At 44.7% G+C, this 143,843-nt stretch overlaps 3 protein-coding genes and 1 long non-coding RNA gene across 16 annotated transcripts in view; 1 reads left to right on the top strand and 3 right to left on the bottom strand.

Annotated features, from left to right (window-relative positions):
- Positions 1 to 17,064, bottom strand: part of RNASEL (ribonuclease L) — a 17,328-nt gene extending 264 nt beyond the window's left edge. The window contains exons 1-7 of one of the 5 annotated variants that reach the window (XM_009192044.4): positions 16,870 to 17,043; positions 13,131 to 14,773; positions 11,552 to 11,637; positions 9,536 to 9,741; positions 8,729 to 8,861; positions 3,720 to 3,853; positions 1 to 580 (exon numbers count right to left, since the gene is read on the bottom strand). The exon at positions 1 to 580 is cut by the window's left edge and continues 264 nt beyond it. In XM_009192044.4, coding sequence (XP_009190308.1) covers positions 556 to 580; positions 3,720 to 3,853; positions 8,729 to 8,861; positions 9,536 to 9,741; positions 11,552 to 11,637; positions 13,131 to 14,610 — 2,064 coding nt within the window. In that variant the 5' untranslated portion in view covers positions 14,611 to 14,773; positions 16,870 to 17,043 and the 3' untranslated portion in view covers positions 1 to 555. Of the gene's footprint in view, positions 581 to 1,097; positions 3,047 to 3,719; positions 3,854 to 8,728; positions 8,862 to 9,535; positions 9,742 to 11,551; positions 11,638 to 13,130; positions 14,774 to 16,869 lie in introns of those variants that run through there. The other 4 variants (XM_003893424.3, XM_021929795.2, XM_009192023.4 and 1 more) reach the window with 4 other exon arrangements.
- A 9,364-nt stretch (positions 17,065 to 26,428) lies between these two features.
- Positions 26,429 to 32,747, bottom strand: RGS16 (regulator of G protein signaling 16). The gene is made up of 5 exons (XM_003893425.4): positions 32,051 to 32,747; positions 31,056 to 31,166; positions 30,233 to 30,297; positions 29,779 to 29,945; positions 26,429 to 28,314 (listed from the first exon to the last, which is right to left on the bottom strand). Exons 1-5 carry the CDS (start codon positions 32,092 to 32,094, stop codon positions 28,093 to 28,095), a joined length of 609 nt encoding a protein of 202 aa, XP_003893474.1. The 5' UTR covers positions 32,095 to 32,747; the 3' UTR covers positions 26,429 to 28,092.
- Positions 32,748 to 69,985: 37,238 nt separating this feature from the next.
- On the bottom strand, positions 69,986 to 129,529 carry RGS8 (regulator of G protein signaling 8). 9 transcript variants are annotated; one of them, XM_021929752.2, is made up of 10 exons: positions 129,411 to 129,468; positions 112,669 to 112,870; positions 105,952 to 106,074; positions 101,121 to 101,234; positions 99,958 to 100,031; positions 97,917 to 98,045; positions 95,172 to 95,273; positions 94,259 to 94,323; positions 76,291 to 76,457; positions 69,986 to 75,063 (listed from the first exon to the last, which is right to left on the bottom strand). In XM_021929752.2, exons 6-10 carry the CDS (start codon positions 97,940 to 97,942, stop codon positions 74,881 to 74,883), a joined length of 543 nt encoding a protein of 180 aa, XP_021785444.1. In that variant the 5' UTR covers positions 97,943 to 98,045; positions 99,958 to 100,031; positions 101,121 to 101,234; positions 105,952 to 106,074; positions 112,669 to 112,870; positions 129,411 to 129,468; the 3' UTR covers positions 69,986 to 74,880. The 9 variants fall into 9 exon arrangements, with proteins under 9 accessions (XP_021785444.1, XP_021785440.1, XP_009190273.2 ...); XM_021929748.2 differs by lacking the exon at positions 97,917 to 98,045 and having other exon boundaries at positions 129,411 to 129,529; XM_009192009.4 differs by lacking the exons at positions 97,917 to 98,045; positions 105,952 to 106,074 and having other exon boundaries at positions 129,411 to 129,529.
- An 8,667-nt stretch (positions 129,530 to 138,196) lies between these two features.
- LOC116271186 lies at positions 138,197 to 143,001 on the top strand. The gene is made up of 2 exons (XR_004179615.1): positions 138,197 to 141,333; positions 142,770 to 143,001. It is a non-coding gene; the product is annotated as an uncharacterized LOC116271186 (long non-coding RNA).
- The last annotated feature ends 842 nt before the right edge of the window (positions 143,002 to 143,843 follow it).

The following is a 143,843-nucleotide window of genomic DNA, read 5'->3' as shown; positions in this document are numbered from 1 at the left end:
TCACTTTTGTCCATCGGGGTCCTGGTGAAGACTCTCATTGTGGCTTGCAGATGGACAGTTTCTCTCTGTGTGCTCATAAGGCAGTGAGAAAGGAGAGCTCTTTCTCTCTTCTTATGAGGTCGTTAATCCCAACATGAGGGCCCTATCCTCATGACCTCATCTAACACTGATTACCTCCCAAAGACCCCATCTTCAAATACGAACACACTGCGGGGGCGGTTAGGGCTTCAATGTATGAACTTGGGAGGGACACAATTCAGTCTATAGCAGTAATTAAGAACAGCGACAAGTAAAACTGGGTGTGTAGTATATGCCAGGCACTGTACTAGGCACTTAGGCGAGCCTGAGAGAAAATCTCCACAGAAAGGAAAAAGGAAAGCTGAATTTCCCAGGGTCTCCTCCAGAGGAAGGTTGTGCTGTTCTTTACCCAAATCATCTTGAAAGCCCACTGTGTCCTAAAGTTGATGGAGTACAGAATGGAAGAGCTGACCCAGGGCTCAGCTCCAAGACTTACCTCTCTCCCAGGCTGCAGCTCCAGTAAAGACCCACCAAAAATCAAATGTTAAACATTCTTCTCAACCTGTGAATTCAAGGAGTATCTTATAACTTAAACACACTACATACTTATACCAGGCACCATGTGAGGAACTGGGATATGACCTCTGCCCTCTCAGGCCTATTGGAGAGACACGTAAATGCCACCAACTGCTGAGTAAAACATATGGGGATAGAGCTTTTACCCCCGAGCAAGAGCGCAGAATCAGCCTGCCTAACACAGGACCTGATATGAACTACATGCTCAATGAAACGTTTGTGGTGATGACAACTGAATGAGAACTGTTTGCAGAGTGTCAACAGAAACTCTCAGAGAACTCAAGCAGAGGGAAAAATGATCATTTCCTCCTTTCTCTCGCTACGTGCTAGGCCCACATTGTTCCAGAATTACTAGAGAGTCAAAAATAGCTCCTTTTTCCATTTTCAGACAGCAGGATGTCCTTTCTTAAAACTTACCCAGGAATTACTTAGCGAATATTTCCTATTGTAGATATCACCCACTCCCTAAAGTGGAAATGTCACTTAAAGAAAATCAGACTAAATAAGATGATTTAAAGTTTTATTGAGTAAGCTTCACAAATGGGCATGTTGATTGACATATCCAGGTGCTCATCACAAATCAGACAACCAAAGCTTCATTTTAAAAGTTAAAGCAATCTTGCTGCTCATAAAATATTTTTTAAGCCTTAAATCTGTTCCTAACCAACATTTAATTTCATTTGGTGATATCTATTTATCCATTGCTAGATACCTCCTTTTCAGAAAGAACCTAAGGTACTGTTTTATTCCCATTACAAAGTTCCATCTAAACCACCACAGTAATTCATGGAAAGAACATCAGACTTAGCACCAGAAAATTTGTTCAAATCAAGACAATAACACTTCCTAGCTATATGTCCTAGAGGAAATCAAAATGTTTCTAACCTTAGTTTCCTCATTAGCAAAATAAGGATAACAATGTTGACCTTAAAGGATTGTTTTGAAAATTAAATAAAATAAAATATGCAGATGTAATGTATACATTATAAAGCACCAGAAAATGTAAGGCAGTATTATTATTCATGTACGAAGATGGTTCATTCATTATTCAATGCATATTTATTGAACATTCCCACTTGGCAGACTTTTTGCTTGGCAATGAAGATACAAAGTCAAGAAAAGATAGCCATCACCTGTAAGGAGCCTACATTCCAGTGGAGGAACCAAAACTAAAAGGTGGAGGAAAGCTCTGGGTGCTTGGGAGCCAGAAAGAGCTCCTAGACTGGGTATGGGAAGTAAGGGAGGCCTGGGAGCCTCCTGAGGGGTTGACACCAGAAGGAACTCCATCGCTACACATTCAGCAAGAGTAAACAAATCTGAGTCCCTCCTCTGCAGGGTGGTCCACACACTCCACAGTCCTGGGCCCTAAGATAGTTCAAAAGCATCCCAACCCCTTAAGGTAGGCTTTCTCAACCTCAGCACCATTGATATTTGGTCTGGATAATTCTTTGTTGCAGGGGCTGTCCTGTGCAAGGTAGGTTTGGCAGCATCCCTGGTCTTGACTCACTAAATGCCATAGCATGCGCCCCACAAAGCTGTGACACCAAAAACTTCTTCAGACACTGCTAAATGCTCTCTGCAGTGCAAAATTGGCCCTAGTTGAGAACTACTGCCTAAGGTCATGGAAAACCAATGCAGTTGGTTCTGGAAGGAGTGGAATTCATGCACCCAGTGCCCAGACTTATACTAGATGCTCAATAAATACTGAATGAATGAATGAGTGAATGAGCTTCCTGGAGCCCCTATATATGTTTTGGGACTCATCTGGAAGAGCCCTGGAAGGATAGTTAAGTTTTAAGGTGCCCAAATGAGAGGTACCAATAACACCACGTCCATTTATAAAGTGCTAGGAATAAATTGAATAAGCTTGGGCCAGTAGCTCACACTCTCTGAGTCTCAGGTTCCTCAGTTCTTAAATGGGGATGATAATCCCTGTGTTGCAAGATCATCGGGAAAATTAAATGAGAGAATTGTAACATATGCAGCATTAGGGGTCAAGGCACTCATTCTTTTGGTGCAATTGACAAAAGGAATCTTAGCAGAGTATCGTCCCAGTTAGTGGGTAAGGCTCATGGACTAGTGTAGTCTGGGCATATACTGCTTTTGTTATAGACATATGGAATACACAATGCCAGGGACTGACATATCAGCTATACAACTCATCCCTCATAAGCAACCTGGTGAGTTAAAAGGCCCAGAACGTTGTGACTTGCCAAGGACTTTACAGCTAATAAGTAGTTCCCTGAACTCCAACAAATCAGTCCATCAGCACCCAGGGCTGGCCAACCTACTGGTCCCACCAGCTCCATCACACTGAGGCTTGTTTGAACTGTGGGTTTGGGGGAAATGCTTTCTATATTCTGTGTTTTGTAGTTTTGTATAGACATAGATCACCAGATCTGGAAATGTCTTCTGAAAATACCGGGAAGGGTCTCCAATTTTTAATTTTATCCTGAAATAAAACACAAATGGTTCAGCATGCTTGCCCCAAATTATTCTTCCCCACTTCACAGCATATGGCCCTGAAGATCTCTTTGCTCGCTTGATTTCTATTGCAGAATGAATAAGGACTTTGGATCTGACAGAGCAAGACTCCACCCCTGACTCTTCAACTAATTGTGCAACCTTTGGCCACAATCTTTCTGCACTTTAGATTGTTCATTCATAAAATGGAAATAGTGCAATGCCACAATCCTCTACCTATAATTCCAAACTCTAGAAGAGCCCTGAACTGTAAGACTTTTTGTGAGTTTGTAGCTAATATTTTTGTCAGCAAAAGTTGATCGAACTAATGTGGGCTATTTTTAGACGTATGTAACTCTACATTCACTTTATCTAGCCGTCCAGTCTCCTGTGTTACTTCACAGAAGGGAGTCACTAGCTCCTGTTCAATTTGTTTTACCATTTATCCAACAAAAAAATAACAAAGAAGATGAAAGCCTGCTGGACATGTCCCTCATTAATTGTAAGGCCACAGTGATAGCCCTTTTACACAGAGGGAAGGAATTACTTTTCTTTCATCAAAATAAATTTTCTTTTTTTCATCATAGATATAAACTTAGAATTGGATTTTTTAAATTGTTCTCATTTCACATATAATTTGTAGGAATGAAAGCAATACTTACTTTTTAAGCTTTTCTTCATCAATGTGTTCTCCCAAATTCCGGATGAACTTTAGCAGATCACCCACAGTGTTCTGGTAGAAATTGCCATTTTTTTTATAAAACTCGTTCATTTTTTTCATAACATCTGCATTAATCTAAAAAAACAAAAAATAACACAAAAATGTGGTAGCAACACAAAATAAATCATGATGGAATATTCATACCAAAAGGCAAAATATAAATTTGAATATATTCATATATTCTATAATTACCAACTAATTAATAAAGCAAAATAATTTTAAAAGGGAAGTAAATGCTGTATACCAAAATGCTAACTATAATTATGTCTGGGCCGGGCGCGGTGGCTCACATCTGTAGTCCCAGCACTCTGAGAGGTCTTAATGGGCAGATCACCCGAGGTCAGGAGTTTGAGACCAGCCTGGCCAACATAGTGAAACCTTGTTTCTACCAAAAACACAAAAATTAGCCGGGCGTGGTGGCACCGCCTGTAATCCCAGCTACTTGGGAGACGAAGGTAGGAGAGTCTCTTAAACCTGGGAGGTGGAGTTTGCAGTGAGCTGAGATCGCGCCACTGCACTCCAGCCTTGGCAACAGAGCGAGACTCTATCTCAAAATAATACTTTTTTTTTTTTTTTTCTTGTGAGATGGAGTCTCACTCTGTCGCCAGGGCTGGAGTGCAGTGGCGCGATCTCAGCTCACTGCAACCTCCGCCTCTCAGGTTCAAGCAATTCTCCTGCCTCAGCCTCCTGAGTAGCTGGGATTACAGGCACCTGCCACTATGCCCAGCTAATTTTTTTTTTTTGTATTTTTAGTAGAGACAGGGTTTCACCATGTTGGCCAGGCTGGTCTCAAACTCCTGACCTCATGATTCGCCCACCTTAGCCTCCCAAAATGCTGGTCATTACAGGCATGAGACACTGCGCTCAGCAAAAAAATTAAAAATTTTTAAAAATTAAAACTATATATATAATTGTGTCTGCACGTGAGATTATAAGTATGTTCAAATGTGTGTCTGTATTTTCCAAGTAAATTGTTTTCATAAGAAATTAAATATATTAAAATATGGTTAAAAAATCTTTGACTACTATACTAGGAAATTTGCTATTATACTATACAATATTTTTATCCTGTGGCCACCCTTTCAAATTCGTACTTGATTACATTTCTTTTTTTTTTTTTTTTTTTTGTGACGGGGTTTCACCGTGTTAGCCAGGATGGTCTCGATCTCCTGACCTCGTGATCCGCCCGTCTCGGCCTCCCAAAGTGCTGGGATTACAGGCTTGAGCCACCGCGCCCGGCCTTGATTACATTTCTTTCTTTAAAAGGGCTGTTCAGACTGAAACCAGGCCTGCAACCATGGCCAAAGTGAACGGTTTTTTTTGGTTTGTTTGTTTTTGTTTTTCTAGGTATATTTCCAAAAGGAATAATTAATATTGTTAAAGTGATCACCCTGCCCAAAGCAATCTACACATTCAACGCAATCGCTATCAAAATACCAACATCATTTTTCACAGAATTAGAAAAAACAATCCTAAAATTCACATGAAACCAAAAAAGAGCCCCAACAGCCACAGGCATCTTAAGGAAAAAGAACAAAGTTGGAGGCATCACATTATGATACACTTCCAATTATTCCGCAAGGCTAAGATAACAAAAACAGCACAGTACTGGTATAAAAATAGACACATAGATCAATGGAACAGAACAGAGAACCCACAAATAAAGCCACGTATCCACAACCAACTGATCTTTGACAAAGTCAGCAAAAACACACACTGGGAAAAGGATACACTATTCAGTAAGTGGTGCTGGGACAATTAGATTGCCGTATGTAGAACATTAAAACTAGACCTCTCTCTCACACTGTATACAAAAATCAACTCAAGATGGATTAAAGACTTAAATGTAGGATCTGAAACTATAAAAATACTAAAAGAAAACCTGGGAAAAACTCTTCTGGACATTGGTGTAGGCAAAGAATTCATGACTAAGACCTCAAAAGCACAAACAACGAAAATAAAGAGAGATGGGGTTTAATTAAACTAAAAACTTCTGCACAGCAAAAGAAATAAACAGGGCGAACAAACAACCTGCAGCATGGGAAAAAAATATTTGCAAACTATGCATCCAACAGAGGACTGATATCCAGAATTTACAAGGAATTCAAACAACTTAACAATAAAAGATAATAACCTCATTAAAAGGTGGGCAAATGACATGAATAGACGTTTCTCAAAAGAAGACATACAAATGGCCAAAAAGCATATGAAAAAATGCTCTGGTGTGCAGTGGCACCATCTCAGCTCACTGCAACCTCTGCTTCATAGGCTGAAGCAATTCTCATGCCTCAGCCTCCCAAGTAGCTGGGATTACAGACGTGTGCCACAATGCTTGGCTAAGTTTTGCATTTTTAGTAGAGACAGGGTTTCAGCATTTTGGCCAGGCTGGTCTCAAACTCCTGACCTCAAGTGATCCACCCACCTCGGCCTCCCAAAGTGCTGGGATTACAGGCGTGAGCCATTGTACTCAGCCCAAGAAACCTTGTATCAAAAAGATACCTGCACTCATATGTTTATTACAGCACTATTCATAATAGCAAAGATATGGATCCACCTCAGTGTCCATCAACAGATGATTAGATAAAGAAAATGTTTACATACATATATATATTTCAGTCATAAAAAAGAAGAATGAAATCATGTCTTTCATAGCCACATGGATGGAACTAGAGGCCATTATCTTAAGTGAAATGACTCACAAACAGAAAGTCAAGTATCACATGTTCTCACTTATAAGTGGGAGCTCAATAATGTGTACACATGGATGTACAGAGTGGAATAACAGAATTAGAGACTTGGAAAAGTGGGAGGGTTGGAGGAGGGAGAGGGATGAGAAATTACTTAATGGGTACAATGTACATTATTCAGGTAATGGTTAAACTAAAAGCCCAATTGTACCACTACACAATATATCCATGTAACAAAACTGTACTAGTACCCTCTAAAATTTATATTTTAAACAAGGTTACTTGTTTCTTCTTGCCTGCAGGTATCCCAGGGCAACTCCTTTCATATCATAGTAATGTCATCCTCTTTCTCTGTGCTTGTCACCCTCATAGATACAGAGCCATAGATGGCTCTCATATTTAGAAAGAGTTTGGGCTACAAGATCAAAATGCAACAGTCAAGAATCCAGTGGGTCACTTAGGAAGAGTAACTGATGAAAGAGCAATGCTAGTGAGGATGCTGCTGAGACTGGCCAGGTGCACTCTGTGCAGAACACCCATGAGAAATGTCAAGCATGTATGTGTGGCAGGATGGGGCAAGTCAAGAACCAATACAGTCATACAAGCTGGAAAACTTGGGCTCCAGACCTATGCTAACAAAATTAATTGTGTGACCATGAAAAGGGGCAAGTCAGCAGGAAAACAAAGTGTAAAATGGGGATTAAAAAGTCAAACTTGAAGTTAAAACTTGAAGTCTATCAAAATTCAATATAAGCTCATGGAATTTCGGGAAAAGAACCAATACATTGGGAATAAAAGAACAAGTTCCTCTTTCCAGCTCTGCCAATCTCTGACTGTCCAGGCATGAGTAATTTGAGTGTGGTCTCTGAGCCTCAGTTTCCTCAGTGAATAAATGAGTTGGTAGACTTGACACCATCATAGCTTTGTGTAGTAGTGTGGCTTAAGCACATGGCCTCTGCAGCCATCCTTCCCAGCTTCAAATCCTGGTGCACCCCTTACTGGTTCTGTGTAGTTGGAAAAATTATTTGTCTGTGCCTCAACTTGCTCATCTGCAAAATATAGATGATTGTCTCAGCAGTTGTGATAAGGATTAAATGTGGTAACTCATGTAAAGTCCCAAGAACTATGGCTGCTACATAATCAAGTACTGTGTAATCATTAGCTATCATTATCACAGCTGCTTTCAAATTCCTTTGTTTCTACAAGTTAAAGTTTTAGCCAAAGTTTGATAAACATTCGTTTAGTAGAGTTATGGCACATCTACTCCATGCCAGGGATACAATAACTCACAAGACAATGGGTAGTCTCTGCCTTCATGGACCTTATAGGCTAGCAAGGAAAATGGACCATAAGCCAGTAATTATGAGTGTGATGTGCAGTCTAGAGACCAGTGAGCGAAGGAAAGCAAAACAAGAATCAGGAGAAGCAGTATCCCAGGTCAGGCCTAGGATAGGAAGCTGTTGGTTTCCAAGACCTGAAGATTATGGGTTCTCCCATAGTGCTTTGCACATGTCCCTGGGATGCCCAGCACACATCCCACAGCATCATTTCCATGGGCTTCTCAGCCCCACAGGGACACACTGTATTCTGCTTTGTATGCTCAGGGCCTTGCATGGGTCTAGCACATAATTGGTATTGTATAGATGTTTGTTAATTAATAATGAAAGTTCTGACAGTACTGACTAGATTGAGATGGTGAATAATTTTGTAGAGTTCCACTATACTTAATGCAAGTTATATGGAACTTTTCTTAAAGAGAGCAATTTGAAAGATCATCTTTTCTTCATAGTCTATTTCCTCAGGCAGAATGTAGGTCTGTGTGTGGATCCTGAGAGCTGGGCTGTTCACAGGCAGTGGAGGCAACCAGGCTGTACCCGGACTGAAACGCCTCATGGTGAAGCACTTCCCTTGGATTAAGTTCTATTTAGTCAGCTGCTCTTGCCATAATGGTAATAGGATTATCAGCCAAGTGTGAGGGAAAGGCTCGTGGGCTGGGATAAGGCTATCCAGGGGGAGCCTGAATAACAGTCTATCAGAGGGACATGGGTCTGAATGCGAGAGAGAGAGGGCCAGCTTCTCTCTCTGGAAGTAGACACCCCAGTGGGGAACCTAAGGGAATAGGAATGGGGAGGACAGGAGAGGAAATCACCTCTTTCAGGCTCTGGTTGGCCACTGGTATAAAATAAGATAGAAAAAATAACATAAAACATTACACAAATTCTTATTGCTGGAATAACCCCTGCACTGTAGGAATTATTCATACCTTAGTCGTCCACTTGTCAAAACTTACAGAATGTTCAGAAGGCCCAGGTTGCAGTAGTTTGAGGATCTCACTTTTATGTTTTCGTGTTTTGATGTCGGATTCATTTCCCACATTCCGAAGCGTCCTATAGCGGCTGAAGATGACTAAATGATCTAAATGATCATGATCACCCCATCCCTCCCTTTCCTTTTCTAGAAAAAGAAAACTGTTAGATTTTGGCGTTTTTGTGTTTTCTTTTTTTTTTTTTTTTTTTTTGAGATGGAGTCTTACTCTGTCCCCCAGGCTGGAATGTAGTGGCACAATCTTGGCTCACAGCAACCTCCACCTCCTGGGTTCAAGCGATTCTCCTGCCTCAGCCTCCCAAGTAGCTGGCATTACAGGCGCCTGCCACCACGCTCGGCTAATTTTTGTATTTTTAGTAGAGATGGGGTTTCACCATGCTGACCAGGCTGGTCTGGAACTCCTGACCTTGTGATCTGCCCACCTCGGCCTCCCAAAGTGCTGGGATTACAGGCATGAGCCACCGCGCCTGGCCAGATTTTGATTTTTAATAAAAGTAATACAACCATGTCTTCAAAAATTCTGCATGATGGGAGAGGCAAGCATCTATTTTTTTCCCTCCTTATTCTTCAGAAATGAAAAGCAGATTCCAGAGAGGTTAAGTCATCTCTCCAAGGACACACAGCCAGTAAATCCCAAGCTGAGAAAAAAGCCTGGGTCTCCTGATGTGCAGCCCAGACTTCTGTCTGCACCACCTCACCCTCTCCATCCTGGAAGCCTGTAGCATCTGCTCAAAGTTTTACTTACCTCTCCCAAGTCCAAAAGAAGGGATGACCTAACAAGTCACCCAGACAGTCCCTCACATGTTCCCCAGGGTGGAAGAGACGATGAATGAGGTCCTTAGTTTCCTCATCTGGAGAAAGTCGAACTACCTCTTCATTACTTTGAGCCTTCAGCTCCTCAAATGAGATGCTTCCCTTCTTTACCACATAGAGGACCAGCCGTCCAAGGTCCTGCACAAAAGCCGTAAATCAAGCCAAAGGTGCTTACTAATTATTAGGGTAACCCTGGAAGGAGTGGTGCAGGCTATTAGCAAACAAGATGATAGGAGGAATCTCAAGAAATTTGTAGGCTTGTTAGGGAGGGAAGACACAGATTTGTGCATAGAGACCTCTTCAAGGCAGTATATGGCCCACACCACTTAGTTTTATGAAGAGCAAAAGATACATATGAGTCACAGTTGTTAGGGCAGACTGCTCGGAGAAAGAGAGATTTGAGCTGGGCCTCAAATGTATGGATAGAATATAGATAAATTGAGGAAAGGGAGAATGCTTTAAACAAAGGGAGAACTGGGAGCCTGGCTGGGAACTGGGACTTTGGGTCTGAGGCTATATCACGCAGCAAATAAAAAAGTCAGTCCAGGCCAGGAGAGGTGCAGTGATGACCCCGGGCATTAGGCCATGGCCAGGAGGAAAGGCCAAGAAGAAGGTCGCCGAAGGAACTCTTTGCACTAGCCACCAGTCAAGGAAGGAGCCGAAATCTGGTGCCACCAAACTAGGAGGCCAGACATATGGATGGAGAATCTTGTCCATTGGGTTGAAAGTGCAGCACCCTGCAAAACTCTCCAGGAAAGACCTACCCTGACAGGGTCAGAATCAGCCTGGGGGCTTTGGCCTATAGTAGCCAATCTCCATGCCCTCTCAGGAGCAACAGCTATTTCAGAGTCGTCATCTTTTTGGCCAAGCTTAGGTTCTTTCAAGCTGGGAATTGACCTCACTCCTCCCAGGAGTTTTCAGAGAACCTTAGTATCCGGCCTTCTTCAGAGCGTAGCCCATGAGTTTGAATTTGTGGTGAAAGAAACCTTTGTTCTTAGGTAGAAAAATAACTCCTCAATGAATATTGAAGATATTTGAAATTCTCTCCTGGAGAGAAGATGTGGCATGCTCAGTTTATTTACTTATTAAGCTAATGGAGGAAGAGAGAATCAAAGAGATACAGTAAGGGGACACAGCGACAGCCAACTCTGCACCGACCCAAGCTGTTGCACGTTCCCCTTGTCATCCTGAAAGCTCTGCTGAAGGAGAAGCCCAAGGAAATGCCGTGGCCTGCAGGGGAGTCGGGACAGTGAGCAAGATGGGGAAAGCCTTGAACATTCTTTTTTTCCTGGTTAAAATAGAAAGCCCTCCAATTGCCCATAAGAAATAAGGTAGTGAACGGTGATGGTTAATATTGTCAACTTGACTGAGTTGAAGGATGCAAAGTATTATCCCTGGGTGTGTCTGTGAGGGTGTTGCCAAAAGAGAGTAACATTTGAGTCAGTGGACTGGGAGAGGCAGACCCACCTTCAGTCTGGGTGGGCACCATCTAATCAGCTGCCAGCATGGCTAAAATAAAGCAGGCAGAAAATGAAAGAGCAGATGACTTGCTAAGACTTCTGGCCTTCCTCTTTCTCCTGTGCTGGATGCTTCCTGCCCTCAAACATCAGTATCCAAGTTCTTCAGCTTATGGACTTTTGGACTTACACCAGTGGTTTGCCAGGGGCTCTCAGGCCTTTGGCCACAGACTGAAGGCTGCACTGTCAGCTTCCCTACTTTTGAGGTTTTGGTACTCAGACTGATCCACCACTGGCTTCCTTGTTCTTCAACTTGCAGATGGCCTATTGTGGGACTTTATGTTGTGACCATGTGAGTCAATTCTCCTTAATAAACTCTCTTTCATATATACATATGTCCTACTAGTTCTGTCCCTCTAGAGAACCCTGACTACTACATGAAAGAATAAGGAGGCAGAAAGAAGAAAGGTAAACTGGATTGTAGAATTTACCTCTAGATCTCTCTTGACTTCCTGTGGATCTCCAGTCCACTTGATGCTCTTATCAAAATCTGCCAGGTGAACAGCATTCTTAGAATCTAAGGAAAAGTGTGCAGAGGCACATTGAAAATACTCATTCTCCATAAAGTGAGAGTCGATTGATTTACATAAATATGTAACATGCTGTAAAAATCATCATCTCCGTGGAAGGCAATAATAAACCTTATATCTGTATTGCCATTCACCCCTCAAAACACTGCCATGTGCACTGTTTCATTTGATCTATTAGGTACCTGCCAAGAGCAGCACTTACATTTTATTTTTTCCAGGTCAGGGGGTAGGAATGGATGAGGACAAAATTTTTTTATTATACTTTATGTTCTAGGGTACAGGTGCACAACATGCAGGTTTGTTACATATGTATACATGTGCCATGTTGGTGTGCTGCACCCATTAACTCATCATTCACATTAGGTATATCTCCTAATGCTGTCCCTCCCCCTTCCCCCACCCCACGACAGGCCCCAGTGTGTGATATTCCCCTTCCTGTGTCCAAGTGTTCTCACTGTTCAATTCCCACCTATGAATGAGAACATGCGGTATTTGGTTTTCTGTTCCTGTGATAGTTTGCTGAGAATGATGGTTTCCAGCTGCATCCATGTCCCTACAAAGGACATGAATGGGATGAGGATAAATTTAACCAGCTCCTCGTTCATGCAGTTCCAGGGGCCAAAAACACAGATTTGTAAAGGAGCTATTCCCTTACACTGAGCTTAAATCTCAGTGCATGTCTATGGATCCGGTATGTACTCTGCTTAGACCTTTAGGCAAGGACAGCCTTTCCTGAGCACCTATGACGTACCAAATGACTTACTACTTCATCATCGCACTTAGACCTCATAACAAACTGATGAAGGAGGCATTATCAGTCTCAAGTGAAGAAACTGAGGCTCACAGTATCAAGGGACTTGTCTGAGGTTATAAAGCTACAAACTGGTGAGACTAGGCTTCAAGTCACCCTAATCATCGCTGAAGCCCTGGCTTGCTACCCTGTACCATATTGCTTCCTGGGACTTTCCGGTCAGCTCTGCTTTTCTTTTAACATTTAAAAGAAAATTCTACTTTTCTTTCCTTTGTTTGACTTGGACCAGTGGATTCTGACTTGTTCTGCCTTGGAGTCTGTGTCTTCACTACATCACATCTTGTCCTGACATCCTCAACTTTGACCTCAATTTTGCCAGTAAATTTCATGGTTACTGCCAACTTGTCTGAAGGAACTCACCTCTAGGATTCTCAAATTTCTAGAGCTACTTTGATCCATGACAGGCCATCATCTGTTTATTTTGCCAATGGCAATATAAGGCTAGCCTGGTATTCTGTTGGCATCAAACAACCTCCATGTAGACTAACAGAACCCAGTTATAACTGGTAGCAGGAGACACTGCACTGTAATTATGAATTTATTGTAATGATCCTCAAATTGAATCATCCACATTTACTCTAGGCCTTTCCTCCCTGCAATGAAAAACTTTTCCTTTCATAAACAAAGATCCCATAATTTCTAAGAGAGAATTGGGAATTGGGGACTCACCTATTAAGATGTTTTGTGGTTGCAGATCCTGGTGGGTGTATGCACAGGACAAGTGTAATTCTTGAACAGCCTTAAATAGAGATGACAGGACATTTCGGGCAAACTCATCTTCCTCATTTTCCACATCTTCCCCTCTGTGCACCTCCAAACATGCTTCCAGAGTCTGCTCACAGAGAGTGACACACACAAACAAATGGCCCCTGTGGCTCTCACTCCCATAGAATGTCACCAAGTGACTGTTCTCTCGGCTGCTTTGCAGACAAGAGACTTCCTGCCGTGCACGTGGGCTGCCCTCACAGAACGTCTTCACGGCTACTTCTTGCTTCTCATAGAACCCCAGGTAGATGCCTCCTTCTGAAGTATCAGCAATTTTGTATTTTTCGTCAATAAAGAACTTGAGTTTGCCAATCATAGGGCGGTATATTCTGTGGAGATCCTTCAGGGCTGCCCCCCAGTGCGAGCTCTGAGGCTTCCAGTCTTCGGCAGGAGGGTGAAAATGTTCTTTGGCTCCATGAGAGAGAAGACACTTCACAAGGGAATGGTCATAATTCCGCCTGGCTATCATAACAAGATCCCCACAATCTGTACTGGCTCCACGGTCGCACAGCAACTCGGCGATGTCCTTCAGTTTGAGTTCAACAGCAAGCAGCAGTGCTGTTTTGCCGTCACTGTCTGTGTCATTAATCTCTATGTGCTTTTGCTCCAGAAGCCTCTCCACCAAACCCAAGTGCTTGTTCTCCACTGCCAGGATCAAGGGCGTCTTCCCTCTTTCTCCCCTCACATTGACATCAGCCCCATGGTCCAGCAGCAGATGCGTAATAGCCTCCACATTCCTATTGTGAGGGCTCAGGAGAGCATGGATCAAGGCATTTCTGCCCATATTGTCACAGGCGTTGACATCTGCCCCCATCTCGTCAAGGAGAATCTTCAAGACCTCTATGTGTCCTTCTTTGGCAGCGTCCATGAGAGCTGTGGCTCCTCCTTTCCTCAGCCGCTCTTGATCCTCCTTTGTCTTTCGCCTCAAATTCACATTTGCTCCTCTCTCATAAAGGAATTTTACGGCTTTGACATGACCATACACAGCGGCTTCCATGAAGGCTGTGAAGCCATAAAAATCACACTCATTGACATCTGCTCCTTTAGAAAGGAAAAGTTCCAGCAGCTTCACGTTCCCCGCAATCGCTGCGACGATAAAAGGCGTGGCCCCATTCTTCTTCCTCAGAACAGGGTCGGCATCATAACGAAGCAGAAGTTCCACAATGTCCTCGTTGCTCATTTGTACTGCGTTATGCAGAGGTGTCCAACCCCCTTCCTCTTCCTGAAAATTAACATTGGCCCCACCTTCCAGCAATTGCTGGACCAGGTCAACATCTTCGGTCTGAACAGCTTTAATCAGCAGGTGATTGTCTTCCACTGTAGCCCTTCTACCGCTGGAGGACGTGGGTCCCTCCTGGGGGTTGTTATGATCCCTGGTCTCCATGACGGTAAATGCCACCTGCTACCACTTTTGCCTTTTCCTTGAGAAAATGCAAACTTACCTCCTTGCACTTAATCAAAGAAGCTTTGAGTGTAAATTGGGATTATCTGGCAACAGAGCAGCAGTGTGAGGAAGGAACAATGTTCTCAGTCTTCTGACATTCCACCTGGCGACAAAGAGAGGTGCTTTGTCATTTTACAATAGGGAGAAAACACTTGGATTAGAGAAATTAATTATATTAGCATTTTTCTAAATATATATATTTATTTCTTATAAAACTTTTAAATTACAGAATATTATAAATATATGTAAATTCAAAATAAGAAAATTATTTCTCTAGTCCCAATGCCCAGAAATAGCCAATGATAATATTTTAGCATATTTCTATATATTTATTAAGACATTTGGAATTATACCCTGTTAGTAACTTTGTATCCTACTTCCTTTCATTTAATGCCATACCATAAGTCATTTCCTGTGTTACTGCAAAGTCTTGTAAAACATTTTTCATGGCTGTGTAATATGAAATCATACAGTTGTTTCATTTCTCTATTACTGAGTAGTTTTCGAAAATAAGTTTTAAAGGGTTTTTTAAAATTTAAAATTTAAAAATTCTAAATGATGTTGCAGCGAATTCAGCTTATTTTAGTTTATTTTCTTATGATAGATCTTATGATAGATTTCATATGATAGACTTCAAAGAATTGAATGACTATTCAAAAGATATGATTGCATTTAGGATTTTTAACCTGTATTAACGAATTGCTTTCAACGTCATATAAATATATTCTTACCAGAGATAGGTGGCTTCTTAAAAAAAAAAAAAAAAAAAGAAGACCCTGAAAATATGCACATCAATCATTTATCAATAAAAAAAGAAGAACCCTCATTCAATAGGAAAAATATATTTCTTGGCTTTTTTTTCCTTCGCATTTCTCATGTCACCATGAAGGTTGATCACTGTGTTTGCTGACTCTGTGCATGTCCTCTTTGTACAACCGTGTGCCCCTGTTTAAAGTACAGACAATATCTGACTTATGATAGTTCAACTTATGATTTTTTTGACTTTGCAATGGTGGAAAAACCATAAACATTCAGTAGAAACCACACTTCAAGTACACATACAACCATTCTGTTTTTTACTTTCAGCATAGCATTCGATAAATACATGAGACATTTAACACTTTATTATAAAATAAGCTTTGAGCTAGATGATTTTGCCCAACTGTAGCCTAATGTAAGTGTTCTGAGCACATTTAAGGTAAACTAGGATAAGCTATGACGTTCAGTAGATTAGGTGTATTAAATGCACTTTTGACTTAAAATATTTTCAATTTAGGATGAGTTTATCTGTATGTAACCCCATCATAAGTCAAGGAGTATCTGCAGTAGTGAAAAGAGCTTGTACTCTGACCTTAGGGAGATCTAAGTTTGAGCTTGTGGCTGTGTAATTTTTTACTATTACTTCCTGTAACCTTGGATTGTTGAATCTCAATTTTCTGCTTCCTGAAATGGAGACAAAAACAAATAGTCTTGTGTGTAAAGTACAGTCATGTGTGTAAAGTACAAAATATTAGCCTCTCAATGAATGTTAGAGCTAATTATATCTCTTTATGAAGAAAAAAATGCTTAACGAATTCTATTCTTTCTACACCTCTGCATATAGCTACTACACGAATAGGCAACTGGCAGCTATCAATTTCATCCAACTGTCAGTCAGATCTGAGAATTACAGATCCAGTTCAATCATCAGCCCGAAACTGTTGCCTGAATATTCAAATAACTGTATCTGCTATAGATTTCACGAAGCAACCCTTTTTCAGCAATCTCACCACTCTGACGGTTTCAAAGCCTCAAAGGTTAATCGATTAGCCTCTTAGAGGTTTAATTAATTGTGCAACACAAACACGATCACCAGGCAATGAAATCTTTGAACCAAAGTGTTTGTGTAGACAGTCCCCATTACAATCAGATGTGAGGTGGGCTGGTATAAACAAAGGAGCCGAGAAGGAGAGGAAATATCAGGAAGCCCTGAGTGGCACATCAGAGTTGAGAAGAGACTAGCCCGCGGAAGCATTGCAACAGACAATCCTGCTTTCAGTTTCACTTTCTCTGTGCGACCAGATGCCTGAGAAACCAAGGACATGGATAAATAATGTGTGGACTGTGACAGAACCCTGGAAGGGCACTGGAGGAAGATCCCTCCGGGCAGCCAAGGGCTGGGAGCTCCCCTCCCACTTCCCAAGTTCTCCAGCACCTGACCTCTCCAGTCTCCGAAGCCCAAGAATTCTTCAAGATCGACCTCTCGAGCTTTTCTAAATTTCCTCCTTCTGCCCGCCTTACCGGCTCAACTCAGACGTCTGTTATTCCTTTGGCAGCCACTAAGCCTGGAAGACTGTTTGCAGCCGGAGCAGTTTCCTCCTTCTGCGTCACTGAGCAAGCAGGGCGGAGCCAAGAAAGGAGTGAGAAATGTGGTAGTGGAGGGAAAGCAGGCACAGGCTCACTCTGGCAGCAGGAGCCAAGCTTCTGCTTGTATACCTTCTGGAGGAAAGCAATGGCCACTTTCTGTCTGCTGATGAGGGATGTGATGCCCCGGGTCATGTCACTCACCTCTCAGTCTTGCAGTCTTTCAGGTGGCAGCAGCCAACTCCCTCCATCACTCTTTCATCCTTTCTTTGTCATTGCAAATTCTGGCCTTCTTGGAACAAAGGAATGGAAAGTAAACAATATTGAGCACCTATTGTGTGCCAGACACAATGCTTTACATGCAGCATGATCCCAGTTAACCCCTGACAATCTTGTTAATTATGAAACTCAGGCTCACAGAAGCCAAGTAAGGCGAAAGCCCGAGCCCTGTCACCTGCCTCAGCTCACTCAACTCACAACTCTGAGGTAGTGCGGCCTCCTCAGAAGGGCACTGGACTGGCAGTCTGGAGACCCGATCCTACAGCCAGCTCTGTGGATGCTTAGCTGGGTGACCTCAGGCATGTGATTTAACCATGTCAGGCCTCAGTTCTCTCCTGTAACTTGGTTTTGAAGGTTCCTTTCTGCTCTACAAGTTCTGTTCTTGACTATCTTCCTAGCACAGAGCTGTGTGCTATGTACCTACTGCTGCAGTGGAAAGTATTTCCATCCCCAAAGAATACCCAGCCTTGCAGGGGAGACAAAGCCCTGAGACTTGTGAGCAGCGAGTAGTGGGTGGTCACTTGACAACCAGCTGGGTCGCCATCCAGACCTGGGGCCTCTACCACCCCTTATACACCAGGGACTCCCAGGCCTCGCTCTCTAACCCCAGCCTCTCTGCTGAGCTTTAGACCTACAAATCTCGAATATGTGTGAAATGGAAACACTCATCTTTTCCTAAATCTGCCCCTCCTCCCATTTATCCCATCTCCACAAATGGCACCCCCACCTGGAGGCCACCTCTCATCCTCATCCCAACACCAAGTCTCTTGCTTTCATCTGCAAAGGGATGACCAGTCGAGTCCTTGTCAACATTTACAGCAAGAAACTGATGACTTGCTTCCTAGCTCCTCATCCATTATTCCACCCTGCATCATTGACTCACCATCATTTTCAGGACAAAGTTCAAAATCCTTAACCCATTATTCATTTAATTAATACTTATTGGACAGGCGCGGTGGCTCACGCCTGTAATCCCAGCACTTTGGGAGGCTGAGGCAGGCAGATCACCTGAGTTCGGGAGTTCAAGACTGCGTCTCTACTAAAAATACAAAAAGTAGCCAGGCGTGGTGTCATGCACCTGTAATCCCAGCTACTTGGGAGACTGAGGCAGGACAATTGCTTGAACCCGGGAGGTGGAGGTTGAAGTGAGCCGAGATAGCACTACTACACTCCGGCCTGGACAACAGAGCAAGACTCCATCTCAAAAAAAGAAAAGAAATTTACTGAGCACTGACTATGTTATCAGTGACTATTCTGTATGTCTGGCATAGAGTGATTCACCGCACCAGTTCCTCATGGAGTTCTTCTTGGAGTTTGCATTTTAATAGGGAGAAATAGATAATAAACAGTCGAAAAACCCAACATACATGATTTCAGGTTGTAATACAGTCCCTGCCTGTCCCTATTCCTCATGAGTATCATCAGTGCTACCCTCCAGTTCCCCATCACATTATGTCACATGCTTCTACCTCTACATCTTGGCCTACGCTGCTTTGCTACCAGAGCTGATGATGGTAGTAAGAGTGATGAAGATGTGGATGGTTCTGTTAATAGTGACAAACATTTACATAGCTCTTTAATATGGTCCAGAGACTGTTCTGAATACTTCATATATGTATTAAATTGTTTAATCTTATCCTTATGATGTCGGTACTATTTTTGTCCCCATTTTGCAGATGAGAAAACTGAAGCATAAAGTGGTTAAGCAACTTGCTCTAAGGATTTGATCTATATCACTGAACATCACAGAGAAACAGCTTGTCCCCATTCTTTTTTTTTTTTTTTTTTTTTTGAGACGGAGTCTTACTCTGTCACCCAGTCTGGAGTGCAGTGGCACAATCTTGGCTCACTGCAGCTTCCTGCCTCCCGGGTTCAAGCAATTCTCTGCCTCCCAGCCTCCTGAGAAGGCTGGGATTACCGGGCTCACCACCACGCCCAGCTAATTTTTGTATTTTCAGTAGAGATGGGGTTTCACCATGTTGGTCAGGCTGGTCTCGAACTCCCGACCTCATGATCTGCCTGCCTCAGCCTCCCAAAGTGCTGGGATTACAGGTGTGAGTTTTTTGAGACAAAATTTTGCTCTGTCACCCAGGCTGGAGTGCAATGGTGTGATCCTGGCTCACCACAACCTCTGCCTCCCAGGTTCAAGTGATTCTCGTGCCCCAGCCTCCCAAGTAGCTGAGATTACAGGCATGAGCAACCATGCCTGGCTAATTTTTGTATTTTTAGTAGAAACAGAGTTTCACCATATTGGCCACACTGGTCTCGAACTCCTGACCTCAAGTGATCCACCAGCCTCGGCCTCCCAAGGTTCTCGGATTACAGGTGTGACCCACCGTGCCCAGCCCCTGCCCCCATTCTTACTGAAGCCAGATAATGAACAAAATAAGTAAATGATGTAGCGTATCGTAGGTAACAAATCTACAGAAAATAACAAGGTAGAATAAGGAGGATTAAAAGTGCCAGGATGGGGATTGTGACTTTAAACAAAGCAGTCGGGAAAGATCTTGTTCAGAAGGTAACATTTGAGCAAAGACTTGAGAAGGATGCAGCAACAGCCTATGAGGATGTCTGCATCAAGAACACAGCAGTCAGAGGCAACAGCTAGCACACGGGTCCTGAGGAGGGAGCATGCCTGGTGGGAACAAGCAGCAGCAAGGAGGCCAGTGAGGCTGGAGCAGAGTGAGGGAAGGGAGATGACAAGCAGAGGTTCAGGTCATGGGCGACCTTAGGGCCCATTGTAAGGCTTTTGGCTTCTACGCTAAACAACATGGAAGCCATTGGAGTATTGGAGTAGAAGAGTAACATGATCTCCATTGCTTTTTTTTTTTAGAGGATCATTATCAGTCCTGTGCTGAGAAGAACCTGGGGATTGAAAGCAAAGGGAGAAGTCAGAAAATGGGTTAGAAGGAAATTGCAGTAATCCAACTGAGAGTCAATGGTGGCCCAGACCAGGGTGGTAGCATAGAGGTAACAGTGGATGTTAGTTTGTCCTGAACAGATGATTTGGTAAAAACTCCTGGAGAATGCTGACCCTTCTGGTCATAATGACATATGTTAAAGTCTAGTGAGCAGAACCATACCTGCAGTGAAACCAAGGCAAATGTATTACCAACTACAGCGAGGGAGAACTCATCCCAGGAACTGCAGAGTATCTTATTTTTTTTTTTGAGATGGAGTCTTGCACTGTCACCCAGGCTGGAGTGCAGTGGCATGATCTTGGCTCACTGCAGCTGCCGCCTCCTGGGTTCAAGTGATTCTCCTGCCTCAGCCTCCCGAGTAGCTGGGATTACAGGTGTCTGCCACCACGCCCAGCTAATTTTTTTGTATTTTTAGTAGAGACAGGGTTTCATCATGTTGGCCAAGCTGGTCTCAAACTCCTGACCTCGTGATTCACCCACCTCAGCCTCCCAAAGTGCTGAGATTACAGGCCTGAACCACTGCGCCCAGCTTCTTCTACTTTTTTTTTTTTTTTTTTAAGTGACATGATCTTGCTGTGCAGATCATTCATATAGCTGGTACATTCATATAGCTCACTGCAACCTCAACTTCCTGGGCTCAAGTGAACCTCCTGCCTCAGCCTCGCGAGTAAGGCATGCACCACCATGCCCGGCTAATTTTTTAATTTTTTTCTAGAGATGGGCTCTCACTGTGTTGCCCAGGCTGATTTTGAACTCCTGGCTTCAAGCAATCCTCCAGCTTTGTGCTCCCAAAGCACTGAGATTATAGATGTGAGCCATTGCACCCAGCCCCAGGATATCTTCTAAAAGGGAATTAGGATACTTCTTATAGGGTTTGAGCTTTTTGTCAGGTGATTTGGGGAAGGGTTTAAGGAAATAGAGATTTGTTCTCAACTGGGTGGTGTCAGGAAGCAGAAACACTTCGGTGCCTTCATTATGATCATCTAGGAATCAGAAGGAACAAAGTGTAGCTAGCACTGTCACTGCTGAAGAAACAACAGTGGCTCATGTTACCCAGGAGAGGGGGTGTTGGTTACTTTTATGGTGCTACGGCATCTTTTCTTCGCTTGGTGTTCAGTCCTCATCAAGAAGTGGCCTTATTTTTGTCTTGTTCCGCTGTAGTCATGGGACAACATCATCTACTTATTGTTGGCATTCTGCAAAATTGTTTTGTTCCATGGGAGCCAGGAGTATCGAGGAGGGGGGTGCCCCAAGAGACAGATGGAGTCTGACAACTGTCCTGGCAGGAGAGATCAGTCTGTCCACAAAGAGACCCCAGTCGCTGCTGGGTTCAGAGGCCCAGACTCTGAAGACAGAATCACCAAGAACAGAAGAGACCCCTCCCAGCAGCGGATGTGAATTCCAGTCTGGGAACCTGGAGAGAGAAACCAAGGCCAAGGTGAAATGTAAGGATAGCTTCCCCCTTCCTTCCAGCTCCCTTCTTCCCACACTCAAGATGTTAGAATTAAGCAATGTTCTTAACCTTTTCTTCCTTTGACAAGAAAGATCCCTGAGACTGCAGAGATTTTCTCTAAGCTTAGGAAAAAATTGCATTTTACTTACCAAAAGCCCTTCTTGGATCATAGTGGGAAGACAATAGGGTCGAATTGATCACTGCGCTCCAACCTGGGTGACAGAATGAGATCCTGTCTCAAAAAGAAGAAAGAAAGAGAGAAAAGAAAAGAAAGAAAAAAAGAAAAGAAAAGAAAGAAGGAAGGAAGAGAGAGAGAGAGAGAGAAAGAAAGAGAGAAAGAGAGAGAGAAAGAAAGAAAGAGAGAGAGAAAGAAAGAAAGAAAGAAAGAAAGAAAGAAAGAAAGAAAGAAAGAAAGAAAGAAAGAAAGAAAGAAAGAAAGAGAAAGAGAGAAAGAAAGAAAGATTACACTGATGTTCTCACATCAGTAATATGAGAATGGTTTGGAATGGTTTGATGTTATGTAGCAATGGCTAACTGATACAGCTACTTGCTAGCTCTTTGAATTTGGGCAATTTACTTAAACTTTCTAGGCTTTGATTTCTGTGTCTATAAAATAAGGATGATAATAATAGTAGCTAACTTACAGGAGTATCATGAGGATTACAGAAATTAACATATGTGAAGGTCTTAGAACAGTGCCTGCCACATACAAGCAGCTACCATTTTTTGAACACTTACTTCTAAGTGCTATGATAAATATTTTTCCTAAATGTTCTCATTGTCATCACAAAAGTCCTATGAAGACAATATTATTGTTATTCATATTTTACAGGAAAAAGTGAGGCTCTGAGAAATTGAGTAATGTGCTGCAGTTTACTCAGCTGATAATAGCAGATGTGGAACTTCATTCAATTGCCTAACTTCCAAGCCTGCTGACTCCATGATTAGGTTATCCCACGCTGCCTGTGAGGCTGCCCCTTGGAACTGTGAGATTAACTGAGCTAAGGCAATTCTCCTCCCCAGCACGGAACGGTCCCTTAAGTGGCATTCCATTACAAATATAAGATTAATCCACACATTGTTGCTTTTCTCAAATATTAAATTAAATCATTCTCCAGGTTACAGATCAAAACTTGAAAACCACCAACATTGTAAATCAAGAAACATCTTTTCTAAATGATGGGGACTCCAACTCCATTATCCAGCACCTAACCGCTGTATATCTCTTACCCTTAGGAACACACCTCTGTTACGTAAATTTCAAATCTTTCTTTTCTTCCTTAAAGCAATTTGAATATAACTGGACCAATTTAAAGGATTCATGACAGCAAATTATTTTGCAGTCAGCAAGGCAATAGGCCCTGACACTTTTTTTTTTTTAATTGGAGTTTTGCTCTTGTTGTGCCAGGCGCAATGGCGTGATCTCGGCTCACTGCAACCTCTGCCTCCTGGGTTCAAGCAACTCTCCTGCCTCAGCCTCCCAAGTAGCTGGGATTACAGGTGCGTGCCACCATGCCCAGCTAATTTTTTGTATTTTTAGTAGAAACGGGGTTTCACCATGTTAGCCAGGCTGGTCTCGAACTCCTGACCTCAGGTGATCTGCCCGCCTCAGACTCCCAAAGTGCTGGGATTACAGGCCTGAGCCTCCACGCCCAGCCCCCGACACCTTTTTTCTCTCTTCTCTACAGCTTCCATTTTTAAAAGTAATTTCATCCCTATAAACTAAAGAATCTTGGTTTAATTCCTGTACCTGCTGGGCTGTCTTAGTAGTGATATTAATAATTCTATTAAAATTTCACATGTTTATTAAAATGCATTAATAAATAAAACTACAGTAAAACAACTTAAAGCCATTGGATGTATAATTCCAAAGGAAGAAGCCGAACTTTAAAAGCTTGCATTGCCTGGAATGGCCACAGTGAGGCAGTAGAAGGTGAGAGACAAGTGGCCTTGCACAGTCAGAGGGCACATATTTGAAAACAGCGTTGGCTGACCTGGTTTGCAGGAATCCCATGGTCCCTGTAATACCCTGGCTTGCTTAATGCCTCCAGCCTTCCATTTCTTTATCTGAAATTCTGGAATCCTGTAAACGTCAGATGAAATATGGTATTGAAGCAGCTAAAAAAAAAAAAGTAGATTTAGAATCCTGAGTTCAAATTCTGATCCTGCCATTTTATTCAAAAAGTCAAAAGACTTTTTGACTTGACTAATGCCTACTGTATACAAATTACTGTACTAAGTACTGGGAATCAGATAATAATAATAGCCAGTGGTCATGAGGCATCAACATTGTGCCGCACACTTTTATTTCATTCAGTGTTCCCAGTGAAGCTTACTCTTATTATCCTCATTTTACAGCTGAGGGGACTGAAGCTGAGGCTTAAGCAACTGAGGGGACTGAAGCTGAGGCTTAAGCAACTTTCCAAGGTGAATGTCCAGGATTCCAACTCAACATTCCGACTCCACAGCTGGGACTGAAGAACCGCTTTGCTGTACTCTCTTCTGCCCCATCTCACCAAGGTGAATAATATGACCCTGACCTTGAAGAGCTCAGTTTAATAGGAGAGCAAGGGCCATGAAGAAGGAGGTTATGGAGGAATGCCATACGTGCTACAATCAAAGTAAGAACAGTGTGTCTTAGTATCATGCAAGTTGGGAGCAATTAATTAATTCAGTACATCTCTGGGCATCTGGGAAGGCTTCACTGAGGAGGTGATGTTTTTGCTGGATTTTGAAAGTTGGCATTCTCCTCCTCATGCCTCAACCCCCAATGTTTTCTAAAAAAGAGGAGAAAGAGGTGTTGTAAGCAGACAGAACAGCATGTGTAGCCACACACACACAAAGAAAAAAAAAGAGAGAAGGAAAAAGCCTGAGCGTGAAGGCTGTCCAGGCAGAAGATACGTCTGGAGAGGGACTTGGGTCAGGTCAGAGACCCCCTTGTGTGTCAGGATTAAAGCTGGACTTTATCTTAGAGTCAAAAGTGAACCACTGAAGGGTTTTAACGTAGCCACAAAGTGCTCAGATCTGTGCTTTACAGCTGAAGACTGGCACAGTGTGGAAAATGAACCAACGCAGGGAGAGGCTGGGGTAAGGAGACGCGGTGGGAAATTGCGGTATCCCAGATTGGAGAGGATGAGAGAGTCCTCTAAGGAAGCCTCGGTGAGCCTGTGGAGAAGCTGGACCCAATGGGTCTGAGGGATTTCGATGTACTCAATACATGCATGTTAAAGGCATAAAGATGGAAGGAAAGTAGTAAGGAAGGGTGAGTGTTAGTACCTCCCTGTCTTCCTAGGTCCTCTGCTCTTTCTTCCCTTGTCAGTCATATTCCTCCACCCATCTTTCACAGACTGGACTCCCCCATGGCATAACTGAGTTCAGATCCCCACTCTGCCACTCACTGGCCGGCTGCCCCAAGCATGTCCCTCCCTCTCAGAGCTTGTTTCCTTCTCTGGATGATAAAATGTTCAGACCCACTCCACAGAGCTATTGTAAGAACTAACGGAGGTCAGGGCCTGCCACAGTGTTGGTCCCCGTCTTCCTTCCCAGGCCCTTAATTTCAGGATCCTCCCTGGTGTCACCCACAGAATCACTCTATAGATCTCTGCTTAAGACGTGATTCTATAGGGCTTTCTACCCCATGTTCCTGAAGTCTGATCACTTTACTCAGACTATCAGTAGGGAAGAAATAAAGGTCCATGTAAGGTCCAGATCTGTGTATAAACAGATCATTCAACAGAGGAGAAACCATTTTTTTAAGTAGTGGTAATCAGAAAAAAAGGAGAGGGATTCAGTAGGATGAAAAAGGAGAACAGGCAGACAATTGGTAGAGAAAGAACAGACTTTGATCATTGCACACCTACCCCCAGGGTCTCACTGTGTCCCCCAGGCTGGAATGCAGTAGAGTGGTCTCAGTTCATGGCAGCTTTGACCTTCCCCACACAAGCCATCCTCCCACCTCAGTCTACCAAGTAGCTGGGACTACAGGCATGTGCCACCACACCCTGCTAATGTTTGACTTTTTGTAGAGACTGGGTTTTGCCATGTTGCCCAGGCTGGTGTTGAGCTCCTGGGCTTAAGTGAGCCACCCTCCTCAGCCTCCCTCTCTCAGTGCTCTCAGGCATGAGCCACCGCGCCTGTCTCCCTATCCCCAAATTCTTTCAAGCACAGCTCAACCCTTATTCCCTCGGCCCACGGAATGGAGCAGCCTCATGTACAGAGTGGCTTCATATACCTCATCTCAGATACTTCTATGAAATTATAAAAAGAATAATAATTTCTTGAATATAAATTACAAAAGATTTGTAATTGAATGTAATTACAAATTACTTTTAAAAGTAAAAATCCTACAAAAGTCACCACCTAACTGATGATGTCCTGCTACTTGACCAAGCGGTACTGACCCCTGCACTGTTACAGGTAGAACTGGGAATGGCTCATGCTGAGTCCCAGCCAGGTGGGCAAAAGACATGAGCTCTGAAATGACAGTGGGTTGAGCCCAGTCCAATCCACACAACAGCCCAGCACAAGTGGGGCCGTCATGAGCTTCAAAAGTCACTGACCACAGTGGCCCTCGCTAGAGCCCATCCCCTTCTCTTGACTCTATTAGGTACCAGGTGAACATCGAGCTCTCCCTGTACTTCTGCCTGTGCCGTGGAAGCTCACTCGCCTGTCCTGTGGAATTCCCAAAAGCCAGCTCCTCCCCAGAGCTCTCCACAACACTTCCCCTTTTCCCCTGACCCGCACAGCATTTGGAGACAGGATGTCATATTTGACTTTTGTTTTTATTTTATAAGAATGTAACATGCTGAAACAGGAAAATGGGGATTGCAAACATCATTCGTATCTAGGAAACCAGCTCCATTTGCCACAATAAATAAATATTTAAACAGTGAGGAGTTCCTGACAGGCTCCAAGAGGTTCCCAGCACATTCAGAGGTAGAGTCTGGTGGAGAGAGGGAGACAGTCAGGCTGAAACCCCTGCTGAGATTCTCCAGTAGAGGCAAACTGAGATTACAATAGTAAATAACAAGAGCACCAACAATAACAAAAACAATGTTATGACAATCACACAAAACCAATGATACAATACACTTAAATAATCTCCCGGAGGCGCTCATGGTACACAGAGAACAATGTTGATGATCCTGGGCCACAAGGGGGCTGCCCTGGGTAATTCACCTCCAGCCTGGGCTCTGCTGCAGGAGTTCCCATTAGGAAATGTTTGTTCGGTGACGCCCTGAGGTGACAAGCAGGTTCTGATTATCCCCAGTCCTGCCCTTCCAAGCAGCCTCTCCCCCCAGCTTCTGTACTCTAAGGGCGCCATGGTCCTGGGCCACCTCTGCCCACTCCAGTGGTTCATCTCATGTCCGCAGGAAAGAAACACGAGGCTCCCCTTCTATCTCGGGGCATCTCTTTCTGCCTGTTCTCATACCACAAAAAAACACTGGCTGGATTTCAGCAGGACTCTCAGGGACTGCCAAGAGATTTGTTTCCTAGGATCCTTTTCTGCCTTGTTCCACACTGCGGGACATGAGAGCTGGAAAAGCCACTCCCCGAGGCCTCCACACTTTCTTCTCCTGGGCCCTGCCTCCAAGAGACAGCACAGAACTCAGAGAGTGCACATCCAGGAAAAGGCCCCTGGGGGGGCCTGCTCACAGGTGGACCCTGTTGCAACACAGGGTCAGGGGCCACCTGCAGGGGGTCACCCAGAACACTGAGGGTGGTTCAAATGAGCCTCCTTTCAGGGCTCTCCACTGACTTGGAAAGGGCTCACAGGCCAGTGTTTGAGGTATAAATAGCTCGCATGGGGCAAGAGTCACATCAGCTTGCTGGCCTTGACATGACTACAAGGCTGGACAGACACACAGGAGTGTTACGAGGTACAAGCTAAGGGACTCTGGGCCAGCCCAGAGGCCAGTGAGGAGGGCCAAAGGGGAAGACTCCACACGCAGGGTCCCTTCTGTGCCCAGAACGTCTGGGAATTAGGAAAACAGGATGCGACCAGAGTCAACTGAGCAACAGGCAAAACAGCTGATCTGGGTGTCTTTCCTCCTCTCATTTTCACAGTTCCCTTTATCCACGTTTCCTAAACCACGCTAGAACACTTCCTTCTCCAGTGAGAACGAGAGCCAGTGCTAACCCCGTGCCACCTTTTTTCCCCCACAGAGAGCCCCACCAACCCTCATCATTAGCCCTTATTCACAGGTCCTGGAAGTGGGTGGCCCCTCTCCAGCATGAGTCCCACAGTATCTGAAGGAGAGATTGCTGCTTCCCAAACAGGCTGCTGGAGCGCTTTTTTTTTTTTTTTTTTTTTTTTTGTCCTCTTGCACTTGCTTTGCAGAACCTGCCTGCCACACAGGGGCAGCCACCTTGGGGATGGGTGACTCAACCTCTCTTCCCAGCTGGCTTCCTCACTGCCGTGGAGACTCAGGTGTGTGAGGGCTCGGCCAGGCTGCAGCTGGATGGAGTGGCAGAGGCGGCTGAGGCTTGGGCAGCCAGGTCCCGGTAAGTGGGTGACTTCAGGAAGCGTGGGTAGGAGTCCTTCTCCATCAGGGTACGTGTCTTCCCTTGAGCTGTGTCAAAGCATGTGGCTGTGACGGTTTGCAGGTTCATCCTAGTCAGCTCGCGGGTCTCATGGTCAATGTTGACCTGCGGGAAGGAGGACACACATAGGGTGAGTTGGAGAAAAGGGTGGGCATGGCTGAGGGAGGGCCAACGGCAGGCTGGGCATTGGAAAGAGCACCAGATGCTGCATCAGGAAGTGGAGGCTCCTGAATTGATCACTAACTAGCTTTTCAGCTCTGGCCTTGTACCCACATCTGATCCACTGTCTGTCCTCCAATCTCTCAGAACTAACATGAGGATCTATCAATAATGTATACAAACGCAATCTGCTTTCACCCTTTCTTCTACAGCAACCCTGCTTCCAGTTACTGTCAGCTCTCCTGGGATTTGCACCAAGGCCTCCTACCTGGTCTCTCTGCTACCTTACCCTGCACCACCATGGTCTGTTCTCTACCCGGCAGCTACAGTGAGCCTTTAAAAGCCCAACTCAGTTTGGTAGCACCTCTGTTGTCTCCTCATGTCTTTCAGAGGAAGAGCCAAAGGGGTTGCTGGGCCCCCGAGCCCACACCTGGCCATCTGCCTTGTGTCTGACCTCATCTCCTGCTCTTGCCCTGCTCTAAGCATGTCCACTTGCTCATCTGTGACTGTGACAGGCAGGCTCTGGCCATGGCATTTGCTGCTTCCTGTGTTGGAATGTTCTTCCCTCCCTGAATTCTTTCATATCTCTGTTCACATGTCACCATATCAAAGAGCCGCTCCTCACTTCCCTTTACAGAATGGAAAACCTTACCTCCTGCCAGGCCCTGCCTCTGGTACTCCCTCTCTCTCATTTCCTGCTGTAGTTTTATGAGTGCATAGCTCATCACCTGGCATATATTTGTCTAGTTGGTTATTGGCATCTTTCCCCATTCAAATTATAAGTTTCATTAGGGAAGGGACTTTGTTTGGTTCACTGTGACATACACAGTGACTGTAACAGTGTCTTGAATATAATTGGGGCTCAATACACCTTTACAGAATTATGGGGAATCAATCAGCGGTCAGAAAACAAAAATAAGGTACAAAAGTAAGGCATTACTCTTATCTCTCCACCAGGTGGCGCTGTATTCTTTAGCAAATGCAGCTGCCACGCATAGTGGCCAGGAGGGAAGGTAGACAAAAAAATCATAGACTACAGACCTGCAGGCCTCAGGCAGGTCAGCCTGGGGACTGAGCCAGGTTATATAAGGTCCCTGTGCTGACCTTGTCTCCCCAGTTGGTAAGTGTTTTGAGCCTCTAAAAAGGGATGGATTTATAAAGATGGGTATGGATAGAAGCCGAGAAACCTGCCAATCCATCCTGCCCCATCATGAGTCATAGGGTTAAGCACCCAGGAGTGGCACTGAGCCCGGCTTTTCTAGTTTCTGGTCACAGAAGCCCACTCACCCCTGTGCCAAGTAAGGCCCTTCTACTTCTACACCTAGCCTTTCCTCCCCACTAGCCCTCACTCTCAGAGGGGAAGGAGCAGGCAGGGTCGTGAGGATTCACTGGGCATATGGGGGCTCTAACCTCTTTAGGGGCCTCGCTGCAGATGAACTCCTCAAAGATCCGGTGTGCCCTGGAGGCCCGCTTGGTAGCTGATTGGATCTTCTTGAACTCCTCACAGGCCAGCCAGAACTCCAGGTTCTCCTCACTGAACTCCGTCTTCAGGAAAGCGTGGAAAGCAGCCACTCCATCTGGGGTTACGGGAAAGAGGCGGAAACAGGTCAGCCAGAGGGACAGCAGGGAATACAAGAAGAAAGGAAAGCAATTGCACTTAATGGCTCTATTTTTAGAACATAATTTTCTTGAACAAGGACCTGCCTTTGTGTGTTGAATAGAGGCTGGCACACTAGGGGATCATTACTATTATTATTACTACTACTATTATTCTGCCCAGGCTCTCAGCAGTCCTGGAGCTGGTTCCAAAGCACATGAGTATACACGTGCCACCCAGAGACAGACACAAAAGGCTCCTACTCACTTTTACTGCTCAGCAGCAGGTCGAACGACTCTCTCCACCCCAGCACATCTTCTGAGAAGTTTCTACTAAAAGACAAAAAGAAAAAAAAGAGTAAGAAAAAAAAAATCAACAAACCAAAGCATAGTACAAATTCTAGCCAGAACTCTGATGGAAAATTGCATAAAATTCACAGAAAGGCTTGCTTGGTGATTGTTGAAGCTGACACCTCAAACTCCTAGTTGGACTTAGGGTAAGCAGTAATGTTTTCTAGAGGACAATTCGGCAACCAGAAATCAAAGCCAGGGACTCCGTTAGTCTTCAGTCAATATCTCTAAGCCTGTCTCTTCTCTGTCCAAAAATTATTTCAATTCCCCTGACTCTCAAAGATTTGTTTTGTACACCTTCCCAAGGACATAAGGGCCTCATAAATAGAGATTACATCTACACATAACTCCAGAGTTTGGTACAGTTGATAGCCAATATGAAAGGGTTTCTAGGCAAGGTGCATGCTAGAGTCATTAATAAAAACCTCAAGTGGCCTTGGACTCTGTCCTAGCCCTGGATGCATGTGCAATGAAACCCCAGGTGGGAGAGTCTGGTTAACTAGGCATTCATGCCCTGTGTGCCCTCATCCGTGCATGGACTTGGAGCCCTGGAGCCACCTACCCACTCACCCATGAGCCAAGTAGTCATAACAGACCAGCAACAAGTCTCACTAAAATCTCTAGGGAGGCGTTGCCAAGATCCACTTAGTGTGTCCTGGCTTCTCCTTGTATTTCCCTCCTCATGACTCCCTTCCCACTCCCTTCCCTCTCGGAGCCCTGAGCTGGTCAGCAACACTTACTTCTCTTTGCCGTGTTTACTGCCCCACTCGAACTTGCCACTACTCCCAGTATCGCAGCCCAGCTCTGATTTGTGAAGAAAGATCCCCAGACGTGTCTTGAACTCTTTGGCTCTGAAAAACAAATCAGGAACATGAAAGGATTCTCATTTGCTCAGCCAGTGTGGAGAGGTTTATGTGTCCCAGAAGAGCTCTGGGTGGTGCCACCCAAAGTTTAGCCTCAAGAGTTCCTGGAGACTCTTGGCTGTTCCCAAGACCCAAATTGTGCTTATCAGCATCATCAACCCCAAAGCAACAAAAGCAATGTTTGAGCTATGCCATGGTAGACCTTACACTTTCTGGGTAATACACACGCTGCATATATGGGCTTTTCCCTAAAGTCACACTGATCTCTCTTCGTGCCTGTTGATTCAAAAAAGAACTCAGCATTCTTTTCAGGAGTATTTCTGAACTGTGGGAAACTGATTCCTGCCTTCATCTTTACATTTTCCTTCCCAGCCAGTAACGACTGGAAGCTGTTGAGTTGCTCTCTGGAATATGGACACACCCTCAACAGTGGGATCCCCCTGCCCCACCACACCCCACAAAAAAAAAAAAAAAAAAAAAAAAAAATCTCCCTGCCTTCCAGGGGCACAGGAGGCAATGCCCCTAGCTCTGGTCTGAGGAATGAAAAACAAGTGCTTAAGCAATAGGCAGGCTCAGTTCTGCCTGGAAATGTCAACGTGGCCTTCCTGCAGCCAGGTCTTCAGCAGGTCACCTGAGCACGACTGCAGTTTGTCAGAGGATGGGGATGGCAGCAAGCAGCGGGCCCTTGCTTCCCTTCCCCTTGTCTTCTCCCTGCTCCTGGAATCTAAGCACGTGGCATCAAGTTCGCCTCTACTTCTCTACTTAAGCCTCCAGCGCCCCATCCCCGCGCCCACCCAGGTCCCCAGGCCTGCCGCTCCACTCCCTAAGAGTTGGTGGGACTTCCCCCAAGCAGTTGGACAAGCTCCCCTTACCTCTCCAGGCAGGTGGTGGGGAAGGCGGCCAGGGTACGGCACATGGCTGCGGGCGCGGGGCAGCACGTAGTGGGCAGGATGGTGGCAGGCTCCAGGAGGCTCCGCGAGCGCTAGGAAGCAAAGCGCGGTAGCAGGTGCTAATCAACTGGGGTTGGCTTTAGCAGCCTGCAAGCACCCACACTTCGCGGCCGCTGCTTTAATCCCCTCGGAGGAACGGGGCTGGGCACTGCTGACCAATCGGAGGGCGGAGCTGGGCGGTGAGAAGGCGGAGGCGGGGCCCACAGCCAGACTGGGCCGGGCGCAACTTTCGCCGCAGCTGGAGCACGCGGAGCTGCACCCTCCCCCCGGAGGACGCCGCGTGTGGAAGGAGAAGCGGCAAGAGAATTGGCACGAGGATGAGACGTGCACACCCAGTTTCCTAGGGAAAAATACCTGCCGACCTCTAGTAACAACAGGAAACTCACGCAGCGGTGTCGTGTTGGGAGAGTTTCCACGGGGCTGGTGGGTCTGAGAGGCACACAGGGCTTTGATCGCAGGCAAGTCTGAGCCTGCTGGGTCCTGAAGGACAGGCGCACAGGGTGCAAACCTGGCAAAACAGTTTCTAATTATACTGATAAGTACCCTTTACGAGGCTCCTACCCCGATGGACATGGGGCTAAGTAAGATCTTCTTCTTCATCATCATCTCCATTTTATAGTTGAAGAAACCGAGAATCAGAAAGCTAAGTAAACTTGCTCAAGATCACAGTTGGAGATGACAGACAAATGGGATAGGGATGAGTATTTTATTGAACACCTACTATGTGCCAGTCACATAACTAAGACTCACATTAAATAACTTGCTCAAAGATGTGCAGCTAGTAGGTGTTGGCTCCAAAATTCAAATGTGAATTTACCATTCTTTTTCCATTGCACCCTCCCTGCTCCCCCCCTCCCCCGCTCCCCCCTCTCTCCTGCCCCACACACACCCGCAAAGGTTAGTAATCCAGTCACAGCTATACCTGTGGACGATCCTGGGTTTAGGTAGTTGCTATCTTAGTGTCTATCTCTGAGATAAAGGTAATAAATACCCTGCCTCTCTCCTCACCTTCCCACAAAGGCATTGGGATTGCTATTAAGAGGCTGCATGTGAGGTTAAGAGTACAGGGTCTAGAGTTAGATTTTCAGGTTTCAAGTCATGGCTCTGCCAGGTGACCTGCTGAAGACCCAGCTGCAGGAAGGCCCCGTTGACTGTTAACTGGCTCTGCCAGTTACTGATGGGAGACTAGGCAAACTGCTTAACCTTTCTATGCCCCCATTTCCTTGTCTCTACGAAGAGAACAACTTATTTCATAAGGTGGTTGTGAGAACTAAAGAAATTAATTCTTAGTTTGAGTTCCTAGGAACCAGACTCAGGTAGACACTTGCATGCAGGAGGTTTACTGGGGAGAGTTATCAGAATTAAGAGGGAGTAAAGGAAGCAGGTCTGGGCAGAGGGAGGAGTTGAAGGCCATGCCATTTCAACAGAGACCCCAGCTGGTTCCAGGGAATGCCCTGAAGCTCAGCTGGCCCTTTGGAACTGTCCACTGAAGCAAGAGGACAAGGCCCTGGTAACCCCATAAAGACCATTCATTGCATACAGCTGCCCAAGAAGACCGCCTAATCTTAAGGCAGTGCCCTTTGTCGATCTATTCCTGGAGAGAGACTAACACCTGGGAAATGATGGCCACAGTCCCCAAGACGTGATCTGGGTGGCACAGCACAGCATCCGCGACAACATATAAGGTGCTTATATGACAGCGCTCAACATGTAGTCAGCACTCAATAAAATGTTATAATAGCTTTCAGTTTTACTTAATAGGGATACTGGGATTGCTAGCAATAAGGAAAAATAGTGAGTTTTTGGTGCCTCTTGGAATACAGTATAGGTTTGTATTTCATAAGAAGCATCTAAGAGTTGCTATTCCCCAGCAAGGCCTGCTCTATGTTCCTGGAAGTCAATGGTCAGAAAAGAGAAACAAGGGAAGAAGAGGTTCCCCACCTAAGAGGGCTTGGTGAGAAGGTTGAGAAAAGGCAGTAAGGGAAGGAAAGGGAAAAAAACACAAAGAGGGAAGGGGAGACTGTGAGGTCGTGGTTGAGCTCTCTGGAGTAACAGAGGCCAAAATCAGAACACACTGCAGGGTCATTTGTCAATGCAGAGTTGCTGTTGAACCAGGGCCTGTAGAAGCTGACCCAGTTAGTCAAAACTTAAGCACTCTGCAGAGGTTTTTTGTTTCTGTTTTTTTCAGAGAGGTGATCTTGCTATGTTGTTCAGGCTGGTCTTGAACCCCTGGTTCCTGGGCTCAAGGGATCCTCCTGCCTCAGCCTCCCAAATAGCTGGGACTACAGGTACATACCACCTAACAGAGTTGTTACCCTTCCCAAACCTCTTGGTTGATTGGTGGAGAACAGAGGCAGGCACAGCAGCAGCTCCTTCCCGTGTGGCAAACACACCTGGTAGCAATAACTGAAGCATACCCTGAGAATGGCACTGTATGGCAACATATATGAATGTGTGCTCCAAGCTCGGGAATCCAGAGTAGCCAACCTGGAGATTCATTCCTTGTCTACGAGGAACACCTGAGCCCCCAACCTGGCCCATGGAACACAAGCCATACAGGGAATGGAGGTCCTGAGTTTGGGTTGAATGAAGCTTGCCAGGTGGAAGCTGTTAAGGAAGGGTGCTAAATGGAAATGCTATACAAACTGCATGCCTTTTGCAAACAGTTGCGGTTCTCCTGCTCAGCCTGCTGCTTCTGGGCTATGAAGTTCTCCTGTCCAATCTGCTGATACTGGACTCTCTCCTCTGCATGTCAGCCCCCAGTAAAACCTAATGTCTTGTTTGCTGGCTCTGGGTCTCTTCTTTGGCCTCTTGAACCTGGTGCCATCCCCACGAGAGTCAATAGAGGTTTGGCACAACACTTCTGTTGCAGCACTATCTCAGATGCCAACATCCCACCTTCACCCCGTCTTGCCAACCTAGGCTCTCGTTCTTCCTATCTCACATGTGCAGGGCTGGAATGGTTTGGGGCAGGAATTGGTAATGAGCAAGGATCGGGAGCAGAGCTACGGGGTACAGACAATGGAAGGATGACTTTTTGAACATCTGTGTTTCTCTGGTGCCTTCATCCATCCCAGCCCCATCAGCAGGGCATTCTGCTGGAGGAGTTGGTCAGCCAGGTGAAGGTTGTTTGACCTGGTGCAGCTGAGGCCCCAAGGCATGCTTTTACCACACAGCTGGGATGTGGGTGTTGTCTGTGAGACATCTTTTCTCCATTTGACAAATACGAATTGATGGGTGGATCAAACCCAGTTTCACCCTCAGTAGCGCTGTATTTGAATCAGCCTGTACATGGTCATGTGACAACAATAAAATAATTACTTGGAAATCTCAAACCTTTCCATCCTTTCTGCATCCCTGCAAGTAGCCAGAAGTTTTTAATTTCCATTTCGCCTATACACAACAAAACTAAGAATACCTGAGGCACTCTTAGTTAAGTGTACTGGAACTGGAAATAGCTGGAAATTGGACCGTCTCCCAATTCCTGAGCTAGTACTTTCTCCTGCTCTGATAAAGAAAGCAAAATAAATGGTGCCAGGAGCGGTGGCTCACGCCTGTAATCCCAGCACTCTGGGAGGCTGAGGCAGGCAGATCACCTGAGTTCAGGAGTTCGAGACCAGCCTGGCCAACATGGCGAAACCCAGTCTCTATTAAAAATACAAAAACATACCCAGGCATGGTGCGGGTGCCTGTAATCCCAGCTACTTGGGAGGCTGAGGCAAGAGAATCACTTGAACCCGGGAGGTAGAGGTTGCAGTGAGCCGAGATCGCTCCATTGCAAAAGAAACAAAGGAACTGATGCACAGTGCACAGACCAGCAAATCTGAGAGCACAGAGCTCCCTACTCTAGATGAACGACCCTCTCCGAGTTCAACCTGCCTCTTTGTTGCCATGGTTACCTCTTCAGTTTCCAGGCAGAAACTTTTTGAAGTTCACAATTTATCCCAAATTCTCTTCCCAGCAGGTCGGTTCATATCTGCTGTTTCGGTAATGCAGGATGACTCGACAGTTGCTGTAAATCCAGCAAGTTGAGCTCGCTTATGAATTGCACTGGCTTTGACAAAACCTGACCTCATTTTTGCCCAGCACTCCCAGAGCAGCTGTGATCTCTTTAATGGATGGCAGCATGGGGGCATGGCTCTGCATCCTGGGTCATCCGGGGTCAGCAGTCTGGGCAAAGCTGTGGTCAAGATTAAATGTCCCACAGCGTCCCAGCCATATTGCCTTTCATTTCCTTCAGCTCCCAGCCCCCAGCACTACCCTTTCCATGGAGGCAGAAGTCTAGGTGGGGATCTTTGTCTACTGAAAATGGTAAGGGGAAATGAGAACACTTCCTCCATTTTTCTGATCCAGCTCAGATGATCCCCACAGTGGTCTAGGTCCTCCAAATTCCATCATCAATCTACATATTTCTTGTGTAGAAAGCAATCACATACATATTTCGGCATGGTGGGGAGCAGGGAAAATGAAAGGAAATTATTGTTTGTCACAGAAACAGATGTCAAGGGAAGAGGCTGATCAGAGAGGATTGACAGTATTGAAAAAGAAGTGATGGAGCCATGGTAGCCAGTGAGAAGCAGGAGAGGTAGAAGGAGGCATCAAAGTGAAAGAAACAGGAAAAGCTATTATCATTTGCAGGTACAGCAAAGGTGCAGAAAGACTAAGGAATTTATTAAATGCCGCAGAAGCACTTAGGGTTGTGGGACACAATTGGATGCCACTTTTAGATTTAAGAGCATATCCTGAGGCAGCTGAATGAGGAGGCAGTGATCACCTCCAGCAGAAGTGAAATAGGCAATCACTGGGGACATTTCCCTGCTGGTTCATGACAAAAACTTTGGGCACCCTTTCCTTCTTGATAGGAGAAGTTGACCAAGTTCAGCCTGGTTGTAGGAAATGACTTTTACTATGATTAATGATTACTGTTTAGGGTATTGGGTGCAGCTTGCTTTGCTGCTATATTAGTCCTCTCTGGTTTCTTCTTTTCCCTCCCTTCCCACTTCCCCCAAACCTAGACTTGGAGGATGATGTCTAGACTCCTCTGTAAAGCATCTAAGGCTCTAACCACTTGGTCTCACATCCTTTATACACCCTAAATTCCAGCCAAACTCAGCAATTGGCACATTACCCTGGGCATCATGCTGCCTTATACCCACAAACCCTTGAGCATAAAATTCTCTTGGCCTGAAGGTCCTTCCCCTTCCTGTACTACTCATTTTAAAAAAATATTTTTTCAATAAACTGATTTTACTTATATATTGAGATATAATTTACACATAATAAAATGCACAAATCTTAAGAGTACAATTGAATGAGTTTTGACAAATGTATACACCCATGTAACCAATATGTAATCAAGCTATGGCTTCCACCACTCCTCATGCCTGCTCCAGCAAATTTCTCCCCCAAACAGAGGTGACCACTAGTCTAAGTCCCAGAACCATACATTGGTGTTGACTCTTCTTGACTTTTCTACCTATTTTTGAGACCTAGCTCAACTGCCTTCTATTCTCTCATACCATCCCTAATTCCCCCTGCATCCCCCCATCTGCAAGCAGAGTTGACCAGGCCTCCTTTGAGCCATCCCTGTTGCCCTGTGCTCATAGAATCGATGGACACAGGGCTGTCTGTTTCCTCTGTGTGCTCCAGGAGGGCAGGGATTATTGCCTTGGTCATCTTTTTTATCTTCAGCCCCTATCACCATGCTCAGTTCTGCATATGTTCCATAAATGTTGGCTGGGTAGATGGCTTCTGTTTCAACACAAATAATAAAAGCTAACATTTATCGAACACTTACTATGTGCCAGGCTCTGTTCTGTGTGCTTTGACTTGAAGTATCTCTTTCAATGCTCACAATTACACTCATAAGATGAGTAATATATTTTCCCCATTTTACATTTGAGTAAACTCTGTTTACATTGAGTAAACAGAGATTGGTTAAATAACTTGCCTATGGCCACAAAGCTAGTAAGTGGTCAAGCTGGGTTTTGATTTCAGATAGTCCAACTCCAGGACCTGGGTTCCTAAGCAAACACTACATCGGCATGCCGTGTGGTGTTTTCTAGAACTCAGAATTGGCTTGCTATGAGAAGAATGAAGCACATCCTTGGGGAATCATGGCACAATGTTCCAGGTCATCCTTCTGTCTTCTGCAGTTTTGTTTCCTTGTATCCTCTTTCTTGCTCACTCCATTCCTCTCTCCCCATTCACATTTTTCCACTTCCTGTCTTTGCCCGTAGCTGTGATGTCATCACAGGCTCTGGATTTTTCTGCTGCTTCACTTCCCAGTCCCTTGTGTATGCAGTTCCCGAGTATGGCTGCGGAGAGTCCCTTTCTCTGCTCAAGTCCCTCAGTTAGCATGTGGGTTTTTATATCTCTTTTTCAAGAAAACTCAGAATTCAGCTCTGTGTTCCCCTGCCACACTTTCCAGCCCATGCTGTCCCATCTTCCTTTGCTCATGGAAAAGCCTGGTTCCCACCTGGGCGGGAGCCCAGGGGCAGCTCCCAAAGTCTTTGGGATGTGTCAGAACCCAAGACCTTTGTTCCTCCCCATCCTCCTGGGAACCTGAGAGTTGGGGGATGGTGCCTGGCCCTCTGAGGTTTATGCTTTCTTGGTTCTCACATGCTAGCTTGGCCCTTTCCAGGCTCATATCTTAGTGTTTTGTGGTTTGACACCCGTGAGCTTATCTGCCTGACTGTAAGATCCACTTCACCCCACCCCATAACCCGACAGTCTACTTCCCTCCAGGCTCCTGACCTCTCCCTGCCTGCCAGCACCAAGCTTCCTCCACCTCTCCCTGTGCTCGCCAGCCCATGCTGTCTCCAGTCTCCCCTGCAAACCCCTGCCCATCCCTGCCATTACCTTGCTGCATTCCCTAAAGTACCAAATAAGTCGGCAGTAATAAATGGACCCATCTCACCTTAACACTTCCATTTCCGAAGTAAGAGAGATACCTCAGAAGCCTGAGTTTCTAAATGTCTTTCTCTTTCCCACCATACCTCCTCCTAGCCTTCTTCACCTTTGTCACAAAAGTCATTTTTCTGAGAGCATCTCATTTCCATTCACTAAGACTTAGAAACAAGGCTTATTAGAATCTGCATTTCACTCATTCAATAATTTTCCAAGGCCCTGAGAAGCCAGTCAAAATGAAAGATTGGCGGGGGAGGTGGAAATGTGAGGCCTGGGATTTGCAAATGACTGAAAGGCAATGTCTATATTTCCTGTCCCCTAGTCCTTTGCAAACTGAGGATGGAGCACTTTTTTATTTTAGAACTGGAAAGTCAGACAGGTACTATACCCCAGATGGTGCCTCTATCTCTAGAGGGAAATAAGCACCAGAAGAAATCTAACAGGTGCCACCCCTAATCTGGGAGTAGAGGAGGGATTCTGACCATCACTCCCCACACCATATTCTCTAACCAAGGCAACAGCCAGTGCTGATGTGTAACATCATGGGCAAGAGGAAAGCATTCTGCTCTTTGGCCTAACTGTTGTGTCAAGGGAAGAACAGGGATATAGAATAGGTAGGGAGGGAACATTGTTTTACTCTCAAATATTGTGTGTGTGTGCGTGTGTGTGTGTTTAGGGGCAGGGAACTGAAAGACCTTCACAGAGGAGAACCTCTATGAGTGACCACCCACCCTCATTTCTTGGAAAACTCAACAATCAGACTACCTCTGTTTCCAAAGGCATTCAGTGTTCTCTCCTCCATTCCAAAGCTGCCTTTGAGATGTGGGTCCTTACTTGGACAGGTCTAAAATGGCCTCAGGGAGGTCTGGAGCCCCAAATCTTGGTGCCTAGTGCAGTGTCTGACACAATAGAGGCACTCATTAAATAAAGAGTGAATGAATCCCACTCCAAACATGGTGAATATCCTCGGAGATTAACTATCAACTCTGCCTCCCCCAGATCCTCCAGATTGCAGGCATTCTCAGCTAAACTTCAGCCAGTGAACTTTCTGGAAATGGGTCCCAGGAGGGCTGAATTATGCAGTGAAACTTACTACTCTGCAGCCCTCTTATGCTCCCCTCCCCCTGTGGCTTGCAGTCTTCCAGTGCAGAGCAAACTGGAGCAAAATCAGGGAAGGGTCAAGCAGACATCAGTGGCTCCAGAGCCCAGCGTGAGTTGGAAGCAAGACACCAAACACACATGGCACCTGTGCTGACTCTTCCTACCCCTCTGGCGGCCTTTAGTGTGAAAAGCCCCCAGCTTACCTTGCCTCCTTCCTCTTCCTCTCCTAGGTATTCCAGGGCAGCATGTACTAGGAAGAACCCAGCTGTATCAGACAGTAGGACGATTTCAGCCAGCTTGGGAGGTTGATGTCTGGTCTTCCTCTAGGCCCTGTCTTAGAAAAAAGGAAACTACCATTTTAGGGCCCTCCATGATCCAACACTGGGCTTCGGGCCTTACAGACACCACCTGTACAGATGGGGAAACAGACATTGGTGGGTAAGGAATCTCCCCACACTGGTGGGTAAGGAATCTCCCCATGGGAGTGCCAGGCTGGCAACCCAGTTCTATTCACAAGGTCCATCCCCAGGGCTATTCAATGCCTCGTCCCCATGTTCCCTAGCCTCTGAGCATTTCTCCCTCTGGACCTTGGCTGCTACTTCAGGCCTTTTCTCCTCCTTGTTCTAGTCAGAGATTTCTAAGTGCTTAGCCAGGCCACAGATGAGACATAAGGACCCCAGGAACAGCAAGCCCCAACATGTGAATACCACACACACGTGCAGAGGTGTCAGGTCAGAGGCATGGGAGGGGCTTTGTCATCTCCTGGGAGTTAAGGACCTACTTTCTGTGGGGTCCCTCCTCCTCCTTTAAGTCACCTTCCACAAGTCCCCATGTCAACAGGGAGAGTAGGGGGTGGGGTGGGGCAGTCTGGTGCAGGGGCACAGAAGAAAAGCCATCTTATAGGAAAGCAGGGGAGGCTCCACAAAAGCACCAACACTTGCTGTAATGCGGCAACAAGTTGGAAGGGATCGTGCCTCTCACAATGTGCTCACAACACCTGAGCAGAGGGAGAAACGTGGTGTGATGTGTGAGCAGCTGGGAGGCTGGGCTGGCAGAGTGGGGGCGGGGGAGGAGAGTCGGAGAAAGCCATGGGAACAGGTGGTCCTTTCACAAGCTCCCAGGCCCTCAGCCCCTGACACAGCAGCTGTCCTAGAAACAGGCCCAGGTGGACAGAGCGAAAAACACAGCAGGGGGTGCATGATGTTTTTGCAGAGAAAGAAATGAGCTCTCCCTAATAGGCCCCACACATTTGAGCAGGGCGGCACACGCGGTGAGCTGTGTGACTGAGACTGGGTGAGCCACGCCTCCTCTGCCAGCCATCTAGCTGTAGTGCTGCTCCAAGTGTGACCACAAGGGAACTTTCTGGATCCAAGTCCCCAGGCGTCCCAAACACTCTGGCTGCAGTAAACACAATGACAGTCACTAACAATTGGTGTGCACACTTCTCTGTGCTCTACATTTACGGCTCTTATAGTCCTCATCTCATTTCATCCTCACAGTAACCTCTGAAGAAGGTCCTCTGACCATTGTTTTACAGATGGGGAAACTGAACATAGAGAGGTTAATGAGGAAGGGACAGAAGGATGGCGCCATGATTTGGTACTGGGTCATCTGACTGCAGTGTCCATGCAGTTAGCTACGCATTCTGCAGACTTCCTCCATCCCCAGCTCCCATGTAGCAGGACAAGCCGCAGACAAAACCCCTCAGACACCGAGATAGTGAAGGGAGTGGCTTTAATCAGCTGGGAGCATTGGCAGGCTAGCCTTAGCAACCAGCCTGGGCCAGGTGCTTAACTTCTGTCCCTTTTAAGGGCTCACAACTCTAAGGGGGTCCACGTGAGAGGGTCGTGATCGATTGAGCAAGCCAGGGGGATGGACCTTGTGAATAGAACTGGGTTGCCAGCCTGGCACTCCCATTTACTAGGTGTGTCAACGTGGGGAGATTACTTACCCACCAATGTCTGTTTCCCCATCTGTACAGGTGGTGTCTGTAAGGCCCGGAGACCAGTGTTGGATCATGGAGGGCCCTAAAAATGGTAGTTTCCTTTTTCTTTTTTTTTTTGAGACGGAGTCTTGCTCTGTCAGCCCCAGGCTGGAGTGCAGTGGCTGGACCTCAGCTCTCACTGCAAGCTCCGCCTCCCGGTTCCCGCCCTATTCTCCTGCCTCAGCCTGAGTAGCTGGGACTACAGGCTACCGCCACCGCCCAAGGTTTTTGTATTTTTTAGTAGAGACGGGTTTCACTGTGTTAGCTGTGATGGTCTCTGATCTTGTGACCTCGTGATCCGCCTGCCTCGCCTCCCAAAGTGCTGGGATTACAGGCTTGAGCTTCAATCAAGACAGGGCCTAAAGGAAGACCAGACATCAACCTCCCAAGCTGGCTGAAATTGTCCTACTATTCACAGCTGGGTTCTCCCTAGTACATGCTGCTCTGGAATACTGTGTAGCGGCTCCTCCTGCTACATGGGAGCTGGGGATGGAGGAAGTCTGCAGAATGCGTAGCTAACTGCATGGACACTGCAGTCAGATGACCCAGTACCAAATCATGGCGCCATCCTTCTGTCCCTTCCTCAATAATCTCTCTATGTTCAGTTTCCCCATCTGTAAAACAATGGTCAGAGAACCTTCTTCAGAGGTTACTGTGAGGATGAAATGAGATGAGAACTATAAGAGCCATAAATGTAGAGCACAGAGGAAGTGTGCACACCGATTGTTAGTGACTGTCATTGTGTTTACTGCAGGGGGTACGTGACAGGGGCTGCGAGCACCACTGGTCAGAGGTGAAACAGAACAGAATGGGAGGTTTCACAATGTCCTTCCATACAATGTCTGGAATCTATAGATAACATAACCAGTTAGGTCAGGGGTGGATCTTTAACTACCAGGCTTAGATCAGGCAGGCCCAGGCCTGGTTTCGGATCTGGTTCCTTGGTTTCGGGTCTGGTTCCTAGGCGCCGGGCTACCTGCCTTTTGTTTTGTTTTCCTTTCCTTTTTTGAGTATAAAACAATATGAGAGGGTCTGTCTGTCTTCTCTCATTTCTCCCGTTTGAGTTTCTGATAAGTCTTTCCAAAGGAGACAATCAGAATATGCATCTATCTTTGTTATCTCTGTGAGCAGAGGGATGACTGAATAGAATGGGAGGCCCTGAGTGGTTCCCAGCTTGAAGGGGCCCAAGATATTTTCCTTTCACACTTTCCCTCTGGGTTTGGGGCAGGACCCTCTCTGGAACAACGTAGATCAGATCTTTTCTTTATGGTCAGTTTTTACACAGAAAGATGAAGAGAAAATTAGAGTCATAATTTTAGGTTTCATGGCTGACTTTGGGAAAAGGGGTTCTGGTTTCTATGGCTGCCTTGGAGAAGGGGGATTCTAGTTCCTAGTTCCTATGGCTTGCCTTGTGGGAAAATGAGACTGAGACAGGAGGGCAAGAAAAGATCAGAGAAAAACTTTTGCTTCTGAAGCAGTATCTATATCTATCCATCTATCTACCTATCTATACTGGTTGAATCGAAGTGGTAGTCACTGTAACAATCTTTCATGCCTGAAAATCTGTACAACAAAAAGTTGGGGGAAAAGCTTTAAAGCCTGCCCCGTGACAATGTGGATTACCTCTTTCTCTGTTTCCCTAATACTGTGCATTTATCAACAACTTTATCACATTTCATTGTAATTATGTGCTAAGAAACTTTCTCCCATAAACTGTGTAAAAAAAGTACAGTAGCTGCCAGTAGCTGCACACAGTAGGCACTCAATAACTGTTTGCATGCCTGAATGTCCTCTCTTATGAGGGTGTACTTGAGAATTAATAAGCCACCGGAGTGGGAAGACACCAGTTACCATACACTACCCCTTTGATGCTTCATTCTCCATAACACAGAAGCTTGTGAGAACAGGAAAGGCGCCGTGGCTGGGAGGAAAGACAATAAATGGTTATGGACTGAATCACAGCTCAGTTTAAAACCCAGGAGATCCAGCCTCTGTGACTGGTCATCTGATTAACTGGCTGTGTGACCATGTCCAATCACTAACCTCTCTGTGCCTCTGTTTTCTCATTTGCAAACAGGGAGTAATAATGTCTCTTGACCAATAAGTGGAGAAAAGTGTTTCGAGGCCTGGCGCGGTGGCTCACGCCTGTAACCCTAGCACTTTGGGAAGACGAAGTGGGCGGACTGCCTGAGTTCCGGAGTTCAAGACCAGCCTGGGCAACATGGTGAAACCCCGTCTCTACTAAAATCCAAAAAAATGGCTGGGCGTGGTGGCGTGCGCCTGTAATCCCAGCTACTCTGGAGGCTGAGGCAGGAGAATCGCTTGAATCGGGGAGGCGGAGGTCGCAGTGAGTCGAGATCGCGCCACTGCACTCCAGCCTCGCGCCACTACCTCCGGAGCGAGACTCCGTCTCCAAAAAAAAAAAAAGGAAAGTATTTAAAAAGTGCTTAAGTGCTCTGAAAAGTCTGAGATGTTATGCAAATAGTGCGGCATTATCCTTATTTTTATTATTAAAATGAGGGAGACTTTGCCCTGACCGGCGAAGAATGACTCACTCAGTTTTGAGGGAGGGGGCGGAGGAGTGGGAGGAGAGGGGCCACGCTTGTTTTCTCCGAGGGAATGGGAATTTCCACCCAGCTGGAAGTAATAAGCGCCCGAGGCTTGGGCCTCACTGTCTCCACCCCCGCTTTCCCTTTCCTCTGACCAAGTGACAACTGCTCGGAAACAGACAGAACAGGGAATCTTAAAATAGAGCAGCAAATATTCGCGGCTCGCCGCCCCAGGCTGGGTGGCGCCATCAGCAGCTTGCGCAGGACACACAAGTCGGTTTACGCGCCGCAGCCCTCGGCCCCGGAAGAGCTGCGGCCGCGGAGCAGTGAACGCCTGCCTACCAGGGAAAAGCAGTCACCAGAAACGCGGCGTTTTGGTCGGCTGCCCATCGCCAGCCCTGTCCGCGCGAGATGCTCTGCTCCGAAGCTCCCGTGAGCTCCGCGGCCTGCGACTCCGGAAGGCGCAGCTCTTCCAGGAAGCAGCGGCGGCCCCACGGGCCCTCTCAGGCTGCAGAGAAAGGGCAGGAGGCCGCGGGGCTCTCCAGGACTCAGTGGTTTCGGAGAAGCTCGACTTCCCAGGCTCGGAGGGCCAGTTTGGGATTGTTACAGAACAAAACGTGGGCTGCATAAAGTGCTCCGAAGTGAAGCATCACCTTGAAGACTGGGCCCTTGGCTTTGTGACCCAGCAGACCCGAAATTCCAACCTGGCAAACTTTCAGCCTGACCCTAGGGAAAGGATCGCTCCCGGACTGTGGGGGTGGAGGTGATGGGACAAAGATCTTAAAATCCTGAAAAACAACCGTTATTGTCAACTGAATTTCTGCTAAGTGCATTCATTCATAAACGCTACGTGCCTGGCGCTCTTCACGTGTATTAACTGGTTTAATTCCCACAACTCTAAGTAGGGGCTGTTAATCTCACAAAGGCAGAACCACCATTCAAAGCCAGGCAGTCTGGCTCCAGCCTCTGTGGGCTTAACCGCTACCCGCCGCCAAGCAGCTCCTAGGAGCCTGGCAGGGAAAGGCATGGTGAGAACAGCAGACGAGGTCCCTCAAGTAGCTTGCATTCTGGAAGTGAAGAAAGATCGTGAACAAGTTTCAAATTGATAAAATAATTGTCAGTGGAGATTCATGCTATAAAGGAAGTGAGTAAAAGAAAGAACTACTTTCAGTAAGATGGTTTGGGATGAAGTTTCTGTTCATAAGGGCAGAAATGGACTCTCTGACTTAAAGAGAAAAAACTATGTTAAGAGTTTGGGGTAACCCACGGAATTATCAGGATGTCTCAGAATACAGACAAGAACAAAGGGAGGTTCGGCAGCCAAAAGTCCCTCCGCTAAACCACTTTGATGAGGACAAAACAGGTGCTACTGCTGAAAGCTAGACACCACATCCTACTCCACAACCAACGCTGGAACTCCCCAGACACCCCGCTGGCTCTGCCGCCCCTAAGCCGGATGCGGCAGCCACCGCTGACCCTACAGCGTATTCTCCACCACCCCATTTCTTTGCATTGCATCACCACCTCCTGAGTGTGCCTAATCGGCACCCCGCTGCTTCTGATGCAAAATTCCATGCTGTACTGGGCAAACGCGCAGCCTCTGGCACCATTCCCAGTGCTGCTGAGCATGCAGACCTGAGCACAGTGGAGGGGGAGGGCTTGGTGGGGAGGAGGGGTCTTACAATTCATCCACTCTATTGAAGTCCCCTCAAACACACACGACCCAGTTTGGCCGGTGCAGCCTTTTCTCTCCCCTCCCGACAGCATTTCAGCCTCTCTTCCAATAAAAAATAGTAGCTACTAATTTTGAGTGCCTGTTTATATGCAAATGTACCACAGAAGTAAGCCTTCATTTCTGAGGCTACCCCTTGCAAGGTAGTTAATTACTCTCCCCATTTTCAAATGCAGAATCTAAAGGCTTAGAGAGGTTAGGAATCTTGTTCAGGTTCTCTGGAGTAAGAAGAGGTGGAGCCCAAATTTGAACTCAGGTTTGTAATGCTCTGAGGACCACACACTCCCTCCTAAGGAGAAAGGCAAAAAAAAAAATATCAGCATAGAAGGAATCCCTGCTCCAAAATCCCAGTTATGACACGTAGGGAGAGGGGACACTCCATCGAATTCATGACCACAGGCTCTACAGCCCCTAACCCTGCCCACCACCTACAAACTCTCCTGACACCCTGACCACTGCAGCCCTCCCAGCCTCCCAGGTAGATGAGCTCTGTGAGGCAACTTGGTTTCTCCTGTGTCAAGGTAGACTCCTCCACCCCGCTGACCTGTAGCCCTCATAGCTTCCATAAAGGTCCTCTGAGGTTCTATGGGTTTACACTGCTACAGGTAGGGCTCACTTTACGCAAACGCATATGTGAGTTGAATGTTTGTGAACTGATTCTATACTGATAGGATTACATCATCATTTCAAAAACCATTGTTAATCTCCACCTGCTCTTCAGCTCTCATTGACAACCAGGCACTTTAGCTTAAAGTTTTATTGCCCCCACTTCCTTACTTTTCTTGGCAAGCAGCAATCTATAAATCAATATTTAAATATGCCAAGGAAGCTCATCATTAATGGATTCCCAGGGGAATCATCTTATAAAGTGAAAAAATTACTGCTTGATAAAAAAGATCATCCCCTAAGACATTTGTATTGTGAATTTGATTTTTTTTCTTGGCTTTTACTAATCAGGTTGCATGCATATACTTAGTGGTGTAGTAATATATCAGTCCTTTAAAATGGGTAATCTGGTCAAAAAGAATGAGGAAAAAGAGGACAGACAGAGGCAGTAAAAAACAAATATGGATTTCTGGGCCTTTCTATTACTGGTTAAATGTGGGCTACTCCAGCCAACCTTTCAGGACTAGGTTTCTGTCACTGCAATATAGAGCAGAGTCTTTAGTATACATCATGAGGCTGCCATGAGATTTTAATGAGGCACTGTTTAAGCCCCTGTGAGATAAGCACAAACTATTATTGAACTGCAATCTGTGTGCACCTATGAAGAGAGAAACATATCACCTCTGGGTGTGGTGGAGAGGCTGCTGCCCCCTCTTGCTATGTGCCCTCCCCTGGGTCAGGTTTCTATTTTTTTCCTAAAGTGCCAGTGCCTGAGTCATTTCTAACAAGTGGTGGGGGGTGGCATTACATCATTCACACTTTTCCCCAAGACCTGAGAAAACACGACAGGCAAACTGACAATAAGGTTGAGAATTGTCTCTGGCTGCTGCTGGAAATCTACACAGAAGTGTTTCCCCTGGCAGCAGACAGCTGCTGTGTTAGGTGTGAATCAAACATGCAAACCTCTGGAGATTTTTCTTTCCCTTCTCTGAGACACAGCTTAGCAGAATTGCTGAAAATATGGTGACACACTGTCTCAGCGCTGGGGCTTTCAGGGAGATGGAGGAGGGGAGCGAGGGCTGCTGCTCACCAGCGCTCAGGAGAGAGTCCAGTCCCTTTCAGCATCTTCCTGTGTGCCTCACTGCTCTGAATTCATCTCTCTTTTTCACCCCGCCTTTCTGGAACTGTCAGACTCCTGCCCTGGATTCCTGTTTGGGACTGTGAATACATCTCCAGAGGCAGTGGGGCCCTGCCTAGAGACCCCTGGGCAGGGTTTGGGAAGAAAGTGAGCTTGATTCCCCCATCTTTCCCATGATTGCTAGAATTAAGAACCCAGTTCATGTGTGCATGCCTATGTATATCACATGTGTGATTCCTAAATGAAAAGATTGAAATTCTCTCCAGAAATGTCAACAGCTTCAGCTGCATTTATTTAGCTTTTCCCACTGTAGAGTTGGTGATTCCTGGATGATATATGGCTACAGTGATACAGGGAGAAGCATTCTTCAGCCTCCTCCAATGAGAGATACAACCTAGACCCAGAATGTAGAGGCTGAGGCCAGTCAGGGGCCTAAGAAGCCTATTCGGAACTCCTGCATTTGGAGCCTAGGAATGTATTTAATGTCACTATTACTTAATACACTTGGCATTTGTTTAAATGCAAATGGTGCATACCAGTTATGAATCTCAGTCCACAAACTGTTTTTTCTATTTCCTATAGCTTAACTTGATTTCTCAGAGTTTTCCTTGTGCAGACTGTTAGGCAACAAAACAAACAAACAAGAAATCAGACCTTCCCAAGGTACCTCTCCATGAGTGGTACCAAGATTATGAGGCTTTATACAATGCCAAGGCACCAAATAGTGGGTGTGAGTGATCCTCTGGTGTTTGGTCTTCTGTCCACTCAGGTTTCTGCTGAGATAGCCAATCCCTCTCTACATGTTGCTCGGGTCTGATGGCTCTCTGCTACTCCGTTATTTCTCTTGGTCTGTATGAACCTCTTGCAGTGCTGTCTATGGACCCCTTGCCCTCTCAGCCACTCCTCTCCAGCTTCTTGCTGAGTCCCCAGGGATGCCCTGGAAAACAGACCCAGGTTGCTTCTGCTTTAATAATCCAGAAGCTATTTATTCTTTCATGTCCCAGCCCCGACAGAATCTCTTTCCAATGGAGAGATCAAACCACTCCAGAGAAGAGACCAGATGCTGACATTTGGTCTTCCCCATGGAAAACAACAGTGAGTTGCTGTAAAAGTCCTGCTTACACACGCAGAGGTCACACTCTTATTGCCTTGGTTTTAAATATGAGTGAACAATCAAGGATCACCAGACCTTAGAGCAAAGCCCTGAACTTCAAAGAAAGAGACTAAAATAAACAATAAAAAGGAACCCAAGAGAAACAGAAACAAATCAGGAAACAGAATAGAAGGGAAACAAATTAAAACAAAACAAAACTCATCATTCATATCTTCAGGGAAATAAGAGAAAATATTGCATCTATAAAACAAGAACATAATTTTGTTTTCTAAGAAACAGAAAAATTATAACCTCTTGGAAATTAAAAATATGATACCAAAAAAATCAACAGAAGTGTTCAAAAACGATGTTGAGGAAATCTTTCAGAAAGTCAGAAAAAAGGGACATTAGGAAATAATAAATTAGAAAATTAAAGGATAAAGCCAAGACATTTCATTTCTAACTAAGAGGAATGCCAGAAAAAAACAGTGGGGAGGAAATAATCAAAGAAATGCTCTAAGCAAGCCATACCCAAAGTGTCAGTCTCCACACTGACCAGGCTACCAAGCATTCAGCTTATATTGAATATAAAAACAGACATCATTATAAATTCAGAACCCTAGGATACAGAGGAGGTCCTAAGAACTTAGAGACCGGGGGATCGAGGGGGATTGGGGAACAGACCACAAACAATATACAGAAATTGAAATGACATCAGTCTTCTCAATGGTAACATTGAACACTTACAAGGTTCTAAGTGAAAATAATAATAATAATTATTATTAAAAATATAATAATATAAAATAATATATAAAATATATATTTTTAATAATAATAATTTTTTTTGAGACAGAGTCTCACTCTGTCACCCAGGCTGGAGTGCAGTGGCGTGATCTCAGCTCACTTCAACCCTTGCCTCTCATGTTCAAGTGATTTTCCTGCCTCAGCCTCCTGAGTAGCTGGGATCACAGGTGAATGCCACCACACCTGGTGAAAATTATTTTCAACCTGGAATTCTATGTCACCCAACTCAAGAGTGAGCAGAGAATGAAGATTTTCAGTCAGAAAAGTCTCAAAAAAATTATCTCCCGTGTATCCTTAGAAAGCTACACTAGAAAATATGTAAGTCCATAAAACAAGAAAGAGGATGGAGTGAAGGACAGAACTTGAGAGATAAGAGGAAGGTGGAAGGAGTTCTCAGGAAGTAGACAAAGGAAGGGTAGGACAACAACGAGTCTAGAGAGCAGCCAACCTTGAATAAGACATCAAAGAGCTCCAGGAAAGATGTCTCAGAGGCAAAAAAAAAAATCTGATAGACTTGACAATGTGGAAATGTTATTGAGCCATGTTTCACAGAGCAGTGGGAGCACATGGGAGGGCTTAGTCAGGTGCTGATAGAAAACTAACAAATAAAAATTAGAGGCAATTACTAACTCCAGGAAAAAAGAAAAAATATGCAAGAATGTACAGATAATTATGATATATTACTCGGCTTAATAGTAAACAATATTTATATAATCACAATTACAAAAGCTTTGTTAACCAGAAATTGGGGGACTAGGAAGCTAACAGAAAAGAGGAAAATGTACATGATTTTAATATCTTCATTACCATAATAGGAAGTCTATAACTAATGTCTGAAATTAATGACTCAAGAGACAGCCACATACGCTGTGAGTTAGAAATATAGGGGAAGTACCAGTTGAATACCTTAACGTTGAAAGTGGTTTTCACTGGGGAAAGGGAGGTGGGGCAGAGGGGAGGTGAATAAGAGATAATTTTACTATTTTTTTCTACATATACAACTTAAAACCACTTTCCCAGCAATACTTTTATTTAAAATAAAACTATATTAAATAAAGTTTAAAAACAAACACTACTGGTTATGTATGTAAAACAGACACGTAAACAAATCAGTGAAGGAAAAAGTTTCAGGTGCTACCTGTGCACAGGTAAGGTATGGGTATGAAAGAGAGAGTAGCCAATTCTATCTTGGAAGGGCCAAGTACTTCCTGATTCCTATTTTCCCTTCTTATTCAGAAACACCACTGCCTATGTGCATCTACAGATTTGGCTCTCTTGAGAAAACCTGAGGATCAAAGTAGAAATTCACCAAACAGCTGATGGAGGGGCAGCGAAGTCTACTGGCCAGGAGCCAAGAGCAGAGTGCCAGACCACCTGGGTTTGAATCCTGGCTCTGCCACCGACTACCAGTGTGATTTTGGACAAGTTACATACCCTCCTCGCCCTCCTCACATGTCCCTACCTCATAGGGTTATTTCAAGGATTAGATGAGTTAATGTGTCAAGGGCCCGGAGCATTTCTTGGTACATGTAAGCATCATGTTCTCTCAGCAGACATGAGATGAACCTGCTGAGTGCAGGCACTGGATAAGCACTGAAGGGCACAAACAACCTTAAGCATGGCCCTGTCCTCCAGGAGATTAAGGAGGGGTGGGGAGTGGTGCAGAAGATACAACTGTAAATAGCATATTATCAGCAATATCATCTAGGTGGCTAGATGTAGAATGAGGGGGGCCAGCTTCCTAGAGAAGTGGCTGTTAAAATTTGCTCCATGAGAGGGTTTGGGAGACACCTTTTGGATTTTGGCCCCAGTACCCCTCTCTAGAAAATTTCTCTTCCCCTCTTGCATCCACATGGTTGCAGCAGAAATGCTGTGCTCTGATAATGCGATCTTGCCTCCTTGACCAGAGTGAGCACGTTCAGATTAACCTGGGCCAATCCATCTCTTACCTGGGAATTTTGGACCCCAGGCTGAGGGATAGATTCATTTCCCTCTCGGTGTTTTTGTGTTAAGACTGATGATGTAAATGTGGGAACTACTGACCATTTTTTGGCATGTGAACTGGTAAACGGAGAACTGTCTGCAAGAAAAGAGAAAGGTAGCGCACGGAGAGAAACTGAAAAGAGGAGGAAAGACAGGGCTTCTGTGTTCCTTAGGGTTCTGCTCACTGTTTCTGCTCATAGATTCCATGGGGTGTTCCAATATTCTCACCAAAACTCCCTTTTATTCATGCTGGTTTGAGTTGAATTTCTGTTGCAAACCAAAATTTCTCTAATAATAGAAGGGGCCTCTCCTACTTCTCCCTCCTGTATAGGCAGCAGAAAAATAGATCTGACTATATTCCCTGGTCTGGCAAGACATTTGATAAGTCTAAGCCTGGAAAAAACCCCAAAGAGTCCCTAGGGTTGCATCAAAATATAACCTGGCTCTGGGCCCAGGACAGAGCAGCTCTGGCTTCCTAGGGAAGGGTTAGGACTATGGGAAGGAATGAAAGGAAGGACTGGAAAGGTTGAGGTCCTGGGTTGGAGTGGGAGGTGAGAGCATTTACAGCTGAGGCTCATTCAAGCTTGAAGTGCAGAGGCTGTGGTGGGAAGCCAGGAGAGTGGTACAGAGAGAGGACCAATAGCCATAGCAAGAGGAGGGTCTTCCTTTGCCACTGAGGCAAAGGTGAACTCGGGGGGAGGTAGCCAAGCAAGGTGTAGGGAGAGGCCAAGTAAGTGGCGGTCTTTGTCATCCATGGATTGTGTCCTTTCCTGCACATTGTATGCTGGGCAGCAACATTTTAGGGAAGGGAACGAAATACTTGATATTCAGGGACCTGGCTATAGAGGTGAGTCATGGAATTATGGGATGTTCCCATTGTGCTCCCTTGGGCACATGTGGCTGAGGAGTCCTTGGTCAGCAGGTGAAAGCATCATTCAAAGCTACAATTGAGGCAAATACCAGTGATTACAGCTGATTGAGAAACCTAAGAAGACTTCATGGAGGAAATGGACCTTGAAGGATGGATAGGATTTAGACATTTAAAGGCCAAGCTTTACAGAATCCTGTAGCTAGATATTATTCCTGTTTGTAGCTCTACCTCTCACAGTTCTAACACAGCAGATGCTCAAAAATGTTTGCTTAATTGAACTGGATTCCAGGTATAGGAAACAGTATAAGTAAAGTTAAGGGATGAGAAAGGGAGTGGGGTGCATGTATCGAGGCCTCAAGGAGAAATCCTGTTTGTTGATTACAGCAGGCACAAAAGGAATCAGTCAACGGAATATGTGCTGAAAAAGAAAGCTGAGGCCAGAGCTGAAACCTGGAGATGGCTGATGAGTCCTCCAACTCCCGGAGGACAGGGAGAGGCCAGAACATTTATCCTGGCCTGCCTAGTGATGGGCTCAGGGCTATTGCAGGGTAGGTGCACAAAAACCATTTAAATGAATGAAAGAATATAAAAAGTTACCCATTAGCAAAAAGTTCACCACTGTGTTCCTTCAAATCCAATATCCCTTAGTCCATTTAATTTAGGACTCAGTGCACATGAATTAGTTTGCACAAAATTTTTAGAATGAAAACCATGGATGTAATAAATGCTTTGGCACATGAATCTGGGTCTGAATCTCACTTAACCATTCAAGGGAACACTTCTTTTTGATTCCTGTGTTTTCATGAGAAGGGGTTGCCCTAAAGTTATAATTGTGGCCTCTCTCCCCAACTTTCCCCCTAAATTTAGTAAGCCCTCCCCATACAAGTAGCAACTCATTGCTTGGTGAGTTGAGAAAGAGGAACCAGACATACCCACTTCTCTTCAGGAGTGGCCTGTCCCCAGGAGACCCAAGTTCCTACTCTACGGTAAGTTTAGTGGAGCCTGCGAGGAAGTCTGCAATTTGAGAATTAAGTTCAATCAGGAGAATCTATTAGCAGACCCATTTGGCAGCATGTGGCTCTTAACCAAGCCCTCAAAACCAGCTTTTTCTGTAATAAAGCTGATGTTTTCATCATCAGATGTCTGACTCCTGTGTCAAAGGTTTCTGAACTCAGGAAGTGAGTGAAAAGCAGAGGTGTTAGTTATTGGCTCCCTCAAACCCCAGCTATTACTGGCTTGAGAATGTCCTTACCAGGAAAATGGATATGATGATAATATCCGTCATGTGGAGCTTAGTGAAGATCGAAAAAGATAATATGTTTGATGTTCGGTAAATGTCTGTTCTCTTTACTTCCCGTTTGAAACCCTCTCTTTTAAGCATTTCCCCATGAAGGCAGGGGGATATTGTACCCCTCTGCATATATTCCCTCTATACGTCTAGCATGTATTTGGATGTTCTGTAAGTGTTAAAAAGGTGGAAATGATTATGGCAGGAAGGCCCAGCAAGTGAGTCATTTATGCCCATATTTTAAAAAATAGCTTTAGTGAGGGATAATCAACATACAGTAAACATGGTTGAAATGGACAACTTGACAAGTTTTGACATAGGCAAACACCTGGTGAAATCATCACAATCAAAAGAGTGGGCACATCCACTACCCCGAAAGTCTCTCATGCCTCTGTGTAATCCCTGCTCCCCTCCTCCTCACCCTCCTAGCCCCAGGCAACAACTGATCTGCTTTCTGTCACTATGGATTAGTTTGCATTTTTTAGAATTGTATATAAATGACATCATACAGTATATTCTCTCTTTTTTTCTGTCTGTCTGCTCATATTTTTGAAGAGCAATAAGCACTCACCATTGAATGCTGAAATACTGATCTTGGAGCCCAGAGTCCAGGACTGTTGTTCTGGTTAGACAGCAACATGTTGTTTGACCTCGGACAAGTCATATAACCTTTCTGTGTCTCAATTCCCCTTATCTGCACTATGGTAGGGAATAATTATGTCTGCTCTACCCCCCAGATTTATTTAAGGTGAAAATACTGCATAAGGTATAATACTAAAAAATGGATAATGCACAAGCCATAAAATATTTATGTGTAAGTAGCTAGATGATATTTGGCAATATTAATATGTGTGTGTGTGTGTGTGTTTTCTACCTAAAATTTCCTATTTCCTTTCCTTCAAGCAAATAGCTGATTCTGTACCTTATTTTGTCAGGCAAGGATTGTACACAGTAGAAAAACAAAAGTAGCCTGCAAATTTTCCTGGCTTTGGCTTTCCCAGACCTAAAGCCTTTAGAAGGGTTCAGGTTTACAGAAAAGGAAAAGGAGAAGGAATCTGTGGGTTCATAGAGATGGTATCTTAGGGAAGTGGAGGGAAGGGTAAAGTGAACACTTCTCAGTAGGCTCTGAAACAGTCCTGCTTCCATCAGCATCCCTCTTGCCCACCTTCCTGCTGATTCCTCCAGTACCTGAGCCTTTCAGGGACTCTTGAGGCAAAGAACTTGCCCCTTTTCAGTTAACCCCCACCCCTCCCTTCCCTGCTCACCCTTTGGGCTCAGGTTTGGCTTCCATCCTCTCTGGTGAGTCATTTGTCATTCCTCCCTCTGCTGTCTGTCTTCATGTGGGTTACAGATGTTATCTAGTTTCTCTGAGCTAAAGTTGATTTTGCCGTTTCTTATTCTAATTGTTTGCCTGTTGTTTTTAAGAAAGAAGGGTACAGAAAGGACTCAACTCTGCCTTCTTTCAATAAGAAACTAGTGATTTATTTGCCTAATATGTTTTAAAATTTGACTTTATTTTTAGAGCAGTTTTAGGTTCACAGCAAAATTGAGCAGAAGGGACAGAGATTCCCATAGATTTCTGGCCCCTAAACATGCACAGCCTTCCTCATTATCAGTATCCCCCACCAGAGGGGTACATTTGTTTTAACGGAGGAAGCTGCATTGGCACATCCTTATCACCCAGAGTCCATAGTTTATGTTAGAGTTCACTCTTGGTGCCCTGCGTTCTACAAGTTTGGACAATGTATAATGACATGCATCCACATCACAGTATCACACAGAGTAATCTCTCTCCCCTAAAAATCCTCTGTACTCTGCCTATTCCGCCCTCCAAAGCCTCTGGCAATCACTGATCTTTTTACTATCTATAGTTTTATTTTGCAGAATGTCATTGCCTAACTTTCATATGAGATATAATTTACAGAAAGCAAAATGCTGGGATCTTAGCAGTTTCAGTTCAAGAAGTTCTGACAAATGCATTCATTCATATAACCCACCTCAATATTGATACATAGAACGTTCCCATCACCCCAGATAGCTCCCTTGTACCCTCTTCCAATTTCCCACTGCCACCCTGTCCCCAACCAGGCATCTACTTTCCTGATTTTTTTAAAACATAGATTAGTTTGCCTGCTCTAGACTTTGTACAGAATGTATCAAATTTGATACAGATACTGATAATGAGGAAGGCTATGCATGTATAGGGGCCAGAAATCTATGGGAATCTCTGTCCCTTCTGCTCAATTTTGCTGTGAACCTTTCTGCATCTGGCTTCTTGCACACTACATGTTTTTGAGATTCACCTGAGTTGGTGCATTTATCAGTAGTGCGTCTTTTTCCATTGCTGAGTAGAATTCCACAGTATGACTACACCACAATTTCTTATTCATTGTCTTGCTTGTTTGGGTTGTTTCAAGTTTTTGCCTATTGTGAATAAAGCTGTGATGAACATTTGCAGATATGTCTTATTGTGGACATACGTTTTTAGACCTGTGAGTGGAGTAGCTGGGCCATACGGAAGGCATATATTTAGCTTTGTAAGAAACTATCAAGCTGCCTTCTAAAGTGCTTTGTACTATTTTACATTTATACCAGCACTGTATAAGAATGGCAGGCATGCTACAGCCTTACCAATCCCTTTCTGTTATCTGGATTTTCATTTTACACATTCTAGTGGATACATAGTGGAACTTCACTGTGGGTTTTGGCATTATTTTTCCTAATGGTCCCTAGTCCCTGGAAGACCCTCTTACAGCTCTGAGCAGGGGCTCTTAGCACTCTTTTTGGTTGTCATTTATATTTCACATGTGCATCTGTTTATGGGCAGGAGAAAACCATTATGGTAATACACTAATAGTAATGTGCGTTTCATGTTTACAGAGGGCAGTAACTGCAGCTCACTGGGAGATTGCTCCCTAGCAAAGAGAAATATTAATACGTCATTTGTGAACTTAGAAAAGAGGCCTCCAGGGCCGCAAGTGAAGAATTACATAACCATTGACATCTATGGAAATCTAGCTGTCTCCTCATGGCTTTAGTGCTGTAGATAAAAATAATTTGGAGGCAGAGAAGGGATATGAAAAACATTGTATAACTAAAATAGGAAAATGTACTTGGAGATCCATGGAACAGAGAAGGGCACAGGCTGTTTCCAATTCTGGCACCACTGTTTACAAAGCAAACTGTTGGCAAATTATCTGATTTGCATTCTTCTAACAAGTGATGGTGTTCACCAGGTTTTGATTTGGTTTATTGGCATCCATGTATGTTATTTTGTAAAGTGTCTGTTCAAGTCTTTTGATTAATTTGAAAATTGTATTTTGTTTGTTTTATATTGAGTTGTAGGAATTCTTTACATATTCTTGACACAAGTCTATTGTCAGATATATGTATTACAAATATCTTCTCCCAGTCTGGCTTCCCTATTTATTTCAACAGTATTACATGATAAGTGGAAATTTGCATTTTTGATTTAGTATAATTTATCAGTTTTTGTTTGTTTGTTTTTGTTTTTGATGGAGTTTCACTCTGTCACCCAGGCTGGAGTGCAGTGGCACAATCTTGGCTCACTGCAACCTCCACCTCCCGGGTTCAAGCAATTCTCCTGCCTCAGCTTCCCAAGTAGCTGGGATTACAGGAGCCCACCACCACACCTGGCTAATTTTTGTATTTTTAGTAGAGATGGGGTTTCACCATGTTGGCCAGGCTAGTCTTGAACTCCTGACCTCAGGTGATCCACCTGCCTCAGCCTCCCAAAGTGCTGTGATTACAGGCGTGAGCCACTGCACCCGGCCAATTTATCAGGTTTTTTTTCCTTTTATGCTTAGAGCTCTTTACATCCCAAGAAATTTTTGCCTCTCCTCCAGCCATTACAATATTCTCCTGTTTTCCTCTAGAAGCCTTATGGACATTGTTGCTGCTTGAACTGGCATGGCCTCTGAGAAACCCATGAAGGGCCTATGGGGGCAATGGTGAGGTCCAGCCAACAGCACTCTGGCCTCCCTCCTCCTCCCCTACCTTCTCTGCCTCTCCCTTCTTCTACCTCCACTTTAATCAAAGCAGCTCCCTTTTCATTTTAGGTATTGGAGTTTTAACTAAAGTTTTCTTTAACAAAAAGATTTCCACCTTTTTAAAAGTCTCTCCACTGAACTGTAAATTCCTTGAAGGTGGGAATCATGCATATATTATTCTCCTTTGTATCTTTAGCTATATACAGTGCCTGAGCACATTGTGAACACTTAATAGAAGCTTTTAATTGAAATAAATCAACCCAAATGTGGACTGGAAAGACGGGCTCTATTCAGTTTAGCCAAACCTTACATAAGATATATTCCTGAGTGTCCAATCTGGGTCGGGCTCCAGTGAATGGAGAAAGGCTCCTATTGGGAGTGAGATCAGAGGCCTTCTCCTGCAGCCGGCTCCATAGGAAGCAGTAATGAAAGCATCGCCTTGCTCTTACGTAACCTTTTACTATTTATAAAACACTTTCATATACCTTATCTCAAAAAAGAGCTCCCAAATATCATCCCTACTCACAAAGACACAAAGATAAGCAAACATCCCGGAGTTTCAAATATATGGGAGGGTAGGGGAGAGGAGAAGGCAGGCCACATTTTCAACTAGGACAAAATTCAGCTCCTCTTGCATGGTGAGCAGGGCACCCAAAGGGCCTTTTGATTAAACTCTCCCTTCTCTCCCAAATTCTGACTGATGCTCAAAATCTCACCAAGTATTCTTCCCAGCTTGCTGTAACTGAGGTTTTTGTCTCAGCTAAATGCAAATGTGGCTGTTGTGATGGGCACATGTTAGTCATCCTCCATTTACCATGTAGTGTGGCAGGATTGGCTCTGTGGAAAGGTCAGTAATGAATGGCAGGGCTATTTCTAACTGAGCTGGGGACCTCCAGAGCCACCTTCCCCTCCGAAGTCTCATAGCTGTGCCCTGGTCAAAATCCGCAGACACCACCCCCGCCTCTGAGTTAGACAGGCAGGGGTGACCTAAGATACAGGATGCCCTCACTTCCTGTCAGTGGCAGCGGGCAACGCCCACCGCCATCAGTCACCTCCACCCCCACTCCTGGTTTCTGCACCCACATTTTCACTGTTTATCTCTGGGTAACCCCATCTGACCTAAGAAACTGTGGCAAGTCTGTTTCTTACCTAGAAAAATGAATATTTGGAGACATTCAATGGTTAGATATTGTGAAGATATTTTTTTTTATGTGTATAAAAACCTTAGCACCATGGCCAGCACATAGTGGGTGTTCAGTATATCTCTGTTTTGAAAATAAATGGCAGCGTTCACTCCAGGCTTTCTGTCTGTATCACAGACCGAATCATGCTACTGGGCTGGGCTAAGTCACATTTTTGGTAAAAAGAGGTAACTTTCTCCAGCCAAGCCTAACAATCTTTAAAAGGCCTGTGGTTTATAAAATCACCAGTGCCCCTAATCAGTCCTCTCTCCCAGCTTCTCTCACCATCAGGGCTCTCCAGAACTGCTGTTCAGTGATCTCTTTTCCTTCCTGGGACTGCTCTGTTTGTCCCATTCCCTTGGTTCCATGTGGCACACGGTTGAGAAAAGAGGCACCTGTGTGTGTGACTTGTCACATCTTTTCCCGGCGTTCTGCTCCAATAGCTATGGGTCTCAGGAGGCATGGATGGGAATCAGAAAACTGCTTCCAACCCCATGAAAAATGTCACCTATCTGTCCTACCAACTTGTCAGCATTGAAACTCAAAGCAACACTTTCCTGCCAAATCTAGATAAAGCCATTTCCACTCCAGTTGGAGTGAGTGTACCAGCCAATCTCCCAGAGGAAAACTAGGGCTCTGGAGGGGATATGGGGTCCAGATTCAGCAAATGTTTTTGGAATGTCCACTCTGTGCCCAGCATTGTGTTGGTTGTGAGTGTGTGGGCTTAGTTTACATTCCAAGCATTCCAAATTGCATTACACAGATGAGAAAAGCAGGGCTCAGTGAGGCTAATCAACTTGCCCACTTACATACAGCCAGTGAATGAGAATCTCAAGATTTTACAAGATTTTGCAGCTCCAAGTTCAAGTCCAAGGTACTTTCCATTAAGCCCACAGATGTCATTTCAGGTGCCACCTCAGGCCACCTTTTCCAGTATCCTCCTAGAATATTACAGATCACAGAGTCTCTCTCCCCTCCGAACGCCAAGAGCATGGCCATGTGTCCTTTCCATCTGTGAGTCAGCCTCACAAAGGACTGGAGGCCACCTAGGCTCAAGAGTTGTATCTTCTTCTTTTATCCACTGATGGAATACAGGGCACACAGGAAAACAAGAGTGTATTGGGGGCACTGAATAGTCTCAAAGCCTTCTCATATATCCTGTTCCCACAACTCTTAACATAGGACAGAGAAGATTGATTTGCTCTGGGGTGGAGCAGGAGGGTAGAGGAAGGGAGGGAAGAAATGGAAGGAAATTAGTGGGCGATTTAGGATTCAGCCCTAAAGGATCAAAGCACTAAGAATCCTGAGTTATAAGAAGCATGATAAGGTCCCTGCTTGGCTAGGAGAGTAGAGAGATTAACTTTATTTTTGAACACCTACTGGATGACAGCCAGTGCATTAGTAGGTCATGATGTACATTATCTCATTTAATGCGATCTCACAATCCCTGCAATCATATTCGTTAATAGACTTTAGTGCACAAAATTGAATTAATCTTTATAATCCTTGGTTCATTTCATGCTATACTTATGGGTGCATGCTTGGGTCTTAAATATTTATTTGTTCTCTCTTTCAATCATTTATTTTAGTGATTTGGTGAAGAGCCTTGAACCTATACCCAACCCAGGAATTACACTGGTGGTAACTTACATCTATTCATCTGCTTCTTTCCCTCCCTTCCCTTACCCAAGCCAACCCCATCCCCAATCATTTCCTTGCTCTCTTTTAGATTTATTCCATGTATATGGAAACCTTAAAATATATTGCTTATTTTGATTATATTTAAATTGTAATAAAATAACTTGCCTTTTTCCAATATTATTTTGCTAAGGTTCATCTATATGGTTACTATAGTGTCCCTAGAGTTCATTCATTTTCACAGCTTAATGATATTCCACTGTGCACATGTACCACACTTTATCCTTCTCATTCTTCTCATGAGAGCTCTTTGTATGGTCTCCAGTCTTTTGCTATTGCTAACAGTGCTGCTAAGAGCATTCTTGTACATGTTTTCTAGTGTTCACATAAAAAAGGTTTCTGAGATTTACATATTTAGGAGTGGAGTTGCTGGGTCCATTTTACAGATGAGGAAACTGAGGCTAAGAGAAGTTAATGAGACTGTTCAAAATAATACGGCTAGTAAATAACCAGAATCAGGATTTGAATCCAGGGTTGCTCTGAAGAACAGAAGTTGAGGAAAACATTGGAGATGGGGGATATAGGGGGAAATCAGAGCGATGATTTACAAACTATACAAGCTTGAGACAAGATTTTCTATTTACTGAAGGTTCTGGGCACTTGCATACCTGTTTTCATGTGCCTCTGCCTATGCTGGGAAGCCCCAGAGGTTAGGAAACCTCTGGCCTTGGTTCTGAACAAGAACCCTTTAATCTCCAGGACTGAGGGCTTTGTTACAGAAGTGGCAAATCTTTCCGGGCTTCAGGATGAGCCTGTTCCCAAGACACTTACTCCCTCTCATCAAATAAGGTATTCCCAGGCTCTGCCCCAGCAGGGCCCACCCTCCCCCACAGTACACTAACACAAAGCCTGAGGCTCCCTTGTTGGAGACCTCTGGCCCTCTAGCCTGGGCTGTCCCCAACCCCAACCCATACATCCACTAACCAGGGTGAGGCCACCCACAGAGCCATTTAATTATCCCTGAGTGCAAGGCCATGCCGCAGGCGCATGAAACAGGAAGGAAAAACAAGACCTGCAGCTGCACTATGATGTCAGCGATGGGGCAGATGGGCATTCAAATAAAAATTAAAATTACCAGGCAAATATGCCCTTGGCACACCAGCTGTCCGCTGCCCTCAGGCTTACAGAGTTCACCAATCTGTGTCTATTTACGTCATGGCAGGGCCTATAAAACCCCTCTTTGGAGTCCCTTCAGGCTCAGGGACAGGAGTCTCACTCTTTCCCAAGGCCACAGATCTTCCCTCAGCCTGGCCTTTTTCTTCTGGTGGAATTTACTGAAGATTTTAAGGGAGATAAGGAGAGAGTGTGGATCATCGCTGGAAAAATGACCTAATATTGAAGCCCTACATATAGAGGGTCAGGATATCATCTTCGCACAGAAGGACAGCCCCGTGTTACCTTGATGCATCGCAGAGCATGTAGGTGTTAATCACGCATTCTGTAAGTGTCCCGGCCAGGAGGTATCAGATTTGAGTCTTGTCCTCTGAGAGTTTATAGTCTGGGTAAAAAGGGAGAGAATAAACATTAGAGAGGCAGTGTGGCAACTGTTGGCTCTGATCGGGCCTGCAGGGTAGGCTGCATGTGTCCTTGTGGAGGAGAAAGGAGAGTAGGTTGAAACCCCAGAATTCCTCCAAAGTGGCCTGGCCTCACTAACCTCTGCCCAGCTTCCCGCTAGCTGGCCCAGCTCTGCAACAGTTGCTGCCTCTGGTGCAAGGAAGTGGGAGCATGTCTAGGTGTTACTGAGACAAAAAGGTCAACAAGCAAGGACAGCTAAGGGGTCCCTATGCATGGAACCTCAGCATGCTGAGGGTTCCCTGTGTATGGGACCTTAGGTGGGGCGGGCACCCGGGCCACCTTGGGAAACTAATGGCCCAGGCTAGCAAAAACACACCATGCTCTCTCAACACTGTACCTCCAGCCCCGTATTCTAGGGATCAGGCTCCTATACTCCTGCTCAGAAAAGGGCTTAGCCTGGGCTGGTGAGCAGGTGGCCAGCAGCTGCTCCCTCGACAGAGCAAGTTTGTCTCCATGACTGCACAGCAGGCCCAGAGGCTGCCCCTCTGCATGAGGATGTGTCCTCCAGGCTGAAACAAGTCTCTCCACAGAGTCACCTGCAAAGGGCCATTGGCCAGCAGGATGAGCGAGGGTGCCATAGCTCCCCTCCTCTTCTGCAAGTCACTTTATCACAGCAGCTGCAGCCCCTGAGTCCAGAATGCAAGCCTATTTTCCCTCTGGTCTTGGATCAATCCTCACTGGGCCTGACTCATTTCAACCAGGCCATGGCCAAAATGAGGGCCAAGACTACTTATGAGCACTTGCTCTATGTTCATTCCACAGAAGCCAACTCTCCTTCTCCCCATGTTGCAGGGAGACGGGAGAGGAAGCTTGCCCTGACCCAGCATGCCACTGTCTCCTAGGCTGCTGTGATTTGGATGTGATTATGATACACACGGTCCCACAACCCCTTCCCAGCTCCTCACCCTCTCCTCACCATTTCCTGGGAGATGCTGCCGATCTAGGCTCTGAGGAGTTGCAGGTTTCAATCAACCTTGTTTATTGGTAAAAACTGACCTAATAAAGCACCTACTGGAAAATCCTGACCATTTCATTTTTAGAACATATGATTAAAACCATTTCCCTTAATATCCAGCAAATCGGCTGGGCACGTTGGCTCACTCCTGTAATCCCAGCACTTTGGAAGGCCGAGGCGGGTGGATCACAAGGTCAGGAGTTTGAGATGTGGTGGCGCATGCCTGTAATCCCAGCTACTCAGGAGGCTGAGGCAGGAGAATTGCTTGAACCCAAGAGGTGGAGGTTGCAGTGAGCCGAGATCGTGCCACTGCACTCTAGCCTGGGTGACAGAGCAAGACTTTGTCTCAAAAATAAATAAACAAATAAATACAAACCCCCCCCCCCCACAACAAACCTACACACAGCTATTCTGTTATCAAGGTGGGTTCCATTTTAACCTATTCCAGAGCCGCTTACAAACTCTGCACCTTGAATGAGAACATCCACATCAGTTATGTTTCCCGTGTTTCCCAAAAGTCAAGGCAAAAGTACAATTCCGGTCCTCCCAGGATAAATGAGATAACAGCATGTCGAAAGTACATGATCAGTTGATTTGGCTCAGGGATTTTACGTTTTTTTTTTTTTTTAACTCTGCCAACTCAAATATCCAGTTAATCTGCTTGCATTTTGGGGGTTGCAGGGAAAAGCCTGTGTGAGCAGTCCATCATCCCTGTTATATTTAGCTCATAGGGCACCTAAGGAGGGCTGCTAATACCCTAGTTGGGGCAGAGCACAATTCTGAATGAAAGGCATTTTGTTTTGTTTCTATCTGACAGAGGGCCTCCTTTTCTGCAAGTACACTTATATTCAACCCAACTCCATTGACTGTCTGCTGCTAACTGCTCCACAACATGCTCTGTCCCCTAGACAAGATTTAGAGACCAGCTGGGGGTGGTGGCTCACACCTGTAATCCCAGCACTTTGGAAGGGAGAGGCAGGCGGATCACGAGGTCAAGAGATTGAGACCATCCTGGCCAACATGGTGAAACCCTGTCTCTACTAAAAATACAAAAATTAGCTGGGCGTGGTGGTGCGAATCTGTAGTCCCAGCTCCTCAGGGCGGCAGAGGCAGGAGAATCGCTTGAACCTGGGAGGCAGAGGTTGCAGTGAGCCGAGATTGTGCTGCTGTACTCCAGCCTGGCGACAGAGCGAGACTCCGTCTCATAAAAAAATAAATAAATAAAATAAAGATTTACAGACCCAGTGCCAAGATGTCTACAAGCCAGGATATCTCCAATACTCACAGCTTCTAATTTTTGAGCACCTACTCAATACCAGGTCCTGCTGCAGATGCTTTGCACATCATCTCTTATCCTTGCAGCAACCTGCCTGGAAATGTGGGTTTTGTGATCCCCCTTTTTCTAGTAAGAAAACTGAGACGATGAGCGGCCAAGTACCATCCCCAGCATCTCACACACACCGAGTAAGCAACAGCATCAGGATTCGAACTCAGGCCTGTCTGCATCCAAATCTCACCTCTATTCCTACATCACATGAATCTGGGGAGAGCCCCCTGCCACTCATGGTGCCTGTGAGCTGGTATTAGTGTGAGAGGAGATGGGGGCTACTTCTCTCTCCTTGAGAAGGGCATGCCTGCAGCCTGCACCCCACTGGTGTGCTCTCCTTTTTGCAGATTCAGGGGATGGAGCAACACTTGTCTTCGGAGTTGTGGGCATGGCCAGGACTCTGCCTCCCCAGGAAGAATGACATGCTCCGAGGATGTGGGACAAACTCGCATGGCTGCGCCTGTACCTGCTGCCTGGAAACAGACATCTTGGGCGGATAATTGGCTAGTCCAATTTCCAGCGGGCTTTGCAGCATGTTTGGAAGAAATGGAAGGAAGTTAGCCACCAGCATTTCCCACCAGGCCTCCAGCTTCTCCAGGAGCTCACATTTCTGAGCGAGCAAAAGACAGAGAGAACTGACCCTCCCATTTCTCCTTCTACCTTCATCTCTAGCCGACCAGCATTGGTGCGGACTCATCCATGACATCCTATGAGCAGTTTAGCTCCAGCACCCCTGACAACACCCCGCCACCCCCATTTCCTTGCCCCCTGGCACCTAGGCACCTGCCCCACTCCCACCCCTTCCCCATATTTACATCTAGTCCGCAGCACAGTAGAGGTTCAGAGCACCAGCACTGGACTTCTACATCGAGGGTTTTAAATCCCAATTCTGCCATGTACACACTGTACAGACTTGGGTAGATCACTGAAGTACTTCTCTGTACTTCGGTTTCCTCACCTGTATGTGGGGATTAATAATAGTGTCTATCTGTAATGGGCTTAACTGAGTCCCCCAAATTCCTATGATGAAGCCTAACCCTAGCACCTCAAAATATGACTGTATTTGGGCAGAGGGCTTGTACAAGGTGATTAAGTTAAATGAGGCCATTAGGATGGGACTTTAATATGACGTGTTCTTACAAGAAGCGGAAGGGACACCAACGGTTAGGGTACAGAGGAAAGATTGCGAGGACACAGCAAGAAGGCAGCCATCTACAAGCCAAAAGGAGAGACCTCGGAAGAAACCAACCCTGTCAGCACCTTAATCTTGCACTTCTAGCTTCCAGAACTGTCAGACAATAAAACTCTTGTTTAAGCCACTCTGTGTGTGATATTTTGTTTTGGTAGCCCGAGCAAACCCTTACATTGCCTCATATAATTGTTGCAGGAGCTGGGGTTGGTGGCTCATCCCTGTAATTCCAGCTACTCAGGTGGCTGAGGTGGAAGGAGTGCTTGAGCCCAGTTCAAGACCAGCCTGGGCAACATAGGGAGAAACTGTCTCTACAAAACAATTTTTTAAATTAGCTGGGTGTAGTGACGCACACCTGCAATCCCAGCTACTTAGGAGGCAGAGGTGGAAGGATTGTTGAGCCCAGGAGTTTGAGGCTGCAGTGAGCTATGATAGCACCACTGTATTCCAGCCTAGGTGATAGATGAGACCCGTCTCTGAAATAATAATAATAGTAATAATAAACCGTTGCAGGGACCCAACTAGATGAACCATCTAAATTGCTGGTAAAGTACCTGGCCCCTAAGTGTTTCCTATTAGTATAGCAGCTTCTCATTACACAGCCATTTACTTTCTATACCACTCATTTGGTAAGTGCCAAAGCTTATAAAGCATTAAGTCTTTCTAAGAATCAAGTAACTTCTACGAGGGTCCAGGTTTTAGATTTCTTGCCTCCACCCCAAGTCTACCCAAGTGACTATAAGAGGTGGGGCTGGGCGCGGTGGTTCACGCCTGCAATCCCAGCTCTTTGGGAGGCCGAGGTGGGCGGATCACAAGGTCAGGAGATTGAGACTCTTCTGGCTAACACGGTGAAACCCTGTCTCTACTAAAAATACAAAAAATTAGCCAGGCGTGGTGGCGGGCACCTGTAGTCCCAGCCACTCGGGAGGCTGAGGCAGGAGAATGGCGTGAACCTGGAAGGCAGAGTTTGCAGTGAGCTGAGATGGCGCCACTGCACTCCAGCCTGGGGGACAGAGTGAGACTCCATCTCAAAAAAAAAATGGTGCTCAAAAAATATTTGTAGATGTAATGTTCTTCCAATAAATATTTAGGAACTAGGGCAGTAAACAAAAGAGACCCAGGGAGTCTGGGTCTGGAATTACAGTCTCTCTATCTTCAGGGATTTTAGAATTTAGTAGGGAAGGGATGTGATGTTGATTCTGTAATATCATTTGCTTTGAGTGTTTTTCTTTTGCGTTTATCTGAGAAGCAAATGAGCTATGAATGAGGTGCTGGCTTGACTCCCTAGTGATTCCAATATGAGAGAACGATGCCACTTAGCACACACTGTGTGCCTACTAGGTGCCTTGTTCTTCCTTACTTAATGTTCATAATGACCCCAACCAGTTGACTCTGTTATTATTTTAGTTTTACAGATGGGAAAACTGAGGCACAGGGAAGTAAATTCCCTAGGATCACACAACATGTAAGAGTTAAAGCTGAGATTCAACCCAATTTGGCATCACAGCCCAAATTATCAGGAACAGTGTGCTCACATAACCCTAGTCAAAGGCTCTCAGGCTTATAGCTTTTCTGTTTCCATGGCTGGGCATCCAGCCAGTGACCTGGGGTGTGGACTGGGATGTCCCTCTGTTCTGTGGAATGAGGCAAGAACAGGGGAGGCATGTCCCCACCCTTTCCCTCCAGCTTTATTCTCCTTTCTGGATAGGGGACCAGGATAGACTCTAAAATGGACTGAATATTTGTGCCCAGACCCCAAAACTTATATACTGAAACCATGAACCTGATGGGATGGTATTTAAAAGTGGAGCCTCTGGGAGGTGATTAGGCCATGAGGGTGGAACCCTTGTGAATGGGATTAGTGACTTTTATAAGAAACCAGAGAGCTAGGTAGCATTCTTTCCACCATGTGGGGATACAACAAGAAATCGACAGTCCACAACCCGGAAGAGAGCCCTTCCCAGAGCACAACCGTGCTGGCACTCTGATCTCAGACTTCTGGGCTCCAGAACTGTGAGGAACAATGTCTGCTGTTTATAAACCACCAGTCTATGGCACTTTGTTACAGCAGTCCAAACAGACTAAGACAGCCCAGACTAAGAAGCACATCCTCCAGAGGGAGTTATCTCAGTGACCTCTTCTGTCTCTCTCTCTCCATGGCTTTGTTTGTAGATCCTAGGATCAGAAGGGACTTGGCTTGTGTTTCTCTACATGTGCTGCATGTTAGCGAGATGCCAGGCATAGTGCTAAGTGTTTTACATGTGTAAGAGCCTCTGTCAAGGTCTAGGAGAGTGATCTCAGATACCAAAGTAGGTTCCAGACCAAGCCTACACTGCAGGGAGGGAGTGGAGAGCCAGTGAGTGGCACTGAGAACCTGTCCCTCAGCAAAAGATCAGGGGCTGGAGAGAACTTGTGAAGGTTTTTGGAAAAAGCTGTTTGTGTGCTGTGAGTCCCAGCCCCCTGGAAGGACGGGCAGGGTGCCTACCTCTCACCTCATTCCAAGGGAGTGTGGGTTCTGTGGGTCCTTGGAGCCTGACATGTGCCCCCCTGATGCTTGAGGACCCAGGAGACTGGTGTCTATTCCAGCCTGGAAAATAAAAAATGTGAGCAGTGGGCTGGCTGGTGGCTCAGGCTGCAGAGCAAGAAGAGCAGCTGCTTTCTTCTAATTCTAGGGAAAAATAAGATCCAAGTGGTGCCAATGGGCCCGCTATGGGCCTCTGGAGAGGAGACTACCATGAGTTCAACCTAGGACCTGTCCAAGTGGGCAAGTGGACAGCAGCAGAGAGAAGCTGGGGCACTGTCAGGAAGGACCAGTCCACCCGCCAGAGGGAATCATTCACCTTCACCAGGAGACTTGCAGGGAGCAGATTCCCAAGACACAGGGTCTCCAATGAACCAGAAAGGACTCCCCTTTCCCCTCCATAGAGTCCTCCAAGGCTGGAGAGCCCACAGCCTATCTCAGATGGCATCTACATCAGGCCTGATCCCCCGCCCACACCCCTCATCCCTGGCCTCTTATCTTTCCCCTTCCACTCTCTCCTGCAGGGGTCAGGAGCCCCAGGTGGGAAGAGGGGTAGAAGGAGTAGAAGAGCAAAGCCAGAAAGACAGAAACCAGCCACACCCCGTCCCCAGTGGTGGACTCCTGTCTGCAGCAGCCCAACCTGCCACTACTCCTTGCCCAATTGGAATTGAAGGTGATCATTTGCTTTACAAAAGGACTTTTCTTTTAACCCAAAGGATTCACCTTTGAAGAAGCATCAGCTTTCCTTTAAAGACAGACCTTTTCCAGAGCATTTTCAATTATTTGGATGGTTAAGGTTTTGCATATCTCTGTCTTATCACCCCACTTGAAGAATGAGCTTTTGTGAGCAGATACAGTGCCTTATTCTCCTTCCTCCCCTCCACAGGACCTGATCACCAGAGGCACTTAAAGATCTGATGACTAATACACACTTTTCGGGGACACGTTGATTGTATAAAGTGAGGTACAGCCCTAAGTAAGATCAACCCACTGTATTTCCAGATTGCTCCAGCTGAACAAATACACAAACCATCCTCACCCTTTTTTTCCTCTCTGCATTTTCAAGCAGTAGGTGGTAGTAATAAAAACACCACCTCGAATTGGGACAGCACTTTACAGTTTCAAAGCAACTTTCATAACCCAAAGTCACTCTCCACCCCACGCTCATCCCCAAGCCAGGCCCATCCATTTCCACCCACACCCCTGCTTCTCCTGATGGCCAGCCCTGTGCCAGCTGCTGCCAGATGGGGCCACGTGCCCTCCCTCCAGCAAGTCCATGTGTGATGTGGAGAGTTTCCTCATAAAGAGTCAGCTGGGCAGAAATGTGGGCAGAGACCAGAGGGCAGCTTGTTCAGGTTCTGTTTATTATGTTCTCACAGCCTTGTTTATAGTAAAGGTGAAAGACATGATTCCACTTTACATGGTAATGAAACAACTCAATGAAGACTCCATCAGCCAAGCGGTTTATATGGCAGATGAGCTGCTACAAATCTGTTGTGTGCTCGCCGCGTGACTCAGCTAATGCTACCGGGGTTGGAGCGCACACCCAGCCCAGCCACCTTTTCCATACCTGGCAGAGGGAAGGGAGCGGAAGGACCAAAAGGGAGTAAGAACCAGGAAAGGAACAGTTTATTAAAAGGACCCAGAGCCCAACCTAGGAAGGCCAGTGGCCCCATCCTGAGATCTCCCGTCTTGGTCCACAGCATCTTGTGGAGTCCTGAGAGGCCACGGGAACAGGAAGGCATCTCTGCTCTTGGCTTCTTCCTCCACCATCTCATGCCGAGTGGCACGTTGGAACAGGCTCTCAGTGCCAGGGAGGCTTTGCCACCTCTCTTGCTTCTAACCCAGAGGGATGCAGATTTAAAGAGGCCTGACACTTGGCAGGGTGGCCTGGGATGGAAAACCGTGATGCCTCTGCCTTCCGTGGAACTGGGCACAGACAGGGTCAGGAGAACTCTGGACACTCTTGTTGCTGGGAGACCATCCTGCCTCTGCATTTTCTACTCATCCCTTCTCCTCTGGTCCATGGAGAAGCAGACACCATGTTAGCGGCTGGTCTCTCCCACCCGCTCCTTCCTCTTCAGTCTTCCCCATTCTACCCTCCCCAGCTTTCAGCACAGTTAAGTTCACAGCTTGCCCTCACAGCAGAGCCAGCTGAGCTGCCCAGCTCAAGCGCCCAGGGCCTGCACCCAGAGGCTGGGCCCACAGCCTGCGCAAAACGCTCTTTCACAGCTTTGGTTTATTCAGAGCAGCAGTTCTGGGGAGAGCACCGGAGATTAAAATCAACTAGGACCTTCCCAGCTGCCCACCCAACCTGGGACCAAAGAGGGAATGGTGAGGGCTTGGAAAGGCCTCACAGATCTTGATATCCCCAGGATGTGACACTCTCCATTGATAAATTTGGAAGTTGTGTTACTACTATTATTATTACCACGACGCTCTTCACTCACCACGTGAGTGGGGGTTCCAACTACCTTGTCGTGTGGCCTTGGGTACAGAGACACACCCTAATGCAAAAATGGCCAAACACAAGGGCGCAGGAAAACAGACAGGGGAAACAGCCTAGGAGACAAGCTTGGAGGAGACAGGACTCGGAAAGCACGGCAGAGCATCTTTCGATCAAGGATCCCTTCAGCTACCACCTTTGGCATGGCCGCTGCCCAGCAATGCACGCAGCTTGGGCCAAATCACCTTTATCTCAAAAGAGCAAGTCAGACCCTGAGGGCATCGAGGCAGCATCCCGAGTCAGGTTCCAGGACCGGCCAGGTTCCTCAGTATCTACGTGCTTGCATCTGGAAATGCGCCAACCCCCTTGGTCCACACAGCTGTGTTCCCCCCTTTCCCCTCCCCCACACTGCGTTCCTCCTCACTCCTTAGACCAATGCTTTCTAAGTTCAGCTGCACATTGGAGTCACCTGTGGAGCTTTAAAGTGACTGCTGCCTGGGTCTCTACCAAAAGCTTCTGATTTGGCTGTTCTGGGGTGGGACCTGGACATCTGGGTTTTAAAAACTCCCTAGGTAATTCTAAGGAGCAGCCAAGGTCATGAGCCACTGTCTAAGACCATCCTTTTTCCAAGTCCACAGGCCACTAGCCACCTAGGAACTTATTAAATATATTGATTTCTGGGCCCCATCTCAGGTCTATCAGATCAGCATCTCTGGGTGTGCACCTGGGAATTAGCACTTGTCACAGGCTTTCCAGGTGATTCCTGTGTGTGTGCTCAAGTTTAATGAGAAGGACTGCCTCAGAGGATTCTTCCTCACCCCAGAGGTGCCCAAGGCCATGAATGGTTGATACTGACAGTATTCTATTTAGTTTGCCAAGGGCAATGATGAATCTCACACCAGCCCCCAAACAAGTTAGCCCTCCAGTGGGGCAAGGTCACTCAGGGATGGAGAGCAATTCTGGAAGTCACAGTTCTGCCTGGACTCCTGCCCTGGCTTGCCTGGAGCCTGCATAGGCCCAGGACCCAGCAAGCCTTGAGTCCAGAGAGCAAGTCCACAGCACAGGCCCGGCTTGAGGAGCAAAGGAAGACCGGAAATAAATGGAAGTGATACCCAAGGACATGAGCTTGTGGAAGAGGCAATGGGAGAGAGGGCAGAACTGGGAAACATGGAAGCTCAGGGATGAGGTATGCTTGGATATTGCTCTAGATGTTGTAAACATTTCTCTTTGTTTTATCACAGACCAAAATCTGGGTTGGCACAACCAGAGTGCCTAAAACTAGGCATCAGAGTTGAGAGCTCTGCGCCTCTTGTGGGAAGCAGGGCATACAGGGTATGAGGAAAGCTCCACCCCATGGGAAGATCATGTCTGCCATGTACTAGTCTAATGCTCACAATTGTCACACACACACACAAACACACAGAGACGCTCCACAGGAGTACCATAAATTTAGCTATCACGTTCCTCTACACACGGACACACGCCCACATACCCTTGCTTAGCTGCAAAATTCAGGATCCCCAAGCTGGGTCTTTCACACCTCCCCATTGTGGGAGGAAGTCACCAGGGCGCCGTGATACCATCACCTGCAGCCTTCGTTTCCTCAATAGTTGGCAAGAACTCTAGGCCCCTCTATGAGGCCATAGCACAACACTCTCATTCAGGCTTTTCTCCTTGGGATAGTGGAAGTAGTGAAAAAGGCCCCTTTTAGAATGTTTCACATTTCTATAACTCTGTGCAATTCCAATTTATATGCACCTCATATTCGACAGTAGAGTTGGCAGCAGATGCACATTTCATATGTAAACAATGTTTAAAATACCCTGTTAGAGAATTTAATCATTAAATTAATTCTGGCAGCTTTATCTAAAAAAGAATGATTTGTTTTTTTAACCACGGTTGGGAGGATACTACCTGATCTAACTAGGATCACCCATTTGAGGCTTTGGAGTTCTCGAACACGAAATTCTACAGGTCTCTTCGGTGTGAGGGCTAGGAGATGTGTGTTCTTCTCTCCCCTTGAGGTTCACACAGTCACACCCACCCTCACTCACAGATAACAATGTGCCGTGGCAGTGCAGTGGGCCCTAGCACTAGTGGGACTCAAGGGCCTTCTTGGCCTGGTCTAGCTATAGCTAAAAAAGGAAGAGATTCTCAAAGTTAACGGAGAGGAACACAAGCACTAGAACACCACCAGCATAACCTTAAAAGGCCCCTCACCCCTTAAAACGAGAATGGTTCAGCTCAGTTTGCAATCGCCTGCACAGAGCTTATGCTTAATCATGTGCTGTTCCACTTAGTCAAGCTGAAAGTTTTGTAGATCTGCAGTGAATCCAAATCCATTGGTCGTGAATTATTCCAACAGTAACTCCACTCTGTTAGCCTCTCCACCTGGAAACCAGCCTCTTGCATGCCCCACTTTCACTTTCTGGTCTCTCTGCTAAAGGTTCATCTCCTTGGCACTACTCTTGTGCCAAAGTCAGCTTTTTCCTGGGTAGCTAGAGTAGGTTCCAGGCTGCTCACTCATCCTCCAAGGAAGAGTTGCCTGACACACTTCCAAGAGCAGCTGTAGGATACCATGAAAGCATTTTAGGAAGGTTCTCCACATCCAGATGCTCACAGTGATCTTCTTAGCCACACCTCCTATTTCATGCTCAGTTCCAAAAGGTCAAAGATCAAGAAAGAAGCTGCTTCATGGTATCCAAGAGAGAGATCTTTCTAAGTAAGCATGTTCCCAGGAAGTATGCTGGAAAGAGTTTCAGCCTAAATTCCCGTTCTCCCCCATCATAATTACATGACCGGCATGGAAGGGGGGAGGTGGAGATACAGGGAAAGTACTAGGCACCGTGGGAGCACTCCATGCTACAGGAATTCACCTCCCTTTGCCAAGTTGTCATCCTAAGAGATCAGTGATGTATGATGCTGCAGAGAGGTGAGGGCAGAGAAGACAAAGAGCAACAGACAGGTTATATGGTACCCCTTTGAATAGAAGTCTACTGGTGCTACATTCCCTCGTCTCCTGACTTCTGGAAAAGTTCTTCGTAGAACTGAGGAAGATTTGTAAGCTGTATCTTTCTTCATGGCAATTCCACTTCAGAAGTCATGAAGGACATGTCCCAAGACTCTTTCTGGAAATGTAAGGGTAGGGTAGTCTTGTGAATTTCCTAGGCCAAGATGGAAAGTAATCACAGTTTTTCACACTGGTCCAATGGAAATGGAAGAAACAAACAACTCCATGGATTTCACTCCTTCTCCGAGAGGTCACCTGTCAATGACAGCACTAGAAACTTGGAATTCCACAGAAACCTCTCTCCTAAGCTGTGAGGTCCCAGTGAGCAGAGCTGGCCACTACAAATCACAGAGTGGAGCCCAAGTCTTTCAGCTACTCCTCCCAGGGATTTACAACAAGTGGAGTCAGGAATCCTAACTGAGGAGGGTGTGGAGGTGGTGGGAATTGCATTTGCATTATTTACAGATTAGCCTAGCACAGCAAATCTGCCCTCTCAGCAGAGGTGACCCAAGGCATTATGAAGGGCAAGTTGCTGACCCAGAAAAGGGTGACAGCGGCAAGGCGCTACCACTAACCAAAACACAAACATGGGTAAATGGAATAGAGTCCAAGCTCCAGCAGCTGGGTCATACTTTGGAATGGCCCTTCATTCCCTCCTCACCCCCAGCCTCTCACCCCCAATGCCACCGCTTTTGAACACCTATGACATTTCACATTAGAATATGATCTTGGCAGCAAGAGGAGGGGAAAGCCGGTGATTTCCAGGAGTCCACTTCTGAGGTCTAACTGAGCCTCCTCTGGCTTTGGGACAGCAGATCTAAGTACATTTTGGACCTCAGGAACCTGGGGTAAGAGTCTTTCTCCATGAGGCTGTGTACTTTTCCTTGGGCTTGGTCAAAGCAAGTCAGGGACGGCTCCTGCATGTTCTTCCTCGTGGCTTCTCGGGTCTGGAAGTCAATGTTTACCTAGAGATACAAACAGAGAGCAAGGTCACAGGCCCTCAACGGCCAAGGTTTCTGGCAGCTGGCCCTAACTATGCAATAATTATTAATGACAGCATCTACATGTTTAAGGAGATTTTGGCTTTTCAAATTGCTTCCATGGAGGTCATCCCTTTTGATCACAGCAGGAGTCCTGCGGGGTCTGAAGATCGGATCTTCTCAGTCCCAATTTATAGACAACAGTACTGAAAAGAAGAGACTACAAAGCTTGTTTAAAGTAGTATGGAAAGTTAGCAACAGAGCCAAGGCAAAATCCCAAATTACTTGAATCCCTAATCCAGGGACCTTCACCCTGGCAGGCAAAGAGATAGATCCAAGCCAGTTGTTAATGCAAGTCCCCTGAAGTAAGCTTTTTCTCCTGTCTTATCTTGTCTACTAAGGAAACAAATGCCTTGTGGAGGGAGGCCCTGGTTAGAATGTACATCTCTGTTCCAACCAGCATTATAAAGGGTCTGTAGCATCCTAGACAACTGGTAAAGACTTCTTGTATCCCAAGTCAAAGCTTAGTTGAAGGAATCGAAAAATGCAATGCACCTAAACTGGTAGCAAACATTTTTCTTCATGTAAACCCTCCCCTCCCAAGTAAAATTCTGTATTATAACTCAGAACAGCAATATAACAGAAATTCATCCTATTACTATAAATCATTATAATTAAATAATATAAATAATTATAATTACTCATTAATGAGCAGTGGCAAATACTGAACAGGTGCTTCATCTCTCATCCTCTTAAAGGTAGGTACCCTTTTACATTGGGGAAATTGAGACCCAGAGAGGTTTAGTAACTTGACCAAGATCTCCTAGCTAGTAAGTGGTGGAGCTAAAATTGAAACAAGATTTCAAAGCAGATCCACATTTCATTAAGCTATCCTGCCTTCCACCAGGAAAACGAACATAGACTCGGTAGCATTTATTCTTGCAGAATCTGTAGCAGCACAGTTCCTGCTAGCGCATGCTTAACTGACAGACGACTAAAACACTCCTAATGGAGCTCCTCTGATGGAAGCCCTGGGTTTCTGTTTCTTAAAAATGATCCTTTTTTTTTTTTTTTTTCATCAAAGGCCACCAGAGCGATGAGGTTCAGTTTTGTATAAGAAAGTCCTCATCAAGCCTGGCTCAGATCCTCTCTGAGAGAGAAATGCAGGCCAGAAGCCATGGACAGACAGGATGGTCGCCGCTGCCAACACACCTCCCGTGGAGCCTGCACATCCACAAACTCCTCAAAGATCCTATGGGCCTTAGAGACCAGTTTTGCTGTTGACCTGGTCTTCTTGAACTCCTCACAGGCCAACCAGAACTCCAGGTTCTCCTCACTGAACTCCGTCTTCAAGAAGGCACGGAATGCAGCCACCCCATCTGTGGATGTGGGAGGAAGAAAAGAAGAGAGATAGGAAGCAGCTTAAGTTTAAGAACTGTAGAAGAAAGAAAGGAAGTAATAGTGTGAGGGTGCCCCTAATTGTCCAAGCTCACTGCTCCTCCACACCCTCTTGAAGACCCCATTCTCATCTGGGTGCAGCGGTTCACGTCTGTAATCCCAGCGCTTTGGGAGGCCGAGGCAGGTGGATCACCTGAGGTCAGGAGTTCGAGACCAGCCTGGCCAACATGGCGAAACCCCATCTCTACTAAAAATACAAAAAAAATTAGCTGCGCGTGGTGGCACATTTCTGTAATTCCAGCTACTTGGCAGAGAGGCAGGAGAATCACTTAAACTTGGGAGGCAGAGGTTGCAGTGAGCTGAGATCATGCCACTGCACTCCAGCCTGGGCGACAGAGTGAGACTCCATCTCAAAAAAAAAAAAAAAGACTTCATTATCCTAGACACACGAGTGTCCTCAGAGGCAAGTCATGCTTCTTATTCAAGTCATGGGGCCAGGCACGGTGTCTCACACCTGTAATCCCAGCACCTGGGAAGGCAAAAGCAGGTGGACCATCTGAGGTCAGGAGTTCGAGACCAGCCTGGCCAACATGATACAACCTCATCTCTACTAAATACAAAATATTAGTTGGGTGTGGTGGTGCATGCTTGTAATTCCAGCTACTTGGGAGGCTGAGGTGGGAGAATCGCTTGAACCCAGGAGTCAGAGGTTGCAGTGAGCCGAGATCACACTACTACACTCCAGCCTGGGCGACAAGAGCAAAAATATGTCTCATTAAAAAAAATAATAATAATAATAAAATAAAATAAAATAAAGAGTCATAATGATATTACAAAGCCACATTTAGGAAGGTGTAGTAATATGTTTGGGGCACAGGTGTCTGTTCCCTAGGTCTATTGGTGAGCTATGTTGCTATTTAATAATTAGGTCAAATTATTTGTTCTCTAACCTAATCCAAGTCAACCATCCTGAGGAAACACAAAACTTGTTACAAGATGAGCTAGAGGGAATGTGAATGTCTCATTCTTTGCTACTACCAAAAAAATCTGAAAGTAAACTACCTACTGAAATGTAGTCAGCAGTGTCATTCTGTTACCTGGATGGGGTTGCAAGCCTCTTTTTAAAAAAAATTTGAGGTGCTATATTTTGACGTTTTTCTTCCATATATACTTTATTTTAAAATACATTGCCTATCAAATTATGTTTTAGTTAAGATTGATCATAATTTTTCTGCCAAGTGATTTAACAAATTAATATGCCTTTTCATTTTTGTTAATCAATATCATACATATTGTCAAGCAGTGCTTCCAACCAACACAAGATGAGCAGGGTTACCATGTCGAGTTAGAAAGGGAAATCACATTTATTGATAGCTTATGCATCCAGTTAATGTTTTTATTTAAAAATATTTTTATAAGTTATTTCAACCTCAACACACTCCCCTCTAATCAAATAACAGCTATAGTTTTCTATAAACTGTCCTCAGGCGAAGGGCACATACAACCTAGAATAAAGAAGTGTTCTGCTGGTTATAAAAGATGCTGGCAATAATCTTTTATTTCTTTTCTAAAATTTCCTAGAAGAACAAAATGTTAACAACTCTTAATCCTAGATAACAGGATGACCTGGGCATCTGACGTCCACCACTACCCACCAGGACTGTGCACTGGCCAGGGTCATTCGATGGATTGCTGGTGCCAGGCTGTTGATACATTCAAATGCTTACTTTTACTTTCTTGAAATGTTTTCATTTCTCTGAATAAAAAAGTCATTGTATATCTTTGTCTTTCAAAATAGATATTTTAATGTCTATACTAGAACAGTATCATAAAAGCCAAGACCTTTACTTGCAAGAGCCAGGAACTTAAGAGAAAGGTTTTTGGGTGGCTCCCAACACTGAGCTTTAAGTCACAAGGAGATTTAAGTTTGGAAGCCTGAGCTTAAACTCATTTTGAAAAGTAGGAATGGTCGGGCACAGTTGCTCACACCTGTAGTCTCAACATTTGGGAGGCTGAGGTGAACAGCATGCTTGAGCCCAGGAGTTTGAGACCAGCCTGGGCAACATGGCAAAACCCTATCTCTCCAAAAATACAAAAATTAGCCAGGTGTGGTGGCGTGTGCCCAGCTATTCGGGAAGTTGAGGTGGGAGGATCACCTGAACCCCAGAGGTTGAGATTTTAGCGAGCTGTGATCACACCACTGCACTCCAGCCCAGGTGACAGAGTGATACCCTATCTTTAAAAAAAGAAAAAGAAAAGAAAGATGGCCATGTAATTTACTATCCAAACCAGGTCATTTTGAGAGTGAAGCCTGCATTACTGTTAATTACATGCAGACAATAGTTATAAACCATGACCACCACAGGCAAAACCCGAACACATGATCACCTTAACTCTAAACCATAAAGTATAGAGAAAGTAGAATATAATGTAAAGTTACTTCCTGTCAGGCAGGTGGAAAATAAAATTGTTCCATACTGAAAGAGAAGAGGAGAGTAACGTAGTTTAGACTCATATGAGAGGTCTGCTCAGGGCACCTCCTGCTCCCATTACTACACTGGATTCAAAACTCTGGAAGAAGGGATTAGAAACCTGAGATAAACTGAAAATCAAAATGAAACAATGACACAGCAATGTTTAGGCAGAGATGGACTGAGAATCATTCATTCAATTCAGTAATGTCTTTTAAAGCAGCTACTAATGTAACAAAGCACAGATGCTTCTCAACTTATGATGGGGGTATGTCCTGAAAAATCCATCACAGATTGAAAATACCAAGAGTCAAAAATGCACTTAATAAACCTAACCTACTGAACATCACAGCTCAGCTGAGCCTACCCTAAATGTGCTCAGAACACTTTTGGTACAGTATTTAGTAAATTACATGAGCTATTCAGCACTTTATTATAAAACAGACATTGTGTTAGATTATTTGGCCCAGCATTGCAAGAGAGTATCACATCACATATTGCTAGCCTGGGAAAAGATCCAAATGCAAAATTTGAAGTATGGTTTCCACTGAATATGTATCACTTTCACACCATCATAAAGCTGAAAAATCGTAAGTCGAACCATAGTAAGTCGGGGACCATTGGTACTGTAAGAGAACAAAACTTAAAATCCTTGCCCATGAAATCCCTCAAGGAAACTCTCTTTGTCACCCCTCCCTCACTCTGTCCCCTCCATGGAGAAGATCCAGAAGTCTCCACAGGCTCTAGAGGGAACTTGGATTAGAGAACCAGCCTCCCTGCCAGGAGATCCCCACTGCTTGCAGGAGGGGCCCCTGAGGCAGAGGCTATTGGCAGAGGTCGAAGGGAAAAATAGCTGGAGCTGTAGAAGCCTCAGTGCTCTTGGAGGAGGTTTTCTCCTTGCAGAAGACCCAGTGCCCTTGAGAACTCAGTGAAGGGCTGGTTTAGCAAGGGGGGACTCTGAGCAGTGACCAGTCCACGATTTCACTGTCAATGGACACAGTGAGGACCTGAGGGACCGTAGGCCAGAGGTTCCCTCTCCGCCTCCATCTTAACACACTTTCCACTGTATTCAGTGAATGAGGAGGGGAATGAGGGGGCCCTAAAAGACTGTGTGTTTATCTAAAAGAGTAACTGGAAAGTGACTTGGAAAAGCAACTCAGAAGAGCCTGCGGTTGGTTTTAAACCAGAAGAGACTACATTCTTCGAATGGGAGAGTTTAAGGTTGTTTGTGTCAGATTTTAATTTCTAACCGAACAGAAACAGGTGCTTATGAGCAAGGTGAATGTAGTTATAGACAAGGAAAGAATATTACTTTTCTGCCTTCTTTCATGGTACTGGTAAAGATAGCCTTGCTAAGGAAACTGTCTGGCCCTGTGCTAGATGAGGTACAGGCATCACCTCCTTAAATCCAGGTTTCAACTCTGTTGGGTCTTTGTGTGGATGAGTAGAGATAACTTCTGCAAAGTGCTCTCAGGAGGCTTGCTTTACATCTCATCTTACAGATGAGGAAACCCATGCTAAGAAAAGGGACTTGCCCGGTTTTAACAGGTAACAATATGTAGCATTGAAAACTTCATATAAGGTACACTCACTTTCAATCCAACATAGCAATAATGAATGAATCTTCATTCATTCATTCACTTGTTATGTGACTCAGGCTATGCTATGCACTAAAAGCAGATATAATCGTGGCTTCACAGAATTTGCCATCAAGGGCAAGCTTGAGCCAAGAAAACATAATTATGATGATTATGCTGTAGTGTGATAAGTTACATGATAGAGAAAGCAGAGGGGTCATGAAGGACCCAGAAGGGGTGCCTTTGCCAGCCCTGAGGAGCGAAGGGAAGACCTGTGGGAGGAAGAGGCTTCTAAGCTGACATGGGAAGTAGAGGAGAGGGAAGCTAAGCAAGGGAAGGAAGGAGAGGAAGGAGAAGAGAATTTCAGCGAGAGGGAACCACAGGAATGAAGGCCTAGAATTAAGAAAGTTTACTTGGGTAACTGGAAGTAGTTCACTAAGACTAGCATTTAATAATAATACAGCTGAAAATGACTAGGCCTGCTTATAGGATAGCATAACCAAGAGGCCTGTGAAAGAGCCAGAGAGACAGAAGAATTTTGCAGGACTACAAAAGGCCAGGAAGAGAACATTTCAAGAAGGAAGTGGTCACTGTGTCTAGTGCTGCCCAGAGGTCAAGCTAGATACAGTCTGAGAAACAGTCACTAGATTCAGCAAGCGTTGGCAGGAAGAGTTTTCATGGTGTAATGGGGCACTAGCTGTCCCATGGTATGTACGGTGGTGAATGAGACTGAAGGAAGTGGAAACAGTCATTCAGATGACGCTTGCAACAAATTTCGTAGATAAAAAAGTAGAGAAATAAGACAGCATAGCTGGAAGGAAACATGAGGTCAGGAAAGAGATTTTTGTTTTTTTAAGATAGACTTGGGTAGGGCCGGGCGCAGTGGCTCACACCTGTAATCCCAGCACTTTGGGAGGCTGAGGAGAGTGGATCACGAGGTCAGGAGTTTGAGACCAGCCTGACCAACATGGTGAAACCTCATCTGTACTAAAAATACAAAAATTAGCTGGGTGCAGTGGCATGTGCCTATAATCCCAGCTACTCAGGAGGCTGAGACAGGAAAACCACTTGAACCTGGGAGGTGGAGGTCGCAGTGAGCCAAGATCGCACCACTGCACTCCAGCCTGGGCAACAGAGTAAGAATCTGTCTCTAGCAAACAAACAAAAAAGATAGACTTGGGTATGTGTAAATGTTGATCTGATCAGAAAAGACCAGTTGAGCAGCAGGAATTGAAGTTCGAGAAAAGAATCTAATTGACAAAATGTTGCACCCAGGAAGGTAGAAGAAATATGATGAGGAGCAAAAAGAAGGACTATGTGTGAAAGCAGGGAAGTTTCTCATTTCAGGCAGGAACCTGAAAGTCTGTCTGACATTAGCTGGAGAAGATGGTAGGGCCTAGGAGAGGTAGGTGTTGTTTTTACTTATTTAGTTAGGATTTGGGGCAAGGAATTTTACTTATTTACTATACACCATGCTCTTTGCTCAGGACTTTACAAAACATTAGCCCAATTTATTTTCACAACGCTGATCCACAGATAATATCACTCCACTTTCCGCAGGAAGAAATTAAAGCTTAGAGAAGTGGAATACATGGCCCAATTACACAACCAGCAAGAGCAAGGCCAAGATTCCCAGCCAGGTCCGTGTGACTCCAAAGCAAGATCTCTCCTGATGTGTGTGCAGACAGAAAGGAAAGGGCATTGAAAATGGGAGATTAAAAGAAGCAAAAGAATAGTATTTGCTGAAGAGAAATTTTAGAGGAGAGGGAACAAGAAAAAGTGAAAGAACTTCTTTTCCTTAAGGACAAAGGCAAAGAAAAAAAGAGAGAGGTAGAGGAAGATAGAGAAAAACAGCCAGAAAAGGGACATATTTGAGATATGTCAAGTGGGATAGCCTTAATCTTTGTTATTAATTTGGGATAAGGTCACTGTGAATGTGGGCTGCACCTATGTGCTAGGTTTTGGGGCTATGGCACAAACAAATGAGATAAAGTCACCACCTCATTGAATTTAGAGGCTAGTCTAGTGTAACCAACATTAAGTGATAATTTAAAATAATCGGCCGGGCGCGGTGGCTCAAGCCTGTAATCCCAGCACTTTGGGAGGCTGAGACGGGCGGATCACAAGGTCAGGAGATCAAGACCATCCTGGCTAACACGGTGAAACCCCGTCTCTACTAAAAAATACAAAAAAAACTAGCCGGGCGAGGTGGCGGGCGCCTGTGGTCCCAGCTACTCCGGAGGCTGAGGCAGGAGAATGGCGTAAACCCGGGAGGCGGAGCTTGCAGTGAGCTGAGATCCGGCCACTGCACTCCAGCCTGGGCGACAGAGCCAGACTCAGTCTCAAAAAAAAATAAATAAATAAAAAATAAAATAAAATAATCAATTGAGTAATTATAAATGCAGAGTGGGCTATAGTGGGGAAGTCTAAGAGAGTGGGAAGGGTTTGGAACAGCGACCTTGGAAAAGTAAATAAGAATGTGATTAAAAAAAAAAAAACAGTCAAACAATTGTAAAGCCTTAGACTTAGATTCCTGGAGGAGTTACAGTGCATCAAAAAGGGAGCAAGAACTTTTAATTTGATGGTGCATCAATCATTCAAAGAGAGGACCCATCAGTTCCAGGCCGGCAGATGGTCCTTGAAGCTGGAGAATAGCAAGGATTTAGCAAGTGGCAATTGGGACATAGAGGAAAGGGAGAATGATAAGAAGAAAGTTAAAAAAAAAAAGTTGAAGCCAGAGAAAGAATTTTAAAGTAACATCAGCAAGCCATTGATAGCGCACTTACTTTGGGCCCGGCACCATACCTAGTGGTTTATGAATCTTACAGTACTGGCTTCTCATAGCACATATATAGCTTAGGTTCTGATATTTTCACCACTTTTTAGGAGTAAAGAACAAAGCTTAGAGAAGCTAAATAACTTCCCGAAGGTCACACAGTCAGTAAGTGGCAAGGATGCTAAACTGCAAAGCCAGCATTCTCATGCGTGTAGAAAGTCTAGCCTCTAGCTCTGTGTGACAGTAGCCTGAGGGATGCCTGTGCCAGTGACCACTGAAGTAGAGGGAGAGGACCCCCACTGTAGGGCAAGACAAAGAGGTCACAAGTGACACCATAGATGGTGACATTTCCAGGTGGGGTGGAGAGAAACTGAGAAAAGTCACGGTGGAAGGCGGAGAGGTATCTGAGCATATGTCAACATAGAAACAGGGTGTACATGGGCAGGAGAGCTCAACCAAGTTACACCGTAAGCAGTTAAGGCTGACTCAGCGGGCCATGGAGATTTGGAGTTGGAGATGTGTGGTGAACTCATAGGCAGCTCTCATTACCTGGCAGCCTGCTGAGGCAGAAGCACCACGGGTCTCAGCTGGCAGCACCAGTTCTGACCAAAATCAACCCCATCATTAACTGTGTGACTTTGGACAACACACTCAACTTCACTAGGCCCCAGTATCCTCATCTGTAAACTGAAGGGGTTGAATATGATGAGCTTTCCCAGGTAGAGTTAGCACTCCATTCCATGTCCTCATGGCAACTTAGATTAGCCTGTATCAGACATAGCTCTTAGCGGATTGATTTTCACAGTTCCAGGATTCCATCCTTCTCCTCGTCAATGTCAATGTCAATGTCATCACTGAGTTCTGTGCTGCCCAGTTTATATACATTAACTCAATCCTTACATCATCGCTCCTAAGCAGACAGAGGCTCTGGAGTCATACAGCCTGGGTTTGAATTCTGCATGACCTTGGAAAAGTGCCTTAACATCTCCAAGCCCTTGTGTTCTCATCTCTAAACTGGGAATAATGAACAATGTCAGAATCTACTGAATTGGGCTGTTATAAGGATTAAAGGAGGCAAGCCATGTAAAAGTGCCTAGTAGTTCATTATAAGCAGTCAATAAGTGTTAGCTCTTAGCAAAGTGTGTTTTATAAATAAGGAAAGTGAGACATGGAGAGTTAGTCTGTAGTCACTTGACCAGTAAAAGGTGAGAAGTGGATTTGCACACACATGTGCGTGACTTCATAGCCACTCTCCTCTCTCCTCTGGTGATGGCTGGCAGGCCTCCAAAGGAGAGATAGACAGTAAGCCCAAATCAGGCAAACACATCACACACATACCATGGCCCAGCAAGTGTACCATTTGGCTCACAGACCTAGAGATTCTCCAGCAAAAGGACACCTGCTGTCACCTTTTCTGTGGCGAGAACTGAAGCCATTATGTGCCACCAATAACTTGGAACCTGCCTAAAGTCTCTTCTCTCCCACAGCACTGATGGCCCAGTGGAGTGGCTTTTTCATGTAAAAAGAGCTGAAGTGTGAGCAGAAAGGCATCCTTTCCAACCATGTCCAGGGGATGCTGTAATGAAGAACAGCTGAATGGCCTTGCAAAGATGCTATGTTCTCTCAGGCAGCCTCAGCCCAAAATGTGGTGGCCTGCATTTTCAGGGCAGGCTCAGAAAAAGTGAGAGGAAAACCGAAAGAAACTTGAAAGTTGCCTGGAATTTCAAGGGAAGTGCTTGAGAGATGGGAAAGGAAGGGAGAATGGCCCTGCCCTCATGGGCCCTTCCTGGGAGGGTCTGGACCTGAGATGCAACAGAGAACAGAGTGTGGAAAGACGCCCCAATAGACACAGATCACAAAGGCTTGTGCAGACTGCACCTGCCCTCACCCCTCCTCCTCTGCTCACCCACTTTGTATGCCCACCCCTCTCAGCCCCAATCTCCCCCAACCCTTTTTATATTCCCAGAGCCTGCACTGAACAAAGAGATACTTTAGTCTGAACAATGGAAGGGAGAAGGTGGTAGAGGGCACTGCTGCAGGAGCCCCTCCTCTTGCCTGGAGCAGATGGTAGCAGCGGGCTTCTATAGACAGACCACTTGTTTCCCCACCCACCCACCTGGCCCACCTTTCCTGCTTATGTGACCAAGCAAACAAATCCAAGCACAACTGTAAAATCCTAGCCTATTGCATAGAATAGAGCCAGCTCCACACTGTTTCTCCCCTTCCATCTACCTCCCACCTCCTCCCAGCAAGCTTTTCATCTGCTCCTTTCCCTGACTCCTCAGCATCTTTCCCTGCCCCCTCTCCCTGTTCTCCTATTCTCTTTCCTTTTTGTCCTCTTCCTCTATCTTTCCCCTTTCCCTCCACCGGGACCCTCCTACTTGTCCATGAACTGCAGTTGGTTCCAAACACAGGATGCTGGTTTATTTCTGAAAGGCTCATTTGTGTCTCCCAGCATCTCTCAGGGTGACATGCTTTGCATTAGCTGTGTTTCCTCTGCTGGGGCCCCATGTACCCCAGACCCTGCTCCCTCCCCAAGCCCAGGCAACTGGAGTGCCCCCCCAGTTTCCCCCAACAGACCTCAGGTAGTTGGAAAGAGTGACTACTCTTTGACCCCTGAATTCTGGGATTCTGTCCTGGCTCTAATCCATACCAGCTAAGTGTGAGCTTGGGCAAGAGACTTAACCTCTCTGTGCCTCAGTTCTCTCACTTGTAAGATGCAGGTCCTAACAGCATCTACTCCATAGGGTTATGGGATGCGGTAAGTTCATACGTGTAAACAACATGCAGGCCTGACACATAGACAGTGATTGCTCAATCCAGGTTCGTGACTATTATTCCTGTACTTCAGTGGCTTAAGGAGTCATCACACAGAACATAATATACCCAATACAAAACAATCCTGAGTAACTGAAAGGCAAGGAGGTGGCGAACAGTTTGGGAAAATGGGAAGAGAAATGACAGAAGGACCTGCTGTTTTGTCATTTCATTTTTATTTCACTTTGGTTTTCTTTGTATGACCCTTCAAGAAGTCAAGGGTGCTAAGAAAATTGTAATTTTTTGAGATTGATACACATCTAATGACAGAAAGAGAAAGACCTGTGTCCAGAATTCTTGGAACAGTGAGCAGAATATTGGCATCCACCTGAGCATTCACAGAACCTCCAAGAACACCCCGCGGCTGTACATGCTGCCTGCGGCTGACTTTCTCCCTCTAGTTATTTGATGGAGGATGCTTACATAAGAAAGGAATCTGGGTCACTATGAATGAGCAGTGCAGCTGGTACAGCAGGGAGTGGAGCGTAGGTGACAGTTCAAGGCCCAGGAGCCCTGATGTAGCTGGCATCAGGGTGGGCTTGAACCTAGCTCAGTTCCCAGGCTTGGAAAAATACAAGAGCACAACAATTTATTTTAAGTTCTCTATTTATGAAAAATGCTGTCCCCAAAACCAGAGTCCTCTTGTATCCCCGAACAACTGGAGAAAATAAGCTGGTGAATGTGTTCCAAGACCAGATAGAGGAGAAGAATGGAAATTACATTCCTAAACTCCAGGATACATATACTAATAGTGATGCCAAAACTTCTTTGATCCAGAAACAAATCACTGCTTTGAAATTCGTGATGAGAATAGCATCAGGATCAGAGCTTTTCTTTTGCAAAATCTGTGAAATAAATGCTTTTAAACAAATAACTGGAGGTGGCCACAGTGGTTTGTACCTGTAATTCCAAATATTCAGGAGGCCAAGGCAGGAGGATCTCTTGAGCCCAGGAGTTCAGGGCTGCAGTGAGCTATGATCATGCTACTGCACTGTACTCTAACCTGGGCAACAGAGCAAGACCCTGTCTCTAAAAAATTCTAAAAATAACTGGGGCTAAGTAAGATTTATGTAGAGAGATTACATAGAGAACAAACTATTTCCAGTTGTGACATTTTATTGGCAACTATTTGATATGCTAATTATACTTCAGTAGTGTGATTAACGTAATATTCTTCAATGATCTCTACTTCATTAGTATATACATAGCAAGGTGATATATTATAGTTGTATTAGGACTTGAAGATTCTTAAAGTCTTTGCACCAGAAAGGACATGAGAGAGCCTATGATCAAACCCTACACCAGACATAAAAATGGTGAGCTCTGAGATTGCATGACTTCTTATTCCTAGGATGTGATAGCAGAAGAGTAAGGAGAGCCTGGGTTTACAACTCCTATTCCAACGTTCTTTCCTATTTTATCAAGGAGAAGCTGAATTAAGTAAACAGAAAATCAAGGTGGAGCCTGTATCTGCAACTATTATAAGAAATCAGCAAGAAATTTCCATTAAGGGGTAGACAAAAGAAGTGCGCCCCTAACAGGGTGAAGGTTTAGCATTCACAAAGGAATCCTTTAATACAGGAGAAGTATTATAAAACCTCATGTAGCTGGGCACAGTGGCTCATGCTTATAATCTCGGCACTTTGGGAGGCAGAGGCGGGCAAATCGCGAGGTCAGGAGTTGAGCCTGACCAACATGGCGAAACCCTGTCTCTACTAAAAATGCAAAAATTAGCCAGGTGTGGTGGTGGGCGCCTGTAATCCCAGCTACTCAGGAGGCTGAGGCTGGAGAATCGCTTGAACCTGTGAGGTGGAGGTTGCAGTGAGCCAAGATCATGCCACTGCACTCCAGCTTGGGCAACAGAGTGAGACTCCGTATCCCATCCTCCAAAAACCCCCATGAACACCAGTCCATAGTCTAAAAGATTTTGAAAATCAAGTATCCAGAAATATTGGTCTAGTTAGTTTGATATAGAAATATTGCAGGGACTTACACACACACAAAAAGGAATATATCAAATTTACCTTCTGGGCTTTTAAAAACTACATCCTCAATGGAATTCCCGCACATGCATGGGGAGGTTTGAAGAGGGGCTGCCAAAAGCTCATGAGGCAAAGGGGACGAGTATTATGGGATTCAAAGAAGCCCTACTGGCAATTCTAATTCTACCTCCAATCCACAAACTCAAGCTGCCCGTGGGATCAAGAAGCTGACACCATCTCTGGCACATAAGAGGCATGAAATGCATGTTTTCTCAATGAATTTAATATTATGTTAGAGCAAAAATAATTAGAATAGCTATTTTTTATTGAGTGCCTCTATGGAGAAGTCATCATGCTTAGCATTTCAGAACCATGATCACACTGAACTCTCACAACTGTACAAGGTAAGTCTCATCATTCCCTTTCTACAGATGAGGTAAGTGAGGTTCACAGAGGTTAAGTAATCTGAATATGGTCACATTGTTGGTAAGTGACAGAATAGGTTAGAAGCCTGTCCAGTTGCTTTCATTCAGACTTTTCTCAACAGACTTTTAATAGTTGCCTAATATATTCCAGGCATTCCTTCAATAAACACCAAATGTACCCACATTTCTGGGTCCAAGTGCAAACTACAACAATGTGAAGATGATGGCAAGGAAGCAAAGACGTTTATTTTCCACCCATCTCTACTTCGCACATCTTTTTCTAGCTCTTATCCTCAATCTATCCAGAAAGCACACCTGCCATATTTGTTTGTTTACTGTGGAACCCTCCTCCCTACATATGTGGAAACTGGGATACACAATGCACCGCTAGGGACGCGCTGCCTGAGCACTTTGGAAAGCTTCCATATGAGATACAGTCTTTAGTGTGTTTCTTGGAAAGCACAGGCCACCTGCCCCGCCAGGATGCTCCAGATTCCTGGTTTTACTTATGTGCCTTTGAGAACAGGGCTTCTCAAGCTGAGATGTGCATAAACCTTCCTGGAGGGCTTACGGGAAAAAGATCCCCAGGCCCCAGCCCCAGGGATCCCGATTCAGTAGGTCTGAGAGGATCCCCAAATTTTTATTTCTCACAAGCTCCCAGCAGATGTTGGTGCCGCCTCCCTTGGATACCACTTAGAGTAACGCTGTTCTAGAACGTTTTGGCTTGGAGAGGGATGTGGGGAGGGCTGTGCAGTGAACGGAAGCCTGACTGTTCAACTGTACATTCTAGAGCTACAGGCCATTTAGACGAATAATTTAAGAAATTTCATGAATTGATCATTTTAATGTTTGTTTATTTGATTGTTTGGGGTCTTCTGCTTGGTTGCTGTGTGACCAGCTCCAGTCATTATATTTTTACATCTCAACCATTATCTCAAAAGGGGCTAGTTTTTAAAAACTAAAACTTTCTCTGTGGGTCTCCTGTTCTCAGAGGTGGATAACAGCTCTGCAAATGCAGAAGAGCTTTTAACTGTACTATCCACTAACCCAGCATTCGCTGGGCCTGGTGGGATGGGTCAGGGAGAGCCTCTACGCTCTGTTGAAACAGTGAAACAAGGCTAAATACCAAGTAAATGACTGGGGTGAGGTGCTCATTCACTCAGGTGTGTGGTCACACATAAGAAGTGAGAGGGAAGGGGAGGGAACCCTGCCTTCACCTTCACCTTAAAACTGGAATAAGCCTAACTTTTTATGTCCAAAAAGTATCAAAGGACAGAGAGATGCAAGAAGGAAGGGAGAAAGAAGGGAAGGAAGGCAGGGAGGAAGGGAGGAAGGAAAGAAAGAGAGAGAGTGAAGGCAAGGAAGGGAGCACCAACTCAGAGTTCAGGACTTAATGTCTCACTAAAAGCTAAACAAATAAAAAACATTTGCATGAACCTCATGAGGAATAAAGAAGAATACACAGCATTTTGTGCCTGTTTCCCAGCGATCTGTCAGAAAAGATCTTCCACAAACGAGGAATCTTTTCTCTCTTGGGTATGAGCTGCAGAGCAGAAAGTCTCCTGAGTGTATACACATTCTCTCTCTCTCTCTGTCTCTCTCTCTCTCACACACACACACACACACACACACTCTTGGGGCCAGACTACATGCACAACTCATAGACATGGAGACTAATTGTTACTGGTGGACAGGAAAAAGATGCCAAATTAATGCACATTAGAAATCCTTCCCTACTTAATGAAGCCATCAGCAATTTCAATTTCATTGTTCATTTGTTAGTGTTTGTCTGTTTTTAAGAGCACTTAGCTAGTGGTTACTTCCCGGACCTCCATGGGTACTTCTTCCACTTTGTATGGTGTTTGTAAGCAAATATAATTGGAAATAAAATGGCTCCAAACATTTGCCCTCCAGATTTTTTTAAATTCTAAGGTTTAAAAAATAGCAAAGTTGCTTTCTTTTGCTTAAGATTTCAGCCTATGAGGTGCTCAGTCAAGGAGAGGAGCAACGTTTTAACACAGGCACCGTAGCCCCTCTTCTGGTGCTGGAGCCATTTCAGCTCTGAAGCAGTATTTTACATAACCCTGCAGGCAGCGCTGAGTCAAACTACCTGCCAAAGGTGATTGGTTATTGCCCAGCCTCTCTGTTTGCAACAGAGAGCATCCTGGATCCAGCTTCTGACACCTCCTCCTACTCCAGATCCTTCATTATGTAGATGAGGAAACAGAATTTCTAAGAGACTGAGAGACTCCATCCTGATCATCCAGATATCCAGTAATAGCTGGGTCAAAATCGAGAACACAGATCTGACTACCAGACAATGCTCTTCACTTAATTGTCCAAAAGCATGTTCCCCAATTAAGCGGAAACCATGCTGTAAACCAAAAGCAGCCTCTACCCCCAGATCAATTAGGTCTTCTAATATTGACAAGACGGAATTGAAGAGGAGCACTGATGTCAGGATTCTATTTGGCATCTTGAGGCCACCCAGCGTGCAGTCAGCACACTGCATTGTTTCCTGTGTTATTGGTATGCACGCCTGTTCGCTCAGAGGCTGCATTCTTCACCAGAGATGGACCGTGCCTTGTTCATTATTGTGCTTCCCCTCCTCCAGCTGCTTACCATAGATTTTGCACATAATGAGCACTCAGTACATCTTTTTAAACATAAATGAGTGCCTAAAACACTCAACAGAACAGAGATGGCAAAGATGTACTATAGATTGAGAATGGGGGGGTAAAATAATCATCTGTATTTTCTGAAATAGAAACCTTAAGGGGGACAGCTGCCTACAAGTATAGAATTGCCAGGGAGTGGGTTCTAGACTCATGTACTCTTTTTTTGGAGCCCAGTCATTCAGGGATTCTTCACTCTTCACTTCTTAGGACAAGTTACTGTCTTAATTGCAAGCTCCACAAACCTCTGATCAACAGTCTCTCCTAAGAGACCTGCACACGTGCAATCCCTTTGGAAAAGCTCAACCAGCCCTAATTGAGTCACAATACCAACCCAAATTAATTAGACTTTCAGAAAGTTGTCAACATCCTTCAAGATAACCTGGGCTGACTACTCCATAGCCTTCACAGGGGAGTACATGCTCAAATTCTAAAAGCTTGAAATTCTACCAGTGACTCCTGAATAAAGACCCCTTTCTTCTCAAAGACATTCACTCCCCAGGCTTTTTACTTCTATACTAAACAGAAATATAAACAGAACATCAGACTCCGAGAAGGATCACAAAACTTCAAAACTCAAAAAGCATATTTCTGCAGTAGTTTTACAAAGAAGCAATCTGGTGTCAGCTTGTTGCTTTGTTTTTTAAGAAACAGGGTCTCACTCTGTCACCCAGGCTGGAGTACAGTGGTGTGATCATAGATCACTGCAGCCTCGACCTCCTGGGCTTTAGCAATCCTCCTGCCTCAGCCTCCCGAGTAGCTAGGACTGCAGGCATTCACCATCACACTCCACTAATTTTTTATTTTAGTAGAGATAGGGTCACTATGTTTCCCAAGCTGGCCCTGAACTCCTAAGCTCAAGTGATCCTGCCACCTCAGCCTCCTAGGTAGCTGGGACTATAGGCACCTGCCACCACTCCAGATAATTTGTTATGATTATTACTTTTTAGAGATGGGGTGTTGCCATGTTGCCCAGGCTGGCCTTGAACCTCTGGCTTCAAGTGATCCTCCTACTTCAGCCTCTAAAATGCTGGAATTGTAGGTCTGAGCAACTGTACCTGTCAGCTTGTAAATCCTTATCAGAGTCCCCATCTCAGAAAAGTGTCATTGCATTCCTGAAAACCAAAAGCATCCCTGACAGAAGCAGAACCAAGTGTCTTCAGATTTAAAAGTCATCAAATCAGACAAATAAAATTAAACTTCTTACATTTCTAGGTCTTGCTACTGCAGCAATCTAAATATACCCTAAGCTTCCTATCGCTAATTTCAACACCATAAACTCTGACCATAATGGCTTAATATTAATAACTGGCAGCAAAATTTGTAATCTTATTCTCAAGGCACATTTATTTTGCATTTGATAAATAAAAGTATCATTAAAAAAAACCCCACCATATCCTTACAAAGGATTCTTAAGTAGAGAATCTTTAAGTAGAGAACCTGAAATCAACTAAAGGTGTCCTCTTATTAAATGTCTCATATTCAGTGACAGGTAGCAAGCATCTCCATCCCCATTTTAGAATGAGGAAACAGCCTCAGGGACTTGAACTAAGTGAGTCAGTTGTGAGGCTAAAATAGAAACCAAACTTCAAGATGACCTTGAATGAAATCCAGCCAGAAAAGAAGGCGAAAATTGGTAGTGACACTTGTTTAGCCTAATGTGACTCCAGAAAAAAAGTCAGAATAGCCTCATAAAAAAAAATAGCATTACTGCAAATCCTAAATATTATTATACATTTGCCATTACCTTGGCAAATTCATCACATAAGCTTGCTGTTTGGGGTGTAGCCATATGTTACATATGCTATATCTATGCTGTCTTATTTTCCTTCCTAAGTGCAATCCACAGAATACTAAAGTGACTATTTGTCTCACAAAACTGCTTGCTACAATATGTACTTATTCTTAGATTTTGCATTTCATTTTAAAATCTATTCAAACGTATTTATTAATCAGTGTATCCAGATCAGCAGCATGGTTGGAGGGAACTGCTCACCAAATTGAAAGCAAAATCACTTCTAAAGACATCTGAAGACTGAGAGTTTCTGTCAAGACCACCCAACTACTTAGTAACAACGCTGAGTCAAAATCAAGAATGCAGGTCTGACCCCCACCCAGTGCCTTTCACTTAATTGTACCAAACCATTTTCTCCAAGTAAGTGGAAACACTACTCCAAACTAAAAGCAGCCCTCTGTTCCCAGATCACTTAGGGTTTCTAGTGTCACTGCGACATATTTAAGAGGAACAGGAAATGTCTGTTTGAAGCCTTCTTTCTCTTCGCAAAACCCCTCCCTCTTCCTCACCCCTCCTCTGCCATCTCCAGGTATTAAATGCCACTAGTTTCAAAGGCCATTGAATGTGAACTTGCACATAATGAGAAAAAGCAAGAGATGAAAAGTTTGGCTGACATCAAATTGCCCTCTCCACACCACAATATGCACAACTATTTCTGCCTTCGTGGGAAACAAAAGGCATTACAGACGAGGAAGGGAAAAATGGAGGAGGAAGTATAGCAGAAATTGTATTCCAGTAAAATGTATACTCAGTAAGAAATTGAGGGGTAAAATGCAGCTGGGATAGCAAACCCTCAAAACAAAAAGCAGCAATAAAACTCAAAAACTGTCAACTCAAGTGAATAATAAAATGCACAAAATATTCATTTGACTGATGCATAGCCCAAGACTCTCCCATAATTTGGGGGAAGGCCATTCAATTCTACAAATGAGATCTGGCTAGAACCTAGCTTCTCTCATTCCCAAATAAGCCCATCATTCCAAACCTCTAAGCTAAACTCTCTCTTGCTAAAACTGCTGAGAATACAAAGGCTTCTTGGGATCATACTTTGAACCCAGAAAACAGAAAAGAAGGCCCTCATCTCACTGCATTTAAATCATTCATTTTCTTTTCTATATGCTCCTCTAGGCAGGAGGCTCTGTGACAGCATGGCCCACAGAGGTCTGGAACACCTAGTACATACCTGGATCATCACAGGCCTTTGGTACATCTCTCACTAAATGGATGATTTGCCATGTCATGATATGACCTGAATTCTACTTACACTTATGAGAGAGAAGCACATCAAAGGAATCTGCCCACCTCGTAGCTTCTTCTGTGGATAATCTCCTAGAAAAAAAAGAAACATCTGTCTTGAATGTTTCTGAAATAACCTCCTTACCCTCAACAACCACTAAGATTTTCTCAAAAAAACAAATTGGAAAAATGTGGGGAGTGGATGGGGGGTGGCTGGTAGCAAATGAAATGAAGACTATACCTGGATTCCTGGAATTCTGTTGCTGTAAATTTGTACATTCTTAAGTAACTGATGAAAAAAAACCCTCAAGACTGGAATCCAGTGAATTTTGTCTGTTGACTTTTAGTCTAAAGAACAAAGCTAAGTAAGTCCATGATTTAAAGGTGTCGAGGTAACAATGGAAAGAAACTGGTCTTAGAGTCAGAAAAGTTAGACTCAGCTCCTGACTCCATTCTTACTGTCACCTAAATGTCTGCACTCCTGAAATGGGGATAATGATGCCCATTACCTAGTTGTGTGAGGGTTACACAAGGTAACATCCATGACATTTAATACAGCACCAGCACAGAAGAGGTGCTGAATTCAGGTTACTTGAATCTAAGCATATTTTTAGAGTAAGTTTGAACATTTATTTCCAAACTGAGAGCTCAGATTGACAACTAAGTAGAACCCAGAAGTATCCTTTGCCACCCACAATTTTAAGAGTGATGGATGATATGGCTTTCTTAGGAAAAAAAAGAGGATTCCCATTCTGAGATCACTAAGCTATACATTTTGAAAAGGAAAATAAACAATCCTTTCACTCATATCCAGTGATATAAAAGGAGCTGCCAAGAGACAGGATTTTTCCTGTGGCTCCTCTGGTCAGCAACTCACTAAAGAAGTGAGCTATATTACTTGCTGTATTACCCAGGGAATGGCACGTGGCCGTACTACTCACTTGAGAGCGCGGTTGGGTTTGTCTGGAAGAATAGCTGTGAAATCACTACACGAGTCTGACTTGTGAGACAGGCATCCCAGTCGAGTCCTCATCCCTTTGTTCCTGCAACAAGCACAGGGGCAGAAGGACGGGGAAACTCTCATGATCACAGCTGTCAGCTCTATACAGGGCCCCTGGAGCTGCTGCTACGGGAGCCAGCACTGCCCCCACCCTTCCCCAGGTGGTCTCTGAAAACTTCATGAACAGGAAGAGAACACCTAGAGAATCAATAACTACCTGAACAGTCATAGGTACCCTACGTGGCCCGCTAGAGGCTTAATGCTTTTTAAAGCTGACACGGCAAGTTGATGGTAAGTCAATGAAGGTCATTAGCTTGGAAGAATTTCTAAATTAGGATTCTCTGTAGGGAAAGAAAATACAGTGATAACAAAATAACAATCCACATTTTGCTTTTCCACAAGGAGGGCAAAGTAACAACAGCAGCAGCAGCAGCTCCTGATTGCAAAGACCCGGAAGGAGTACCCACACCAGGAGCAGAGGAATGTTTGCAAGGTGCAGGGTGCATATCAGAGTCTTAAGCACAAAGTAGGGGGCCTCAAGGCAAGTCAGTTCCAACTCAAGTTCTCCCCACTCATCCCACAAATCTAGCTATAGTCAACCCATAGGATTGATGCTTGCAGGGGGAGAAGAGTAATTGGTACAATCAGCAATTAAGAACCAATGTCCCCTTTGTCAGTTCTTATGCTTGCCTAACTAAGCTCATGTATTCCTATTTACATTTAGGCTTATCTCAATAAGCATAATTAAATTTTTAACATGTATGTTTACATTTCTCATATGTTTTATTTCCCAAAGGACCCATATAATGACATCGGGCACTCAAATAGTTATCTCTTATAACAGATCCAGTGAGAAGTTACTCTAATGTCTCTTTCTGACTCCCAACATTAGCCTCTGTTTACCAGTTTACTTTTTTTATATGTTTAATTTTTTTTTTAGAGACAAGGTCGTGCTATATTACCCAGGCTGGTCTCAAGCTCCTGACCTCAAGTGATCTTCCTGCCTCAGCCTCCTGAGTAGCCCAAGCCACCATGCCCAACTAGCCTCTGTTAACCTTTAATCAGAGGTTGACAAACTGTAGCCCTGAAAAGATGCCTGTCTATGTAAATAAAACTTTATTGGAACATGACAACACCATTTGTTTACAAATTGTCTAAAGCTGCTTTCAACTACAAGGGCAGAGCTGGGTTGTTGCAACACAGACCATACGGCCCACAAACCCGAAAATATTTACTCTCTAGCCCTTGACAGAATAAGTTTGCTGACCCCTGACCTTTAACTATGACAACTCCTTGTGTTGAGGGCAAAGGTAAGTGGGATGGGTTTAGTGTAATCAAATCAGGACTTAAGAGTGACTTAGAAAAAGGAACTGCCGCTTGCACGTTCGCAACAATTTGCCACAGAAATAGTCCTAGAAGATGCCATTCTGCATGTTGAAAAGGAGTCATTCTGGCCTAGCTTTCTTTCCTGTTTTTCCTAGGGGTGGGAAGAGACCTTAGAGGTCATCCAATTCAATCTCTTTTACTTCAAATGGATTTTCATCCCTGGTAATTGTCTTCGTTCACAGAAATTTTATCCAAGAAATGTCTGCTGGGATGGTATTATATTTGGCAGGGATGGACAGCATTTGTATTCCACAGCACGTCTCTGAAGAGCCTCCTAGGGCTGGAACATCCAAGTTCCCAGAAATATCCTCTCTCCTGCAAAAAATTGGGCCTGCACGTCCCCTGCTCCCACCTTGAATCTCAGCCAGGCTGCGTTGTAAAGCCATCCATTTCATGGCATTTCCAAACATTGGCTACTGCTATTCTCTCTCCTGCAACAGCGGGCATCTTATGTGTCCACTCGTGCTTGCAAATTGCAGGGTGTCTGACAGCACGCCATGCGAGCAGCTGATTAAGGGCCCTCGAGTCATCACATTCCATGAATTCAAGTAAAGGTCCTGCTCAGGCGGCCCCATAGGCCAAAGCCCAACTTTCAGTGAGTTGGTTCATTCCTTGTGCCTCAGGATCATCAATCATAAAACACTCAGGTCACTGCCCTCAAAGAGCAATCAAGAGGACTTTTGAAAAATGGCAAATCCACGCAAGCCATTTAACAAGGTTTAGCAGGGGCCAGTGTAAAGGATGCTACTTGTTACCAAGACAACTGTGATTCTCCCAAATAGTTTGCAAAAATCTTCAACAAAATATTCTTTGGGACAAAATGGTTTTATTTTTCATCTTTCCAGCTCAGACCTCAATTATAATCTTCTTAGCTAGGTCTGAAATAATGAGGTTAGAAGTAGGAGTCAAAGGTTAAGGATACTTTTTAAAAAATAACGAGGCTTTCCCTTGTCTGTCTCTTTTCTACAGCCCCTATCCAAGTAACTCACAGAGATCCCTAAATGGTTCCATACAAGCTCATGCACAGTCCCTCATCCCACCCCATAAGTCACTGCCAAGCTGTCTCACCAGTCAATGGGAGGGCTTCAGCTAAGGCAGTTCCTGCTTGCAAGGCCACAACTTTGCAAGAGGCATACAGACAAGAACCGTGCAGTTCACACAGAAGGCCTATGGGGACAGATGCAATTAGACCACGCATGGGCTAAGGAGGCTTGGGCCAGGCTCAAATAGCAGAGGGGGTGACAAGGTGGAGAAAAGAGGAAAGGGTCAGGGGCAAGAAAACAGGCCATTGATTCATTACCTGCGTGGCATCAGTAAGGCCGCCATACAGGCATCCGCTTACGGTTAACCCTTGGGCTGGTTTGCAGGGACGTCAGGGCAGCAAATAAGACTGCGGGGCTCAGGAATTTACCCTTGCACGTCCTCTCACCTAAAATCAAAGAATCTGCTGTAAGAGGGGCCACCCTCTCTCATCTGACTGCGCTACATTTCCTCTCAGACAGGTTTCCGCCAGCGGAACACCTCCCCACACACATCCCCCCAGGCCCCACAAATGTCCACTTGTCCTTAGCGGGGGCGACAAACCAAGGATGGACAAGAACAAATTGTTGGTGGCTTCATGTTGTTGATTATTGGTTAGGAGTTCCTGATTCCCCAACCACTGGCCATCAAAAATAAAGTGGGACGTGTGCCTCAGGGGAGGCGTGGGCCTCGCAAACCAAAAATTACTGTTCTCTTTCTCTTACTAAAGTGGGGCCCAAGTGACCAGTCAGCGGGGTTGGAGGAGGGGGTCAGTACTTGCTCCAAAATAATCTGATTGGATGCTGCTCTGATTCTCGCCTCTCTCCAAGGGCACCTGTCCCAGGTGGGAGTGCGTGGAGACTCGGGAAAGTGAGAGTGGGAGGGAGGTTGGAGGAACTCCAAAAGAGGCTTGTCAGGCACCGTCGCCACACAGGCTTGCTCCTCTGCAGGGATCACAGGTGCAGGCTGAAGAAATGAATATGCAAGTCACCCTTTCTCGCCCATATGGAGCCTACATGACCTTCCTCAGTCTGGGGACTGGCCTATTCTTGACACAAAGCAGGAAGGACATGAGTGTGGGGAGACAGGGGTCATTGAGGTTGAAAGCTGATTGACTCACAGTCTTCCTCTCCTGAGGGTCCCATTCTCAGTGCTTCAAACCCTTTGTTCCTGCAGAAGACCTCTGATAGGAAGAAACACGTGAGGAGAGCAGCCTATCCATAAAGGGCTCCCCTGGGGAACTCTGACACCAAACATAGAACCCATTTTAAAAGAAACCTAATTTAGATAGATAAGACTCCTATGTCAGCTACACCATTTAAATTATTTTTATATTACCGTGACTATTTCATAAGCACTTTTTAAAAATAGCTTCTTTAATAATACTACAATTAATAAAATTAAAAGATTGCTTTGTGAAAACTAGAAAAAATAATTAGTTAGACTGTGTATGAGGGCCCATCGTCATGGATTGTGTTCCCTGGCTGCAGGGACATTTCCTTAATCTTTCTCCTAACCAGGCTTACACCTAGACCCCAGGAGTCATGAAGTCAAAGCTTTTGCAGCTGTGACGGTCCCTAGAAGTCATGTTTGGGGCACCTAGGCCTCTTGCTGTGGGATATGGCCTCAGGGGAAGGGGAAATCCATGCAGGGACCTTTATTATCCTAGAGCCAAGTGGAACCAGAGACGACTACCCACCTACATTGCAGGCAAGGTCATTTGGGGCAGGGGTTCACCCAGCCTTCTGTCCCCACCTTGTCTCTCTTCCCATCCCACTGCCAGCCCACACTAGCTTGCCCATGCTGTTCAGATGCCTGTCTCTCTCCTTCAAATCCTTCAAATCCAGCACTGCCCGAATTGCTGCTCAGACCCTCCACTACCCATTTGATGCGCTCAGCCACAGATGCCAGTAAATAAGAATCAGCAGGACACTCTGACCCAGCTGCCTTGCCCATCCCAGCACCTCAGGGCTTTTATCCCATTTGGCCCTGGACTTCTGAGAGTTAGAAGTTACCCAAAGCCCAGGAAGTTCAATGGTGTGATTGCCCACACAGTGCATGTGCCCTCATAGATGGGCATCAAGTCGCAGGTGCGTCTGGGGCAGACAGGACGAGACATAATGGGAAGAGGGGATACTCAAGAAAAAACAAAGGTTAAAAGCAAAGAGCAAAGATTTATAAAGAGGGGGAGAGAAACTAGAGCCTCTGCGGGAAGAAAGCAATCAATATGCATGAAGAGGCAAGTTAATTAAATATGGATAATGCAATCGGTGCACACAGACATCCCGGAGAAGAAAGAGAAAAGCAAAGGCAATACTCACTGTCTTTGGCCAGTCCTCATGGCCTGAGGGTCTTTGCCAACTGGGTGGTCAGAGAGGCTGCGGGTTAAGGCGCTCTGGGGAAAAAGTAGATCTTTCTTTTAGCAGTCAAATCCTCGGCGAGTGAAGGGCATGTGTGCATGAACACATAGGCGCACACACACACATATACACACACAGGCATGCACAACACACCTCCCACCACTTGAGCCAGGCAGCAAGCGGCCCCGCTGAAAGCTCTTCTCTCTGCTTGTCACATCCAGTAAATACTGAAGCAGCCTACACCCAGCGGGCGGCGGCTCAGCTCCCGGGCACGGTCTGCACGCCCATCCTCATTGGCAGGATGCAGAAGGTGCCCCTGAGCTGAGCTCAGCCTCACTAACCTGAAGCTCCTCTGGTTGCAGCTCAGGGAGAAGTCCCCACAGCCCACAGCTGCCTCCCTCTGCACCCAGAGGCTGTGTGGGGGGCAGCAAAGAATAGGTATTAACTCTTTCCAGTCACCAGTGAGCTGAAAATCAAGTGTCCAGGGGGCCCTCTTCTAATGAGCCCTGCTGCTGGCTGAAGGTTGGCTGCTGCACTGGCAGTGGAGAGCGTAAAGATCTTGCCCCAGACAGCTGCTGACAGCAGGAGCCACTCCAAATCAAATCTCCTAATGAGTCAGGAGGAGGGGGGCTGTCTCGCTGGGTGTGATGTGATGTGATAAATGCAGAGAGCAAGAAAGCTACAGGGCAGGTCACACATCTAAATTCCACCCCCTTTCTCCAAATTTCTATTGTGCTGCACTACCAAGCCAAACCACACAGCCCTGAAATCGCCCTCTCTGCCACATCTCAGCTGTGCCCCTTACTCTACAGAGGCATTTCTCCCCCAGCTCATCTCCACTCCCACCCTAACCAGCACCAACCACACCACTCCCCACTTCTTAATGAGAAATTTCCACCTCCTCTGCCTTCCCAAACATGCTTATTTCCAACTCTATGCTCCTGCCTCTCACCTGGTTTTTCCTACAGTAGAAACTCACCTCTCTCCCTCATCCATCACCTAGCAACTTCCCCCTACTTGCATTTGTTATGGAGTGAGACTTTTTCCTTTGTTCTGCCCGATCTGCACATGATCCCTATTTTTCTGTCTTTTCCATTTTTTTTTTTTCTTCCAAACCTCCTTACCCACATGGGTCTTCACACTGCCTTCTTCAGTTCCAGAAGGAGGACTCTCTTCCTGCTTGCCCTAGTGTAGTGGGTCTCCAAGCATGGTCCCTGGACCAGCAGCGTCAGCATCACCTGAGAAGTATCAGAAATGCAAATGTTCAGGCCCCACCCCTAGACCTACAGAATCAGAAACTCTGGGGACAGTAATCAGCCTTCCAGGTGACTCTGATGCATGCTAAAGTTTGCAAACCGCTGCCCTGGGAGAAAGCTTGTCTTCTCATTATGCTCTAGGTCCCTAAGGCTGAGTCTATACTCCCTCTCAGGAACTAGCTCTAAAGACACATAGCCTTAGCTGCAAACCATTTCTGAAACCCAGAAGGCAGCAGAAATCTCAACAGAAAGTGATGGCTTTATAATAATGGAAATGAATTCCATTTTTTCATCCTTTTTAAATGTATAAAGCATTTTCATGTATTGTCACTCAACAATCCTATGCCATCGTCACAGAGGGTAGTATTATTATTCCCATGTTACAGATGAAAAAACCGAGGCCAGAAAAGGTGATGTACCTTTATCAAAGTGACGCAACGTGCCAGAGGAGGCACAAGGAGCAGAAATTAAGCTTTATGACTCTAACAGCAGAGCTCTTTCTACTATATCATACCAGGACCCAGTCTTTCTGGGCAGATCTATTGGTGCATAACCTGAATTCTCTAAGTGAAATGATTCTGCCGCAACTACTCACTGCCTGATGATAAGATGAAATAAAAATTCTGATGCTGCCTCCACAGTGACTCATTGTCTCTTTCTGATATTGTCCACAGTGCCCCTCTATTAAAGAAAGGGAACTTTGTGTTATAAAATGAGAGGCAAAAGAAAAGTTTCTCATTTCTTATTACCCCTTTCTTGAACCCTGTTGCTAATTGGGGTTTAGAACTTCAGCAGAAAGAGAACCTTTCATTTCTGGACATTTTCTTGGTACACTGCACCATAAGAAACTGGTACACAGATAAACTGATGAATAAAAGCCCATTGATAAGCACTCCCCTAATTCAAGATATGTTTCTAGAATAAGGTGAATCCACATAGCTAATGTTTAATGAGCAGTTAGTATGTGCCAGACACTATGCCAAACATTGCTTTGAGTTATCTATTTAATTTTCAGAACAAATTTACAAAGCCAACACCTTTATCACCCCTCTTTTACAGATGGAGAAACAGAGACACGTCATTTAAAAGTGGCAGAGCTAGTATCTAGCACCAAACCTGATGCTTCCAGCCTCTGCTCTGCTCCTCACTTTAACACAAACGTAGTGCCATCATAGGACACTTCCTACCAGCACTAAAACAGTAGAACAAAGGTCTCCTCCAAATCTCTTACTGCCCAGGCCACTATCCAGGGGGTAAAGGCCCCGAGGAAAGAGAGCAGGGCTGCAAATGGGCCTGAGTCACAAGTGGAAGCCAATCAATATTAACCAGGCATCAGAATCTTCAATTAGCCTTTGGAGAAATAATATAGTCATAGGAAGTCAATAAGTCCAATGTTTAAAAAGAGCTATAGTAAACAAGAAAAATGTAAAAGAAGTAACAGGAATATAAAGAGCAGAAGGAAAAAAAGTGTGTGGACATGAATAATACAAGGAAACAGAACATTAAAACTAGTCCAAACTTTCTTTTTTTTTCTAACCAAAACACTCCTAAATGCCAAGGAGTAATCACAGAGGACCACAGTTTGAGAAGCACAGACCTAGCGCAGGCCCCTCTCCCAAGAGGACACCAGCATAATCTTCCAAAGAGGCCAGTGCATAATTTCAAGGAGAATTAAGCTGAACCTAAAGTTAAGCATTCTAACATTGTCTTCTTTCCTGAAATAAATAAACAGAAAAGGCAAGCAGGGTTAAGTGCTCGTGAGAAAGGAATTCATCACCTTGGACTCTGTAGTCCCCAGGCTTAGAGCTCTGCCCCAGGAATGTAGAGCTCTGGGTTCTTTTCCGGCTACTGCTACTGACTTGCTAGGTGGAGTTGGCACAGGACATCTCAACTGGCCACAACTCACGTCTCTTACAGGAACACAGTGATTGCAAGCCCCGCTCCTGCCTCTGGGCTGTCCTGCCCCCCTCTGCACTTCCCAGTCTATACTCACTTGCCTTGGGAAGCCCTGCCCTCTCCAGGGACCCACCACTCCTCTCCAGAATCAGTGCTTCAATCTTGCCTCTTCAGCTCTAGGCTGCTTTTCCAGAGGTTTGCTGGACAGCTCCTCACATCTCAGACCCTGCAAGCTATACTGGCTCTAAATAGACCCTGCATGCCGTACTGTCTCTAAACAACTACCTTCCCACATCCTCCTTTCCTGCTGGGCTCCCTGTGTTTGCTTGTGACATTACTCTGCCCAAGTCCCACAAGGGACCCTAACCGTAACCCTAACCCCAACAAGTACAGACATTTCTGGCTTCTTTTTCTCCATTCCCCTTCCTAAATTGGTTTTTAAATCTTGTCATATTTTTGAAATATTTCTCAACTTCATTCCCTCCCATCCATTGATGTTGACATATGAGAGGTTATTCAACCCCCAGCACCTGCACAACCCCTGCCCTCTCTTAAATAACTGATCTCCCTGGTGTTGTTTCTTTCTCTGTCCGCCCACAAACCTTGCCCACTACACTACTGCTGGAGTACCACTGAACAGATACCATAAAGTGGATCATCTGTGCAATCATCTTTGATGGGGCCCAAATCTAATATCCAAATGACTCCTTGTCCTGCCTGACAATGAGTTTGTCCCGTTTGCCTATCCCAGTTTTCTATCCCACACATACGCATGATTCCTCTGCTGTCCCTTCTGCCCAGAATGTCCCCACCCTTGATCTGCCTGTTAACTCTCAGCTTCTTCCCTAAACCTATTACCTCAAGCAAAAATTCTCCTTTCCAAACCTTTTTCAGAATTCTCCCAATCAGAAGGAACCCCCTCCATCCCAATAGCACCACCTTGCTGTAAGGCTCTCTGACAGCCCACATCACAGGCATAGTTTATTCTTGAGATTTATGTTTTATGATCTTCTCAATTGACTGTGTGCTCCAAAAAGACAGACTCTTTTACTTACTGCCCTTACTATTAATTCTCATTGCCTTGCAGAGAGCAGGTGTTGAGTAAATGTCGGCTAAATTTGATTTTGAGTTCATGAAAAAAATCTGAAAAATCACAAGGATTCTTTATGGCAGAAACACGTTAGACTTCTGCAGCCTTCTGGTCAAGACTGAAGTCAACAGAATGCTAATGACACTCAGGGTCAGCTGCACAGGTACGTAAGGCATTTGCAAACTAACCCAATAGCCGGGTCAGAGCAGGGTGGAATTCATCAAGAGCAGAAGGAGCACCTGGCATTGTCACACAGGCCATGAGAATGTAATTAAATTGAAGATAAAGGGAGCTTAAATCTGCAATATAATATTTTAAAAAGCCACGAGAGTGGAAGAGGAGGTTTATTGCCAAATGCCCCTGTGTGTTTATCTAACCAACATACCACCTAGGATAATACCACATTTAAAGCTTTTAATAAAACAGTCATTTGGATATTAGATTTGAATTCTGGTCAGCATGCTAAAGCTCTTCCGTAAATCTTTTAAAAGCAATTTCCACCTCGTAGCTTCCTAGTAACAGTAGAAACATGAATCAACATATGCTGCATTGATTTAGGGTTTCCATGGAGACCGGAAGGACACAGGGAAGGGCAGGACAGAAGGAGGCCACTTGGCCCAAAATTCTACTTTAAAAAATGCATCTCGATCTCATTCCTCTGAGCATTAGCAGCCTCATTTCCTGTTCATCAGTTCAAGCATCCACATATTTAATTTGTAATAATGCTGCTCAGCTCCTCATAAGGAACATCAGAGGGGACATGGAGAAAAGTCAGCAGTTAAAGCTGTGTGCCCATGAGGTTTGCAAAGAAAACCAAGAAGTACAGGATTTGGAATCAGAAGAAAGGGCCTTTGGTACTAACTCTGCTATTAACTAGCTCCATGACACTAACTACTTCTACTAGCTCTGTGATCACCAACTAACATCACCAAGACATTTCAACTTCAATTTCCTCATCTGTAAAATACAAATTAACACACCTGCCCAGTCTATTTTTCAGGGTGATTATATGCGAAGAAATGAGAAAGTGTGTGGGGGAAATGCTCCGTAAATTCCAGTACATCACACCCTATTATTATATTTGAAGATGATTTTGGCTTCCCTTTAAATGGGACTTTGCCAGTGAGCAAGGAGATGGAAAAAAAAAAGAGATTCCTGATTTACTGCAGAGTAGACTGACTGGAAAAGAAAGTGTGGTGGATTTGACAGCCCTGAGCTTCAACCTCAACTCCATAATTTTCCAGATTAAGGGCAGATCCAGAATTGTGGGCAAACTACTCGCCTTCTCTGAGTATCATTTTTATCGTGGGTAAAATGAAGATAATAACAATAGCAATGTCATAGTCTTGTTATAAGGATTGAATTAGATAATGTAATGGAGTCTTCACCACAATTCTTGACAAATGTCAAATAGCTGTTCTGTGTGAGCCACTTTTATCATTATGCGTAGTCTTTTCAACTATATTTTATCATCTGTAAAATGGGAATTAAATTTCCTGGTACTTCCTCATTTTACGTAGAGGATTACTTAGATGTCTGTTCAGCTATTTAATAAGCTGTTTGGGGAAAGGTGCTATATAAATAGAATGTCATTATTTAAAGATTCATTTTTTGCCACCTGCTCACCAAGGTGAGACAAAAATGTATAAGATAGCACATCTGTAATGATTCTCGAGCTGCTCAGTGGCTGGGGGTTACGTAAGTCTCTGTTACCTTTCTCATTTCCTTTTGTTCCTCTTGAGCATTCATTGTCTCCTCACTGCTCACTGCAGGGTTTTCCTCTTGCCAGCCTCTTTTCTTTATTCACTATCTTTATACTCCCCCTTCTAAGTGTGTCTAGAAAGAAATTTCAAAGTTAAATTTTGGAGGCTTTGGTATCTAACCCTGCAATTCTTCCTTATGTCTCCTAAAATGAAATGGTATAGCAACAGCAAGGAAAATGAAACAAAATCAGGAGACGTTAGAGGATTACACAGTGCTCCCTCGCAGACAATGGCCATCGGGGTTAAAAATAAAGCTTAAGAAACACCTCAGCCAAATATAATACATGGACTTTGTGTTGAACCCTGATTCAAATGTAAAATTTTAAAAATAATTCAGTGCAGTTGAGAAAATCTAAACACTGATTGGATATTTAATGGTATTAAGATATTATTGTTAATTTTTAGTGCAATTTTGATATTGAGGTTTTTTTAAGAGACCTTATCTTTTAGAGGTATACTCTGAAATATTATAGTTGAAATGATATGCTATCAGTGAACTACTTCAACATCATCTTGGGTGGGAGGCTGGGTGGTAGGTACTACCACCCAGGGACTCACTGTTCTGTCTCCTGACTTGTGTATATTTGAAATTGTGCCTAGAATGTGTAGCTTCAGTAAAATAAGCCAGTAAAGTGCAACAATACTGAAATACAGAAGGAGGAGACTATTTGAATGGAACTTGATTTTCTGTACATTTTCCACTGTAAGTTTTTCTCACCTTGAATAAGTCCATTTTAAGAAAAATCTATTATTTTATGCCTAAGGAGCAGGCGCTAAAATTCACAGAGGTTTAGAGTGGGTATAGCTCCTAGACATCACCTACAGAAACTAAACTTTGAAGACTTTGTCCAATGTCGCATTTCTTAGAGGCATGGCCAGGACTCCGACTCAGAGTTCCTGGGTGGAATCCAGCCACATCCTTTATTCCCACTGCTGAGCTGCCTATCTACACATGCAGAATCCAGGGCCATATGTTAACACTGGACAAGGAGACAAATGATGGCCTGTTTGCTCACCTCCCCAGCCTTTCTCTGTTCCTACTATGATAGCAACCTTAAACACTGAACTCAGGTTTTACAAATGACCTTTAGAGTGAACAACTAGTTTCTGTGAGGGCAGCTGAAGGGCAAGAAGGTAGAGTAGAGAGAGAGAGCTCATGCAACACACACAACTCTTCACACCCTCACGACCTGATCTCCTTGTCCCATCAAGATCATCAAGGCCTCGGGTATGAAATACCTGGACCTCGTTTTGCTTCCTAACCCTTACTAATCTATCCATGTTACACACACTCTGACCCACTTCCAGCTGCTCTCAAATATGTCTATTTAAGGAGAATCCTTCCTCCTGTGGCCTTCTGCTTATCCTTTCCCATGGACCCTGCTTTATGAACTCTCTATCTTTATTTTCTCTTTCTCACATGTTATTCTGCACTTAACAATAACAATGTTCATCTCTTCTATTAAAAAAAAAAATTCCCTTTGGGAAACACGTTGGACGTTTCTCCTTTTATCAGCAAAACTGCTTGAAAGAGTCTCCTCTGCTTCCTCACTTCCTATCCCTCCTAGCTCCTTTTGCCATTTGGCTTCCATTCCCACCATTGCCCTAAAACACAGCTTCCATACTGTGAGGTCCAGTGGAAATGTTCCAGTACTTGTCTTTATGAACCTCTTTGCTGCCTTTGCCATGGTGGCCATTCATTTTTTGTACCCTCTCCTTTGACTTCCCAACATTACATTCCCCTGGCTGCCCGTCCCCTTGGTCTCCTTTGCTGGCTCCTCCTACTCCTCCTCTGTCCACTCCATAAACACCGTTATTTTCCTTCCTCTCTAATCTTAGCTTCCTGCTCCTCTCACTTTGCCTGCTACTTGGGCAATCTCATCCTTGCCCATAGTCCTAACTACATTGGGTATATTGACCACTTCTAAATATTTTTCTCCAACTCTAGCCCCTCTCCCAACATGTAGACACCAATAGCTCCCAGTCATGTAGACTCAGATAGCCCTTGGGTTGCTGAACGTACCCCTCAGATATCCTACAGGCCCAACAACTGCAAGTATATCTAAATAATGGACACATCATATTTCCATCTTTCTTGGCCCATTTTATCTGCCACCCTCACCACGCCCACCTCCCACCCCACCCGCACCCCCTACACACACATACAAACCTTGGCTTCCTCTGGAATTGCTGATCTCAGTTTCTGGCACCACCATCTACTGAGTAACTCAAGCCAGAAATAGGAAAGTAATTACAGGCAACTCCCTTTCTCTCATCTCCTGTCGACAACCAATTACCAAATCATACTGATTAAATCTTTCATAGTTTTCAAATCTGTCTCCTTCCCTCCATCCCCGCTACCACTGCTCTGGCTCATGTCCTCATGGTCCTGGTTCGTGTCCTCACAGTCTCTGGTCTCCATGAGACAGCCTATTTTCTTAAATTCAGCTCCAATCTGCAGCCATAATCACCTGGTTAGTCACAAACATGACTGCATTTCCTTCTCCTCAAAATCTTTAAGCCCTCCTACTCTAGGGGTAAAGTTCCAGCTTAAGAAGGATCCTGACACACAAACTCCCCAAGGTCTGGCTACCTTGAGAGTCACCTACCACTCGCCTGGCTTGTCCTTCAGGCCCCAACAACTCTACACTCTCCGCAATCATGAGCACACATCACAGGGTTCCATGGCTTTGGGCCTCCTTTGTTTCATTTCCTCTGCCAGAATGTCCTTGATCTGAGTGAGTCCTGCTCATCCTTAAGCTGCACTTCAGGGTGACTCCTCCAAAAGCCTCACCTGAACACCTAAGTTCAGGAAGTGCCCTCTGTGCTCCTATGGCTTCCAGGCACACTTCTCTATGACAGCACCTGGCTAGGTACCTGCAACTGTCTTCCCCTAACCAGACCCTAAGTTCATCAAGGGCAGGGAGCATGGGTTCATTCATTCATTCACTCATTTAGTCATCTGACTAACATTTAAGTGTCTCCTATGTGCCAAGCAAGGTCCCAGGCATGGGTACATTATATTCCCTATGTACATTGCCTAGGTAAAAAATGTATTTTTCATCTCTACACCTCCAAAATGTAGCACAGTCCCTGGCAACAGGAAAAGGCTCAGTTAATGTATGTTGAGCTGACATAAGCCCCCCAGCAGGTAGGTGAGGAAACTATGTTTGGTGTAGGATGCTGGCCAACAGAGACAGTGTGGAGTCACAGTGTGGCACAGGCTCCAGGGTCAGCAACAAGGGTCCAAGCTCCAACTCTGCCCTGTATGGCAGGTTCTCCTTGGCTTAGGACCTTGCCTTCTCATCTCTGAAATCAGAATTACTAAGGCAATGCCCACTTCCTGTGTTACTGCAAGAATTCAGTGAAATATATAAGTAAACATTGGATGTAAATCACTTAGGCTTACAAAAACATTAAGTCACAGGGAGAACATCAGAGTTAGAGAAGGCAGAAGCCCCACACCCAGTGGGGAGAGGTGTGGAAGCTGCATGGACGGGACAGCAGGGCCAAAGGTGGAGAAGCAGAGGGATGTAGTTTTCAAAGCCATGGAGCTGAGAGGCAAGCATGAAGCCCTGCCACAGCTGAAATGTGGCTTTCCCTCCTATCTCTCAGTGCCAGGGTGCTGGTTATCAATCTCTTCCCCTTCTCAGATAGTAACAAAAGCTTTACCGTTTGCCATCAGAGTCTACAGCTGTGGGCAGAGAGCAGCTTCAGCACTCTCCCCCTCCTCTGAATATAAAATAAGCTCTTTCTAATCCTCCATTTTTAATGACTTCAGGCAATGGCTTTCATGTCCTCCCTCCCAGCTCCATTCTAGCCAGACACCTAGAATCACACAGCAAGGAGAATCCACAGCCATCAGACCCAGGAGTGGGGTTCAGCCACAGCAACAGCAGCAGGGAATAGTGGAGTGGAGCCTGGGACTCTGGGAACAGTTCTCCCACTGGTATCGGCTCCGAAATTCAGAGAACTGAGAACTGAGAGCACTCAGTGAGATGCCTTGCTTGCGGGCATGTGCTGGTGCACGTTAATGTCTGTGCTGGGGGCGGGAGGAGGGACGAGGGCTGTGTGGGTGGGTGCACTGTGATGCACAGAGATGCTGAGCAAATTCCCCCTGACACTTTTGCTTGAGAGACAAGGCCCTGGGAGTAATCTACCTTAAGTCACTTAGCTTTTCCAAGACCCTCTTCCTTCTAGAACCTTTTACAGATGAATTCAAAAGCCTTTGGGAAATTCCATACAGAGAACATTGACAAATTCCATGCAGAGAACACTGGCAAAGGTTCTGATGATGATGCTGATGTTTCTTGGACAGTAAAAAATACCTCCAGGCACAGAGGGGAAGCAAGGAAGCATTTCTGACATCTCTAGAAATGTAGTGTTTGGACAAAGAAGAAACCAGAAAGCACAGACAGCCTGGAATAGAATGGACAGGAAAATTGTTCTAAGCCATAAAGTCATTATATGTAACAAAACTTACATTTGTATAGCACAGTCACAAGTTGGTGTTGTGCTATACAAATGTGAGTTTTGTTACTTATAATCAGAAGTCACAAGTTGGAGTTGGGATTGAGAAAGGAAGATGGAGAACAAAAAGGACATTTGAGGCTTAGCACCTGCTAACTAGGAAGAACAGGCAAATTTCTGCACCCTTGCTCCTGGCAAGAGTGGCGGGTTTAAAGGTTCTGAAGAATCTGTTAGAGAGTAAATGGGGATGATGATACAAGGACAGGTGCTTTCACTTCTTTGGCTAAACTTCATCGAGTTTTTTTTTTTTACCCCCCTTGAGCCTCAATTTGTTCTAGGAAGTTGGGAGAATTAAACAGCATCATGTAGGGCAAGCACCTAGTAAAGTTGTTCAGCACATCTTGACCACTGCGAGCTATCATTCCTTTCAGCTGATCCTCACAAGCTCCTTTGAAAGTGAGCCAGGCACTTGTTATCGCTCTCATTTTACAGATGAAGCTGCTCAGTGGCCCTGAGTGGAGGGCCTAGGGTAATTCACTTAATGGTCCTAGGAAAACTTAAACCCAGGACCTCCAGTATTTTTTCCACCCCAACTCTGCCTATTCAGCTCATACTGCTGCTGACCCATGACTGAGATCCACACTTGGAGGGGTTTTCTTAACAGAAAGATGAGGGTTTGGCTCAGCTGTCTATCTACACTCTTGCCCTGTCCTCTAAGAGCCCCTAGCAGTAGTGGCATGGCTGTTGTGACTAAGGAACCGTGTTCTCCAGGTCAGAGTTCACTGACCCATGGGAGAAAGACCTTCACCTAACTGGCATGTTTCATTCACCTGGACAAAGAATAAAAGCAAGTTTTCAGGTCCCCTTGTGTGTTAGAAACTATGTGGAAAAAATTTTTAAACAAAGAAGAAGCTAAAAGGAGGTGATACCCAAGGGAGGCTTACCTTAGCCTGGCCATGGTGAGATGTGAGCCACACTACACGCTCTACTCCCCACTCACTCATCAACTTTCCAATATAACACACACTTCTTTCAGGAAACCTGCTCTAAGAATGGGGGGAGAGCAAACAGTTAATAAAGACTAGTTTACAGGAGTGAACGCTCACCGGACTCTCATTCTCAAAATAATAATAGCCATCATCAGCGTAATACCATGTTGCATGTTCAGAGCTTTTAACTATAAACAAGCACTACTATGATCTCATGAATACAGTTATCTCACTCCCACTTGCCAGCACCTCCTCCATTTTCCAGGAAAACTCTAAAGTTCTTCAACTCTATAGGAACATATAATCCAGAATTAACCCAGACTTCAGGATGGGGTAAGCTTGCCTTCATTATTTCATTAGATTGTAAGCACCCCAAGGTCAGGACCTACAAACACTTGCAAGCCAGGTTCTCAGTATGTAGTTCAACAATAGGTTGATATTGAGTCACCACTCTATCACAGAAAGAGAAGAGCAACCCTCCTCCCAGTGATCAAAAAAAAAAAAAAAAAGTCACTAACTAGACAGTGCTGAGAAGGACCCATTTATCTGATGCCATGGACTCTTCAGTCCCTGTAGCAGGTAACTGTGCCCTCAACTCACTGCTTAGAAATTGGTGACCTCCAATTTTAATCTCCCTCCAACTCATTGTGATTGTGAGTTCTTCTGCATCGGAATGTGTCACCAACGCTAGTCACCAGCAATACGAAAGACCTGCACATGTACTGGAAACAAAACAGATTCTGCGTGCAGCCAGACTGCTGTGCAAGCAACCCATTTAAGACAACAGCAGAAAAAGACATGAATGAAACTAAAAATAAAGAGACAGTGTTATCGTCCAGATATCAACCTACAATATTTTCAGAGCCCCCTAAGGGAGCTGAGAGAAGAAACAGGATCACCTTTGAACAGAAAGTAGGTTTTAGGGGACCTGAGGAGTTGGGGTTGAGGAAGGAGGATGGAGAACAAAAAGGACATTTGAGGCTTAGCACCTGCTAACTGGGAAGAACACATATTTCTACACCCTTGCTCCTGGCAGGGGTGGCGGGCTTAATAGCTCTGAGGAGTCAGAGAGTAAATGGGGACAATGACAGGAGGCCAGAACCTTTTCTGCCCTGCAATGTCCTGCACCTCTCAGCAAGACTTATAGCCCGGGCTGACCTGCCCAGGGACCCACTCAGGCCCTGCTGGAAGCAGCTGCTCTCTCTTACCTGCCTGGCGGTGGGCAGCGCAGCTGGGAAGGTGTGGCTGGTGCGGTCCCCAGCTGGGCATGGTTCGGTGAGGCCCTGAGTGAGTCAGCCACCTCCTCCTGGCACCTGGGAGAGGGTGGCAGAGGGCGGCCCACTTCACCCAGCGCCCCTAGAATAGCGGCTGCAACATGCTGCTCCCGCCGGCTCCGCTCCTCTCCAGGCTCTGCATCTCATGAAAAGGGAAAGAGCGAGTGAGCGGCAGGGGAGGGGGTGGGGAAGTAGAGGGAGGGGAGAGGGGCACTCTGACAGATGATGCGCACTGCCACGCAGAGTCGGGGGAGGACCACAGGCTCCAGCAGGATGGCACTGCTTGTGTGGCTCTCCCGCTCCCAGCTCACTCACGGGCAGCTGCCTCCGAGGGGCTGGTGGCTCTCCAGAATTCAGGGAGAGGCAGAGCTCAGAGGTGATGGCAGAGGGGGAGGTGAAGGAGGGAGAAGATCACCTGGGACACAAGGAAGTGAAGCAGGGTAACTGGCTTGTGGGAGAAAAGATAACCTGCTTTTGCTCAAAAACATTCCAGGGTGAAAGTGGTTGCTTTATGAGAGATGGTGAAGGGGGAAAGATAAAGCCCCATATTCCTGGTCTGGCTTCAAGGTTGTTGCTGTCCTTTCATAACCAACAAGGCCACTTTTGATTAGGATTTCATCAATGGCTAAGGCAATTTATATCACGCACAGCTCCAACTTTCTCAAAGAGGCAAAAAAAAAAAAAAAAAAAAAGACATGAAAAAGTGTAATGCATGAAATGTTCTGTGTCATTTGTCACCTTCTGCTGCAAACAAGCCTGACTGTCCCCTCGACCACCTGCCCATCCTGTGGCCAGGGGGTCATGGTGTCAAGAACAGGAGCAAGAGGGAGCATCGTGGAGAAATGGAGAGAATGTGATGCTTCTATCTGTAAAAGTCCATTTGGAGAGTCAGGACAAAACCTCCAGGACAGCTTGGGCCAGAGCCCAGAGCAGCTTTGGAATGGAGAGGTGACCCTTCCCATGGATCCCACGGTCTCCTGGACCTGCCATGCATATGAGGCAGGTTCACTGCACAGGCCCGGGGCTTACAGTCACCAGCTCTATTTACAACCACAGCCAGAGAAAGAGGATGACAGGGAAGTAAATCAACAAACCATGGAAGACAGAGAAGACCAAAGGAAGCTGCAGCTGGGGAACTCTCCACAAGCACAGCTAATGAGGGGAAGAGCGATCTCAAGCAAGGGCCTTCTCTGGAGGAAGGGAACAGGAGGCAGAGGGAGCACAGAACAAGACTGCCACAGGTCTCCAGGGAACCATCCTTCCCTGCTGTACTCTGGGTGTTCTCAGTCAAGCCTAACTCCAGAGGTCCTAACAAGTGCTGACCCACGAGATGACCCCTCAGGGGACAGGTCATCGTTTCACTGTTGCATCATTTCAACAAAATCAGGCCGATTCAGCAGACAACTCTTGGGAACCTAGTATGTGCTGTGGGGGATGCCGTGACGACTAAGACCTCCTTGTCATGTCTTAGGTGACCTAGTGGAGGAGAGAGAGATTTAAATAGCTGACTCCAATGCACGGAGAAGTGAGTTAAGTACTCACAGAGCTCTGCGGAAATGCTGGGGGAGCACAGAGGAAGAGGTACTAAGTCCAACTGGGAAGTCGGGGAAATCCCCTCAGAGGAGGCATCCTCTGGACACAACCTGCACCCTGACAGTTACATGTGGATTTCGACAAGCAGGGTTGACTGAGCTAGAGAATGCAAGGCTGAGGAACAGCCTGGGCAATGGCATGGAGTCTAGAGGTACCTGGTATGTTTGGGAAACAGTAAGTGTTCTTTCTAGGGAGGCAGGAGAAAAAAGTAGAGTGTGATAGGATGCCATACTGGTGAATGCAATGTAAAGGGTCCATTGGGACCAGAGGGTAAAAACTTTAAACAAAGAAGTGTTGATCAAATGTATTTTTTGTATCATCAGATCTGTGTTTTGAGAAGATTCTAAGTGGAGAGGGATTGTAGGCAAGTGAAGCCCATCAAAACTTATTATAAATTCCTAGGTGAAAGAAGATGAGAGCCAAAAAAAAGACAATGGGCTTGAGAGGAAAGGACAAGATACAGAGATTTGGGGAGACTGAATTAGCATGACGTGATCCTCTGTGAAGGATAGGGTGAGCTCAGAATGGAGGGCTTGTGGATGGGAAGGAGCTGAGAATGATTCTACAATCCCATTTGAGAACTAGTTTTTAAGGCTAAGGGACCTAAGAGGAAGAGCAGACTTTGACCTGTAAATGAAAACTTACCATGTGTTTGGCTGAGCTCTGCAGATAGGCCAGGGCAGAAGATGAAGAGGAGATGGAAATACAGCATTGGATCTTAGCAGAGAGGTAGGAGTTGGGAGCTCTCCACCTGAAGAAAACAGATGAGGGGAGTAAATGGAATCACCCAAGGACAGCAAGAGAAGAGGGGCCAAGGGCAGGACTTTGAGAAGTGACTACATTTACACGAGGAGCAGAGAAAGAGGAGCCGACCAAAGATACTGAGAAAAATCATCGGAGAGAAAGAGAGTAGGAGGACCAGAGGAATGAAGTGTCACAGGAGCCGGGAAAGATGAGCTTTTGAGAAGAGTCAAATACTGCAGAGAAGTTAATGTGGGTGAGAACTGAGATGAAAATGGCAAAATGAATTTTAGTCATAGGTGACCACTGGGAATGTGGCTTAGTGCAGTGGACCTCAGACTTTAAGGAGCATGAGAATCCTCTAGCACACTTATTAAAATACAGATTTCTAGCTCCCACTCCCAGAGTTTCCAGTTCAACAGGTCTAGGGTGGGGTCTAGGAATTTGCATTTATTTTTTTTCCTATTTTTTCCCCCAAAAGATGGGGTCTCACTATGTTGCCCAGGCTGGACTTAAACTCCTAGCCCCTCAAGGGATCCTTGGGCCTCAACCTCTGAAGAAGGTGGGACTACAGGCATGAGGGCTCCAGGAATTTGGATTTCTAACAACTTTCCAAAGATGCTAATGTTGCTGGTCTGGGTACTACACTTGACAACTATTGGCTTAGAGTATTGCTTCTCAGATTTTCAAATTATGGCACACACAGAAAACAATTTTTGTATGGAACACCAGAGTAAATGGAACCCAGGGCTCTGCCAGACTGCCCAAGGGCTGAGGGAAGAAATATCTCAGCACATGGCAGTGTACACTAAGCAGACAGGTTGGGGAGGTTTAACTGAGAAGGATAAAAGGGGAAAAGGTCAAATACCAAAATATGAGTGGATCACTAGGCTGTCAAAGCAACAGAAATGGATTTTGCTTTCAAGAACAGGGACTCTCTTTCATCTTTGTACCTCCAGCACCAAGTAACTATCGAGCACATATGAGGACTCTATACTCTATATTTGTTAGAATAAATTGAATTAAGAAGTTTGGCAGAGAAGGAAAAAAGGAGAAGTTGTTGCCTGCAGAAAATACAGAACCAACTGAACCAATACAGAAAATACAGAAAGAAAGAAGAAAGAAACCCAGGTTTAAGAAGGCAGAAACATTTCTTTACCCATCCCTGGCCAAGGAACTCCACCATTTCCTTAGTGAAGAGGGATTGGAAGGCATCTCAGACTACACGGATTTATGGTACATTTACACTGACTTGTGATAAACTGCATAGCCTTTAAACTGCATATGTCCCATTGTCTGGTAGAGGTAAGGCTTTAGAAACCTTCTGCCACTGTGCAAATCTCTTTATTCATTCACTTGCCAGTATTTAGTTAGAGTGTTTATTCTTAGGATAAGAAGATCTGAATATTCAGAGGAAGAGATTAAAGAGATTAAATGTATAAAAAATTTATACCACCTAACACCTTGTCTTGATTTTTATCTTTTATTGAAATGAATTCTCCCAATAAATTGTAAGCTCTCTGAGAGCAGAGGCTATAACTAATTCATCTTTTTTAGCCAGTGCCTGTGCAGTACCTGTTACTTAGTAGATAGTACACACACACACTTTCTCTCTTTCTCTCTCTCATCTTCGTTTTTAAGAAAGAAGGAACAAATGAAAGGGAGAAGAAAGATGAGGAGGAAGAAAGAGAGAGAAAAGAAGAAAAAGAGGCAAAGTGTTACATGTAATGGTCCCAGAAAATGTCCACACCCTAATCCTTGGAACCTGTGACTATGTTGTCTTACTTGACAAAGGGACTTTGCAGATATGGTTAAGGTTAAAGACTTTGAGATGAAAATATTATCCTGGGTTATCTAGGCAGACTCAATCAAATCATATGAGTCTTTAAACATGGAAGAGGAAGACAGAAGAGTGAGTCAGAGATAAAGCCAAAGAAGGAGAGATTCAAAGTAGGAGAGGGATTCAACCCATGTTTGCTAGCTTTGAAATGGAGGAAGAAGGCCAGCAGCCCAGGAATACAGTTGCCACTAGAAGCTAGAGACCACCCCAGCTGGAGTTCATCAAGGACACAGGACATCAGTTCTGTAATCACAAAGGATTGAATGCAGGGAAACAGAACCTCCCCTCTAGCCTCCAGAAGGGAATGCAGACCCAGTAACACTGATTTTAGCGCAATGAGCCCCCTATGTGAATTTCAACCTACAGAACTGTAAGATAATAAATCTGTGCTGTTTAAGTCACTGTGTCCGTGGTAATTTGTTGTGGTAGTAACCGAAAATTAACACAGAGGGGCTGTTCTTGGTTGTAGTAAAGACATGTCTTGCATTTCAACAGAAGCCAAAAGCAAAAAACAATATAGAGATATAGAAGACTGTTGAAAAACCAAAATCAGAAATTAGATGGCCTTTGCCTTTTAGTGAAATGTGAGATCTAAATCTCTCCCTAACAGCATCTCTCTCTCTCTCCCCCTCCGTCACTCTCTCTCCTGTGCGTGCGTGCGCGAGCATGCACACACACACACACACAGACACACACACACACACCCCCCCTACAAGTGAATATCTGAGCTCAATCTTAAATAATTCATCAGGATCCCTTTCCTTCCCCGGCATATCTTACTTCCAGCAAAAATAGCTTTATCCCTCTGATTGATTAGCTACTGTTGAGGAAGTCTTTCTTTGCTCTTCCATACAGTATGATCTGTCACAGGGAACACAACAAATGCCTAAGGTATAGGAGGAGAAAAGTAGAGATGGGCCACCTCCCCTGGCAAGAGAAGAGAGCCTCTGGAGATGAGAATGCAGAGCCCACTAACAGAAGGAAAGAAAGTAAACAGACAGCAGAAATACAATCAAAATCACCCAGTCCTTGGATAAGAAGGAGTCAGAAGATTCCAGGTAGACAGAAAATAGGATGGATGGATGGATGGATGGATGGATGGATGGATGGATGGATGGATATGGATATGGATATAGATACAGTTAATAGTCAAAGGAACAAAGAAAGCTGCTGGACTCCACCATATGGAACAATTTATATAGAGAGCCATGAAAGTTCAACTCTCCCTAGACTTGGGCGCAGATGGGCACAGGCCAGCCTGTGAGCACATGCACATACACACTGACACTCATCACTCACAGAGTTTAAACCTTGTGATATCTCAAGGTCACTTCTAGGGAATAGAATTTAAAATATCTATCTGGAGATCCTGTGCTTGGCCTGATCATCCTGTCTGAATAATCCTTGAACTCCGTTCATTTTTCTTATTCCATTTCCATAGGCAGAAAGTGGGCTCTAGGGTCAGAGAGGTACTCTGAGGACAAATCCCAGCTCAGCCACTTACCAGTTCTGTGACCTTGAGTAAGTCACTTAACCTCTCTATGCCACAGGGTCTTTTCCTAGAAAAGAGGGATACTCATCGTACCTGTCTCATAGGGTTGTAAAGAGAATTAGTAAGTTTATGTGTGAAAAGCCTTAACAACTAATGGATAGCCCCTCTGCTCCTTCATAATTCATGCCCCCCTGACATCTCATAATATCCTGTACTTCTCTGGTACAACAATAGCACACTACTTTTTAATTAATCGTTTTCTTGTCTGTGTCACCTGGCTAAACCATAAGCTCTATGAAGGCAGGGACAGAATCTGTCTTGTTTCACTCTGCTATACTCACCTTATCCCAGGTACTCAAATATCAATGATGGAGTTGTACCTCTCACCCTAGGTTATTAAATTATTAGCACATAGACATGGATGTTTAAAATATTTATCAGTACTCAGCTCTGTCCCTTTGGGCGAGTCATTTAAATTCTTTAGGTCCCCATTTTCTTTTCTTTTAAATGACAGGGCTACACTAGGTCATCTGTACATTCGTTTCCAACTCTACAATTCTATAATTCTGTACTTCATTTATACTTCTTGTCTCATCTGAAATAAATTGTTAAGCAGTTTGAACAAAAAAACACCTCATGATTTGATAAAACCATTACTAGGGTATTATCAACAGCTGTGGCAGATTGTTGAAGTGATGGCCCTTCATTTGTTCACAGCTCTCTCTATCCATGACCTCTCTATCCATTCCATGGTACTCTCTCCCACCCTGATTCTAGGTTTAGCTACGTAACTTGCTTTGGCCTACAGGACAATAGCAAACAGGATGCAAGTAGACTTGAAAAGCACTTATGAATGGGGACTTGCTTTCTCTTGCCACTCGTGGAATACTATAGTTTCCTCATGAGGAACCCTGCACTAACTTACTGCATGAATGAAAACATTTGATCCAGTCCCCTCTTTTGTACCAACCCACAGCCAGTCTGCTGCCAGACATATGAATGAGGTCATATTAGATTAATCTAGCCACCAGCCAATCCACCAGCTGACTGTTGATATAAGAGTGAGCCCAGCCAAGATTAGCTAAACCAGCTCCAAACTAGAAGAATTGCCCAACTGACTCACAGAATTATGACCTAATAAATGGTTGTTGTTTTAAACCACTAAGTTTTAGGATGTTTTGTTACACTGCAAAAGCTCACTGATACATCATGGAGTAGCCCAAATTTTAGCTCTCTTCCTTGAACACCAACTATTTTTAATTTACCCCTCCCAACTTCATTTCTAGCATCAAGAAGCAAAACCGGCAAAGGCAACTAAATGAAATCTGGACTCTATTAGAAAGTTTACTTCTGAGAATCTGAATCCAGCAGCATGTCAAAAAAGCTAATCCACCATGATTAAATAGGCTTTATTCTTGGGATGCAAGTTTGGTGTAACATATGCGAGTCAATAAATATGATCCATCACATAACGAGGACTAAAAACAAAAACCACATGATCATCTCAACAGATGCAGAAAAGGCTTTCAATAAAATTCAACATCCCTTCATATTTAAAAAAAAAAAAAAAAAAAAAAAACCTCAACAAACCAGGCATCATAAGCACATACCTCAAAATAATAAGAGCTATCTATATCAAACCCACAGCCAACATCATACTGGATGGGCAAAAGTTGGAAGCATTCCCCTTGAAAGCTGGAACAAGACAATGATGCCCACTCTCACCACTCCTATCCAACATAGTACTGGAAGCCCTAGCCAGAGCAATCAGGGCAAGAGAAAGAAAGAAAACGCATCCAAATAGGAATAGAGGATCTCTCTCTTCACAGACAATAGAATACTATAGCTAGAAAATTCCAGTCTCTGCCCAAAGGCTCCTAAATCAATAAACAACTTCAGCAAAGTTTCAGGATACAAAACCAATATATGAAAATTAGTAGTCAGCATTTCTTTTTTTTTTCTTTTACTTTTTTGTTTGTTTGTTTGTTTGTTTTTTTGAGATGGAATCTTACTCTGTCGCCCAGGCTGGAGTGCAGTGGCACAATCTCAACTCACTGCAACCTCCGTCTCCTGGGTTCAAGCGATTCTCCTGCCTCAGCCTCCTGAGTACCTGGGATTACAGGCACATGCCACCACGCCAGCTAATTTTTGTATTTTTAGAAGAGATGGGCTTTCATCATGTTGGTCAGGCTGGTCTAGAATCCCTGACCTCGTGCCCACCTCAGCCTCCCAAAGTGCTGGGATTACAGGCATGAGTCATCACACCCAGCAATTAGTAGCATTTCCATACACCAATAATGTCCAAGCTGAGAACCAAATCAACAATGCAATCCCATTTACAATAGCCCCAAAAAGAATAAAATATCTAGGAATATAACTAACCAGGGAGGTGAAAGATTTCTACAATAGGAATTACAAAACACTGCTGAAAGAAATCATAGATGACACAAACAAATGGAAAAACATTCCATGCTCACGGATAGGAAGAATCAATATTGTTCAAATAGCCATACTGCTGAACGCTATTTACAGATTCAGCGCTATACCTGTCAAACTACCAATTATATTTTTCACAGAACTAAAAAAAATTCTAAAATTTATTTGGAACCAAAAGAAAACCAAATAGTCAAAGCAATTTGACTGGGGAAAAAAAAAAAAAAAAGCTGGAGGTATCACACTACCCAACTTCAAACTATACAAGGCCACAGTAAATAAAACAGCATGGTCCTGGTACAAAAATAGGCACATAGACCAACAGAACAGATTAGAGAACCCAGAAATAAAGCTGCACACCCACAACCTTCTGATCTTTGACAAAGCCCACAAAAACAAGCAATGGGAAAAGGATTCCCTATTCAGTAAATTCTGCTGGAATAATTGACTAGCTATATACAGAAGATTGAAACCAGACCCCTTCCTTACACCATATACACAAATCAACCAACATGGATTAAAGACTTACATATAAAACCTAAAACTATAAACACCCTTGAAGAAAATCTAGGAAATATCATTCTTGGCATTGGCCAAGGCAAATACTTTATGGGGAAGACTCCAAAAGCAATTACAACAAAAACAAAAATAGATAAGTGGGGCCTAATTAAAGAGCTTCTACACAGCAAAAGCAACTATCAACAGGATAAACAGACAACCTAAAGAAGGGGAGAAAATATTTGCAAACTATGCATCCAACAAAGGTTTAATATCCAGAACCTATAAGGAAATTTATAAACAAATTTACAAGAAAAAACAATCCTATTAAAAAATGGGCAAAGGACATAAACAGACACTTTTCAAAAGAAGACATATACATGGCTGACAAGCATATGAGAAAATGCTCAACATCACTAATCATTAGAGAAATACAAGCCAAAACCACAATGAGATACCATCTCCAGTCAGAATGGCTATTACTAAGAAATCAAAAAAAAAAAAAAAAATAGATGTTAGCAACATTGTGGAGAAAAGGGAACACTTACACACAATTGGTGGGAATGTAAATTAGTTCAGCCACTGTGGAAAGCCATCTGGGGATTTCTCAAAGAACTTAAGTCAGAATTACCATTTGACCCAGCATTTTCATTGTTTGGTATATACTCAAATGAATATAAATCATTCTACCATAAAGATACATGCACATGTGTGTTTATTGCAGTACTATTCACAATAGCAAAGACATGGAATTAACCTAGGCATCCATCAATTGGTGGACTGGATAAAGAAAATGTGGTACATATACACCACGGAATATCACACAGCTATTAAAAAATGAGATCATGGCCTCTGCAGCAACATGGGTGGTGCTGGAGGTCATTATCCTAAGCAAATTAATGCAGGAACAAAAAAAGCAAGTGCCACATGTTCTCAATTATAAGTAGGTGCTAAATATTGAGTACACATGGATATAAAGAGAATAACAAAGACACAGGGCCGTATTTGAGAGTGGAAGGTAGGAAGAGAGTGAGGATAGTATCCAGTACCCTACTGGGTACTGTGCTTATTACATGGGTGACAAAATTATCTGTACACCAAACCCCCATGACACACAGTTTGCCTATATAATAAACCTTCACATGTACCTCTGAACCTAAAATAAAAAGTGGAAACAAAAAAAAAAAAAAAGAAAGTTTACTTGTATTTGTTTCTTTTGAAATCTTGGTCAACCTTTCTTTACCTCAGGATGGTTAATTTTTTTGAATATGTTTATTAAATTACACCTATCATGACATCTCCCACTTACCTAATACAGCTTTGCGAGCTAACTCTATGCCAGCTATTTTGCCCAAATGTCTAATCTTCCCAAAGGAAGACAGTAGTCTTGGAGAGAAGGAGCTGTGCTCTTTGTCCTTCACGGTGCCCACTGTGGCCTTTCTGTGATTTCCAGACTTGTAAAGCTTAGCCTAGTCAATTTTTTAAAAATTCCCATGCAGCATCCACAGGATCATCAACTGTTTATTTTTCAAAGTAAGAACATTAAAAAGTGGTTATCTGTGGCTGGGCATGGTGGCTCACGTCTGTAATCCCAGCACTTTGGGAGGCCGAGGTGGGCGGATCACTTGAGGTCAGGAGTTCGGGACCAGCCTGGCCAACAGGTGAAACCCCATCTCTACTAAAAATGCAAAAAATTAGCCGGGTGTGGTGGCACACACTTGTTATCCCATCTACTTGGAAGGAGGCATCAGAATCACTTGAACCTATGAGACAGAGGTTGCACTGAACCAAGATTAAGCCACTGCACTCCAGCCTGGGTTTTGGAGTAAGACTCCTACTCAAAAAAAAAAAAAAAAAAAAAAAAAAAGTTATCTACTATTGCCATCACTTTATAAAATCAAGAAAATCTTAATGTCAGAAAAGTATGAAACACATAATTGCAGAATGAAGGATAAGACTTCCCACAAAAGCACAACTGGTGAACTTGCACCCACATATAGGTACACAGAAATTGATATGAAGAAACATACACACTACACTACATTGGGTTTTTTTTTTTTTGTCTCATTTTTCTGTGTTCAGTGATGACTTTTTCTTTGACTACTACCTATAGATAGACTGTATTTGGGAATCACTGGCCTACCTCATTGCATACATGAAACAATAACTGAGAATACCAAAACACCACAATCAGAAAAGGCATTTGGCAAGAACAGCTAAGAAATATCTTAGCATTCATAACTGCTGCTAAAGCGGTTAGTCCTTTTTCATATTGACTCTGGAAACCTACACTGGAACAGGCTTTGGCCCCTCCTACCACTGTAGCAGATCCGAGTAAGACAAGTTTTCAGCACCACAAGAAATGGACATGTAATAAATAGCCACAACTAACATTTTCCAGAACACTTTGAAGAAAAACAAACCTTCCTCCATTTTAGCACACTCAGAGCTACTGGAGCTCAGGAATCCTATTGAAGGGTACTCTGCAGGCCAAATCTGAATTTTGAGCCACTGTAAAACTACCGCAATCACTTAAAAAAAAATTAAGAGATAGGGCCTTACTATGTTGCCTAGGCTGGATTCAAATCCCCAGGCTCAAGCAAATCTCTCACCTCAGCCTTCTGACTAGCTGGGACTGCAGGCACATGCTGATGCACCCGGCTCTACAATTGCTCTTAGCCATCTAAGAAAGCATTTTCTCTAACCCAGGCTAATACCCGATATGAACAGCAAGGGATACAGAAGTGGTCGATAGACAATGCAGAAGCAAGATAAAACAGAACAGCCATTTCCTAGGGCATACCAACTGCATCATTTACTCAGTCTTTAGAGAGGAGAGATTGGAGGTCAATACACTACAGCTTAATGTACATGTGCATACGCTTAAGATAAATATTGGGTTATATACATTCTGTATCTGGTAGATGTGGAATTTCAAAACTTCCACAGAATCGTGCACCTACACCTGCCCATTTACAAGCTCCTGCACCCATATATAGTGCTCAATATAAATTTTGTTTAAAGGGTGAATGAATAACTAAATCTTCTGCTGGGAAGAGGATTTATTAATTTAATTAACATATTTATTTTGTACCTGTTATAGGCCAGACATTGTGCTAAGGATACATTTACTAGGGCTACTCCCATAAAAGAAACAATCTTGGTTTCTTCTCTAGTTCTCATTCTCCCTACCCTGCCTCTGTTCCCCTGTAAGAACCTATCCAATTTGGGAATTCACCAACTACTCAACTTTTAGACATCCCAAAGCCATTCTCAACAATCGCCCTCCAAGCCTGTCTTTTGTTTCTGAACTGCTATTGCTCCAAACCTAGTCTGTGTTTAGCTTTATTTTTTTATTTTTTATTTTATTTTATTTTATTTTTGAGATGGAGTCTGGCTCAGTAAGTGCTGGGAGACTTATTGTATGTCTGACTCTGTCACTCAGGCTGGAATGTAGTGTCGTGATCTTGGCTCACTGCAACCTCTGCCTCCTGGGTTCAAGTGATTCTCATGTCCCAGCCTCCTGAGTAGCTGGAATTACAGGCGTGCACCACCACAACTGGCTAATTTTCGTATTTTTAGTAGAGATGGGATTTCACCATGTTGGCCAGGCTGGTCTCGAACTCCTGACCTCAAGTGACCTATCCTGCCCTAGCCTCTCAAAGTGCTGAGATTACAGGCATGAGCCACCATGTCCGGCCTCTGTCTAACTTTAAACCTTGGATCTGGTGCCCTGATTTCAATCCTGTCTTTGTGCCTTGTAGCTATTGCTGTGTAACTACTCAAAAGCTGTTTGGCTTCAAATAATCACCATTTGTTATTGATCATGAATCTCTGAGTCATTTTGCTGATTCAGCTTATCTGGGGCAGGCTTGGTTGATCTTAGCTGGGCTGGTTTATGAACCTGAAGGGAGTTGGTGGATCAGCTGAGACTGGTTGGCCTAGAATGCTCTCACTCATATGCCTGACATTTGGCTGTCTGCTGGCTAGGGTGCTAGGGGTGGCTGGGCCACATGTTTCTCATCATCTGTCTGGCTAAGCAAGCTTTTCCATTTGTATGGCAGAAGTAGGAGTCCCAAGAGAAACAGCAAAAGTGCAAAGACATTTTCAAGCCCAGGTTTGGATCTACTGCAACCTCACTCTGCCACATTTTACTGGCCAACCCAAGCCATAAAGCCAGCGCAGACTCAAGAGGCAAAGAAACTCCACATCTTGCTGAGAAAAGCTGCAGTCATGTTATAAAGGCATGGATATGGGGAGAGGTAGAGAATTGGGGCCATTTCAATGCCGAATCTAACACAATCTTGGTAGTTGAATTTATTTCTGGAGTTTAAACTCTTGACTCTTCCTGTTGATATCAGACCTGGCTCGTGTCTCTGACTTTTCCAACCCTGCTACCTCAGGTAAGAATTTCCACTCACTTTTCACCCCTTAGGGGGCACCCTCTGAAGCCAGCCCCTTGCTAACAAGAAGGAAACTCAGACCCCATCCATGAATCAGTTCCGTTATTCTTAAGTAATCTTTCTCTTGTCTTGAAAAAAAGAACCCCTTCAGCTATTGTTAAAAATAGATATCTGAACCAGGCTGAACTCCGGCTGACAACTGTAATCAAAATTCTGATACCCAGAGAGGGCAGACCACAGAAGAAGAACCCTTACAAGATGCTACCTTAACAAGGCTGAATCCTTATTGAAAGACAGAAATAAAATACTGTATTTTCTCAATTCTAAAACACTTTTTTTTCACATTTTCACATTTCTAAAGCTGAGATGTCTTATAATCAGTGTGTATCTATAATGTGATGAAGTTGGTGATTATCCCTCACCCCAACCAATCCTCCTGAAAAAATACACAGCTGAATTAAAAACATAATTCATCTTTCAATTGATAGAATCTTGTAACTGTGGTGGGCCACCACTCTTCATTGCAAATGCCAATTGAGTGCTTACTAGAATGATTTAAACGAAAGCAGGAGAAAAGTAAGGTCATGAGAACTGGTAGGGCTTCCAAAAGCTTCTGTGTGTTAATGTCTCCAATTCAGGGACTTAGAGGGAATACTAGCAATACCAGGCAGGACAACACAAACAGGTGATTGTCGTCCTCCCTTGACTTTTTCTAGAATGATGATTATTGAAAGGGAACAGATGTGAGTTCCCCTGTTTCTCTCTTCCCCTGCTACCCTCTGGCACAGTGGCTGCTGGCCACTAGAATGGAGAGAAAGGTAAAATCAAGGAGAAGAAAGAAGCCAAAGCCATGTAAAATTCACAAACCGGTTGGTGGTCTTTCTGTAAGGAGCTGGTATAATCTGGTCATTGCTTGATTTGTTTCATTGGGTTGGTTTCTTTTATTGTGTCCATCATAGTAGTTAAGCAGGCAGGCTCTAGAGTCAGACTGCATTGGTTTAAATCCCAGCTATTTTAAAGTGGTGTGACTTTAGGCAACTAATAACCCTGCTATGCCTCAGTTTCTGCATCTATAAAACAGGGGTCAAAAATTACTTGATATTTGTACACTTACAATAATATCTGCCACATAGAAACATGAAATAATTTGTTATTATTGCCTTCTACTTGAAATTCCCTTGGAGAAGAAGAATCTCCTTTCTCTGGAAAGCCAAATATAATTCCTTAAAGTCCTAGAAGCAACCTTTAGTCCCTCCCTGATGCTTATTTTCCCCCTAAGATTAAAGCCACATAGTCCTTTCCCCAAGATGCTTGCTTTTTTGTGGGTGAAAAAAATCAGCAATATTATTATGATGAGAGTGAATTTGCTATTGAACATATTCCCTTTTTGGTGTTCAAAACTCCACCAGTGCTAAGAAAAGGGCAGAGTCGCCTCAGCTAGAGTCAGGTGCTTATCATCATTTTGTTTAACCTTGAAATAATTCTTACTTCGTAAGCACAGAATTCACTGCATAAATTAGACCAACGGGAATTAGAACAATGTGTGTGTAACTCTGTGCACACATGTCTCTATAATGAATGTAGAGTTACATATATTCAGCACGTCTGTGTAAGCGCCCAGAGACTTATTGTATGTCTGAAAAATAGAGCCCAGAGAAGCACAAAGCTATTTATTTGGAAGAAATTAGACTGTTTTTATGATTCTGAAAAGGTTAAGGCAGAAGATAGGTGACTGCGTAGAGGGAGTTAAGACTTGCGCATTTTGATTCATCTTTCTTATTAAAAGCCGCCTCTCCGGCTGCTGCACTTTCATCACCCTGCATGCCTCCATCCCCGGGCCAGAGGGGTTTTCACATCACCACAGAGGCAGGACTTCGTTCATTTGATTTATTCCATTTGGGATTAAATACATTGAAAGGGGGCCATGGCTGAATGGGTGTTTCTCGCCTGGCTTGCTCGGTATTTAGAAATCAGAGAAGTGGCTTCATGGTGTATGTGGAAGGGGATGGAGTGTAGCGAGAAGGAGGTGGTTTCAGCAGACAGGCAGCTCTTCCCATCTTCCCAGGAGCAAAGATTAGTTCCCAGGGCCCAGGTCTCAGTGGCAGGGCGTCAAGGAAAGCAGGCCCAAGGCCTTTCCTAACTCTTAGCCCCCAGGGATGGGCACATACCACAGGGAAAGTGAAAAACATTTTACAAAACAGACTAGACACGTGCCACATGACTGTGTCCTTAGAAACTTCCACACAGATCCCTTTTGGAGGCTCTTCTCCCTGTGCTGTGGCTCCCCAAAGCCTGCTTCATTGCTGCAGGGACCTTAACAATCCGAGGGGATTCACAGAGCTCTGGGGATTGCAACGGGATTACCGGGGAGGGATGCAGGGAAAATCCCCGGAGAGGCCTGCAATGTGCTGCAGGCCTGGGGCCTTCCTGGCAGGACGGATATCTCTATTCCTGGAGCCAAAAGTTCTGGGATCTGCAGAAAGGGATCCCTCGGGGACTATAATGAATGCGGTGCTCCAGCAGTGCCAGCTCGGTTCAGCTGCTTGATTAATGACATATGAGGGCTCACGGCAAATTTAACAGGAGGGCGCACCCTCACACAGTGCCTGCCCTGGATAAGATCCGGCACCTCACACCCTACAGGAGACTGCAGAGGGGCTCACATGACTCCTTCCCGAGCTCTGCATCCAGAGCGAAGCCCGTGAAGAGCCCGCCTGCGTCTCAGGTTCTGAGTCCGGAGTGCATAACAATGCGCCCCAGAGCCCGCCGAGGGGAGGACTGGCTCCATCTGCTCCTTCCCAATTCTCGGCTGCGGGGAGGGGGAGGGGGATCCCTCAGCGGTTAGGCCGGGTCCTGCTCGGTTATTGGCTGACACATTTTCAAAGCTACTCTCAAAGGCTTTTATGAAAATGCTGTTGCCGGGCAGCAGCTAAAGCCATTTGCCCTAGAAAATGGAAGGAAGCAGGTGTAACTATTCACCCCAACATGACCCCCAAACATTCCCCCCGACACACACGCTAGTCTACAGTGTGTTACTTTGTCCCTGTATATTTCAATAAGCGCACCAATCTGACACCTCAGCATTCCTCCCCGAAAATGTAACCATGAGGATTGTTCTGCCTGGTTTCTCTTTCAAGAGAAAGGAGGTGCCAATCCAGGGTGGTATTCCAGGAGACACCCCAGGTTCAGCCTCGGGCTGCCTCTGGCGGCAGAAGACACAGGGTGCATCTTCCGTCTTCAAATTCCCATAGCTTTCAGGAGATAGCAGAATTGCTGGAAGTCACGAGTGTCTTAGAAAGACCAAATGCTTTTTGTTAGAGTTCTCATTCTACTAAGTACACAAAACCGAACAGCATTTAAAAATTAATGTAATGTCTAATTTTTGTTAAATGATGAAATTTTATATTTCAAAGTGCTTTGAATTGGAAGCTTTGTATTCAAAAGGACTCTCACAATCATCTAATTTGATCATCATGATAGTCCAGTGGATTACTTACATTGGAGGAAATTGAGACACCAGCAAAACATAGTTATTTAAGGATTTATCATGTGTAACATAGCAGAACTGGGAATCAAGGGCAAATTTTCCAAATCCCAGTCCAATATTCTAAGCTTCCCCGTTGTAATGAATACATATATTATGAATCATTGTAACAAATTCATCATATAAATTTACCCAACATGTTGTCATGGTTTCTTGAGAAGGTGTTAAATGTGTCAAATGTGACATTTAGGCCTTCTTCTTCACCTACTTGTAGCTCCATCCCAAATGAGGCAAATAAGTGAAATTAATGGCATGGGGCGGAATAGTGGGGTTTTGAGTTGATGGACAATAGGCAACCATTGCATTTCTTTGAGCAGAATTGTGACATCATAAATCAGCATTTTAGGAAACCTCATTGAGCAGCAAGTGTCAGATTACTTCTGTGACTTCCTAAGTAGATATTACATTTATCCATGACTTCCTAAAGAAATTCTATGCTTCAATATTGTTATCTGATCCCTAAGTGATAATAACAATAGGAATTTCAGGCCAGGTCAAAGGCACAGGTCACTGAGAGATGACTCCGAGGAAAAGGCAGGGCAGAGTTATCAGCTCCCTTGAATCATATCCATGTCTAGCTTTCCTTTGAGACAAATGTAACTTTTTGTCCCTTAAATGCAATTTTTTGTCTCTTAAGGAGTACCATAGAGGAGGTTCTTACAGCACTTACATCAGAGGTAGGCACTACTGGGAGAAGTTAAGATTATAGGATTGGTCTCCACGTTACTCTTTAGATGCAGCCCTGTATCTAGCAGCCTGGAAAACTGAATGCTATTCAGGAAGCAGGACCCCCAGCTAAGTAGGCAGAGGCAAAGGAATCCTCCTTAGTGGCCCCCCAGTTAATCTTTGAGCTGAAATTATTGAGCTGCCATCTACCCTCGGATCTTCCCTTCTTCACTGCTGGGGTTCTCTACTTTTAAACTATTCGTTTTATATGAAAAAAATGCTCCTTATCACTAACCGTCAGATAAATGTAAATAAAAACCAAATGAAATATCAGCTCACACCAGTCAGAATGGCTACTATTAAAAAGTTAAAAAAACAACAGATGCTGGTGAGGCTGCAGAGGAAAAAGTAACACTTATACACTATTAGTGGGAATGTAAATTAGTTCAGCCACTGTGGAAAGTAGTTTGGAGATTTCTCAAAGAACTTAAAACAGAGCTGCTATCTGACCCAGCAATCCCATTACTGGGTATATACCTAAAGGAAAATAAATCATTCTACTAAAAAGACGTTGTGCTATTCACAGTAGCAAAGACGTGGAATCAACCCAGGTGCCCATCAATATTGGGTTGGATAAAGAAAATGTGGTACATATACACCGTGGAATACTACATAGCCATAAAAAGAACAAAATCATGTCCTTTGCAGCAACATGGATGCAGCTGGAGGCCGTAATCCTAAGCGAATTAACCCAGGAACAGGAAACCAAATATCACATAAACATTGGGTACTCACGGAAATAAAGATGGCAAGAATCAGAAAGATGACTAGAGTAGGGAGGAAGTATGGGGGGCAACGGTTGAAAAACTATTGGATACTATGCTCAGTACCTGGGTGATGGGATCAGTCATACCCCAAAACCCAGCATCATGCAATATACCCAGGTAACAGATCTGCACATGTACCCCTGAATCTAAAATAAAACTTGAAATTATAACTTAAAAAAAAAAAAACTTGTTGTGTCGTACACTTGTTGACAAAGGGATCAGTTGGTTAAACAATAAACTAATAAGGCTAAAGATCCAATCCTAAATAAAATATTTATATCATCAGCGATTTCCTAATTAGATATTACATGTACCCATGACTTCCTAAAGAAATTCAATTCTTCAATATTATTATCTAAGCCCTAAGTGATAATAATAATGGGAATTTCAGGCCAGGTCACATGCACAGATCACTGAGAGATGACTCAATATTTTGAAAGAGATAAAAAGTTTTATTCTTTATTTAGACCAAATAAGTGTTCACCTACCATATGTACATTCACAGCCCATCTAACTACAAATATATGGACAGTAAGTCACCTCTCTAAAGGAGAGTGCAGTGGGTCATTACAATGTATAAGCAATGATAAAGCAGCAGAAAAGGAACACTTGGATTGTTTCCAGTAAGTTCATTCGAACATTCGCCCTCTCATTTATTTACCCAGGAAGTTATCCTTTTTGAGTACCTATTATGTACCATGCACTTTGCAATGCTGGACAAGATAGAGGCCTAGACAGTCCTATCTGAGTAAATAATCCCAAACCAGTGCTTCAACCTAAGTTTTGCAAAGATTCCTTACCCTCTACAAATTCCCTGCCTTCTGAATGGAAAGCGGCATTTTCTCCTGCAACCCAAATTTCTCAGAGAGATGATTATGTGGCAGCAAAAGCTGCAAACCAGAGCCTTCCCTGGAGGCTGGGAAAATTGTGTTATCTCAAGAGGAGATTACACTAATCTGAATAACAAACTGCTCTGACTCACAAATCCTACCTACCAACCCCAAACCCTGAACTAACCTGATGAGATAGCAAATAGAATTGGAGCTTGTGGAGGGGTGGCCGAAAGGTATATTTTCATAGACCTCGGCTAAGAAAAATCCTTTTGTTTTTGTGTCTTCAATTCACCACAACTTCTGGGGTTTTGTGACTTTATTTTGTCCTAATCCGTGCTCACAGTATCCTTCCACCTTCTACCTCTATTCTAAAGTGAAAATACAGAACCAATATCAGCTATAACCTGATTATCTGTAAAAATTGGGCCAGCACAGGGTCGTGGATAATAACCACAGACAATTTTGAAAATCATTTAAATTTGCCTTTGGCCTACATTTGTTTACACAAGTGCATTTCAAAGTAGATTCGCCTTCCTAATTACATTTTGTTTGCATTTCCTCAGCACACATTGACTGGGAAGTCAGGGAGGGGTGATGCAGAGTAGGCTGAGTGTTGAGAAAAACTGATTAAAGATAAAAATTTGTAGGAGTTAAACCACACATTTTATTATTCATTTAACAAATATTTATTGAACATTAACAAATGGTATGGCACGGCACTTGGTTTTGCAGGAAATATAAAGTTGAAATGAAATAGTTTTTGACCTGAAGAAATCTGACTTCTTAAAGAGGCAATATATAAAGACTTTACATTTATGCAATAGAGATTTCACTATAGCTCTAACTATAAGCCTAAATAGGACTGTTTTTACTCCAGATATCTGCAGGGCCCAGGTGGCTTTTGATTGAATGGAATTCAGACAAATAGTGATTCCTCCAATAACCACAACTGTAATTTTCTGTGTTTCTCCACTTGTACAAAATACAAGTCTCTCAGCTTGCATGAAATAGCCACAGAATCACCTCCCTGGGTACCAGAGCTCTCAGGACAATGGGTTGGAGAGGTTTCTCCTTGAAACTGCACATCTGCAGGTGTTGAGGAGTTCATCACTGAAGAAGCAAATACTCAGTGTCTCTCACGGTCCTCAGTTAAACCATTCTCTGGCAAGCCCTGTCATGAGCCCTTCTTTTGGTTTATCTCTATTCCTGGAATCTGCATTATGCTACCCCCAACAGGCCAGGAGCCCTCCCAAATTCAGTCCTCCACAGAAGAAAAGTGTGCCAGGTTGGAAAAAAGCAGGTAAGTGGGGCCATCTTGGACCCATATGCAGAATGGGACAAAGGTGTGACTCCACAGTACTAACCCTCCCCCCAGCCTCTCCCTCTAAAACTGGTTCCTTTCCACTCCCCTGCAGCCATTTCCACTGTGGAAAGAGGAATCGGTGATGCAGATTATGTGTGTGTCACTTGCTGGGTGTGAACCGCAGACTCACCCTCACTGCCCCCACTCCTGGCAAGACCACGTTGGACCCAAGTTGTCCTTGATATATTGCAGGGAGGTGGCCTTATGCTAGGGATGAGTGAAGAATTCACACAAGACACCTCCAGCCAGGCTTACTCAGGGCCAACATTGTCACTATCAGCACCATCATCAGAGGCACTCACACTGCACATGCCCATCTATGCACAGGCAAGTCAGGTGTAAACATGGGTCCTGGCCTCCTACTGCAGGTTGTGACCTATGAAATCATTTTCAGAGGTCAAACAATGTATTTGATATATAGTAAGGGTAAGTATTGTTATGCAAAACAACATATCATTATGTATATTCTTACTCTGTATCACAGTTTTATTAGGATTCTCCAGAGAAACCGAAGCAACACCATACATACAGATACATACAAATAAATGTATTATGAGAGATTGGCTCATGTGATTATGAAGGCTGAGATGTCCCACAGTCTGCTGTCTGGAAGCAGGAGGTGGGAACAGGCCCACGACCAGTGGTATAAACCCCAGTTCAAGTATGAAGGCCTGAGAACCAAGAGCATCCATGCCTGACAGCAGGAGAAGACAGACGCCTCAGCTCAAGCAGAGAAAGCAAATTTACCCTTCCTCTGCCTTTTTACTCTCTTCAGGCCCTCAATGCAGTGGATGCTGTCCACCAACATGGGTGAGAGAAGTCTTTATTCCATCTACAGATTCATGCTAATCTCGTCCAGAACACCCCTCACAGTCACACCTAGAAGTAATGCTTTACCAGCTATCTGGGCATCCCTTAGTCCAGTCAAGTTGAAGCATAAAAATAATCCCAAGATTTTTTTTATAGCTACTTTATCTAGAACATGCAGCATTGATGTGGGTGAGCATGAAGAAGGCCTTAGGAATGATTCCATAATACTCACTGAATAATATTCACTAAGATAATAGTAATAATACTCACTAAGTATTACTAAGTAATACTCACTAAGATAATAGTAAATATCTGCATCATCTACAAGCAAGTGACAACATAAATAAAAAGACAAGGAATGTGTAGGGTGAAGTTCCATTTTAAACAAGACTGTGTATAGAGAGTTGCCAGTTCCTTCCAATTCTTATCATGGATTTTATATTTCCAGAAATGGCGTTCATGCCCCAGACTCAGCAAGGGAATCAGCAGCAGCTCTGTTCAACAGCGTCTTCTATAAATGAAGAATTTTAGGAGCAAGTGGGTGTGGGGCGGAGGACATTGGAGCAACAGGGCCTCTCCTCAGTGCCAGATTCTGTCCCCCAGTATCCCTGAGAAATGTTTTGGAGATGCAACTGTTTTTTTTTTTTTTTTTTTTTGAGACAGGGTCTCACTCTGTCACTCAGGCTGAAGTGCACTGTCACCATCTCGGCACCCTGCAACCTCTGCTTCCTGGGCTCAAGTAATCCTCCCACCTCAGCCTCCCAAGTGGCTGGGACTACAGGTATGCACTACTGCGCCCAGCTAACTTTTGTAATTTTTTGTAGAGATGGGTTTTTACCATGTTGTCCAGGCTGGTCTCAAACTCCTGGGCTCAAGTGATCTGTCTGCTCACTTCAGCCTCCCACAGTGCTTGTGCACCACCACACCTGGCCTGGAGATACGTCTTATATTTCAGGACAACAATTTGGCTCCCCTGTTCAACTGGTGCTGCTGATCATGCCACCTGCTAGAACTGAGCTAAAAAGAGATTTGAATACCAGGATAGAGCAGGTAATTAACCACCTAAGTAGGAAGACCTGATGCTCCCAGAATGCCTTCCGCATCCATGGGCTAACTCGTTTTGTTTTTTTCTTTTTTGAGACAGAGTCTCACTCTTGCTGCCCAGGCTGGAGTGCAGTGGTGCAATCTCGGCTCACTGCAACCTCCACCTCCTGGGTTCAAGTGATTCTCGTGCCTTAGCCTCCCAAGTAGCTGGAACTACAGGCACATGCCCCCACGCCTGGCTAATTTTTGTATTTTTATTAGAGACAGGGTTTCACCATTTTGGCAAGGCTGGTCTCAAACTCCTGACCTCAGATATCCACCCGCCTCAGCCCCTCAAGGTGCTGGGATTACAGGTGTGAGCCACTGTGTCCAGCCATCCATGGGCTGACTCTTAAAATCAACGTGGGAGCACATTATTTCATATCAAACTCTAAATTCCCCTGAAGTGGTAACACTTCAGGATGTCAGTCATTTATATCTCAGCATGAATTCATTTCAGATTTTTTCTAAAACTAAGTATCTTGGGAGGCCGAGGCAGGCAGATCACCTGAAGTCAGGAGTTCAAGACCAGCCTGCCCAACATGGTGAAATCCTGTCTCTACTAAAAATACAAAAAATTAGCTGGGCGTGGTGGCAGGTCCCTATAATCCCAGCTACTCGGGAGGCTGAGGCAAAAGAATAACTTGAACTGGGAGGTGGAGGTTGCAGTGAGCCGAGATCACCACCACTGTACTCCAGCCCGGGCAACAAGAGTGGGATTCCGTCTCACAAAAAAAAAAACAAAAACAAAAACAAAAAAAACCCAACAACAAAAAACTAGGTATCGACAGGAACAAAAACAAGATTGTGCCTGAGAAGACACTACTACTGTAATAGTAGCCTGAAGGAAGGAGGCTGGAGAGGCAAAGACAACCTTTTGTACGTTGCTGTGCTCAGAGCTGGTCCAGCTGAGGAACATGGCCTTCTGCCCACTGAGAACGCTGCAGCCAACAGTGGTTTGAGCCAGCTTTCTAAGAACATCGGCCATTTGAGTTTGACTTTGAACCTAGAAGTCCAAATTCAAGTGTGATGCAGGGGAAAGTGTGGCAAAGGTATCAAGATTTTATTTTAATATTTGTCAAACCATTCTGCTCCTTTTCCTGCCCCCACCTCTACTATCACCACCACTAGAAGAATCATTCCAACAACCCCCTAACTTGGGGCCAGATGATCTCTATGGTTTGGCCAAGAAAAGTCCAAGGGCAGAGGCACCTAAGACAACTATGTAGTCATCATCATAACCAATAAATAACATTAGGTATTTTCTGCATGCCAGCAAGGTGCTAAGTGTTTGTTTGTTTTGAGACAGAGTCTCACTCTGTCGCCCAGTCTGGAGTGTAGTGGCGCGATCTCGGCTCACGGGAAGCTCAGCCTCCCAGGTTCACACCATTCTTCTGCCTCAGCCTCCCAAGTAGCTGGGACTACAGGCGCCCACCACCACGCCTGGCTAATTTTTTGTACTTTTAGTAGAGACGAGGTTTCACCATGTTAGCCAGGATGGTCTCAATCTCCTGACCCTGTGATCTGCCCGCCTCAGCCTCCCAAAGTGCTGGGATTACAGGCGTGAGGTGCTAAGCTTTTTATGGGGATTATTTCTTTCAATCATCACAAAACTCCATGAGATAAGTCTGTCATTGTATAGATGATATAACTAAAGCTTAGAAAGGTTAAGTAATAGGCCACAGTCACAGGGCTTGTCAGTAGTGCAGATGGAATTCAGCCAAGGCAGTCTGACCCCAAACTCTTAATCAATAGGCTAAGCAGCAGCACCCCTTGGGAAGAAGTACTAGTCACTCAAGGAGTCCACCAGAAAAGGTCTGCTTCCCTCTGCGTGTCTTCAACTCAAGCCTCATTCCTTCACAGTGTGACCTGGAAAGAATTTTCCCCTACACTGCCACCCAGGAAGCGGTGGAAAGGAAGCCCTGGCCTGGCCCCTGCAGTGTCCTTGAAGGAGATGGATGAAGGTGAGGCAGACCTGGCTCACCGCCGCTGCAGGTCCCTGCGCTGGGAAGCAGCGTCTCTGCAGAGGCTCACCTGGGCAGCCCACACCCCGGAGATGATATCATGGCTCAGATGAGGGGTTTGAAGCCATCAATGGACTGACAGCATAATACCCATCACTTTCACAGAATGTGTCTTTAAGCAGGAAAATTTTAGCTCTGTGTACCTTAACACGGCTCCATCTCTCCTGCCACCAGGCTGGCTCCCAGACAGAGACCACTTGTGTCTTTCTGCACTGAGGCCCTCAGACCCAGCCAAGAACCACAGACTTCAAAGTTTGTGGAGTAAGTTTGGGCCTCATGGGGGGATCAGAGCTCAAGGCTCATGCCCCATGCTCGGGAAATGTTGTGTCAGCAGGAAGCCACTTTCTCTTTGAATATGGCTGTGAGGTGGCGAGACCTCTGAATGTGCAAGGAGACACTGGTGCTCCTAACATCTAGTCGCTGATGCATGGTTCCCCGAGCAGCTCTGGACAGGCGGAAGCTAGGGGCAGGGAGAGGATGGCCTGTGCGGCCTGCCGAGATGGTGAACGTCCTTCCATCTAGGAACAGCAGCCTTACCAAAGCGCCTTTTCCCATTTCCTGCACACCTTCTTCTCTCTGTTTCTCTCTTTGGTTTTAGTGGTTCTTCCTTCCTTTTCCTGACTTTCTTTCTACTTCCGTAGATGTGCTTTTAAGTAAGTGTGGGTTTTTGTTTTTGTTTTATCCCCATTAGAGCATTGTCCACCTTTTTCTCACTTTCCCAATGTTGTGGGTTCTTAGTGGGAAAACACTGGGTCTCATAGTTTCTACTCTTAGTGAAAAGTTTTACACTTTTCAGGCCTCCTGTCTTTGCTCACCAAAGTCCAGGCATACGTGCTTACTGACAGAAAAGATTCAAGAATCTGAACTATGAAGTGCATGCACACACGTATTCTCTCTCTCTCTCTAACACACACACACACACACATCCTTTCCATACCCACTCAAACCAGAATACTCTTGGCTCAACCTCATCAGAGCCAGTTGAAGATAATGATCTTTCTCTGGTTATGGTCTCCACATCAATGTGACACCTCATATCCAACCATCTTTAGAACTCAGGGACTGAGTTTACTTAGCTCTTGTGAAATGTAAGTGACCCCATAAGGCCAAAGACTGCACATACCAAGGAGTGTACCAGGTATTGCCACTGGGTGATACTATATCTCATCAGCACTCCCTTGCCTGGGTGGCATTTGATGTTCTGACACACTATTTCTATTCCCTGTCTTTAAGGAAAAGGTGCAGAGTTGCAAACTACTGCCAATCTAATCTTCTTTTTTCAACTCCCTCTGCTGTCACTTACTTGCTTTATGAATGTGAACAATCTTAGCATCTCTTTGCATCAGTTTCTTCATCTGTAAAATGGGGATAATAAAAATTACCTATCCCTTAGGGTCATTATATCAAATAAATGTGAAACAGTTATTGTTCTTGGCTGCAAGCAACAGAATTCAACTCTAGATTCTGGGTTATAGGAGTGAATAATTTATTTGGGACAGCCCTGTCAGAATTAGTCAACTCCAGTCATTTTTCCATCCTTGTTTCACTAAGGCTTCATATTTCCAAGAGACAGAGCCTGACTGGTCTAGCACAGGCCACATGCCCATCCTCTTTATCAGTGAAGGACACAGGACTTTGACTCACAGGTATGGTATGAGACCTAAAGTTATGGCCCAATACTATGTGGGCCTTGACATCTGGGGAAAATGAGGGAGGCTTCAAATGACCTAACTGCCAACTTCCCTCTTCTTCTGTTCCTACAAATAAGGTCCCCTAGCCAAACATCTCTCCTTATCAAATGAACGAAGTGCAATTCCTGCCTATCCCTGAGTAGTGGGTTTCAGTTCCCTGTTGGCCTGTGGAATTATTTAAATGACCCAATCACATCTTTATAAGGTAGCAGGGGACACCCCTACCCTCTTGATACTACAAAGTCTGTCTCCCACAGCCTCTGCTTGTTCACTCTATTACTGAGCACAACCCCCTGTGGCTCTGTGTGGCCTGTGGTGTCCTCCTCCCCAAGACTGTGAGTAGAAGCAACTAATAAAATGCTGGCAACCTCATCTGTCCAGGGTCAGGTGTCCTGTGTGTTCAGCCATCCGCATAAACCTACAGCAAAGATCCCTCCCTAACAAATGGGGAGAAAAGAAGGCAAACAAAACAAGAGGCCCCCAAAGATTACATGTAATGGGGAATAGGTGGGCTCCAAAAGGAAAATCAAGAGTTGATTTTCTGGTTTAAATCTGCTGTTACCACAAGAGGAGGAGGGATGCAGGACAAGCAAAACAACAGGCATTCAAACACCATGAAAAGTGCTTAACACAGTACCTGAGAAACAGAAAAGGACCTGAAAATGTAGGTAGTAGTAATATTAGTTTCATATTATTATGGAATTCAAAAAACTCTCCAAAAAGAAACCTGTCACTGCAGCATTTTTCATGTTCATGGAGTACTTTTTGTCCCTGGCCCCTGCAACCTTTCCTCAGCACCTACACAACAGTGCAGGGCAACAAGCACTAAGAAACCCAAGGCATTTTTAAGGCAACCACAGGTGTAAGTCCCAATGCAAGAAGCACAAAGATGCCGGCAGAGGACACCCCTTTGCATGGGATTCCTGAGATGGGCAGGTGAATGAGGCCCAAGGAGTGGATCACACAAGGACCTTGCTTTGCAAATGAAGTCACTGTCAGCCAAAAATGCATCAGGCCGGAAGTGAACAGGTGATGAGCCAGTAACTCTGTATTGAACCACCCCCCTAATCATTTGCCTCTTTCAGGGAACACTTGAAAACACTATTTCTTGCAAGGGTGGCCTTCAGAGTAGACAGTGTGGCCACTGCACCATGATGTATCCCAATCACAAGTGCCAGACAGAGCCTCCTGACCCCAAATACTGATCCATTGTCTATCATTCTGCCATGAAAATGTCATTCTTATGATTTCCAAGAGTCCTTTTCAAATTGACGCAGGTTCCACCTTGTCAGCAAATACTTTACCTGCAACATTTGCTCTCCTTAAGCTGGGAAGCAAAATAGGACACAAGCTGGGTACCTGACTGGAAGCAGAGCACCTGACTAGGACAAGACCCAGGAGGAAGGAAAGGAGGACTGATAAGTGGCTGGGAACACATACCAGCAACAAATATTGAGACAGATACTCAGTGGGCTGGGGTCAGCCAACATTACCCCTGATTTGAACCGTGGAACCATTCAGCTAAGTGATATGGCTGCACCCTGGCATCACCCTAACCTTTTTCTACCGGGAACTCAAGGCCTTGGCATCTGCATTGGTAGCCAGGAATATGTTGGCCCCACATACTGGCTAAGTTCAAAAAATCTCCAGATGCTACACAGGGCCTGAGATGTCACCACTTTGAACACCAGGAAACCCTAACCTGATCTTCCCACCGTTTTAATCTCTGTTTTCCTCCTTTGCTTTCCACCATCCTAGAGCTTCTAATTTGCAGAATTTAGAAATCAAAATTCTTGAGCAGTTGCTTGCATAGCTCTGTCGTGTTTCAGAGTATGAATGATAACAACAGTAGGGGCAACAATTTTTCAGAGCTTATTAAATGCCAGGAACCTTATAAATATCTTATTTATTCCACTACAATAACCCTGCAAAGTGAACTTTGTTACCCCCATTTAACAAATGAAGAACTCTAAGTCACACAGATAGTAGGGAGAAGAGCTGGACTTCAGCTCTAACTCTAAAGCCTCAAACACACTTACTTCCTCTTGGGAAAGGATGCTGGACTTACCATCATGTGTCAATCCTGCCAAACAGGTTAGCCACACATCCATGAAGAACCCATGAAAATGTGAGTTTTTCCTGAAGTAAAGCTTCTCAGGCATTCAGAATGTAAACTCATACAACTACTTGGATGTCATCCATGGCCACATTTGACCTGATGACTCAGGTCATACGGAGCCCAGACCCTGCCCTAGAGGCTAATAAACACATCTCGTTCCATCTGAATTTGACCATAAAATCCAGATATCTTTTTAGTCTGTTTCTAGAGTCCTTATTGATATATCCTTCCAATGTGCTCACATGTCACCCACGGCCAGAACATAAAAATGTCTCTGGCTTGGAACACCATATGAACAGTATTTACACCTTTTAAAAATATGGGCATCCTTCAAAATACCCACGTTTTATTATAAACAATACCATTTAGGATGTTCTAACACAGAAGTCTTCTATTCCTTCTGTTCTTCTATTGTAGTCATGGAGACTTCAGATTTGGTTGAAATAAACAGACAAAATTAAAACCTGCACAAAAAGTTGGTATCAGAGCAAACAATATTGACAGTTTATATTTCAGTGGTATTTTTGTCTGAGGAAATCAATCATTCTGCAGACATGACCTCATTCTGATCTCTCAGGTGGGAAAAGGATAGTGCTGCCTTCCTCTTAAGATCCATAAAGGACTCATGGTGACGACCAGGTAAAGGGGAGACTGGGGCTGCAGCACACTGAAACACATGGCTGAAACAAAAGAATTTCACCCACTCAGTTGTTTGGCATCAGACTGATCAAATTAATCATTTGAATTTAATAATTAAATCGATCAAGTCAGCCAAAGTGGTCTACACAGATAAGAACTGGCCAAGTTGCCATTGTCCCAAATTGAGCCACGGCGACCAAATAAGAAAAAGTCTTGGGTCGCTCACTTGAAGATACTTATAGTTTTAAAAAAGAAATATTTCCCTGCTGTTAACAACATGCTCTGTTTATTTTATTTTATTTTTTCTTTTTCTTTGAGACAGAGTCTCACTCTGTCACCCAGGCTGGAGCGCAGTGGCGCAATCTGGGCTTACTGCAACCTCTGGCTCCCCCAGGTTCAAGCGATTCTCCTGCCTCAGCCTCCCAAGTAGCTGGGTTACAGGCGCGTGCCACCACACCTAGCTAATTTTTGTATTTTTAGTGGAGACGGGGTTTCGCCATGTTAGCCAGGCTGTTCTAGATCTCCTGACCTCAAGTGATCTGCCTGCCTCAGCCTCCCAAAGTGCTGGGATTACAGGCGTGAGCCACTGCGCCTGACCTCTCTTAAATGACTGCAGTTGTCCCATAGACTGCACTGGCACCGGGGGATGCCTCTAAAATACAAATCCAATCACCTTACCCCCACTGACCACAGGATGAACCTGAGGTCCTTCCTGATGACACAAGGGCCTTAACTGACCTCTGGACCACTTTCCTGTTTCACCTCTCTCCCCTGTCTCCACTGCCATGCTGTAGTTGTGAGATGCTATTAGTAACTAGTAGTTATTTAAATGCTCAAGCTGTTGCCAAAACCATTTACTTTGCCTGGAAATACTATGTCTCCCACAGATACACGCACACCCCGTTCCTGACCCCATCATTTCTTGTTTGAAAAACACCAATTTATCTCTCTTTTCTTTTATGGTTACTTTTTAAAGTAATTTTTTATTGCAAAAGAAGTACACAGAAAATACAGTACATCAAACAGAAACAAGAAAAGTAGAAGTACACATTTTCATGATACCAAAGATAAAATTGTTTGCATTTTGATATATTCCTCACAATCCTCTTCATGTGCACATATATAGACATTTTCTACCATGCCAATTTGACTTTTGAGACTCATCTCAAATGCCACTTCCTATAAGAAGACTTTTCTAACCTTTCCTCCTACTCATGCCCCCAAACTTAATCTCACTCACTCCCACTCACCCTACAGGTTTCAGCTTAAATGTCATATCCTCAGACAGTTTTTTCCTGACCCCCATAGTAAATGACATCACCCCAGTTACTCTCTTGGATAGCAGACTGTTCTTTCTTTCATAAAACTATCTGAATTTATCATTATAAATATATTTATTTGTGTATTTATGCATTCATGTCTTTCTTTCCCATTAGGCTGTAAGATCCATGAGAGTAGAGATGATTGCTGGCCGTGCTTATCACTGTAGACCCAAAGCCTGAAATAGAATCTGGTTCTTTAAACACATGATGAATATACATTGAATAACTAAATGAATGAAAACACTGTTCTTCAAGCTCCCACGAACACCTTACCACTCTCTACCATGTCAACTTATTTTATTATAACAATTGCTCACCATTAAACCATATGGTCCTGGAAGACAAAGACTGTCTTTAAGTCTATAAAGTCGGCCGGGCGCGGTGGCTCAAGCCTGTAATCCCAGCACTTTGGGAGGCCGAGACGGGCGGATCACGAGGTCAGGAGATCGAGACCATCCTGGCTAACACGGTGAAACCCCGTCTTTACTAAAAAATACAAAAAACTAGCCGGGTGCGGTGGCGGGCGTCTGTAGTCCCAGCTACTCGGGAGGCTGAGGCAGGAGAATGGCGTGAACCCGGGAGGCGGAGCTTGCAGTGAGCTGAGATCCGGCCACTGCACTCCAGCCTGGGCGGCAGAGCGAGACTCTGTCTCAAAAAAAAAAAAAAGTCTATAAAGTCATATTTATATGTGAAATCATAATTACATCCCCATCACACAATGTCCTGCACATGGTAGATATTCAATTCTTTGGAATGAGAAAAATTGAATGAATGAATTGCTATATGGGCAGGGCAGCTTGCCAGTGATGCGCTCAAGTGATCCCATTTCTTACATAAATCTTTTCTTCCTGGTTTTAATAACAGTTTCTATATAACACCAAAATATAACTGAAAAGTAAAAACATTGCTTTGTGCTCCAGATGTTTCATTTTCAGAAGCCAAACATCCAGATCATTTGGACCCATATGAAAAACTGAGCCTCTCTTCATCCAAATGTTTGGCATTTTCTTGGCTCATTCACAGTCCAAAGGAAGAAAGAAATGGATGCGTTACCCCTCCACCATCAATACAGAGAGAAAATGAAAATAAATAATTAGTGTGATTAAAGTCCACATTTTCAATGCACCATAATCTTTCTATAATACATTCCAAAGAGCACTGATTTACATAAGAGACAACTGTTGTATG

This window comes from Papio anubis, chromosome 1 (assembly GCF_008728515.1).
Source record: "Papio anubis isolate 15944 chromosome 1, Panubis1.0, whole genome shotgun sequence".
Taxonomy (NCBI): Eukaryota; Metazoa; Chordata; class Mammalia; order Primates; family Cercopithecidae; genus Papio; species Papio anubis.
The sequence above is the reverse complement of the archived record's forward strand: the minus strand, read 5'-3'. Positions and strand labels throughout refer to the sequence as shown.

Excerpts from the sequence above, each read along its gene's own strand:
- RGS16 (XM_003893425.4), bottom strand. The coding sequence starts at position 32,094 with ATGTGCCGTACCCTGGCCGCCTTCCCCACCACCTGCCTGGAGAG. Across the intron at positions 31,167-32,050 it reads CCCACCACCTGCCTGGAGAG|AGCCAAAGAGTTCAAGACAC; the intron begins GTAAGGGGAGCT and ends TTTGTTTTTCAG. Across the intron at positions 29,946-30,232 it reads CCTGCTGCTGAGCAGTAAAA|ATGGAGTGGCTGCTTTCCAC; the intron begins GTGAGTAGGAGC and ends CCGTAACCCCAG.
- RGS8 (XM_021929748.2), bottom strand. Across the intron at positions 94,324-95,171 it reads AAACCCAACCGCGCTCTCAA|GAGATTATCCACAGAAGAAG; the intron begins GTGAGTAGTACG and ends TTTTTTTTCTAG. Across the intron at positions 76,458-94,258 it reads TGTGCTTCTCTCTCATAAGT|ATGGGGTGGCTGCATTCCGT; the intron begins GTAAGTAGAATT and ends CCACATCCACAG.